Source organism: Oncorhynchus mykiss, chromosome 10, assembly GCF_013265735.2.
Source record: "Oncorhynchus mykiss isolate Arlee chromosome 10, USDA_OmykA_1.1, whole genome shotgun sequence".
In the NCBI taxonomy this organism is placed as follows: Eukaryota; Metazoa; Chordata; class Actinopteri; order Salmoniformes; family Salmonidae; genus Oncorhynchus; species Oncorhynchus mykiss.
In genome coordinates, this window is record NC_048574.1 from 43,175,307 (window position 1) to 43,319,485 (window position 144,179).

The following is a 144,179-nucleotide window of genomic DNA, read 5'->3' on the forward strand; positions in this document are numbered from 1 at the left end:
GTTGTGTTGTGACAAGGTAGGGGTGGTAAACAGAAGAAACTTGGTAAAAGACCAAGTGCATAATTATAGTAAAAACAACTCAAATAAGCAAAGAGAAACGACAGTCCGTCATTACTTTAAGATATGAAGGTCAGTCAATGCGAAAAATGTCAAGAACTTTGAAAGTTTCTTCAAGTGCAGTTGTAAAAACTGGCTCTCATGAGGACCGCCACATGAAAGGAGTTACCTCTGCTGCGGAGGATAAATTAATTTGAGTTAACTGCACCTCAGATTGCACCCCAAATAACTGCTTCACAGAGTTCAAGTAACAGACACATCCCAACATCAACTGTTCAGAGGAAACTGCATGAATCAGGCCTTCATGGATGATTTCTGCAAAGAAACCACTACTAAAGGACACCAATAATAAGAAGAGACTTGCTTGGGCCAAGAAACATGAGCAATGGACATGTCTTTGTGAGACGCAGAGTAGGTGAACGGATGATCTCCTCATGTGTGGTTGCAACCATAAAGCATGTAGGAGTAAGTGGGATGGTGTGGGGGTGCTTTGCTGGTGACACTGTCTGTGATTTATTTAGAATTCAAGGCACACTTAACTAGCATGGCTACCACAGCATTCTGCAGTGATACGCCATCCCATCTGGTTTGTGTTTAGTGAGACTATCATTTGTTTTTCAATAGGACAATGACCCAAAACACACCTTCAGGCTGTGTAAGGGCTATTTGACCAAGGAGAATGATGGAGTGCTGCATCAGATGACCTGGCCTCCATAATCATCAGACCTCAATCAAATTGATAATAATGGTGCCGGAGGAGATGGCTGCCGATTTACTCTCCCGTAACCAATTGTGCTACAAAACAAGGGGTGGCGGTCTATGTGTATTATAAACAACAGCTTGTGCACGAAATCTAAGGAACTCTCAAGGTTTTGCTCGCCTGAGGTCGAGAATCTCATGATAAGCTGTAGACCACACTATTTACCAAGAGAGTTTTCATCTATATTCTTCGTAGCTGTCTATTTACCACCACAAACCAATGTTGGCACTAAGACCATACTCAATGTGCTGTATATGGCCATAAGCAAATAGGAAAACACTCATCCAGAGGCGGTGCTCCTAGTGGCCGGGGACTTTAATGCAGGGAAACTTAAATCCGTTTTACCTCATTTCTACCAGCATGTTAAATGTGCAACTAGAGGGAAAAAAAACTCAGGACCACATTTACTCCACACAGAGACCCATACAATGCTCTACCTCACCCTCCATTTGGCAAATCTGACCATAACTCTATCCTCCTGATTCCTGCTTACAAGCTAAAATGAAAGCAGGAAGCACCAGTAACTCGGTCGATTATAAGTGGTCAAATGAAGCAGATCCTAAGCTACAGGACTGATTTGCTAGCACAGACTGGAATATGTTCTGGGATTCTTCTGATGGCATTGAGGAGTACATCACATCAGTCACTGGCTTCATCAATAAGTGCATTGATGACGTCGTCCCCACAGTGACCATATGGATTACAGGCAACATCAACACTGAGCTAAAGGGTAGAGCTGCCGCTTTCAAGGAGTGGAACTCTAACCTGGAAGCTTATAAGAAATCCCGCTATGCCCTTCGACGAACCATCAAACAGGCAAAGCATCAATACAGGACTATGATTGAATTGTGCTACACCGGCTCCAATGCTCATCGGATGTGGCAGGGCTTGCAAAAGACTACAAAGCGAAGCACAGCTGCGAGCTGCCCAATGACACAAGCCTACCAGACAAACTAAATTACTTCTATGCTTGCTTCGAGGCAAGTAACACTGAAACATGCATGAGAGCATCAGCTGTTCTGGATGACTGTGTGATCACACTCTCCATAGCCGATGTGAGTAAGACCTTTAAACAGGTCAACATTCACAAGGCTGCAGGGCCAGATGGATTACCACGACGTGTACTCAGAGCAAGTGCCTTCACTGACATTTTCAACCTGTCCCTGACTGAGTCTGTAATACCAACATGTTTCAAGCAGACCACAATAATCCCTGTGCCCAAGAACACTAAGGTAACCTACCTAAATTACTCACGTCTGTAGCCATGAAGTGCTATGAAATTCTGGTCATGGCTCACATCATCACCATTATCCCAGAAACTTTAGACCCACTCCAATTTGCATACCGCCCCAACAGATCCGCAGATGATGCAATCTCTATTGCACTCCACACTTCCCTTTCCCACCTGGACAAAAGGAACACCTATATGAGAATGCGATTCATTGACTACAGGTCAGTGTTCAACACCATAGTGCCCTCAAAGCTCATCACTATGCTAAGGACCCTGGGACTAAACACCTCCCTCTGCAACTGGATTCTGGACTTCTTGACGGACCGCCCCCAGGTGGTAAAGGTAAGTAACAACATATCCGCCATGCTGATCATCAACACAGGAGCCTCTCAGGGGTGCATGCGCAATCCCCTCCTGTAAGATTTGATTTGATTTGATTTGATTTACTCCCTGTTCACTCATGACTGCATGGCCAGGCACGACTCCAACACCATCATCAAGTTTGACGATTTCACAACAGTGGTAGGACTGATCACCGACAATGATGAGACAGCCGGCCGCGTGGTGCCAGGACAACAACCTCTTCCTCAACGTGATCAAGACAAAGGAGATGATTGTGGACTACAGGAAAAGGAGTACCGAGCACGCCCCCATTCTCATCGACAGGGCTGCAGTGGAGCAGGTTGAGACCTTCAAGTTCCTTGGTGTCCACATCACCAACAAATTTCATGGTCCAAACACTAAGACAGTCCTGAAGAGGGCATGATAAAGCCTTTTCCCTGCAGGAGACTGAAAAAATTTGGCATGGGTCCTCAGATCCTCAAAAGGTTCTACAGCTGCACCATCGAGAGCCTCTTGACTGGTTGCATCACTACCTGGTATGGCAACTGCTCAGCCTCTGACTGCAAGGCACTACAGAGGGTAGTGCGTACGGTACATCAATGGGGCCAAGCTTCCTGCCATCCAGAACCTCTATACCAGGCGGTGTCAGAGGAAGGCCCTAAAAATTGTCAAAGACTCCAGCCACTCAATTCTAGGTCCAAAAGGCTTCTTAACAGCTAATCAAAGGGCTACCCTAACTATTTGCATTGCCCCCCCCCCCCCCCCCCCTTTTACGCTGCTGCTACTCCCTGTTTATTAACTATGCATAGTCACTCTACCTACATGTGCATATTACCTCAATTACCTCGACTAACCGGTGCCCCGGCACGTTGACTCTTTACCGGTGCCCCCTGTATATAGCCTCACTATTGTAATTTTACTGCTGCTGTTAAATTATTTGTCACTTTTATTTTCTATTTTTTACTTATCTATTTTTTTTACTTACCACTTATTTTTCTTAAAACTGCGTTGTTGGTTAAGGGCTTGTAAGTAAGCATTTCACTGTTGAAAATAATCATTGAAAATAAGGATTTGTTCTTAACTGACTTGCCTAGTTAAATAAATAAAAATGTCGATGTCATTGTCACCAATCAACTGCATTACAGTTAAAAACGACTTTGACTACCACCATCGATTTATCTATGGTTGCTATGCTAACCATCTTATACAAATGGGAGTAAGCATTCAGTAGTCACTTCTTCTAAACCTGAAAAGGGACTTCAGCCAAATGTATCCAAGTCTGATTTAAGTAACCACATTGTGGGCCTGTTACAATACATAAATCATGACGGATTTGACGAATATCCACTGTTAGATTTGTTGAATGTGTGCCAATCTAGGCTACCCTGCCGCCCCTCTGCATTCCATTGACTCCTTTACCGCGTCCATGGTTTGTCACAGTGCTCTAATCATCTTTGCCATGGAAATGCTCTAGACCTTTCCAAAGTTATCCTCAGCATTCGGAAAGACAACTTCTGATATTTGAAGCACATTGGAAAACATTAACCGTCTGCCATTTTGAGAAATGTAAACAAAAAATGAACCGAAAAGTCTCCCAACAACTTTTTTACGATGGTTAAGATGTTAAATACATTTTTATTTTGCGTCCGGATTTGAAATTACAACTACAGTGTAGCAACATTTGCATTACAGGACAGCCTAAAGGGGGTCTCACAGTAGTTTGAAGTTTGACATTACACAGCAGTTTAATATTTTACATTACATTAAGGCCTAGATTAATCATGAATACTCCATTTGGAATTCTGTTCAGAAATGACACATCGTTAACTGTTTTGAACAGGAGTTTATCATTCATGAGACCCAAGTAATCTCCTCCAGCGAATCTCCTCCAGCGATGGATATGGACACTGAAAGGGTGACCTGGAGATAAAGACTAAGACTGCTGGGGCCTCCCAGCCAAAGGACTCCCAGCCCATCCAGGGCATCCAGAACCTCTCCTATGGCATGTGCTATCCTACACCTTTGTGCCTGGGTATAAGGTGATCGACAGGTCCTCAATCAAAAGACACCACGACGAGTCTGATGAAGAAGAGGAAATGTTTCAAAGACCCCTCTGAATTCCTCACAGGTACTTGATCTCTTTTTACTCTTGTCCAGAGAAGTGGACCGAGCAGTCACCGAATCCTGGAAAGAGCTCGGCGCCTTGCCCAATCAGTGTTGGATGCAGAGAACGACTGTGGTCATATTTATGACATGGTGACCGGTCAGAGCGATAATAGCAGTCGTCCTGTCATGCTGACCCTGGTTGTGAAGATGTCCAAATTAGTGGTACCAGCCCATGTAGATCCTGAGGAGGACCACTGCACGCTGGTCCTGCCTCCCAAAAAACTATGGAGAGAGGCCCTTTCTGATTGATGCAGCATATTTACCTAGTTTAATAAAGCTATCTATTAAAACCCTGCTTGTGACCTGTCCTCTCTCTCTCTCTGTCCATTAATCACGGCATAAAAAGAGGCCTTTGTAACTCTTCCAGGAGTCGTGACATGGTCTTAAATTCCAACGTGGCTCTCATATTTTAAACCTCTCTCTTGCACTCATTGATTTTTATGGTCTCTTCAAATGATCCCAATCAAGTAAGTGTCAATGTTTAGTGATATGATAAACTATGCTAGCTCCCTCAAACGCAGAGAGCAGAAGGGCTTCACTCTTACTGTGCTTTGATGAGAATATTAGCCTGGAGGACACAGTGTGCAGGTCTGCCTGTAATTACATATAATCATCTCATATTAGATTCGATTAGGTAACAAAGACGTTGGTTTTGGCTGCTGTTGTTCAGCCAGAGTGGTTCATAAGAGATGTGATTTAGCAGTGGTGTAGTTAGATCCTCTGCCAACAGAGAGCAGTGTTGGCTGCCGACTGATGAGTGGGAGGGAAGGCCATTTGGGAGATGGAGGTGAGGGGAGTTTGAGGCGTGAGATGACAACAGAGAGAAGACCTCCTCTCTGTCCTCAACATGGCTCACTCCTTGCCCCTCGTCCCATCTTCCCAGCAGCCTGGGGAAAACAGGCCAGGCATGTAGCATGACTTCACACAGTCCCCACAGCCACTGAAAATACCATCAACACAAAATAGGGAGGGGACACATTGCAGATTCACATATGTGACAACACACAACCATGTAAAAACTCTCACTAGATTGTTAAAAATAAACATTCAGGGTTCGTTTTTCAAAGGCAAATGCAATGCCAATGAACCATCGTCCTGCATTGCCGTCAACTGCAGGGATGCAATAATGTTCTACTGGAATTGTTGCAGTCATTTTGTTTGAAGCAAGATCAAATAAGAGAAGCCTGAACAGAGGCAGTCAGCCTTCCTTGTCTTTTTTCCATCTCTGCCGTTACAAGTGTATTTGGTAGACATTTGTAGAGGTTTCTTTGTATGTGTTGAATAAATAAGGAAGATATATATATATATATATAGAGAGAGAGAGAGGGGGGGGGGAGAGAGAGAGAGAGAGAGAGAGAGAGAGAGGAGCGAGACAGAGAGAGAGAGAGGAGCGAGACAGAGCGAGAGAGAGAGAGAGAGAGAGGGGGGGAGAGAGAGAGAGAGAGAGAGAGGTAGGGATATATAGAGAGAAAGAGAGAGAGAGAGCGAGAGGAGCGAGACGAAGAGGGCGAGAGCGAGAGCGAGAGAGAGAGAGAGAGAGAGAGGAGCGAGACAGAGCGAGAGAGAGAGAGAGAGAGAGAGAGGAGCGAGACGGCGAGGGAGAGAGAGAGAAAGAGAGAGAGCGAGAGAGAGAGAGAGAGAGAGAGAGGAGCGAGACGGAGCGAGAGAGAGAGAGAGAGGAGCGAGACGGAGAGAGAGAGAGAGAGAGAGAGGAGCGAGACGGAGAGAGAGAGAGAGAGAGAGAGAGAGAGAGAGAGAGAGAGAGAGAGAGAGAGAGAGAGAGAGAGAAAGACATAGATCCAGCAGTGCAGCGATTGCCACATTGTATTGGATAAAAGAGCTGTGTCCTAATATTTTATTAGACACATTCCGTCTCCACTCCCCCTCATCTCTCCACTCTTTATGATCAACCCCAAAACAGGAGCTCCAAAATTAAAACATCCGAAAATGGATGGACATCCCAGAGTGAAGTGACCTCTCCCTTAGAGGGACACACCACGGCCAAAGTCAGAACATGGTTTCTCTGAAGGTAAAAGCAACAAAGGCGCGTATTCATAAAGTCATCAGTCACCAGTAAGAAATAAATGTTTCTACGAGTAACATTTTGATCTTTAATTTGTTTTTAGTTAAAAGACCATCACTTACCAATGTGTGTTCTCAATAATTGGGAGTTGGGGGAAGCGACTGCTGATATGAAGTAGTCATTTTCTCTCCCACTACTGAAGCACCTTCCAGAGAATCATAAGGAGTCCTTTGGAAGTCTGGCCTCTAACAAGACATTTCATTTCCTCAAGCAGTTTCCCAAGTCTATTTAAAAATCAACACCAAATATCTGTCCCCATGAGATATTTGAATAGACGATGCTCAGTGGCTTTCATCAAGCACAATTGTGACAACTACTGCCTTGCGCTTTACATTGTCAAAATCTGTGTTTGAACTAAACAACTCCATTCATCGCATAAGATGGCATGGTGCTGTCAGGCTTATGATGACCACAGTTTTGAGTCCATTGTCTTGATATCATCATCACATTTACAACTATGTACAGGTAACTGCCAAAATAAAGGAAACACCAACATAGTGTCTTAATAGGGCGTTGGGAAACCATGAGCTGCCAGAACATCTTCAATGCACCTTGGAATAGATTCTAAAGTGTCTGGAACTCTGTTGGAGGGATGTGACACCATTCTTCTAAGACAAATTCACATAATTTGGCGTTTTGTTGATGGTGATGGAAAACTCAGTCTCAGGAGCTGTTCCAGAATCTCCCTTAAGTGTTCAATTTGGTTGAGATCTGGTGACTGAGACACACAAACCCCTTTAAACCTCCCATGCTCCTTTGAGAACCCCTCTTTCAAATTCACTGAGATCTCTTCTTCTAGCCATGGTAGCCAAAATAATGGGCAACTGGGCATTTTTATAAATGACCCTAAGCATGATGGGATATTAATTGCTTAATTAACTCAGGACCCACACTTGTATGGCAGAACCTGCTTTCAAAATACTTGTTATCCATCATTTAGTTGTGTTTCCTTTATTTTGGCAGTTAACTGTTTTTTTTGTTGTTAACATCATCTTTTGTAAAAAAAAAAAATCTGATTTTACCACTCAACCCCAGCCAGTGCAGGGTAAGGGTTAGTTTGTCTTGTGACACAATAGATCAAAATACATCACTGCAGTAGAAAGTGTAAGCCATGAAGCTAAAGCATCATGTTCTTTATGACCGGTTCTGCTCCTTTTTTCCTCAGTGGAGCAGCCATCAATTTCTGGCCCATGTTAATGCACCCTTTCAATATTTGATGTTTTTATATGGGAGTGCTGATAATAGAACACGGAAATGGAGGGCACATTTTGCCGATCTAGTTCAATGGCTCTGCATCCATCTTCTTAACAGAGCAATGCACTCCAATCCTGTGAGTGCTTCTCCTCCACCAGCCCCTCCACTGGGGCCATTTTCAAAGTTTACCATAGAAAGAAAGACAGAGCGAAAAGGGGGGGAAACAGCAAAGATGTCTGGCTACCCATGGCATCCTGGTAAGAGTTGCTCCTGGATCTGTCTAACATGTCCCACACCAAAAGTCATGGAAAACATGTATGGAACTAGGATCTACAGAAGCTTTTCAATAACAGAATGTGACCGTTTCTGAATGAGAATCTTTAACTCCTGTAAAGTATCAATGTGCTAACTTCACAAGACCAGATTGATGACTCTGGTCACATGCTCTTTGTCCTCTGTTATCTCTCCAAATACCTTCACCACTGTACATACTCCAAAACATAGAACAGACTCAGTATGAGCCAGAGGACTGAGCGGTCCAGCAAAATGATCTTAAATGATAGTAGAGCACAGTTAGTGCTAGGTGTCTATATTATGTTATCCATCTCTCTTCATGCAGATAAGAGGTAAACAGTGCTATGGCTTGAGTTGAATGAGGGGCAAACATTGCACTTCTCAGCAGGAGTCACTTTGTGTCTTTATTCAGGAAATAGGGCACGGAAGGAGGTATACTCTCATTGATGCGTCATGGTTGTAATCAAATTAAAATCTGTAACAAGAAGACACTCTCTTGTCTTTTCTCTCTTTTGTACTCATGGCTGATAGCCCAACAAGCCCTTATGAGAAAGCAACACACCAAACAAATAGGTGAAACCTCCCACGACAGCTTGGAATTGCAATGGTAAAGAACTTATTTCGTTTTTCAATTGATTTTTTTTTTTGTTGCAACAGAGTATGTTATTTACCTTTTGGGGACTAACACATTAAAATGAACTCAGCAAAAATGTGAATTAAACAATAGATATTAGTCCTCAAAGGGCAAACAAAAAGACATTGTCATTCTTTACTGTATAAGCCTTTATTAGTAAAAAGTCTGTTGTTTGAATGATACTCCTTTTATACCACATACTTTAACACCTTGTATTTGTAAAAAAAACACATTTTGCTCAAACACCTAAAAAAAAGCTGATTGACACTATAACATTAATTGGCACTGACAAGGAAAGTAAATACAACTGCATACTATACAAATGTTGATTCCATGAGTACAACTCATACCCCAAATGAAATAAAACACCTCATTAGATAACTGAATCAAATAAAGCGCCCAATGTGAACTCATCAATTACAGTGCAAAAAATGTATACATTTTACTTCCAGGTTAGGTTGTAAGTACATGTCCTTTTTTTTTATGAGAAAACAACAGTAATAATAACAATCCATAACAAAACGCAACAAATACAGCCAATTACGAAGAAAAAATAAATAAATAAAAAATAAATATAAAATACTGATTGAAATCTTTAAAATAGATATGGGTTGGTGGCCTTTCAATTTAATTTATTTTTTAAAACATTTTTACAGAATTTTCCCCATAGCTATTTGTTTTACAAGTAGTGTTTTCCCTGGTAAAAACTTATTGAAAGAGGGAGCTATACTGATGTATAATTGGGACTCAGCATAGCCTCCTGAAAGTACCATCATAATCAGTAACAGACCAGAACCCCCCCCCCCCCCCCCCCAGTCCAGAGGCAACTCATTTAAGAGAAACGGCTGGGAATACCCACTCAGCATGCAATCTCATGGCTTAAGTTCAGATGCTTCTGTTAAGCATCCTTTACATCCTTTGTAGTTGAAGGGCGATTGATGTTAGTGCTAAAGCTAAACCTGATAAAACTACAGTATGTACTTGGTGCATTGATTCCAAATTGTATGTGCTTCGGTACACAGTAAGTGAATATGATTGAGAGGTACATATTATTCATGTTGACCATGAGATATAAATGTACATTCCATTTTTCAGTTTTCTCCAGTTTTATTGAATGTACAGTTTGTTTTACAGTGTTTTGTCGAGCTGGCTGTAAAACAAGTGCAACTAGAGCATGTAAACACTGGGTCCTTCCTTTCCTGGCTGTGAGAATGAAGCTGATGAAAAGTGTGAAATAGAAAAATACGAAAATAAACCTTTCCAAACTTAGGTCATGCAAAACAAAACCTTAATCTTCTCTTCTTAACATTTTTTTTTTTTTAGGTTTTCTTTGCAGAAGTATGCCAATGCCATAGAAGCTGTCCATGCCATTAGCAGTGAAGCTAGCTGCTATTACGTACTGCCCTGTTTTGTTCATGCATTAAGAAATATCCAGTGAAAGATATCATATTTACAGTACAATTCACATATAATTACACATATACACAAGAGGCAAGAAAATTCACATTGAAATCAGTTCAACAGCTGTTGTTGTTCGTTTTTTTTTTGTATCTCCACTAATTTTTACCTCCACTAAATGAATGTATCAACAAAACATATGTGGCATAACCAAAATAAATCATAACATGAAAAACATGTAGCTGGTATTTCCTCACAGCTTTTGAGACATGAAAGTGGTTTACATTTGCACGTAGAGTAGGTGTGAGTTCAATGTAATGAGTATATTGACTGCACTCATGCAAGAGTTTCCATTCAGACCAATCATAAGTTACTTCTGGGAAAAATGAAATCATTTTTCACTGTAGGTTATATGAAATTAACTGTCATTGTGTGAAAAACAAAAACAAAACATGTATAAGCTATTTAGTGCATAGTGAAATTCAGATCAAATTGATTATTTCCAAACAAAAGGCCAAAAGGTTGTAATCCATCTCTTACCTTTACTTTATATTTTCACTACGCAGTTTAAATGCAAAGTGCAAATGCTTAGCTAGTACATCTGGCCCTAAGTTGTTTGTTAGAGTTGGGTGGCTTTATGTATTTTCTCCTTGTTTCTCAACGCTTTGTATAGTATGCCTTTGTAAGACTTGTTTTGCACTTTAAATCATTACATTTATTGTATTGCCATTGAACATTTTCACAAACTGTTTTGTGACCACCGTCTTGAAGCTATGTAAGCCAGAGTGATTTGCTATTTAATCATATCTCATTTTGCTCAAGTGCTGGCTATTTGAGGGTGGGGAGGTTACCTAGCATTACGTTTAATATCTAGTGGGCTCCATCCATCCAGGCCAAACCAAACACACCATAGGTAGGGAACATATGTAGTGTATGTTGGATCACTAACAGACGAAAATCAACAGAGCTGAACTTTTTATCTACAGGCTGTGGACAAGAACAACAACTGCAAGATGATGCCAGATCTAGTTGTTTCCTGTTCGAGATCTGGTTGGACATCTAGTGCTACTCTGACAATATGATCAGCTGGTTGGACATCTAGTGCTACTCTGACAATATGATCATCTGGTTGAACATCTAGTGCTACTCTGACAATATGATCAGCTGGTTGGACATCTAGTGCTACTCTGACAATATGATCATCTGGTTGGACATCTAGTGCTACAATGACAATATGATCATCTGGTTGAACATCTAGTGCTACTCTGACAATATGATCATCTGGTTGGACATCTAGTGCTACAATGACAATATGATCAGCTGGTTGGACATCTAGTGCTACAATGACAATATGATCAGCTGGTTGGACATCTAGTGCTACTCTGACAATATGATCATCTGGTTGAACATCTAGTGCTACTCTGACAATATGATCATCTGGTTGGACATCTAGTGCTACTCTGACAATATGATCAGCTGGTTGGACATCTAGTGCTACTCTGACAATATGACCAGCTGGTTGGACATCTAGTGCTACTCTGACAATATGATACAGCTGGTTGAACATCTAGTGCTACTCTGACAATATGATCATCTGGTTGAACATCTACTGCTACTCTGACAATATGATACAGCTGGTTGAACATCTAGTGCTACTCTGACAATATGATCAGCTGGTTGGACATCTAGCGCTACTCTGACAATATGATCAGCTGGTTGGTGTCTCAGTGACTGAGTGAGTGAAAGCTTACAGTAAATACAACATAAATACACATAGTTACTTATGAATTCTATAGGCTAAAGCCCATATAAGGCCATCTTAACCATGACACAATCCATACCAAAACCATTCATAGAAATCCTGACGACACTAGCAAGCCTAAGTCCTTATATGTGACACCACAGGGGTCGTTTGCCAAAAGGAGATGTATGGTTAAAACAAGAGTTATGCCATGTTTATGAAGTATTATGTAGGCTAGTTTGACATAGATCACTAGAGAGCAGAAGCGGAAGGTCCTTAAAATCTGATACCAGGTTCCTGAGTAACATCAAGTGACGTCATACAGTATTTCTTCCCCCTACAGATTAGCATCATCCACTGATTATGTTTTAGACTAAACAGAAACTCATTTTTCAACCTTTAGTCTCAATAGCTACACTGTACTGCTTCATTTTCTGCTGTAGTGTAACCTGGCATTGCAGGTTGGACTTAGTGCAAACTCTGGTTCATTTCTCTCAAATATGTTGCAGAGACGAGCCGTCATTGGTGGCGTAACATTGTAACCAGTGACAACAGTATGCTACAGTATCCCAGATACAGTTCCGTCTACAATCAACTACAGGTAGAACATTGGAGTGGGATCCAACTCACTGGGGCAAAAAGCGTCAGGATCCAAGATCTCTTCTTTGCTCCACACTGATCTTTCTCCTTTTCTGTATCTCTGTTTCTCGCTCTTTGTCCTTCTTTCGGTCTCTCCTCTCTCTCTGCCCCGTGGTGCATCCTGTCCTGTGCTAGTCCTCCATGGGGCCCGGGGCTCCCAGTTAAAGGTCCGTTTCCTTCCTGTCTGGTGCCGGCCAGGGGAAGGAGACGTTGGAGAGACAAGCTCTTGGAACTTAGGGGAGCCCATCAGTGAGTTCTAAGGAGATTGGTCACTGCAATGTGCAAGGCAGTAACTGTGATGCTCTCAACATTCTCTCCTCTCTTATCCTCTGGAACGTCCAAAGGACCCCATCTCTTGGTTTGGCTACCTCTGCATCTGACCTGCGACTTTTCCTCCCTCTGTCACCCCATATCATTTGATAACCATGCAAACCCAGTATTCAACAATGCGCTGCATGTTTCAATCACAACCGCAATTGTCATTCCTTAGCATGAATATTCAAATCCACTGCACTGCATTGTTGAATCAATGCAATGCTAGTTTGAACACAGAGATAGCCTGAAAATGCCAGTTTAAATGTGTGAATGCATTTGCTCTTCTCTTCACTCTAGGCAGAACCAAATAATGAAAAACAAGGTTGTCCTTTGAAGGTACAGTGTGGCTCAAAATGGCATCAACTCTGCAGTGGACATCTCATTAGTGAGTGAATCTGAGCAGATGGAATGTAGTGACATTAAGAGCAAAAGCCCAAAATAACACAGGGATTCTAGGCCTTTTTGGTTCTCAATTTAGTTCATGGCTATATTTATCACACATCTCGTCTTGCCCCCTAAAAACTGAAAACCAATTTTTCCAGATTCTGCTGATGTTTCTGATCTTTGGGGTGTGATCCTCGGAGCCCATTTTGAAGGGTGGTAGATCTGCAGTGTTTTCAGAGCTAATGGATGTGAGAGGTTGATTATTTTTCTTCCTCTAATCCCGCTCCCCGCTACAACCGCAAATAAAAAAGCTAATTTGAGAACACGGCCATTCGAATTTTAAGACAGGCACGTTTCATAGGAACTATAATATCAGTGCCCAACATTCTCGGGGTGAAAACTGTTTCAAAGTGAGAGAGTATTACATTCAACTACAGGTCAAACTTTGGGCTGATATGTTGATTTCACTCTCAAACAAATAAACCATGGCGATATCCCTTTTTTAATACACAATATTGTTTCTCACATTTTTATAGTGGAATAACTTCAAATGTGTTCATTCTAGGTATCGTTTCTTCCTTACAGAACACAAAGCTGAATATGAGGCAATAATTACTGTATCTACAGAGCATGTGAAGCACTAGGAGGATGGTAAAGAAAACGCACAATTATATTTGCCAACTATGTCCACGAGGATACTGAATTACCAAATGTACATTACATGTCTATTTTTTAAACAATCAAAATGAGCAATTCATACCTGTGACTTTTTTTTCTAGTAATGCATTAACTAGAACCTCGTTAAGTGACACACTCCCAAAAGCCCAGTATTTTCAAAACAAAATAATAATTACAATAATCATCATCTGGATAACCATAATGAAAATACCCCAAGGAACTGCTCTAAAAACAAACATGAATAGAGAAATGAAGAGAAGTTTGCACTGACTCAGAAACGTAGTGGTCTAACATCCCATCCTGATGGCCCCCCAAACGCAGACCAGCATTGTACCAGAGCCGATGTCCCATAAAGAGAACAACGTCACTCGAAAAAAAAGCCAAGGAACGACACATAATCCAAACAAGGTTGCTGTACAGGGTCGAACCGGAGAATTCCGTGTATGTTATCCATGGGAAATGGGCGGGGGGGGGGCTGGATATTAGGGACTTGACTCAGCCGATGCCTGAACACACGAGTCACCTGATTTGATGAGCTGCAGTAGAGGACGCCGATTACGGAGTATCAATAAAAAGCCAATGAGACTGAGACATCTCTTCTCTCAAGAGCTTTCGCTTTCTTTTTTAGCAAAAATATCATGCAGTCTTTAGTTCCAAAATCCCCCAAAGGGATCTGATGGTTGTTAGTTTGTTCGTTTCTTTGCTAGTTTGTTTGTTTCACAAGGAAAAGGAAACTCAAAGGCTTGAAATTATTCTTAAACATTCAAGTCATTCTAATAATACTTTATACAGGAGAAAAGTCCTTCAGATTTACACACACACACACGTGTATATATAAATATAATATATAGAAATATGCATATACATACTGTATGTATCAACTTGTATATGTGTATACATATTTTCCAACTGTATCAAAGCCAATTTAATGTGCTCTCAAAATATGGCCCATGATTCCTAGTGGGATGCACATCAATTCACATAGTACAACCAGTAGATTAGGTTGAAAAATCCAAACATGATGGGGAAAAGGACCCGGGACCATTTGTCAATGGTGCTGACATCTGCCAGATTGGGGATTTTCAGCTTGAGCTTGGAGGAGCGCCGTCGTAGCCGACAGTTGGCCCTGCTGCGCATAGCGCTGCGGTCCAGTGAGTGGTGGCTGAAGCCGTCCCGGGGAGCCATGGGCTTCCTGAACTGGACCCCGGAGCTGTCGAATGACATCACTGAATTCCGGGAGTCACTGACGCTACTTCCCACATCTGACGGCATCACCTCGTTATTCATCTCCAGCGTGGTGAGCAGGATATTCCCGTATGCGTCCACCTTGGAGGACAGTGGAGGGGTAGAGAGAGAACGTCAGGGAGTAGCAGAACACGGTGACATTACCACAAACTGTCCTACTAAAATTCTACACCCACCCAGCGTTTCATTTCCAATTTTCAAGCTAAAGCAAATGTAATGATGATGTGGAAGGACATTTCATTTTTTCATGCCTCTTTAAAGAATTCTGAATTGATGCACTTTTCCCATTTTCTTCCTTATAGCTGATGCCTTACGGTGCTTTTTCACTGAAAGTAAATCGACACAAATGAATTGCCATCACTCCATCAACCATTGTATCAGACCTCTATTAGGCCACAGTGCCACAGCTGATATGATTTCAAAATGCATGTACCCCAACTTTTCTTTGCTCCTCGAGGTACAGATTTCTTCTCTGTGTATATGACCTGAGGGTGTTGGTTTGAAACGGCGTGGCAATGGAGTCCTTGCAATGGAAAAAGAAAAGTGAAGAGAACATTAAACCCCTATAAAACACTGACGATTAAGCACAATTTCTTAGAAATACAGAATGCATAAACATAAGGTTAACAAGAACAACTTTGCATACGGATGGCATGTCATTTTTCAGACACAAAGACAAGGGGCTTCGTTCAGTCGGACCGTTTTAGCATTTTCCTTTGAATACTAATGTTTCTGGCTGCATACCCATTACGATTTGTTACATTTTAGACGGAAGTGGGTGAATGTTGGTAAGAAAGCAACTCCCAGGACAGAACAGAGATAAGACTAAGAATCAAGCCCACAGCAAAAACATAGACAACAACCTGAGAGGAGAATGAGAATGTAGTTTTACACATCTCCAGAGTTAAAGAAACAGCCACAGTATATCTCCAAGCCAAAATACTCTGCTCAATCAACTCTGAGTGTCAGTGCTGGAGGAAAAGCAATGGAGGGTGGTTGTTGGATGTGTATCTGGTGAAGGTGGCATCTATACGCTTGTGAAAGTACTGTCTTATGACAAACTAACATAGGGGAATAAGGGGATTCCCCTAACATAGGGGAATAAGGGGAATAAGTGTTTGAGTCTGTGACTCTCCCTAAAAAAATGCATAAGGATTCTGATAGACATAGAGAGGGAGTGTGCAAAATAGCCAGAGAGAGAAGCCAGCTGAAGATACAAACCTGTTCTCTCAGGCGCTTCTCTTCGTATCGCGGGCGCTCGTTGTTGGTTTTGTTCAGCCGCTCGTGGATTTTCTTCTGTTGCTGGGGGCCCCGGCCAAAGAACACGTAGTTTACGAAGGCATATTCGAGCAGGGCCAGGAACACAAACACAAAACAGCCCATGAGGTAGACGTCGATGGCTTTCACATACGGGATCTTTGGGAGGGTCTCCCTAAGGTGGGTGTTAATGGTTGTCATGGTGAGCACCGTTGTAACACCTGGAAATTGCAAAAACAAACAAATTATTATTAGTAACAAAAACAATCAATAGTCATCGCCATCAAAGTAAGGTATTGGTCATCAGGAAGACCAACATGCAAGGTAATGATTTTGAGTGGGAAGTGGGTGCCTCTAAACATTGCTTGACAATTTGTTCCTGCAGGGTGGAGATTTATTCAATGGAAAGTGCACATTATTAGTGGTTGTAAGGGCTCCTTTGTGTAAGTGGGAGTTGGCCACTAATCTGTTTATGACAATTCCCAATTGTGCTGTGTGTAGCATTTCGTACTGCAACAGCAACATAAGTCACCTCAATGTTAGGGCAACCTTACCCACTCTGTTCACTGGGAATACTCTGTGTTGTAACACTGCAGTGGAAGCGGAGTCTTACCAAGGGCCACCCGAGCTGCAGAGGCATCGTAATTGATCCAGAAGGAGACCCAGGAGAGGATGGTGATCAGGATGGAGGGCATGTATGTCTGCAGGATGAAGTAGCCAATGTTCCTCTTAATCCTGAAACTCAGTGATAGCCTGGGATAGGAACCTTTCACAGAGAACAAGAGAGAAGGAGAGGTTGGAGCGATGGAGCGATGGCGTGATGGAGCGGGGCAGAGGAAACACATCAGTGAAGAAAAGAAACGCTGGCACAACTTATGAGTTCCAAAGTCTGCACTTTGACAATGCGCGGGCTAGTCATTTCTCCATTCGTTCAGACGGAGCACTTCATTTCCCCAAAGCAATGGATTCCTTTCCAGGGACTAGTTCGATTCCAATTAAACATGGCAGAAAGTCGCAAACAAGGCAGATTTTTCCTCAACCCCCCCCCATCTCAGCAGGCAGCTCCAGCGTCCCTGTGAGAATTGTCACGGAAAGCTGCTGTGCTTTTCTCTGTTTAGCACTTTCTCTGTCCTCTAAATAGCACCAAAAGGGGTTTTAAAAAGGTCCGTAATTGGAGAGCACATCTTCTCACTACTTAAGTGAGGAGGAGGAACCCACATGAGACCGCGCTGTAGCTGGTGGGGTGAACCTATGGCGCTTAACATTTATGCATGTTGCAGAGAAAAATGCCAGCTCGTCGTGATGAGACATTAATTGGTTGCATTGAATGTATTGATTATTCAAACAAGCTCAACAACAAGTTGTTAAAGAGAAATACATCTCAGGATATTCCCCTGTGGCTTTGACTTTCCCATACTTCAGCGAGAGAGAAATGTTTACCGCTATGGATGCATAGCTAATTCCATCAAGGGAATTTGTATGGCCACTTTATCAAAATGAGAGAAAGGGAATAAGAGAGCCATGATGGTTTTAATTTAAATGGCAATCGACTGTGAGATGCACAGAGTGAGAAATGACCCTATCATCTCGCTGGTCTGGTAAATCTTTTAATGAATCAATATTCAGGCATACATATTTTATCCCAGCAGGTCCTTCCTGCCATACCTCGTGAATCTAAATAAACAAGTGCACACACAAGGGCAAGACTACTTCAATCATGGCAACCGTTTCCAAATGAACTCAAGTTAACTGTCACACAGAGATTAATTGTTAAGCAGCAAGTGACAAGTGTTCCCCATTGGAATAACATCAACAACACAAAACAGTGAGTGGAACTGGACTGACAGTTTAACTCATCCTACAATCAAGTCCACATTAAAATATATTCCTGAGAATGTATTCTTATACCATACTATACCCCTTCAGCACAGATATGAGGTGTTGAAGTGGAGGCCTTACCTGTGGTAAACCTGACCTCCCTGGACACCAGCCGAAGCGCCACGATGGAGAACTGGGGAAGCTCCAGTTTGTCCACCCCCGTCACCGCATTGTCCCCTCCGTGCCAGTAGAACACTATGTCGTCTGTGGTGTACCCATCTGTCCCAGGTTACAGAGAATAGGTGGAGGGGATGAGAGGAGAATGAACAGGTTCAGTACTGGTACAACCTCTCACCTTAGACATTAGGGAAAGCCGAATGGGCCAAAGCAGAGGAAAATAGGCCTTCCTTCCATTGGTACTGTATAGAATATGGTCTAAGCTTATGTATGTCTCCCACTTCAGCAAAACTGAACTATATAAGAGCCTGCATAATGACACGGCTAAATTACGTCAGACAAACATGAATATTTATCACGTGTCAAGTCATGCTTCTGTTTATGATTCATGTTGACTCCACGGGGCTCCATCAAAATGCCAGTGGAATCAAAGCGAGAAGTGTAAGGTAGATTTATGTAGTGCGGTTCAGGCGATATACTGCCTTACATTCACTGTTAAACCTCATGGCAATTACATTTCCTGGATATAGGTGCCTTTACTGTATTTACATTTAATGACCACTCTTCTGCCCCCTGGCTGTGCCAGCTCTCTGTCCATGGTTATATACCAGCCAGCACCGGAGCACCATTCATCCACTTTTAATCTTTTTCTAAAGTTAGAGGTCCAGGAACTGAATTTGACATGTTTTCATAAGTGGATGCTCCTTGTTAATCTATGATATTGAACGGTTGTTAATTAGTTTTATCCCCCATGGCATTCTGCCTCTCCCAACATGTAGCAGGATATAGAAGAGTTTCATTTCACAGCATGTCCAGATGTCCTCCCTTATCCACATGCTATATGTTATTGAGGGTGTGGGGTTATGGATGCGGTAGGTCTATTCATGATTACACTTTATATCTATGGGGACCTAGGTAGGGCCAAGCCATGGACATGTTATGTTGCTTGGCTGTCACTAATGGGGAAATCAATGGCCTGACATCATTGGTTTGGAGAGGAATACTGTAGCTGTAACTTCTCTGTACACATTGCATGTTTCACATTTGCATATGTTAGGATGTGACAAACCTTTTTCACTCTGGCTGTAAAATTAAGGGTATTTGGGTTGATAAAAGATATCCATCCAATGCCATGCCTCTGTGCTGCTTTGCCATGAAAGGAGCATCGATGTTGTTATGACAGACGGGGTCCATCTGCCCGCTCAAGTTGCATTCAATTGTCAATATGGAACGGCTTCTAATTGAAATTACAAGCAAGCATTAAACATTTCACCTGCTTCTGTCAATGCAGTCATTGCCCTCTGAGTTAACGCATCTATAAGAAATGGTACTCAGAGTCAGAGATGCCAATAATGTTGGCCAGGATAGCTGCTTTAAATGATCCATAATGATCACATCTGCTGACAGCAGGCGTCTGCAGACTGAACCCAGAACCACCCCAGTCAAAGATACATCAGGACAGCTTAGACCTAAACCACCCCGAAGTCAAAGATACATCAGAACCACCCAAAGATACATCAGAACCACCCCAGAATCAAAGACACATCAGAACCACCCCAGAATCAAAGACACATCAGAACCACCCCAGAGTCAAAGATACATCAGAACCACCCCAGAGTCAAAGATTCATCAGAACCACCCCAGAGTCAAAGATACATCAGAACCACTCATGCTGACATCAAGCCTATGCAGACTGCACCCAGAACCACTCCAGTCAAAGATACATCAGAACCACCCCAGGATCAAAGACACATCAGAACCACCCCAGAGTCAAAGATACATCAGAACCACCCCAGAGTCAAAGATACATCAGAACCACTCATGCTGACATCAAGCCTCTGCAGACTGCACCCAGAACCACTCCAGTCAAAGATATCAGAACCACCCCAGAGTCAAAGATACATCAGAACCACTCATGCTGACATCAAGCCTCTGCAGACTGCACCCAGAACCACCCCAGAGTCAAAGATACATCAGAACCACCCCAGAGTCAAAGATACATCAGAACCACCCCAGAGTCAAAGATACATCAGAACCACCCGGAAGTAAAAGACACATCAGAACCACCCGGAAGTAAAAGACACATCAGAACCACCCGGGAGTAAAAAACACATCAGAACCACCCGGGAGTCAAAGACACATCAGAACCACCTGGGATCAAAGCTAGAGGGTGAAGTAAGACTGTATGGATAATTTTGGCCTAAGGACTTGGGCTTCATCTTTCAGTAAGGATAATACAAATGGTTAAATTCCAAATATGTTTTGTGAATATTGACAGAAACAACTTGAAATGCAAAAGGCTCCTTTTGTATTTTTCATCTAGAGACATACAGTATGACAGGTCTAAAAGTTGACTTTTGCCTTAAATGTATAGAGACGTGAGCTGAATTATGAAGAAAAAAACACAAACTGCCTGCAATCATGGGCAGTCCCTTGCTGTGTTTTTAAAACGCTGTAATACCCAGTGAAAATGGCAGGAAGACATTCCTGCTGAGATGCTTGAGAAGCCAAGGCAGGTAGTTGGGGGAGGGATGGGAGGTGACTTAGCTAGAGTGCAGAGGAATGGGGGAGAAGACGTTTGTATTAAGTCCACCTACAGCTTTCGATTTCCAAGGTGCAGTTCTGTTCGTCGAGGGGGTACCTCCTCAAATCCATCATGCAAGCTGCTGTGGTGGTTATTCTGGAAAAGATAGAGAGCAGAGACAGAGGGTGAGAGAAAAGGGAGAGCAGAGAGAACCGCTGTTACCTTGGTAACCTTTGAGAAATCGTAGCTTAGCCTTCACTGCACGATGTGGATCTTTAATTGAGCAATGTTAGGCAGTTGTCTTGTGTTAAAAAAAATAATTAAAAAAAGGAAATGCAATCATTGGCAAGCTAGTGTTGGATACAACCTCTCTGAGGTCTGATTTTTAGGAGCGAGGGATGAGAAGGGATGGGGGAAGAAGAGGAAGATACATTTAGGTCAGTTTCTAATAATCTGGCCCACTGTTTGAGATCTTCCATAATAGCCGTGGTCAGTTCTTTATGAATTTTGAATGAATGAAATTGCAGAAAGTGAGGTTGTTAGGAATGTGTTCTGACAGAGGCAAGTTGATTCCAAACAAAGAGAGGTTGGAATAAGAAATTTAAAGTGTCTCAGTGAGCAGCATTTTAGTGCTCATATATAGGCTTAATGACAGCCCTGATCTATGTTGTGACTGCAACCTCGCACACAACTGGAGCTGTTTGCTTCTTATTTGCAGTTCTACCTATAGAAACATTATGAATGAATTCAAGCTGTTAAAACGTCAAACAAAAGCATAGGTACAGTTGAAGTCAGAAGTTTACATACACTTTGGTTGGAGTCATTAAAACTCGTTTTTCAACCACTCCACGAATTTCTTGTTAACAAACTATAGTTTTGTCAAGTCGGTTAGGACATCTACTTTGGGCATGACACAAGTAATTTTTACAACAATTGTTTATAGACAGATTATTTCACTTATAATTCACTGTATCACAATTCCAGTGGGTCAGAAGTTTACATACACTAAGTTGACTGTGCCTTTAAACAGCTTGGAAAATTCCAGAAAATTATGTCATGGCTTTAGAAGTTTCTGATAGGCTAATTGACATCATTTGAGTCAATTGGAGGTGTACCTGTGGATGTATTTCAAGGCCTAACTTCAAAATCAGTGCCTCATTGCTTGACATCATGGGAAAATCAAAAGAAATCAGCCAAGACCTCAGAAGAACAATTGTAGACCTCCACAAGTCTGGTTCATCATTGGGAGCAATTTCTAAATGCCTGAAGGTACCACGTTCATCTGTACAAACAATAGTACGCAAGTATAAACACCATGGGACCACATAGCTGTCATACCACTCAGGAAGTAGATGGGTTCTGTCTCCTAGAGATGAAGGTACTTTGGTGCGAAAAGTGCAAATCAATCCCAGAACAACAGCAAAGGACCTTGTGAAGATACTGGAGGAAACAGGTACAAAAGTATCTATGTCCACAGTAAAACAAGTCATATATCGACATAGCCTGAAAGGCCGCTCAGCAAGGAAGAAGCCACTGCTCCAAAACCGCCATAAAAAAGCCAGACTACGGTTTGTAGCTGCACATGGGGACAAAGATCGTACATTTGAGAAATGTCCTCTGGTCTGATTAAACAAAAATAGAACTGTTTGGCCATAATGACCATCATTATGTTTAGAGGAAAAAGGGGGATGCTTGCAAGCCGAAGAACACCATCCCAACCGTGAAGCACGGGGGTGGCAGCATCATGTTGTGGGGGTGCTTTGCTGCAGGAGGGACTGGTACACTTCACAAAATAGATGGCGTCATGAGGAGGGGAAATGATGTGAGTGTGTGTATATATATATATTATATATATATATATATATATTTTTTTTTGATGTGGGTATATTGAAGCATCATGTCAGGACATCAGTCAGGAAGTTAAAGCTTGGTCGCAAATGGGTCTTCCAAATTGACAATAACCCCAAGCATATTTCCAAAGTTGTGGCAAAATGGCTTAAGGACAACAATGTCAAGGTATTGGAGTGGCCATCACAAAGCCCTGACCTCAATTCTATAGAAAATTTGTGGGCAGAACTGAAAAAGCGTGTGCGAGCAAGGAGTCCTACAAACCTGACTCAGTTACACCAGCTCTGTTAGGAAGAATGGGCCAAAATTCACCCAACTTATTGTGGGAAGCTTGTGGAAGGCTACCCGAAACGTTTGCCCCAAGTTAAATAATTTAAAGGCAATGCTACCAAATACTAATTGAGTCTATGTAAACTTCTGACCCATTGGGAATGTGATGAAATAAATAAAAGCTGAAATAAATCATTCTCTACTATTATTCTGACATTTCACATTCTTAAAATAAGGTGGTGATCCTAACTTACCTAAAACATGGAATTTTTACAAGGATTAAATGTCAGGAATTGTGAAACTGAGTTTAAATGTATTTGGCTAAGGTGTATGTAACCTTCCGACTTCAACTGTACATCTCTAATGCTTAATGTAAACATCTACTTCATTCAAACCCAAAAGCCAACAATCAAAACGCAGAAAGTCAATTTACCAAGCTTTGTTAAATTCCCTTGGGATACATTGAATCAGTTGAAAAATGAAACAAAATGTATATGCTTTAAATCTCACACTAAATTGTGATTGACTGCTATACGACTGCTATACGACTGCTATACGTATATGCTTCCGCCAGGTGTGTTTATGAGGGGTGTACATTCATTATATTCCATTTCAATAAATCCAGAAAAGTAGGAAAAGTGCACTGCTTACAGATTATTAGTGTGGGAGTCTATGGCATTGAACTGAGATATTAACTAGTGCAGCACATTTGAGTAATTACATTTGTGCTGTTAAGTCATACCAGCTTGTGCCTGCTTTCAGGTTTGTGGGTGTAAATGAACTAGGGAGCTCACTGGCTTGCCTGAATGGGAAAACTAATTGAGTGTCAACTCATCACCCCTGTGTGTCAGATGCACCGTCACATTCATGGGGAGAATTTGAAAGGTAAACAATGTGTGTGTGTTAGGGGGTGGGAGAGAGTGGTGGGGAGTTTACCCTTTACAGCAGCCTATTTTACATTTGGGATGCCCAATGTAGGATACCCGAGTCCATGCTGTCTTCCAGACTGCTGGAAAATTCAGCACATTGCAAAAGATTCCCAGTGTGCAGGCTAATACAAGCCAACCCAACTACTGTCACACACATGCAGAGGTACTGGTGAAGTGTATAGAGAGCAATAGGAAAACAATGTGGAGTGTTAGCAGGGCATATACAACCATGATGAAAACAGAACCCATTTCAATACAGTGAGTCACCGTTTGGGACAATATACTTTTTGACTCCCTCTACTTTGGTGCGTTAGGACATAATGCCGTAGATAAATTATTCTGACTCTCCCCATGGCACAACACAACCTCATTATCACTCCCCTCCGGCTTTATCATAGACCAAGTACATTTCACTTCGCATTGTACATTGTTTTCTATCTCACAACTTTACTGTAAATGACTCATGTAAAGCAAAGCTGCAAAATGTTGGGGAAAGAAACAAAGCCTGTGTCCCTTTGGGCTCTGGCTGCTGTGCTACTTTGAAAGGGCCCCAGGATGCTCCTCTCCCCCCAGCAGCCCCCCAGTCCTCTGGGTGGGTCCCTGTGGGCACCTCACTGCAGACTCACTGTCTGGGATGTTTCATTGATGAAACTGGGACATTGTGGTGATGAGGGATTAGGAGGGTGGTTTGTGGCTTTTTTCTGGGGCACAGAATTCTGGATGGGAATTGAGCCTCCTTTCCAGTCAAACAAATAAGCAGAAATAAGTGGTGCACTATATTTGTTTGTATTGTGCAGTACAATAGTGACTGCTATATGCAATAGTAAATGGTACATACAAAAGCGACTGATACATGCAATAGTGACTGCTGCAAACAATAGTGACCTCTACATACAATAGTGACTGCTGCAAACAATAGTGACAGCTACATACAATAGTGACTGCTGCAAACAATAGTGACAGCTACAAACAAAAGTGACCTCTACAAACAATGGTGACTGGTACATACAGCAGTAACTGCTACATACAACAGTAACTGCTACATACAACAGTGACTGCTACATACAGCAGTAACTGCTACATACAGCAGTAACTGCTACATACAGCAGTAACTGCTACATACAACAGGAACTGATTGTTGCAATGGTGACTGCTACATACAATGGTGACTGCTACATACAATGGTGACTGCTACATACAATGGTGACTGCTACATACAAAGGTAACCGCTACATACAATAGTGACTGCTACATTAAATAGCGACCTCTCCATACAATAGTGACTGCTACATACAATGGTGACTGCTACATACAATGGTGACTGCTACATACAATAGTGACGGCTACATACAATAATGACAGCTACATACAATAACGACTGCAACATACAATATCGACTGCTACATACAATAGTGACGGCTACATACAATAGTGCCTGCTACATATAACAACAACTGCTAAATACAAAAGTGACTACTACATACAAAAGTAACTGCTATATACAATAATGACTGCCACATACAAAACCGACTGCTACATACAATAGCAACTGCTACAGTGCATTGCGAAAGTATTTGGCCCCCTTGAACTTTGCGACCTTTTGCCACATTTCAGGCTTCAAACATAAATATATAAAACTGTATTTTTTTTATGAAGAATCAACAACAAGTGGGACACAATCATGAAGTGGAACGACATTTATTGGATATTTCAAACTTTTTTAACAAATCAAAAACTGAAAAATTGGGCGTGCAAAATTATTCAGCCCCTTTACTTTCAGTGCAGCAAACTCTCTCCAGAAGTTCAGTGAGGATCACTGAATGATCCAATGTTGACCTAAATGACTAATGATGATAAATACAATCCACCTGTGTGTAATCAAGTCTCCGTATAAATGCACCTGCACTGTGATAGTCTCAGAGGTCCGTTAAAAGCGCAGAGAGCATCATGAAGAACAAGGAACACACCAGACAGGTTCGAGATACTGTTGTGAAGAAGTTTAAAGCCGGATTTGGATACAAAAAGATTTCCCAAGCTTTAAACATCCCAAGGAGCACTGTGCAAGCGATAATATTGAAATGGAAGGAGTATCAGACCACTGCAAATCTACCAAGACCTGGCCGTCCCTCTAAACTTTCAGCTCATACAAGGAGAAGACTGATCAGAGATGCAGCCAAGAGGCCCATGATCACTCTGGATGAACTGCAGAGATCTACAGCTGAGGTGGGAGACTCTGTCCATAGGACAACAATGTGTTGTTTAATGTTTGCCACAAGCCACCTGGGAGACACACCAAACATGTGGAAGAAGGTGCTCTGGTCAGATGAAACCAAAATTGAACTTTTTGGCAACAATGCAAGACGTTATGTTTGGCGTAAAAGCAACACAGCTCATCACCCTGAACACACCATCCCCACTGTCAAACATGGTGGTGGCAGCATCATGGTTTGGGCCTGCTTTTCTTCAGCAGGGACAGGGAAGATGGTTAAAATTGATGGGAAGATGGATGGAGCCAAATACAGGACCATTCTGGAAGAACCTGATGGAGTCTGCAAAAGACCTGAGACTGGGACGGAGATTTGTCTCCCAACAAGACAATGATCCAAAACATAAAGCAAAATCTACAATGGAATGGTTCAAAAATAAACATATCCAGGTGTTAGTCCAGACCTGAATCCAATCGAGAATCTGTGGAAAGAACTGAAAACTGCTGTTCACAATTGCTCTCCATCCAACCTCACTGAGCTCGAGCTGTTTTGCAAGGAGGAATGGGAAAAAATGTCAGTCTCTCGATGTGCAAAACTGATAGAGACATACCCCAAGCGACTTACAGCTGTAATCGCAGCAAAAGGTGGCGCTACAAAGTATTAACTTAAGGGGGCTGAATAATTTTGCACGCCCAATTTTTCAGTTTTTGAATTGTTAAAAAAGTTTGAAATATCCAATAAATGTCGTTCCACTTCATGATTGTGTCCCACTTGTTGTTGATTCTTCAAAAAAAAATACAGTTTTATATCTTTATGTTTGAAGCCTGAAATGTGGCAAAAGGTCGCAAAGTTCAAGGGGGCCGAATACTTTCGCAAGGCACTGTACATACAATAGTGAGTGCTACATACAATAATGACTGCTCCATACAAATGGGGACCACTACATACAATAGTGACTGCTACATGCAACAGTGACTGCTACATACAACAGTGACTGCTACATACAACAGTGACTGCTACATACAACAGTGACTGCTCCATACAACAGTGACTGCTCCATACAATAGTGTCTGCTCCATACAATAGTGACTGCTCCATACAATAGTGACTGCTCCATACAATAGTGACTGCTACATACAATAGTGACTGCTACATACAATGGTGACTGCTACATACAATGGTGACTGCTACATACAATAATGACTGCTTCATACTAAGGTGACTGCTCCATACAATAGTGACTGCTACATACAATAGTGACTGCTCCATACAATAGTGACTGCTCCATACAATAGTGACTGCTACATACAATAGTGACTGCTACATACAATAGTGACTGCTACATACAATAGTGACTGCTACATACAATGGTGACTGCTACATACAATAATGACTGCTTCATACTAAGGTGACTGCTCCATACAATAGTGACTGCTCCATACAATAGTGACTGCTACATACAATAGTGACTGCTACATACAATAGTGACTGCTACATACAATAGTGACTGCTACATACAATGGTGACTGCTACATTTAATGGTGACTGCTACATACAATAATGACTGCTTCATACTAAGGTGACTGCTCCATATAATAGTGACTGCTACATACAATGGTGACTGCTACATACAATAATGACTGCTACATACAATTGTGACTGCTTCATACTAAGGTGACTGCTTCATACAATAGTGACCGCTACATATCATGGTGACCTCTTCATCCAAAGTGACTGCTACATACAATAGCCAGTGCTAAATACAATGGTGACTGCTACATGCAATTGTGATTGCTACATACAATGGTGACTGCTACATGCAATAGTGACTGCTACATACAATAGTGACTGCTACATGCAATAGTGACTGCTACATGCATTAGTGGTACTACATACAATAGTGATTGCTACATACAATAGTGTCTGCTACATATAATAGTGTCTGCTACATACAATGGTTACTGCTACACACAATAATGACTGCTTCATACGAAGGTGACTGCTCCATACAATAGTGACAGCTCCATACAATAGTGACTGCTACATACAATAGTGACTGCTACATACAATAGTGACTGTTACATGCAATAGTGACTGCTACATGCATTAGTGATTGCTACATACAATAGTGATTGCTACATACAATAGTGTCTGCTACATATAATAATGTCTGCTACATATAATAATGTCTGCTAAATACAATAGTGACTCCTACATACAATAGTGACTGCTACACACAATGGTTACTGCTACATACAATAATGACTGCTTCATACTAAGGTGACTGCTCCATACAATAGTGACTGCTACATACAATAGTGACTGCTACATACAATAGTGACTGCTACATACAATAGTGACTGCTACATACAATGGTGACTGCTACATACAATGGTGACTGCTACATACAATAGTGACTGCTACATACAATAATGACTGCTACATACAATAGTGACTGCTACATACAATAGTGACCGCTACATAAAATAGTGACTGCTACATACATTAGAGTACTACATACACTGGTGAATGCTACATACAATATCAACTGCTACATATCAAGGTGACCTCTTCATCCAAAGTGACTGCTACATACAATAGTGAGTGCTAAATACAATGGTGACTGCTACATGCAACAGTGACTGCTACATGCAACAGTGACTGCTACATGCAACAGTGACTGCTACATACAACAGTGACTGCTACATACAACAGTGACTGCTCCATACAACAGTGTCTGCTCCATACAACAGTGTCTGCTCCATACAACAGTGTCTGCTCCATACAACAGTGTCTGCTCCATACAACAGTGTTTGCTCCATACAACAGTGTCTGCTCCATACAACAGTGTCTGCTCCATACAATAATGACTGCTACATACAATAGTGACTGCTACATACAATTGTGACTGCTTCATACAATTGTGACTGCTTCATACTAAGGTGACTGCTTCATACTAAGGTGACTGCTACATAAAATAGTGACCGCTACATAAAATAGTGACTGCTACATACATTAGAGTACTACATACACTGGTGAATGCTACATACAATATCAACTGCTACATATCAAGGTGACCTCTTCATCCAAAGTGACTGCTACATACAATAGTGACTGCTACATGCAATAGTGACTGCTACATAAAATGGTGATTGCTACATGCAATAGTGACAGCTACATGCATTAGTGGTACTACATACAATAGTGACTGCTACATACAATAGTGATTGCTACATACAATAGTGTCTGCTACATATAATAGTGACTGCTACATACAATAGTGATTGCTACATACAATAGTGTCTGCTACATACAATAGTGACTGCTACATACAATAGTGACTGCTACATATAATAGTGACTGCTAAATACAATAGTGACTCCTACATACAATAGTGACTCCTACACACAATGGTTACTGCTACATACAATTATGACTGCTAAATACAATAGTGACTGCTACATACAATAGTGACTGCTAAATACAATAGTGACTCCTACACACAATGGTTACTGCTACATACAATTATGACTGCTAAATACAATAGTGACTGCTGCATTCAATAGTGCTACATTCATTCTGTTACACAGTCAAAATAATGTTGTGTCCCCGTGTCACGCCTGCTGAAAACACTCTAGGCGTATACTGTATGTTCCTTCTCATGTAAGAGAAGCTCACATGCCAATCGAATTAACAGGAATGTCTTCCCCGTGAATGGTAAAGGGATCATGGTCTTCATGGTAAGTCATAGAGGCATATTTGTTACAATCATGAATATATACCCTACAGGCAATCTGTACAGGCATGACTTTGTCCTCACTTCATCCTTCCACCTTTTCACCAACTCCCTCTGGGTAACAAGAGATGCTGCGACCAATTCCGCCCCTCCCTCCCTCGCTCCTTCCTCTGCACCCACAGCTGATTCCACCAAGAGACATATTAAATAAGCATTTACCAGACCATTAGTTTCCCGTCTCACTTCCAAACATCATCAAATTCTCATTAATACCCCAGTCTGTCTGACAGATCCTAAAACATCTACCCCTCAGAGACAGACACCAAGATGTCCCTGTGTTTGGTGGGGTGGACTGGGGATGAGGACCTAGTTGATATGAACAATCTCAAAGTGATTTAGTGAGGCAGTGTTAACAAAGTGCACGCTGACTGGCTGAAAAACCACCAAAGAATGGAGAAGACTGCCATTCTCTTGCAGACACTGATAATGCCATCATGTATCTCATGTCAATAAGCAAGGGCATGCGCTAAGTCTCCCATTCTGGAAAAATAACACAATCCTTTTCCAGAGGCTTACCTAAGCTATATTTCATCTTCCAGACAATAGGGACATGACAATGGCAAAATGCCATCTCCACTGATTGTGAAGTGGAATGAGGTAATAGAGCCTCATAACAGAGCTACGCATCAGATAGTAATACAGCCATTACAGCAGCATCTGTACATTTAGCTGTAAGCTTCCTATAATTAACATTTGCAGCTGAATTCGTTTTTTGCTTTAAAACATCATTGGCCAAAGCACATCAGCATTATTTTTAACCCAAAGAAGGCCTCCATTCACTGGAGGCACATGATGCTAAACAAATAAAGTTAAGTCAAATTAATTTATTTAAAAGCACAAGTACATGTGTACAGTCAGGTCCAAAATGATTGGCACCCTTGATAAAGATGAGAAAAAAAGACTGTGTAAAATAAATAATGCAAATACTGAGATATTTTGTATGCTACATTTTTTACTAGTACAATTCCTCAGAGAAAGATATTTTGTTTAGCAAGTCATATTTTTTGGGAGGTAACACATTATTTGGATAGTCCATCTGGGCAATTCAATGGTAAGGGAATTTAGGTTTTGACTCAGTATGTTCCCCTTAAGATGTATGCCAAACAAAAACCATTCATTTCAAAGTTTAGCTCTATGTTCAAGGACAACTTTTAACAATTTCCACTGAACATCTTACAAAAACTAATTTAGTGGAAGAACTGTGCAGATGCAAAGTTTGTTAAGGGAATTATGGAGAAATCTCCAGTCAGGTTTTCATGCGACAACGTTTTCCACAAACTCTATTAAATATCTGTTCCGAACTAAGATTCAAAGATGTCTGCGGAAATAAGGGCTGTGTCAGCTATGACATGACACCTTGAGTTAGATTTTAAAAATGTTGTGGATTTACACCTGGTAACGGAATTAAGGGAATGGGTTTACATCATGGGTCCCTGATATGTACTACACAGAAACGCGTAATTATGTAAATCAATGTAATTCTCTTCATTTTTTCACAAGTTTGGACATCACAGCAGATTACAGTACAGTGCAGTAAAGTAGAGTCCAGTACAGACGGATAAACCATGTGATTCTATGTTCAGCAAAGATCTTCTGTGTATAAGTGACGCGCGAGGGCAAAAAAGCATCTAACACAATTCTACGAGTAGTCTGAGGCAGACGTTGGGTAAGGAGCGTTTTCAAGTGCAACGTTAATAACGACGGTTTTGGGAAACAGTTCAGAGATTTTAACAATGCTCCTACGACGGTTCTAACAATGAACTTAGCCTTAATATGCTTTTGGGAAACCTGGTCCAGTACTGTGCTATCCAAACTTGGGAAACATAAGTCTATGATGGGTTCAGATTTGGTCCACTCTGGTCCATCTGTGGACGTTAACATCAAGGCCAGAGTGGACTGACCAAATTTCAACTACCCTAACCGCAAACTTAGCAGACAGTTGCTTATCAACAGATGGACAATCGAAAGTTGGTTTTTTAAATTCCCCCAAAAAAGATAGGAGTGAAAACGACTGTTTTCAGTACCTTTCAATACCTCACCTTGCGAGGATAATGGCACTGAGCCTTTTTCAAAAATGTTTTATGAGATTGGAGAACACATTGGGAGGGATCTTATACCATTCCTACATACACAATCTGCCCAGATCCTTAATATGCTTTGTCAGTGCTTATGGACTGCCTTCTTCAATTCACACACACACACAATGGGGTTCAAGTCCGGAGACTGACATGGCCATTTTATGGTCATTTAACCTCCTTTTTGGAATTTGATGCGTGCTTGCGGTCATTGTCTTATTGGAGGTTTCAGCCTGCTGGTAGAGGCAACCAGTTTTTTGGCTAAAAAATTATGGTACTGGGTAAAGTTCATGATTCAGTTGACCTTAACAAGGGCCCCAGGACCAGTGGAATAAAAATAGCCCCATAACATCAAAGAGCCACCATCATATTTGACCGTAGTTATGAGGTACTTTTCTGCATATGCTTCTGTTTTTCAACACCAAATCCACTGCTGGTGTACCTGGCCAAACAGCTCTATTTTCATGTCATCTGACCAAAGCACCAGTTCCAATCCATGTGCCCGTGCCGTTTAGAAAACGCCAGGCGTTTACATTTGTTGGATGACATGAAAATAGAGCTCTTTAGCCACGAACAACAGTGGTGGGTTTGGCGTCGAAAGAAGCTTATGCAGACAAACTTGGCTGCAAGTGGATCTTCCAGCAAGACATTGACCCCAAGCACACATCAAAATACATAAAGAAAATGGTTAATTGACCACACAATCAATATTTTGCAATATCAGTCTCTGAACTTGATCCCCATTGAAAACCTGTGTTTTGAATTGAAGAGGACAGTCCATAAGCAAAGGACAAAGGATATTAAGGATCCGTAAAGATTATGTATGGAGGAATGATCTAAGATCCCTCCTAATGTGTCTTCCAATCTCATAAAACACAAGAAAAAGGCTCAGTGCCGTTAAGGTGGGGTACTGAAAGGCATGTTAAACAGGGGTGTCAATCATTTTCCCCCGTACTGTATTTTTTTGAGAAACAAAATGATTACTTATTAAACAAAAATCTTGTTCTCTGAGCAATTGTATTAGTATCAAATAATATAATTATCAATTTTTTTTGTATACAATACAGCTCAGTATTTGTATAATTTACAGTATTTTTGTCACGGCCGTTGAATGAAGAGGACCAAGGCGCAGGGTGGTCAGCGTACATTTTCTTTTTATTAGAAAAGACGCCGAACAAAACAATAAACACTACAAAACAAACCGTGAAGCTAAAGGCTATGTGCCATAAACAAAGTCAACTTCCCACAAAGACAGGTGGGAAAAAGGGCTACCTAAGTATGGTTCTCAATCAGAGACAACGATAGATAGCTGTCCCTGGTTGAGAACCCTACCCGGCCAAAACATAGAAATACAAATAATAGAACATAGAATAACCCACCCCAAATCACACCCTGACTAAACAAAATAGAGACATAAAAAAGGATCTCTAAGGTCAGGGCGTGACACTTTTTTACTCATCTTTATCAAGGGTGCCAATAATTTTGGACCTGACTGAGAATACAGTTTCTTCCATGACATAGACTGACCAGGTGAATCCAGGTGAAAGCTATGATCCCTTATTGATGTGACTTGTTAAATCAACTTCAATCAGTGTTGATGAAGGGGAGGAGACAGGTTAAATAAGGATTGTAAGCCTTGAGACAATTGAAACATGGATTGTGTATATGTGTCATTCAGAGGGTGAATGAGCAAGACAAAAGATTTAAGTGCCTTTCAAAAGGGTATGGTATTAGGTGCCAGGCACACCGGTTTGCATCAATAACTGCAAAGCTGCTGGGTTTTTCACGCTCAACAGTTTCCCATGTGTATCAAGATTGGTCCTCCACCTTAAGGATATCCAGACAACTTGACACAACTGTGGGAAACATTGGATTCAACATGGGCCAGCATCCCTGTGGAACGCTTTCGACAAATTGTAGAGTCCATGCCCAGCCGAATTGAGGCTGTTCTGCGGGTAAAAAGTGTGTGTGGGGGGAGGAGGTATACTCAGTGTATATGTCAGGTATTAGCATGTCATGTAATTGTCAAGGTAGGCTATAACTACTTACAATTGAATCCTGTCATCAGAAATTCAGCTAAATAATTTAAGTTAGTCGTGCTTTTATCAGTGATTCTCTGGACTCATGTTTTTTTAATGGAAGTAAGGAAAGTGAAAAGGCGGGCCGTGATACTATTTAGACACAGACCTAGTTTCTCATATGCCTTCCCAAGGTCTCTTCCAGTCCTGCCTGACAGGCCAGGCTTTAACCAGTTTAGTTACAGTAGAATTCCAATGAAAGTTAGCTGTACCTGAGCCCATATAACACGGTGCCATCAGGATGCAGTCGAATCATACGGTTCTTCACTGTCACGCCATGCAGGAAGGACTTCTTGTCATTGAGGAAGTAGGTGTCTGGGAGCCACAGCTGGTCTGCTACGCGGTTATCCAGAGTCAGGTTGAGGGGCAGCTCAGCGTATGCCAACCGCTTGTCTCGCCAACTTTGCTGGAAATACATTGTGATGGTGTAATCCTGTGGAAAAAGGGGAAACAGCACTGTGAGATTGAAAATAAATAGTTGCTACACTCTTAGAAAAGAATGTGCTATCTAGAACCTTAAAAGGGTTATTTGGCTGTCCTCATGGAGAACCCTTTGAAGAACCTTTCCAGGTAAAACCCTTGTAGGTTCTCAAAAAGGTTCTCCTATGGGGACAGCCGAATAACCCTTTTGGAGTGTATGCATTGACAAAAGCTTCAACTATGGGAAGGATAAGTTACCCTTACTGTAATTGCCCTATCCTACACCATACACTTACTACCCAATGTGCATAAATGTATGCACATCTAAATGTATCATCATAGTCATTATGTGCAGAGTATATCAAAAAGCATTAACACTGTTTTTCAAGGATACAATGGAAACACAATGGAAACGTAATGAAAATGGGAGACTTACAGGGAAGTGATTTAAAGGCTAAGTTAAGTTGAACACCTCCTCCAATGACAGTACAGTATTTCTGAGTTTCGCATGATACATGCTGCCAATTTATTCTGAGAACCTCAGTGTCCCGAAATCTCAATATAATTGTCTTAAAACCATAATATACATCACATTTTATAAGCGGACTGAGAGCTAATCTTAGTGGTTATTCAGCTGGACTTAAAATGACCTATATTCTCACAGGGTGTACCCTATCTGAAGGATATTCCATATTTTCCAGAAAAAAAATATCCTTGCTGCATCGTGAAAAAAAAAAAAATGAAATGAAATACTAACAAGGTAATTTTGTTTTTCATGACTTTCGTCTGATTTTCTTTAGCTATGACTATGTTGGCTGGCTGACAAAATGCAAAAATTTACAGCTAAAATAGACGAGTTATGGCGTTAGACATAACATGCATGTTGAGATTATCCAATGGTTTTCCAAATTGACAATAACCAGGTTTCCATCAAACCTTTTTATGCGAGTAAAGTACATGTCGGATAAAAAAATGTAATGACAGGCCTTTTATCGGTAAACTTTCCAAATGTCAACAAAACAAAATATGCCAGCTAAGGTAGAATCTTTTTGTGTCGGTAAAATGAATTATGCGAGAAATATCGGTGGAAATGCTTTTAATGCACAAATATTGATGTAATAATGACATTGTGTGGTCCTCCCACTACGACTCGCCGGGAAAGCATGCCGTTTTAATTAGGCTACAGATGAAAAATGATAATATTCACAGGGTGGTGTAAGTGCAAGGTGATGAGCATGATGCTCTTTTCCAATAAATATTGAGGGTCTTATTCTGGTGACATGATCAACGATGCTTGGCTGCCGTTTGACAAATAGAAAAAATCTTGCTCTTTTGTTCATAATAATCTCATAATGTAGGCTATACGCGCATTGTATCTGCAAACTGTTGCCTAGCGCTCACGTTCCAATACCAGAGTGGGCACACTCGCTATATAACGCAACATTTTTTTTGTGGGAAAACCTTCAGTAGAGTTGCAAATCTGCAACAAGTCAATTTGACGCAAACACATCTCTGGTGGGAAAATGCACGTATTGTTTTAATGCCGATTTTTAAATATTCGCATGGATATATGTCTCCAATTGAATGGAAACCAAGCTAGTCATATCGTTTTGTGTCTGTCTTTGTTCACAGGAACCTTTTTCCACCTTTTCAGCCCTGCACCCAATGCTACCTTCTCAAATGTCCAGGGAAACTAAAATAACATAAAACATAAGATAAAACTCGCTGTCTTCAAAAACACCGGAGTAGAAAATAAATCTCAGAAATAAAAAATGAATATATCAAAGCGCCTCATGTGCTTGCTCTTAAAAATAAAGAAAACAGCTTTGTACATGAGTGACTACCTCTAACAAATTAAAAATAAAATGTGCTATTGCTTGAAACTGGATGAAAATCCTCTCGTGATTCGAAATGGCAACATTACAGGGAGAACAAATCCAGAATAAAAAAACAAAGCTCCTCTGGCTTGTGGGGGGAGTGAACTCTTGAGTGTGTCTGTGCCACATTAAAAGAAAATAAAATACAACGGCGAGCAGAGAGACAGAATGATGTCATTGCAGAGACACCAGCCATGTTGTCTTATTTAAAGAAAAAGACTGAGCCTGATTTCTCACCTCGCTCTAATAAACAGAAGTTAAATACGTAATATAATCAAGTAAATCAGATGCACAACATGTCTATGGTTATCCAATGTTTGCAAGGCCAAATATGATTGACTGAAATGGTATTATTGCATTGCAAATACACAGAACAAAAATACAAAACCTGAGGTCATACAGTGCCTTGAGAAAGTATTAATACCCCTTATTCCACTATCTGTTGTGTTACAGCCTGAATGAAACATTTATTTTAAAAAAATGTCACTCATCTACACACAAGAAGTGAAAACATGTTATTTCAATTTGTTTTGCAAATTTATTGAAGATGAAGTACAGAAATATAAAATATATTTTTTTAAGTATCACACCCCTGAGTCAATACTATACTGAACAAAAATATAAATGCAACATGTAAAGTGTTGGTCCCATGTTTCATGAGCTGAAACAAAAGATCCCAGAATTTTTCCAGAATTTCTCTCACATTGTGTGTCCAAATTTGTTAACATCCCTGTTAGTGAGCATTTCTCCTTTGACAAGATAATGTATCCACCTGATAGGTGTTGCATATCAAGAAGCTGATTAATCAGCATGATAATTACACAGGTGCACCTTGTGCTGGGGACAATAAAAGGCGAAGTTTTGAGGGAGCGTGCAATTGGCATGCTGACTGCAGGATCGTCCACCAGAGCTGTTGCCAGAATTGAATGTTCCTTTCTCTACCTTAAGATACCTCCAATGTCATTTTAGAGAATTTGGCAGTACGTCCAACAGGCCTCACAACCGCAGACCACATGTATGGCGTTTTGTGGTCAAGCGTTTTTTTCTGATGTCAACGTTGTGAACAGTGCCCCATGGTGGCGGTGGGGGTATGGGCATACGCTATGGACAACAAACACAATTGCATTTTATCGATGCCACTTTGAATGCACAGAGATACCGTGATGAGATCCTGAAGTCCACTGACGTGCCATTCATCCACCGCCATCACCTCATGTTTACGAATGATAATGCACGGCCCCATGTCGCAAGTATCGGTACACAATTCCTGGAAGCTGAAAATGGCCCAGTTCTTCCATGGCCTGCTTACACGCCAGAAATGTTACCCATTGAGCATGTTTGGGATGCTCTGGATTGATGTGTACGACAGCGTGTTCCAGTTCCAATATCCAGCAACTTTGCACAGCCATTGAAGAGGAGTGGGACACACCAGATACTGACTGGTTGTCTGATCCATGCCCCTACCTTTTTTTTAAGGTATCTGTGACCGACAGATGCATATCTGTATTCCCAGCCATGTGAAATCCATAGATTAGGGCCCAATGAGTTTATTTCAATTGACTGATTTCCTCATATGAACTGTAACTCCGTAAAATCGTTTATATTGTTGCATGTTGCATTTATATTTTTGATTAGTATACTGTACATTGAAACAAATACATTTATCAAAATTGTAGTTTATAAAATGGGTGCATCATGCTTTAACCACGAACCCAAATAAATGAAAAGGGACACATTGAGTCGATGTTCTATATGGACAGTGCTACTGTAAGAGAAGGGGTTTATAACTCACCATGTTCACTTCTGAGATGGAGTCAATGCTAGCGATGTTGATGCTCATTCCTACGATGACTGGGGCACCTGAGGGAACACAAGAGCCAGTACAGTCACACAACAAATTCACACCATTATTCACACTGGGCCAAAAATACACGTCTAACATAACATAGGACAACACGTACACAGATTATAATGTACTTTATTTGCAAAAGTAGTATGCAATAAGCAAGGCATGTTTTTTTCTGTTTGGTTTTTATTTTATCTTATGAGATTATTCTGTATAATGAATAGCGCTTTACAAATGTAATAAACTTTTATTAATGTTAAGATAATTTGATTATTTTCTTATCTTCACATGCTGGGTTATCTCAATAATTATCAGGATATTATCAGGATATCATTGTATTTTATTTTTTTAGATGCATTACATATGAGACTGGACGTGGACATTTCTGATGTGGCAGAGTGAATTTTTGGTTTTTGGGAAAACTGTCATACATGTGTCACTGTGGGAACAAGCCTCGTATGAGCAGGAAGAGACCACTGACGGTATCGAGATGGGCTTGAAGAAAACAGACCATTACTTAAACCCATTGACCTTTATCATACAGTATGTGGAAAGTGACCAAAAAAAGGCAGCAGACTTTAAAGTAAGAACAAATTGGTGGAACAAAAATCATAAACATTTATATGAGATTCAGGTACATCACGCTAATTTCACGGTCAATATTCTCGCCCCCCAAATCATGTAATCTTTGAGTATCTCATCCTACCTCTTTCTCCTTACAAGAAACGTAAACATTGAAGTGAAAGGGATGTAAAAGTGTGTTGATATTCAGCAATGTCAAAAGTGAATAATTAAAGGCCCAGTGCAGTCAAACGTGTTTTATACACTGCACAAAAAAATAAAGGTAACACTTAAACAACACAATGTAACTCCAAGTCAATCACACTTCTGTGAAATCAAACTGTCCACTTAGGAAGCAACACTGATTGACAATAAATGTCACATGCTGTTGTGCAAATGGAATAGACAGCAGGTGGAAATTATAGGCAATTAGCAAGACACCCCCGATAAAGGAGTGGTTCTGCATGTGGTGACCACAGACCACTTCTCAGTTCCTATGCTTCCTGGCTGATGTTTTGGTCACTTTTGAATGCTGGCGGTGCTTTCACTCTAGTGGTAGCATGAGACGGAGTCTACAACCCACATAAGTGGCTCAGGTAGTGCAGCTCATCCAGGATGGCACATCAATGCGAGCTGTGGCAAGAAGGTTTGCTGTGTCTGTCAGCGTAGTGTCCAGAGCATGGAGGCGCTCCCAGGAGACAGGCCAGTACATCAGGAGACGTGGAGGAGGCTGTAGGAGGGCAACAATCCAGCAGCAGGACCGCTACCTCCACCTTTGTGCCAGGAGGAGCAGGAGGAGCACTGCCAGAGCCCTGCAAAAGGACCTCCAGCAGGCCACAAATGTGCATGTGTCTGCTCAAACGGTCAGAAACAGACTCCATGAGGGTGGTATGAGGGCCCGACGTCCACAGGTGGGGGTTGTGCTTACAGCCCAACACCGTGCAGGACGTTTGGCATTTGCCAGAGAACACCTGAGCCCTAGGACCATGCCCCAGGACTATTTTTTAAAACATTTATTTCACCTTTATTTAACCAGGTAGGCTAGTTGAGAACAAGTTCTCATTTGCAACTGCGACCTGGCCAAGATAAGGCATAGCAGTGTGAACAGACAACACAGAGTTACACATGGAGTGCCTGACATGATGACTCCTTGCTGTCCCCAGTCCACCTGGCCGTGCTGCTGCTCCAGTTTCAACTGTTCTGTCTTATTATTATTCGACCATGCTGGTCATTTATGAACATTTGAACATCTTGGCCATGTTCTGTTATAATCTCCACCCGGCACAGCCAGAAGAGGAATGGCCACCCCACATAGCCTGGTTCCTCTCTAGGTTTCTTCCTAGGTTTTGGCCTTTCTAGGGAGTTTTTCCTAGCCACCGTGCTTCTACACCTGCATTGCTTGCTGTTTGGGGTTTTAGGCTGGGTTTCTGTACAGCACTTTGAGATATCAGCTGATGTACGAAGGGCTATATAAATACATTTGATTTGATTTGAACACCAAGATTGGCAAATTCGCCACTGGCGCCCTGTGCTCTTCACAGATGAAAGCAGGTTCACACTGAGCACGTGACAGACGTGACAGAGTCTGGAGACGCCGTGGAGAACGTTCTGCTGCCTGCAACATCCTCCAGCATGACCGGTTTGGCGGTGGGTCAGTCATGGTGTGGGGTGGCATTTCTTTGGGGGGCCGCACAGTCCTCCATGTGCTCGCCAGAGGTAGCCTGACTGCCATTAGGTACCGAGATGAGATCCTCAGACCCCTTGTGGTGCGGTTGGCCCTGGGTTCCTCCTAATGCAAGACAATGCTAGACCTCATGTGGCTGGAGTGTGTCAGCAGTTCCTGCAAGAGGAAGGCATTGATGCTATGGACTGGCCCGCCCGTTCCCCAGACCTGAATCCAATTGAGCACATCTGGGACATCATGTCTCGCTCCATCCACCACAAACTGTCCAGGAGTTGGCGGATGCTTTAGTCCAGGTCTTGGAGGTGATCCCTCAGGAGACCATCCGCCACCTCATCAGGAGCATGCCCAGGCATTGTAGGGAGGTCATACAGGCATGTGGAGGCCACACACACTACTGAGCCTCATTTTGACTTGTTTTAAGGACATTACATCAAAGTTGGATCAGCCTGTAGTGTGGTTTTCCACTTTAATTTTGAGTGTCACTCCAAATCCAGACCTCCATGGGTTGATACATTTGATTTCCATTGATAATTTTTGTGTGATTTTGTTGTCAGCACATTCAACTATGTTAGTAAGAATATTTTATTCATTCAGATCTAGGATGTGTTATTTTAGTGTTCCCTTTATTTTTTTGAGCAGTGTATATATTTCCACACTATGAGGTTGGAATAATATTGTAAAATTGTGAAAATAATGATAATGCACTTTTAGTCTATGAGCTGTTTGAAAAGACGGGCTGAAATTTCAGCCTGTTTTGTTGGGTTGGAATGTTGCCTTCCATGGGGTGACATCACTAGGGTCATAACTACATATGAGGATGCCGTGTTATTATTATTATTATTATTATTATTATTATTATTATGATTATGATTATTATTATTATTATTAGACAAATCTTTTGGGAGGAACTCAATCGGGGTCTCAACTTACAGTTGAGAGTGAGAATAGTAGAATACACAAGGTGCAATTTCAAAACTTAATTGTGCATCAGCAGTTTATCTTGTTATGTGTCACTCACTGACAGTCAATAAAAATGTCAGTGATTTTTTTTTTTTTAGATTGGTAAATTAGTCTAGTTAGTCTAGTGTAGTAATCAAGGCCGAATTACCGACCGGAGACGCAGGGCACATGCCTAAGGGGGCGCTGACCTCCAGGGGGTCACTCTCACTCAGAGACTGTATCAGATACCCTGGATACGGCCCTGGACATCATCATGCGGTAAATTAGTTAATAGCCCAATAAGAAAGAGAGTTACAAACCTCTCTGCCAATAACAGCTCATTTTCAATTTTCCCCTCCCCACTAAGACCACTCCCAGACAGTCCTAGCAAAATTCTTGCTTGAGAAACTGCACTTTGCTAATAAGGAATTTTTTGTTCTTTTTGACCGTTTTAATTGAAAACAATCAATGTAAGGTACTTAATTGTTACCCAGAAAGGATTTGGTATTGAGATAAAAACGGCCGCATTGGACCTTTAAAGGCAACATTCCTACATTTTTGGTTCTATTCAGATCTTGCTGCCCTTCAGTTTAGGGCAACCTGGATTTCAGAACGGACACTAGATCTGTGTTGAGTCAGATAAAACAACAAATAAAAACAACATTATGTGCGTGGGCCTATAAAGAAAGTAATAGCAAATGGCAAGTCAAAAAAAAGGTTTCAAACTGACCACAAATGTACTCAAGTACTGTGTATGACAAATGTACTAAATTTGTCCTTTGCCTTCGTAGTGTGGAGTTAGTCAACCCTCTACAGATGCCCCGGGGAGTGCTTTAACTGTTGTTAAAATCAATGATATTAGAATATACCGGTTGACCTTCACCCCCATAGGAAATAGCAGTTGTCATTTTGTATTGTTCAAAGCGAATGCTGAATCTTTAGTTTTAAGAAGTGCTGTGCTGAACATGTGACGGCAGGATGCGAGGAAAAACCTGCGTATCTTGTGCATTATCAGAGTTCAATTTGTAATTTCTTTGAAAATGTGTGCATATTTAACATAATTGCACCTGTCCAGATATACTGTTTATCCATCATCTGAAAGGTTGAGAGGTTGTGAGGTCGTGTCAAAGAATGACGCTGAAATAGTGGAATGGTCAAAGTGGCACTTGAAGAGCTCTCTGTCTAGAGGTTGAGGTCAAGTGCAGTGTTCTGGAAAACAACAGAGACATACTGACAGTACTGATACAAAGAACACACTCTGAATGTCACCTAACTTGTGCATTTCTCTGGATAGGAGCATCAACGAGGAGGAAACAGTGTATCTGCACACAGTGCGTCAGTGATAGAAACAGAATGTGGCTAAATCTGTAACCTGGCATTACAATGGATACACGTGTTTCATTCACAAACATTAAGGCCAAGAGTGGGTCATACTGTGGGTCTTTTCACCTTCACAACATCTGGTGATAATTCATGCAGCGCCAACTTTGGAGCTCAAAGCAAGGACACCCCCCTCCCCTCACTCCAAAATGTTCACTCCTTGATTTGTAACAATTGCAACATTTCTGCACAAGGGAATTGTGTCAGCCCCACAAGGGATGAATGAGTCATTTCCCAGTCAGCAGACCACTGAATCATGATGATCAGGTGAAGGAGGAAGGAATTGCGACCACAAAAACAATGACCAAATGCTCACAGAAAAGGTTGAGTATCATCCCAACTTTTTGTTTCGGGACTTCTCTAAAAGGTTCTTCCTGTTTTTAGCAGTGGCCGGGGAAGAAACATCTCAAACACTGGGTTCAATGCAGGTTTATTACAGCAGTGTATTTTAGGGGAACTACAATTCCCTTGAGCTAAGAGTGGCGTAGGCAACAGAGGCTCTTCCATACAGCTGTTGTATGTCCTGTATGTACAACCGTGCAGCTACAGATAGACAATGCTTCATTTAATTTGAACTGCTTAACTACAACACCTGTTTCAAGTATCTTTCATACAATTGAGAGCTTCCAAAGTAGCCATTACGGTCCAGTAAGTTCTTACTTTGTTACGAGAAAAAAATCTGCACTTATGATTTTTTTTTTCACAGACTTGGGACATTTGCTTGAACAGTTACCTGGGCATTGTCCACTTTATCAGGTGTGAATCACAGATTTGCTTCTGAGAAACATACTGCCTGTGGGTTTTTGAAATGGCTGGCTTGCTGCCAACAGAAATGTTTTCTTAGTTGCATTAATATTTCAGAGGTGGTTTACCCACAAAACACACAACAGGACATTTTGTAAAGCACTGCAACGTTGGGCATTGAACAAAATATCTCTCAAACCACGCCAGGCAAAGGAGGCTGGCCCTGTAACTCATCCAGCCAAAGGTGTTCCAGCTTCCCTCCAGAGACACAACACACAGACACAGAAACAGAGAGAGAGGACTGTGAAAGATGAGAGTATGGTTTCTGTAACTGCATCTCAGAATCCCTTCCAATTTGTGCAAATTTAAACAATAAAAACAGTGATATTCTGAGTTTGTCTCAAATCCATGACCATTGTTTGTTTACTTTCGTTCCTTCCTTCAAATAATCTGCAGATGACTCTTGCTCCGGCCAACTCTGGAAAGATCTGACAATTACCATGTTTCTCCTAATACTGGCCCTGAAATGTTAAGCAGCACAGCACTTGACTGATAGTGCACATCTCTCCTATCTCTTCTTGACTGAGAGTGCACACCTCTCCTATCTCTTCTTGACTGAGTGCACATCTCTCCTCTCTTCTTGACTGAGTGCACATCTCTCCTCTCTTCTTGACTGAGTGCACATCTCTTATTTTTTTGTAATCCTATTTTCTTTCCCCCTCTCCTCCAACTCTAGCTGCCATGTTGCCACGGCAGACCACCTCTCTCTTAAATGCCCTGCAGCTTTGTCATATTTCCTGATCAATCTTTTTTTTTTTTAAGAGGAAAAAGTGGGGCCATTTTCCATTGCGCTTTGTGAAGGCAACCAGTAACAATTTTCCCCAGAGATGTCAAAGTACATTCGTTCGCTGGTAGTAAACAGAAAGTCAGTCTCTCTCTCTCTCTCTCTCTCTCTCTCTCTCTCTCTCTCTCTCTCTCTCTCTCTCTCTCTCTCTCTCTCTCTCTCTCTCTCTCTCTCTCTCTCTCTCTCTCTCTCTCTCTCTCTCTCTCTCTCTCTCTCTCTCTCTCTCTCTCTCTCTCTCTCTCTCTCTCTCCTCTCTCTCTCTCTCTCTCTCTCTCTCTCTCTCTCTCTCTCTCTCTCTCTCTCTCTCTCTCTCTCTCTCTCTCTCTCTCTCTCTCTCTCTCTCTCTCTCTCTCTCTCTCTCTCTCTCAAACAGAGGGATCCACTTTGCCACCGTGGCTTTCTCAAAATAAAAGCACTTACCTGCAGCAGCACTTTCGTGAGCTGAAGCTAAATATCGCCACGTCAACAGCAGCCTGAGATCCTGAGACATAATGTTTCTATCAATTAATGTTTTCACATATTTGTACATAAGTGGCATCTGAAAATGGAAGAAGCAGGATCTCAAATCAGATGATTGTGTGCACGTGCATGCATTTGTACGTACTTGTGTGTGTGCTATTGTGTATGTGGGGGGGGGGCATCTGTAATTTACTTTACTATTTATATGTTATTTTTTTTTCCTTTTACTTCACTACACACTGTAGCACGCACTCCAGCAGGTATATATATATATATATATATATATATATATATATATCTCTCTCTCTCTCTCTCTCTCTCAATTCTTCCTTTGGACGCCTCTCCTTCCAGTCCTCTGCTGCCAATGCCTGGAACGAACTACAAAATCTCTGAAACTGGAAACACTTATCTCCCTCACTAGCTTTAAGCACCAGCTGTCAGAGCAGCTCACAGATTACTGCACCTGTACATAGCCCATCTATAATTTAGCCCAAACAACTACCTCTTCCCCTACTGTATTTATTTATTTATTTTGCTCCTTTGCACCCCATTATTTCTATCTCTACTTTGCACATTCTTCCACTGCAAATTTACCATTCCAGTGTTTTACTTGCTATATTGTATTTACTTCGCCACCATGGCCTTTTTTTTTTTGCCTTTACCTCCCTTATCTCACCTCACTTGCTCACATTGTATATAGACTTATTTTTCTATTGTATTATTGACTGTATGTTTCTTTTACACCATGTGTAACTGTGTGGTTGTATGTGTCTAACTGCTTTGCTTTATCTTGGCCAGGTCGCAATTGTAAATGAGAACTTGTTCTCAACTTGCCTACCTGGTTAAATAAAGGTGAAATAAAAATAAAAATAAAATAAAATAAACATTCCTAAAGAAAATAATGTACTTTTTACTCCATATATTCCCTGACACCCAAAAGTACTCATTACATTTTGACTACTTAGCAGGACAGGAAAATGGTCCAATTCACACAATTATCAAGAGAACATCCCATGTCATTTCTACTGCCTCTGATCTGGCGGACTCACTAAACAGAGAACATCCCTGGTCATCTCTACTGCCTCTGATCTGGCAGACTCGCTAAACAGAGAACATCCCTGGTCATCTCTACTGTCTCTGATCTGGCAGACTCGCTAAACAGAGAACATCCCTGGTCATCTCTACTGTCTCTGATCTGGCAGACTCACTAAACAGAGAACATCCCTGGTCATCTCTACTGCCTCTGATCTGGCAGACTCACTAAACAGAGAACATCCCTGGTCATCTCTACTGCCTCTGATCTGGCAGACTCACTAAACAGAGAACATCCCTGGTCATCTCTACTGCCTCTGATCTGGCAGACTCGCTAAACAGAGAACATCCCTGGTCATCTCTACTGCCTCTGATCTGGCAGACTCGCTAAACAGAGAACATCCCTGGTCATCTCTACTGTCTCTGATCTGGCAGACTCGCTAAACAGAGAACATCCCTGGTCATCTCTACTGTCTCTGATCTGGCAGACTCACTAAACAGAGAACATACCTGGTCATCTCTACTGCCTCTGATCTGGCAGACTCGCTAAACAGAGAACATGCCTGGTCATCTCTACTGCCTCTGATCTGGCAGACTCGCTAAACAGAGAACATCCCTGGTCATCTCTACTGCCTCTGATCTGGCAGACTCACTAAACAGAGAACATCCCTGGTCATCTCTACTGCCTCTGATCTGGCAGACTCACTAAACAGAGAACATCCCTGGTCATCTCTACTGCCTCTGATCTGGCAGACTCACTAAACAGAGAACATCCCTGGTCTATTGTATTATTGACTGTATGTTTGTTTTACTCCATGTGTAACTGTGTTGTTGTATGTGTGTAACTGCTTTGCTTTATCTTGGCCAGGTCGCAATTGTAAATGAGAACTTGTTCTCAACTTGCCTACCTGGTTAAATAAAGGTGAAATAAAAATAAAATAAACATTCCTAAAGATAATAATGTACTTTTTACTCCATATATTCCCTGACACCCAAAAGTACTCATTACATTTTGACTACTTAGCAGGACAGGAAAATGGTCCAATTCACACAATTATCAAGAGAACACCCCTGTCTCTGATCTGACAGACTCACTAAACAGAGAACATCCCTGGTCATCTCTACTGCCTCTGATCTGGCAGACTCGCTAAACAGAGAACATCCCTGATCATCTCTACTGCCTCTGATCTGGCAGACTCGCTAAACAGAGAACATCCCTGGTCATCTCTACTGCCTCTGATCTGGCAGACTCGCTAAACAGAGAACATCCCTGGTCATCTCTACTGCCTCTGATCTGGCAGACTCACTAAACAGAGAACATCCCTGGTCATCTCTACTGCCTCTGATCATCTCTACTGCCTCTGATCAGACTCACTAAACAGAGAACATCCCTGGTCAACTCTACTGCCTCTGATCAGACTCACTAAACAGAGAACATCACTGGTCATCTCTACTGCCTCTGATCTGACAGACTCACTAAACAGAGAACATCCCTGGTCATCTCTACTGCCTCTGATCATCTCTACTGCCTCTGATCAGACTCACTAAACAGAGAACATCCCTGGTCATCTCTACTGCCTCTGATAATCTCTACTGCCTCTGATCAGACTCACTAAACAGAGAACATCCCTGGTCATCTCTACTGCCTCTGATCAGACTCACTAAACAGAGAACATCCCTGGTCATCTCTACTGCCTCTGATCATCTCTACTGCCTCTGATCAGACTCACTAAACAGAGAACATCCCTGGTCAACTCTACTGCCTCTGATCAGACTCACTAAACAGAGAACATCCCTGGTCATCTCAACTGTCTCTGATCTGACAGACTCACTAAACAGAGAACATCCCTGGTCATCTCAACTGTCTCTGATCTGACAGACTCACTAAACAGAGAACATCCCTGGTCATCTCAACTGTCTCTGATCTGACAGACTCACTAAACAGAGAACATCCCTGGTCATCTCTACTGATTCTGATCTGGAGACGCACTAAACAAAGATGCTTCATTTATAAAGGATGTCTGAGTGTTGGCTATTCGTAAATAAAAAACAAGAAAATGGTGCTGTTTGGTTAATAAGGAATTTGACATAATATATACTTTTACTTTGATACTTAAGTATATTTGAGCAATTACATGTACTTTTGATACTTAAGTATATTTAAAACCAAATACTTTTAGACTTTTACTCAAGTAGTATTTTACTGGGGGACTTTCACTTGAGTCATTTTCTATAAAGGTATCTTTACTTTTACTCAAATATGACAATTGGGTACATTTTCCACCAGTGTGTGTGTGTGTGTGAGTGAGTGAAAAAGAGATGGGGGAACATCGATGTCCAGAGCCAAACCCCAACTACTATTAGCAATTATCACATCACAGTGCGTCAGCACTTTCCACTGCTTTCTCAAATAAGCCGCACCTAAGCCACTGACTGGCGTGACCTGATGCTGTTTGCCGACAAACTCTGACCTGATCTCCCGGAGTAGGGACTACTTCCAGCTGAGTCCCATAACTCGCCAAGGTATTGATGTGGCACATTAAAGGAGTGTGGAGTATAGAAAATAGTCTTTATTAAAGTCAGGCTTGGATCCAACTCAACGTCCAGCATCCAGGAACTTCATCTCCTGATCTTTGATTGTCTGCCAGTTTCCTCTCTCCTCTCTGATCTCAGCACATTCCCCTCTACCAAGGAAGGCACAGCCCTCAAGGAACCAAACAAATTCTACCACTTTGCCACAGTTTTAACTTAACAGGAGAAGAATGGATGTTCTTAATCCACAGTTTTACAGTTGTTTATCTCAGTGTCTTTGATAAAGGCTGTGAGTTTCTGATGCATCTATTGGCAACGGTGGGTGTGGTCCCTATGTCAAGAAGCATAGTAACTGCACAACCTGCAATTCATCACCACTGAGGTTAGTATCAATGCTAATGCAGACACACACCAACAATAAATCCAATCCTGAGAGCAAACATTGAAAAAAGCATGAGTACTTTCAATAACACAATCACAGTTCACCAACATGCAATAATAAAATAGGGCGGGAAACATTAGCACTACATTCCTGTGTCTGCCATTGTAGAATAATCATCTTAGGACAGTACCGGTGAATGAGAAAAACAAGTGTATTTGTCGATAGAGCTGCATTCTAGACCCCTCCACACAGATTCCTCACTCCTCTCTGCCTTTCTTTGTTTGACATTTTGCCTCTACTCTCTCTACTTCCTGTATGTACTGCTTTTGGGCTTCTCTGAGCAGGTCCACTGCTTTCTCAAAACGTGTGTTATTTTCCTCCATTTTTACACTCAGCAGCCAGATGGCCCCATCATCTGTGTCCATATTTAAATGACAAACGCAAAGCAGGTGGCATCTCGGGAGTGCCTAGGTTTGGTTTTTAATAAACAGAGGGCCCCGTCCCTGGAAGCCTGGGAGATGCTCCATGAAACACGCAGCCAGTGTTTTCAGGAATACCTCAGGTGGTTGGGGCCGTTTAGACTGGCTCCCTCTTCAGGGGCAACAATCCCCCCCCTCAGCATGTTTTTATCCCTGGCAGTGTTTTCTGTCGTACAGGTAAAGACGAAAATAATCATCTCAAATTGCTTTACAGTAGGAGGTTGGGGACTGAGAGGGAATCACTCGCAGTAGGTGCAGTATATCTGCACGCCAGAGAAAGGGATGGTTTCGAGGTGGATCGGGTTTGATTTGGCTGATGGTAGGGCTGGTGTTGGGAGGAATGTTGGTGATTAGATATTGTGACATTAGAACATCAGGACCTAAATGTGTCAGGATGAAGCCCACCCCTCCCACCCCGACCGCAATATGCTCACAGAGGCAGTTCAACCCTGTTTGATACGTATACTATATGTACAAAAAGGTATGTGGACACCCGTTCAGAGTTTGTCGGCAAACAGCATCAGGTCACGCCAGTCAGTGGCTTAGGTGCGGCTTATTTGATTTGGCTATTTCAGCTGTAGCCGTTGTGGACAGGTGTATAAATACGGTAGAATGTCCTTACTGAATAGCTCAGTGACTTTCAACGTGGCACTGTCATAGGATGCCACCTTTCCAACAAGTCAGTTTGTCAAATTTCTGCCCTGCTAGGGCTGCCCAGGTCAACTGTAAGTGCGGTTATTGTGAAGTGGAAATGTCTAGAAGAAACAATGGCTCAGCCGCGAAGTGGTAGGCCACAGAACGGGACCTCCAAGTGCTGAAGCGTGTAGCACACAAAAAGGGTCTGTCCTCGGTTGCAACACTCACTTTCGAGTTCCAAACTGCTCATCGGGAGATTCATGAAATGGGTTTCCATGGCCGAGCAGCCGCACACAAGCCTAAGATCACCATGCGCAATGCCAAGCGTTGGATTGAGTGGTGTAAAGCTCGCTGCCATTGGACTCTGGAGCAGTGGAAACACGTTCTCTGGAGTGATGAATCACACTTCTCCATCTGGCAGTCCAAAGGATGAATCTGAGTTTGACGGATGCCAGGAGAACACTACCTGCCCCAATGTATAGAGCCAACTTTAAAGTTTGGTGGAGGAGGAATAATGGTCTGGGGCTGTTTTTCATGGTTCAGGCTCCATAGTGCCAGTGAAGGGAAATCTTAACTTGACAGCATACAATGACATTCTAGACGATTCTGTGCTTACAAATTTGTGGAGACAGTTTGGGGAAGGCCCTTTCCTGTTTCAGCATGACAACGCCCCGTGCACAAAGCGAGGTCCATTCAGAAATGGTTTGTCGAGGTCGGTGTGGAAGAACTTGACTGGCCTGCACAGAGCCCTGACCTCAACCCAATCAAACAACTTTGGGATGATTTGGAATGCCGACTGCGAGCCAGGCCTAATCACCCAACATCAGTGCCAGATCTTACTAATGCTCTTGTTGCTATATGGAAGCAAGTCCCCACAGCAATGTTCCAACATCTAGTAGAAAGACTGGAGGCTGTTATGGCAACAAGCAAGTGTCCACATACCGTTGATCATGTAGTGTATGTATGCAGTACACACCATGAAGTGCCCTCTGCTGGCTTTTCACTGACTCTACCCTTTGTTTTGCTGTTGACCACCAGAAAAAGGACAGTGTTTTATAATGCCTTACAAAGAACACAAATATACATAGATACAGTGAGGTAATATGTAGATTGATGAAATGGGTTACTTGTCACACTGCTATTTCTCAGGTGGTGACTGCAGTAGTACTCTTTGTAGATGATAAGGAAGTTGATGTTGCTGTACTCTGATTTGTGCCCATTTCATGTTACTCTGGTGTAATTGCATTATTTGGGAGGTTTGTGTCCATGGATGCAGTCAATTGCAAACTGAAAACAAATTTACTGGATAACGCCATTGCACAGAAAATACCACTCTGCCTCTGATATAAAAAAAAAAATTGAATAATCGACTCATTGCTTAGCAACAAAGGGTTCCATGGCAACTGCGCAGCATTCTCACTATAACATTACAAGGGAAGCACGGTGCATTGTGTTGAATCTGCACTCATTTTTGTATTCAATGGCCACTGCTGTCATGAAAGCTCCTTCTTGAGACAATAAACCAAAAACCAAAACACATGCTGTGTCGCCTTGCAATGCTTCCTACTTATCGTATGCTTCCCATTTAACGTATGACCTCACGTGTGCCAATATGCATATCTAATTTGAGACAAGGGATTGAATGTCTGTGGAAGTATCTCAAATATTTTTTATATCCCTCAAAAACTGATATGTGTCATCATCAATAGATTGTTGACATTTCCAACGAGTGTAGCTGGAAGCTATGAGTCATAAATAAGGGCCGGCTCGTTATGCTTTAATAGTCATTGGAAACACCCCTTCTATTAAGAGGACTTTGGAGATGAACAAGGGAATCATAGATAAATTAGTCCACAACATCATCATTTTTCAATCCCATTGTGGTCATCATCGTGATATATGTGTTAATATTACTACTAACGTTAATAGTAGTAGCCGTGACGGTCGATGCAGTAGTGAGAGCAGAGTTGTAGCGTAAGCTGTGCTACATACATTTAGTTACTCAATGTATCCCTATTTGCGTGCTCGTGAGCTCGTCTTCAAATGACTCCCCATCATACGATGTTCATTGCTTTCCTCAACCATTTATGGTAACAGAACCTCCACCTGCGACACGCCTGTGGTTGAGAAGCCACGGGCTAATGAAAACACACCTATGAGTGCATCAGTAAACCAAAACACTGTAGCATCTTATCACAGACACTGAGATCAGACATGCAATTAACCTAACTCTTGCTAATGAAATAGCCTTCTGAGTTCTGACACTTAACGATCGCGGATGAATGAAGGGAGATCATTTCACTAGTTATATTGTGATGTCAGACGTTGAGGACACAATGATGAGAGGAGTACATGAGAAAAGGGAGAGTGAGAGAGAGAAAGAGGGACAGAGCCTGCAGGGGTAGTAAATTAAGGGAAGACACCGGGACATAGAGACAGGGAAGAAAGAAAGGTGGCCCTATCCAACAAAAACATCCAGTGACTCCAAAAAGCTGAGGTTAAGTAATGAGATGGGCTTTTAAGCATGCTTCCTGGCATTGGGGCTGTTGGCATCGATCACTATGTGCCGTAAATGACATTTATATCCTTGTTTATCTATCTGAACAATTGGATAGCCGCATCCCGTCCTTGGCCGGTCCCTCTCGGCCTGCTCAAGGACACATCTCCCATCAATCACTGGGGTTGCAAAAAGGGCGTGACTGGGGGCATGAGGAGGGGAGTTGAAAAGCAAAAGAATGCCTCATGAGTTGCCTCACCGGTGTGCGACCTACGGTTTCTGTACTTCACAGACCGCTGAGATACATTTTGAGCCTAATTTCCATCTGAGCTTTTTTTCTCTCCTTCAGTTCAAAGTTGCTGGACACAACACTTTGTTTGATGATGCCGCCCCCCCCCCCCACACACACCTCACTGACTCAGAGCAGAACAGAGCAGTAAGAAGAGGGAAAGCGCTGTGCTCCCTCCTTAAGCATTTTCGCCTTCTGCTCCCTCTGCAATATATCATCTGCTGTTCTTTCTTCATCAGGATACATATCAACCCTGCACACCTGAGCATCCATCCAGCTGTTCTCTCTTCATCAGGATAGATATCAACCCTGCACACCCGAGCATCCATCCTGCTGTTCTGACAACACACCCTTTTGTGCTGAATGGGCATTTATTTGGTACTGCGTTACAGTGGGTTGTGTAATGAGCCCACATGCAAAATGGCCCATCATTTAGCATGTGGCGACACACCAAGAAGAGATTGTCTCCAAAATGCTAAATGTGTGGGGTGAAATTTAGATTTGAGCATCATAGGAATATATGTACAAAACATTTAAGGGCTGTTGCTGATATGTGCAGGCTGGTACAGATGGGCTTGTATGCATAAATTACGAGTCATGTTTAGAAAAGACACATTTCACAGCATGGGAATCGTTCTCTCTGCATACGTATAGAGTAAATGTTCTTTGTGAGCCATTCCGCTCTCATAAACAGACTTGAGGGGGCGCGTTTCGTTGGATACTGTTCAGATAATATAGCAAAGAAGATGAACAATGCTATTATGATGGCATGAATAAAGCTAGCCCTCACCTCCTCAGACGGAAGACACGCTTTCATCTCATAAACAACTTGTGCATTCGGTCAGTGAGATGCACATACTGTACTGTACTGAGCATCAATGTCACTGCAATGACTGTTGCTGTTTCATGACTACAGTACATTTACTGCTCTGCCATTGCAAAAAAGATCAGGCTGCAGCTGGGACTCATTTGAGCTCAAAGGGGAATGAGATCAGTAAAAAGAGGGCTGCGGGTGGAGGAGGACTGGTGGCCATGTTCAGATACCATGGCTGAGGGGTGAACTGGCACTGAAACACATTAGACTGTTAGAGTGTGGGCCTGGGCCACGCTTAGTGGGAGAGCAGGTGCTTACGGTTGTGGCTGCATGATACGTGGCCAGGCTGACTTCTCAGACCCCTACTCCACATGGCTGTGGCTCCTCACCACGCTTCACACTGTACATTATCCTGGATCTTTGGAATGTACCTGGCCCTTTGACTGAAACCAATAACACAAATGGCCTGGAGCTTTACAGTAGACTGGGACCAACCCCCAGGATAGGTACTTTACAGTAGACTGGGACCAACCCCCAGGACAAGAGCTTTACAGTAGACTGGGACCAAACCCCCAGGACAAGAGCTTTACAGTGGACTGGGATCAACCCCCAGGACAGGAGCTTTACAGTGGACTGGGACCAACCCCCATGACAGGAGCTTCACAGTAGACTGGGACCAACCCCCAGGACAGGAGCTTCACAGTAGACTGGGACCAACCCCCAGGACAGGAGCTTTACAGTAGACTGGGACAAACCCACTGGACATGCTTATGGGAGTCATCAAATAATGTTTTCTACACACCAGCTTCTGAATCTGGCTCCACAGGAGGGCCAGCCAGGTAATAGGTCATACCAGAGGCACCTACACAGGAAGAGAGCGTGTCAACCTTTTAGTTGTAGCGATAAAAACGTATGATGGGCATGCTGAGAAATAAGATATAGTAACCGCCTTGGGCCTGTACTGAATTTCCAGCAAATATCGTCTTTCACGTCATTTTGTCATTATTTGTCTAGAGACAATGTCTCCCGATTTGGCACAACTTTCATTTCAATGGCCGCTCTTATATGAAGGTAACCTACCTCCCACCCACTCACACACACTAACACACACGGCAAAGTAGGAAGAAGGAATTGAGGAGAGGCCTAGGGATGCCTAGCTCTGGGCCCAGGGGCGAGAGGGGCATGTTCATAGCACCAGTGATATGTCACCCACATTTCAAGCTTTGTTAACGGTGGAAGCTGAGAGCATAAAACCCATTTCAGCGGTGATGACAGCTAGATTTAAAGTGCGTTCTCCAAGGGGAGGGGAGTGGGATGGAGCTAAGCCAGGCTCTCTCGCCACTTGGCACGGACTCAGCTGAGGCTTTGCTTTTTGTTTTGCGACTCTTGTGCGAGATCATTACACTGAATTCCCCTTGGTAGGATCCAGAGCACCGCGGCACACCGGTGACTCATGATCCCCGCTCCTCTGCCCAAATCAATGACGGCGGGCAGAGACAAAGACAGAGACACAGGCAGAGCCATGCTCCAGTCTCTCCTCCCCTCCGCCCACAGCCAGGCACCAATGCAGCCCACAGAGAAGACATTCAGCAGCAATAGTGCACACCGCTGTAGAGAACAAACTAGCAGTCTCAAACAGAGACTTACAACACAATGAGAACACAACACGAGATAAATATTTTAATTGCCAAGCAACCCACAATATATCAATGTTTTTGGCAGCTTAGCAGAATGTTCTTTAACAAATTAAGTATTCACTGAGAGGTCAACTGGCATTTACCAAATTAATCAAAAATGACTACTAGGATGTACAGTATCGGGAGAACTTGTATTCTGGTATTGTTAACCCATGAAACAACAATCACAGGTGGATAGAGAACAATGCGTTTGATTTTAACAGCCTCGTACTACAAAGCAAGGCTCATTGTAACAGGCGGCAGATAGCCTAGTGGTTTGATTATATAACCCACTGACACAGCGGTTAGGTCACTGCTCCCTCTGCTGTTTCATGAAGTCCACGATCATCTCCTTTGTTTTGTTGACATTGAGTGATAACTGAGGTTATTTTCCTGACACCACACTCCGAGGGCCCTCACCTCCTCCTTGTAGGCCATCTCGTCGTTGTTGTTAATCAAGCCTACCACTGTAGTTTCGTCTGCAAACTTGATGATTGAGATGGAGGCGTGCATGGCCACACAGTCGTGGGTGAACAGGGAGTACAGGAGAGGGCTGAGAACGCACCCTTGTGGGGCCCCAGTGTTGAGGATCAGCGAGGTGGAGATGTTGTTACCTACCCTCACCACCTGGGGGTGGGCCGTCAGGAAGTCCAGGACCCAGTTGCACAGGGTGGGGTCGAGACCCAGGGTCTCCATCTTAATGACGAGTTTGGAGGGTACTATGGTGTTAAACGCTGAGCTGTAGTCGATTAACAGCATTCTTAGAATCCTCTTGTCCAGATGAGTTAGGACATTGTGCAGTGTGATTGCAATTGCGTTGTCTGTGGACCTATTGGGGCGGTAAGCAAATTGGAGTGGGTCTAGGCTGTCAGTTAGGATGGAAGTGATATGGTCCTTGACTAGTCTCAAAGCACTTCATGATGACGGAAGTGAGTGCTACGGGGCGGTAGTAGTTTAGCTCAGTTACCTTAGCTTTCTTGGGAACAGGAACAATGGTGGCCCTCTTGAAGCATGTGGGAACAGCAGACTGGGATAAGGATTGATTATGTCTGTAAACACACCAGCCTGCTGGTCTGTGTATGCTCTGAGGACGCGGCTGGGGATGCCGTCTGGGCCTGCAGCCTTGCGAGGGTTAACACGTTAAATGTTTTACTCACGTTGGCTGCAGTGAAGGAGAGCCCGCAGGTTTTGGTAGCGGGCTGTGTCAGTGGCACTGTATTGTCCTCAAAGAGAGCAAAGAAGTTGTTCAGTCTATATGGGAGCAAGACATCGTAGTCCGCGACGGGGCTGGTTTTTCTTTTATAGTCCGTGATTGACTGTAGACCCTGTCACATACCTCTCGTGTCTGAGCCGTTGAATTGCGACTCTACTTTGTCTCTATACTGACACTTAGCTTGTTTGATTGCCTTGTGGAGGGAATAGCTACACTGTTTGTATTCGGTTATGTTTCCAGTCACCTTGCCCTGATTAAAAGCAGTGGTTCGCGCTTTCAGTTTTGCGCAAATGCTGCCATCAATCCACGGTTTCTGGTTGGGGAATGTTTTAATAGACGCTGTGGGTACAACATCACCAATGCACTTGCTAATAAACTCACTCACCAAATCAGCGTATTCATCAATGCTGTTGTTCGATGCTTTGCGGAACATATCCCAGTCCATGTGATCGAAGCAATCTTGAAGCGTAGAATCCGATTGGTCGGACCAGCGTTGAACAGACCTGAGCGAGGGAGCTTTCGGTTTTAGTTTCGGTCTATAGGCTGGGAGCAACAAAATGGAGTCGTGGTCAGCTTTTCCGAAAAAAGGGTGGGGGAGGGCCTTATATGCGTTGCGGAAGTTAGAATAACAATGATCCAGGGTTTTGCCAGCCCGGGTAGCGCAATCGATATGCTGATAGAATTTAGGGAGCCTTGTTTTCAGATTAGCCATGTTAAAATCCCCAGCTACAATAAATGCAGCCTCAGGATATGTGGTTTCCAGTTTACATAGAGTCGAATGAATTATTTCAGGGCCGTCGATGTGTCTGCTTGGGGGGGAATATACATGACTGTGATTATGATCGAAGAGAATTCTCTTGGTAGATAATGCGGTCGGCATTTGATTGTGAGGAATTCTAAGTTGAGTTCCTGTATGCTATGATCACACCACGTCTCATTAATCATAAGGCATACACCCCCACCATTCTTCTTACCAGAGAGACGCTTGTTTCTGCCGGCGCAATCCGTGAAGAAACCAGGTGGTTGTACCGACTCCGATAGCGTGTCTCGAGTGAGCCATGTTTCCATGAAACAAAGAACGTTACAGTCTCTGATGTCTCTCTGGAAGGCAACCCTTGCTCGGATTTCGTCTACCTTGTTGTCAAGAGACTGGACATTGGCGAGTAGTATGCTCGGGAGCGGTGCACGATGTGCCTGTCTACGGAGCCTGACCAGAATACCGCTTCTTCTGCCCCTTCTGCGGCGCCATTTTTTTGGGTTGCCGGCTGGGATCCGATCCATTGTCCTGGGTGATGGGCCAAACAGAGGATTCGCTTCGGGAATGTCGTATTCCTGGTCGTAATTTTGGTGAGTTGACGTTGCTCTTATATCCAATAGTTACTCCCGACTGTACGTAATAAAACCTAAGATTTCCTGGGGTAACAATGTAAGAAATAACACACAAAAAAACTAAATACTGCATAGTTTCCTAGGAACCAGTCGACGGGACAGTAGTGGAGAGGGTGGAAAGTTTTAAGTTCCTCAGCGTACACATCATAGACAAACTGAAATGGTCCACCCACACAGACAGCATGGTGAAGAAGGCGCAGCAGCGCCTCTTCAACCTCAGGAGGCTGAAGAAATTTGGCTTGTCACCAAAAACACTCAAACTTTTACAGATGCACAATCGAGAGCACCCTGTCGGGCTGTATCACCGCCTGGTATGGCAACTGCTCTGCCCATAACCGTAAGGCTCTCTAGAGAGTAGTGAGGTCTGCACAACACATCACCGGGGGCAAACTACCTGCCCTCCAGGACACCTACACCACCCGATGTCACAGGAAGGCCAAAAAGATCATCAAGGACAACAACCACCCGAGCCACTGCCTGTTCACCCTGCTATCCTTCAGAAGGCGAGGTCAGTACAGGTGCATCAAAGCAGGGACCGGGAGACTGAAAAACAGCTTCTATCTCAAGGCCATCAGACTGTTAAACAGCCATCACTAACATTGAGTGGCTGCTGCCAACATACTGACTCAACTCTTTAATAACAACTTTAATAATGGAAAAATGTATGTAATAAATGTATCACTAGCCACTTTAAACAATGGCATTTTATATCATGTTTACATACCCTACATTACTCATCTCATATGTATATACTGTACTCTATACCATCTAATGCATCTTGCCTACGCCATTCGGCCATCACTCATGCATATATTTTTATGTACATATTCTTATTCATTCCTTTACACTTGTAGTAGTTGTGAAATTGTTAGGTTAGATTACTTGTTAGATATCACTGCATGGTCGGAACTAGAAGCACAAGCATTTCGTTACACTCGCATTAACATCTGCTAACCATGTGTATGTGACAAATACAATTTGATTTGATTTGATTTGAATCCCTGAGCCAAATAGGTGAAAAATCTGTCAATGTGCTCATGAGTAAGGCACTTAACCCTAATTGCTCATGTAAGTCACTCTGGATGATGTAAATGATGTAAATGTAGCAGTCATCACCCTGACTATGACAGCCCTACATAATACCCTCCATTTTGTAAAAGACAAAACATATATTTTTTTAAATATGCCCTGAGCTCTTACTCATTTGGCACGTATAATTAAGCAATATGGCCTGAGGGGGTGTGGTATATGGCCAATATACCACAGCTAAGGGCTGTTCTTACGCAGGACGCAACACAGAATGCCTGGATACAGCCCTTAGCCTTGGTATCTTGTCCATATACCACCAACCCCCAAGGTGCTTTATTGCTATTATAAACTGGTTACCAATGCAATTAGAGCAGTAAAAATAAACGTTTTATCATACCTGTGGTGTACCACAGCTGTCAGCTAATCAACACTCAAACCCCCCAGTTTATAATGCATAATAAATATTAATTTAATACAAATGCATTATTGTGCTTTATAATGCCTTTTAAAGGGGTCATGCTTTATAAAGGCCTCTCATATGTGTTACAGATGCATGGTGGGAAGGGGCCTGTCAGAACCGGGAGGAACCAGAAGCCCTGGGTCAGTGTTGTTCTGTGGGCTGGTCGTCCCGGTCTGTAGCTGGGGCTGTTAAATCACATATCTAACGAGTTCTGCGCTACTCAGGCTGTTGTATGCTGGCATTTGTCTGAGATATGCTGTCCATTCCACTAATATTTGGCGCTGCAATGTAAATTGCCATATATATCAGATGCGTATGGCCGCACCTTGTTTAAATTCGTAGTTCAACCTTGTGATAGTAGTCAGAGTACTCTACAGCAGGTTGGAGTATAGTACGACAACACACTTCTATAAACACACCCATATTACTACAGTAGACTAAGATAGTCAACAACCTCCCAACTAAACCCTGCAGCAAATTCAAGTTGAGAAAACTTACTACTGGAAAGGAATTTCATATCCATTCCTACATTCTATTACACAGAAGGATGTCTTCATGTAATAATATTGAAGACGGACATATAGACAGAGTGAGATACAATTGTGCTGATTTCCCTTTTCAAAAACAAATGTGCCTATAAATAATTTGACAATGCTTTTAAAAGTAACCACCAATGGCAGTCAAATGTTGGAAGATGTAGATAACAGAGAAGAAAAACACTTTACTGAAACAATTTACAGACCACTGGTTTTCATTAGATTTCCCACAGTCCTTTAAGGCCACTTAAAACTCCAAATGATGAGCTGCTCAAAGACAATGTAATTATGGGCTTTCAGTTTCATCTCCTATTTGACCATAGCCTTAATTATTCTGCACTTATTGACTGATATGACCACCTGACCACCGTGATCACATGATTGTTTGGCGGACAACCTTGTTTGGATAAATGTGTGACACAAAATGAAGTGGGTCATCATGTGATAGTTGACAATGTCAAGCTCAGAAAGTTGGATGGACTTTGATCCCAAAAATGGTACTATCCTCCACAACATTTACAAATACATTACAGGCCTAATGGTTAGTCAGAAGTCATGGCTGTCTCAATCTTGCATTTGCATTGTGCGTCTTATCATAGCATATCTTAAAACCAACCAAAGACGACATGCACTGTAGTTCAGCAGCTAGTATTCTATCCCCCTGGTGAAGTCGGACTGAAAAGTCAGATCTAGCCGCCTGGGATGTGCACTTTAGATTCTAATCATGGCGACTAGGATAGGGATCTCAGTACAGAAGGATCCTCTGACGCAAGGAGATAGGCAGCCTCTAACGCAGTCTGAGCGTGTGTGTCAAATCAAATCAAATCCAATTGCATTCGTAAACAATAGGTGTGGACTAACAGTGAAATGCTTACTTACGGACCCTTCCCAGCAACGCGGAAGAAAGAAAATAATATAAAAAGTAAAACATGTAATAAAAGTATTAATAGATACAGAATGAGTAATGATAACTTGGCTATAGACAAGGGGTACAAGTACTGAGTCGATATGCAGGGGTATGAGGAAATTGAGGTAGATATGTATAGTACATGTACCGTACTGTAACTTGGATTAAAGTGACAGATAGTAAACATGTCTGCATGTGTGTGTCTGCGTGTGTGTGTGTGTCTGTATGTGTATGTGTGTGTCTATGTGTCTGTGTGTCTGCGTGTTTGTGTCTGCGTGTGTGTGTGTGTGTGTGTGTCTGCATGTGTGTGTCTGCGTCTGCGTGTGTCTGCATGTGTGTGTGTCTGCGTGAGTGTCTGTCTGCGTGAGTGTCTGTCTGCGTGAGTGTCTGTCTGCGTGAGTGTCTGTCTGCGTGAGTGTCTGTCTGCGTGAGTGTCTGTCTGCGTGAGTGTCTGTCTGCGTGAGTGTCTGTCTGCGTGAGTGTCTGTCTGCGTGAGTGTCTGTCTGCGTGTGTGTCTGTCTGCGTGTGTGTCTGTGTTTGCATGTGTGTGTCTGTATGTGTGTGTATGTGTGTGTGTGTGTCTGCTTGTATGTGTATGTGTGTGTGTCTGCGTGTGTCTGCATTTGTGTGTCTGTCTGCATGTGTGTGTGTGCGTGCGTGCGTGCGTGTGTGCGTGTCTGCGTGCGTGTGTGTGTGTCTGCGTGCGTGTGTGTGTGTCTGCGTGCGTGTGTGTGTCTGCGTGCGTGTGTGTGTGTGTCTGCGTGCGTGTGTGTGTGTGTCTGCGTGCGTGCGTGTGTGTGTCTGCGTGCGTGCGTGTGTGTCTGCGTGCGTGCGTGCGTGTGTGTCTGCGTGCGTGCATGTGTGTCTGCGTGCGTGCGTGTGTGTCTGCGTGCGTGCGTGTGTGTCTGCGTGCGTGTCTGCATGTGTGTGTCTGCATGTGTGTGTCTGCATGTGTGTGCGTGCTCTGGTTGGGCCACTCAAGGACAGTCAGAAACTTGTCCCGAAGCCACACCTGCATTGTCCTGGCTGTGTGCTTAGAGTCATTGTCCTGTTGGAAGGTGAACCTTTGCCCCAGTCTGAGGTCCTGAGCGCTCTGAAGCAGGTTTCATCAAGGATCTCTCTGTACTTTGCTCCGTTCATCTTTGCCTCGATTCTGACTCGTCTCCCAGTCCCTGCCGCTGAAAAACATCCCTACAGATAATGCCTCCACCACCATGCTTCACCGTAGGGATGGTGTCAGGTATCTTCCAGACATGACGCTTGGCATTCAGGCCAAAGAGTTCAATCTTGGTTTCATCAGACCAGAGAATCTTGTTTCTCATTGTCTGAGAGTCTTTAGGTCCCTTTTGACAAACTCCAGGTGGGCTGTTATGTGCCTTTTACTGAGGAATGGCGTCTGTCTGGCCCTTCTACCATAAAGACCTGATTGGTAGAGTGCTGCAGAGGTGGTTGTCCTTCTGGAAGGTTCTCCCATCTCCACAGAGGAACTCTAGAGCTCTGTCAGAGTGACTATCAGATTATTGGTCACCTCCCTGACCAAGGCCCTTCTTCCCCGATTGGTCAGTTTGGCCGGGCTGCCAGTTCTAGGAAGAGTCTTGGTGGTTCCAAACTTCTTTCATTTAAGAATTATGGAGGCCACTGTGTTCTTGGAGACCTTCAATGCTGCAGAAATATTTTGGTACCCTTCCTCAGATCTGTGCTTCGAAACAATCCTGTCTCAGAGCTCTACGGGCAATTCCTTCAACCTCATGGCTTGGTTTTTGCTCTGACCTGCACTGTCAACTGTGGGACCTTATATAGACAGGTGTGTGCCTTTCCAAATAATGTCCAATCAATTGAATTTACCACAGGTGGACACCAATCAAGTTCTAGAAATATCTCTAGGATGATCAATGGAAACAGGAGGCACCTGAGCTCAATTTCGAGTCTCATAGCAAAGGGTCTGAATACTTATGTGAATAAGGTATCTGTTTTTTAAATTTTAATAAACTTGCAAAAACAATCTCATTATTGTGTGTAGATTGCTGTGGATTTGAGGATTTGTATTTATTTAATACATTTTATAATAAGGCTGTAACTTAACAAAATGTGGAAAAGGTCATATGCTTCTCTGCATCTCTACTAATACCTGGATAAAAGATTGAAATAAAAGATTGAAAGCAATGTGAGTCTTATTCAGTACATTTAGTTATTGGTTGTTTTTTTAAAGCCTACCAAACTGGACAGCAGGCACGCTAAATACTAAAATAGAGTAGCTAGCTTGTCTAACTAGATTAATAGCCTGAAATGGCTTCTTCATAGCTAGTTTCAAGGTTGGGAACCTATCTGGGCTAGCTAAAGCCATCTTCATAAAATTGCTAGGTGGCTAGTAGTAAACAGGAAAAATCTGAGGGTCCTTGCGCCGGAGTGGTCAGGAGTGTGTATGTGGGAGCGGGTATGTATGTGTGTATTTATCTGAGAGAGGGAAAGAGAGGGTATTGGTGACTAAGATGGGGATGAAAAGGGATAGATTAAGACTGTTAGTGCTGTGTGTGCGTGCGTGCGTGACCCTGCCTGTGTTCATGCGGGAGGTGCTTTAGTACTGACCACATGCTCCCAGCGCTGTCCCTGCAGTGACAGAGGGATGGTGATGTGTTCTCACATCGTTGCAATTAAAACAAATTCAAGTGCAACACATTACTTACTGCTGAAATCACACCACATCTTTCTCTCCCCATTGTCATCACAAAGAAAAATCTAAAGGGGAGAAATTCCCTTGTCACAAAAACCCTTAGTGTATCATAGCCTTGGGTGTGACATGTTGCGTATCCAGACAACTTTCCTTTTCAATTTAGCTAATTAAAACACTGGGCCATGTTTTATATGACCTGACCGTAAATGGGCTCCTTCGTCATGAGACCATCCATGTGTGGGGCAACATGGGGCTGTCTTTGTTGAAAGGCCTGGCTCCAAATGACAAACCGCGATCTGGTAAAAATCAAGGTTGTCAAAAGCTGACCCGATAAGAGGTTGTAAATAAAGCCTTTATATGAGGTCATTCATTTAATGGCATCAACAGCTGATTCCATTTCCTTTTTGTTGGTGCAAATGTTACACCGTGCATTCGGAAAGTATTCAGACCCTTCCCCTTTTCCCAGTGGTGGAAAAAGTACGCAATTGTCATATTTGAGAAAAAGTAACGATCCCTATATTGAAAATGACTCAAGTAAAGGTGAAAGTCACACAGCAAATTACTACTTGAGTCAAAGTCTAAAAGTATTTGGGTTTAAATATACTTAAGTATCAACAGTGAATATGAATGCAAAAATATACTTAATTACCAAAAGTAAAAGTATAAATCATTTCACATTCTTTATACTAAGCAAACCAGACAGCACAATTTTCTTTTTTTGTAAATTTACGGATCGCCAGGGGCACACTCCAATACTCAGACTTTGGTTTTAAATATTCTTAAGTATCAACAGTAAATATACTTAATTACCAAAAGTAAAAGTATAAATAATTTCACATTCTTGTATTTGGCGCACATGACAAATAAACTGATTTGATTTGTTCACAATGTTGACATCAGCAAATCACTCGCCCACACAACACAATACACATGGTCTGCAGTTGTGATGCCGGTTGAACATACTGCCAAATGCTCTAAAACGACGTTGGAGGCAGCTTATGGTAGAGAAATTAACAATCAATTCTCTGCCAACAGCTCTGGTGGACCTTCCTGCAATCAGCATGCCAATTGCAAGCTCCCTCAAAACTTGAGACATCTGTGGCATTGTGTTGTGTGACAAGACTGCACATTTTAGAGTGGCCTTTTATTGTCCCCAACACAAGCTACACCTGTGTAATGATCATGCTGTTTAGTCAGCTTATTGATATGCCACACCTGTCAGGTGGATGGATAATCTTGGCAGGAGAAATGCTCACTAACAGGTATGTAAACAAATTTGTGTACACAAATTTAGAGAAATAAGCTTTTTCTGCATGTTGTGTTTATATTCTTGCTCAGTGTAGTTGAGTGACTACAACTAGCCCATTGACTTGGTTGCATTTTTTAAAACACAATGAAGAGTCTTGAAACAACACCAAATACACAAAACATTGAAAACGCACTTTACTTTGGTCCTACTCTAAGAAAGAACAGAGACAAGAGAGGTTCAACGTTGACAGATAAACACTCTCCTTATCTTTTTCTTACAATTTTCCCTATTGTCAAGATACATTAGCCAAGGCCAAGGCAAGACGATTCTACAGAAATATAACAATACAATGAATGTATTGCCATGTATAAACCAAACACTGGCCTTACCACCATGACCCATTATAGGGCTGGGCAGTATACCATATTTGACTAATTACCGGAATTGATGCACGGACCAGTTTGGGTTTTTACTTTACCTTCTCTAACGGTATTTGAATGTTTGGTAAATGTGATATGCCTTGTGTAACGTCCATTTTTATAGTTTACTCCGCTACTTGAGTCATCCCTCTCCACTCTCTCTCTCTATTTGCTTGACATCTCTCTCTCTCTACGCCACTTTCCACACAGACCTAGTCCCACCCTCTGTCACTCAAGGAGTGCATTTTTTGTTACTTGACCACGAGACACTCGTTCAGTCTGCATGGTCAATGCAGCACATGCAACAATGTTGATTACAATGTTTCCAATTTGATCTTAATATAAATTCACAAGCGTTCTATAATTACAACGTTAGTTTGTGTTTCTTACATCTGCAAACAGCTAGTTTGTATTTTCTTAGCAAGTTAAGCTAAATCATGTCAGCCACTAATGCTAATCGCTACTTAACTGGCTAGTTAACTAGCTAATACAAGTATTGAGTCAGTGCAAACGTACAGTTGAAGTCCGAAGTTTACATACACTCAGGTTTCAACCCCTCATTTTTCAACCCCGCCTTTAAACAGCTTGGAAAATTCCAGAAAATTATGTCATGGCTTTAGAAGCTTCTGATAGGCTAATTGACATCATTTGAGTAAATTGGAGGTGTACCTGTGGATGTATTTCAAGGCCTACCTTCAAACTCAGTGCCTATTTGCTTGACATCATGGGAAAATCAAAAGAAATCAGCCAAAGAATTGTAGACCTCCACAAGTCTGGTTCATCATTGGGAGCAATTTCCAAACACCTGAAGGTACCACGTTCAACTATACAAACAATTGTACGCAAGTGTAAACACCACGCGTTCTGACTCCTAGAGATGAACGTACTTTGGTGCAAAAAGTGCAAATCAACCCTAGAACAACAGCAAAGGACTTTGAAGATGCTGGAGGAAACCGGTACAAAAGTATCTATATCCACAGTAAAACGAGTCCTATATCAACATTACCTGAAAGGCCGCTCAGCAAGGAAGAAGCCACTGCTCCAAAACCACCATAAAAAAGCCAGACTACGGTTTGCAACTGCACATGGGAACGAAGATCGTACTTTTTGGAGAAATGTCCTCTGGTGTGATGAAACAAAAATAGAACTGTTTGGCCATAATGACCATGGTTATGTTTGGAGGAAAAAGGAGGAGGCTTGCAAGCTGAAAAACACCATCCCAACTGTGAAGCACGGGGGTGGAAGCATGTTGTGGGGGTTCTTTGCTGCAGGAGGGACTGGTGCACTTCACAAAATAGATGGCGTCATGAAGAAGGAAAATGATGTGGATATATTGAAGCAAAATCTCAAGACATCAGTCAGGAAGTTAAAGCTTGGTCGCAAATGGGTTGTCCAAATGGACAATGACCCCAAGCATACTTCCAAAGTTGTGGCAAAATGGCTTAAGTCAAGGTATTGGAGTGGCCATCACAAAGCGCTGACCTCAATCCCATAGACAATTTGTGGGCAGAACTGAAAAGGCGTGTGCGAGCAAGGAGGCCTACAAATCTGACTCAGTTACAGAAGCTCTGTCAGTAGGATGGGCCAAAATTCACCCAACTTATTGCGGGAAGCTTGTGGAAGGCTACACGAAACGTTTGACCCAAGTTAAACAATTTAAAGGCAATGCTACCAAATACTAATTGAGTGTATGTAAACTTCTGACCCACTGGGAATGCGATGAAATAAATAAAAGTTGAAATAAGTCACTATTCTGACATTTCGCATTCTTAAAATAAAGTGGTGATCCTAACTGACCTAAGACAGGGAAGTTTTACTAGGATTAAATGTCAGGAATTGTGAAAAACGGATTTTAAATGTATTTGGCTAAAGTGTATGTAAACTTCCGACTTCAACTGTAGTTAGCTAATACAGCCTGATACCAGTGCTGGCGGAGGCCTAAATCAGCATATTGTTTGTGCAACAGTATCTTCGAAATCAAACAGGATTAGGCAAAGCATGAATATGTTGGCTATATGAATAAAGATTTAATGTAGCCAAATATTATAGGGTCCCCTAGGAAACACAAATGAGTGCAGGAAATGCAGAAATTGATGGAAATGCAGGAAATTATTTTAGGCTGAAGTTGAATTGAACAGTATAATCAATCAGAATGGAGAAAGACCCATTGAAATAATTTAGAGTGTATATGTGTTGCCACCCTAGGGTCACGCCAAACTCATAAAGCAAATTTAGAACTTTTATTAATCAAAAACATAAAATACCATCAAATACCGTCATACCTTCAAAATTTGGAAAAATACCATGATATTAATTTTTGGCCATATCGCCCAGCCCTAACCCATTATCATCCCCCTCCTCCTCCTCATCAACATCAAGCACATTGATGTATTATTTTCCTACCTTGTTTGTCTGTCTAGTTACCTCAATGCATAATAAGATTCAACAGAGCACCTGGGTGGTTCGGATAGTGCCTAGCACAGGCTATTTCTCAGTCAGACAGTACAGTATAATCTACACAAACATGAAAGGAATAAAAGAGGTAAGAAACAAGGCCTCACCATCGGCAACTAACCCAACACTGAATATTACAGAAACATAGCAGAGGAGAGTGCAGTGAGATGGAAAATCTGTCTTTATTGTTTCACCATACTACCCTAACATTTTGCTAACCTCGCTGATCATACTCTGGACTATATGTAAATAAACTGCAAAATTAGACACAGATACGCTTAGAGAAAAGTCACAGTAGCCCTTGTTGTCATTCACGCTACAAAGTAAAGGTTGACTAGTTTGTCCTTAAACTAAAGCATAGAGAATTAAATCCAATTTATATGATCCCCCTTAGTAGTGGGGGTAGGTGGATGTTGGGGTGGGGGTGGGGAGATAATGTGTGAAGGCCTGATGTTGGATTGTGTTGACCGTTTTAGGGCTCCAGTTTGGCTCAGAGCTCAATGAAGAGGCGAGGGGACAGGGGGCTGTGTGGAGCGAGTGCAGCCTGCATTGTCATGCGGATCTACCAGCGATAAGGCCACCACACTTCAACTGGTTCCCACGGCAGTACCCTGGGCAAGCCAGGATTCAACCATTTAAACCACAGGCTCTATCATCGACAAGTATAGCGTTCTGGGTCAGTTCTCTCTATTCTGGTTCCAGCACAATAGCTTCAAATATCTGAGTCCAGCATGGGGCACCAATTAAAAGGCCTCCCTCGTTCTTTTGGCTCTCCAGAGCTGAAGTTGGTCAGCAGTTGTGTCAGGAGAGAAGTGGCTGATTGATGATGGAGTTATCAGGATGTGATGGACTACAGCTCCCTGGCCTGAGGCAGCCGTGGCTGGAGGAAGAGGCGCTGCCACTGCCTGCCCGGGACACTCAGACTAACAACTTAGTGTGCTGCAGTGTGGAGGAGCAATGGGAACTGACTAGAGCTGCAAAGCAAGGAGAGAGCTGGACAAGAAAAAGCTTAATGCAATGTTTTTATGGTGACTTCAAGTGTAGACCGCTAAGCAAAGCATAATTCAAAGGCGTGAGAGAGAGAGAGAGAGTGTGTGACATCCCAAATACACAATAGCACATCTCTGTCAAAGGAGCTCTATTCTAGCTTGATGTTAACCACAGAGAGAAAAAAGAGGAGCGAAAAGTACAACAAATAAAGACAAATGGCTGAATTATGTTTTACAACCGTTTGTGTTGTTGAAACCCTGTTTAAGTTTCAGGTATCTGATCATGGATGTTGCTGTGCTTTTTACAACAACACTGATTGGCTGCTTTCATGTTAAAGTAAAAATAACTTGTTTTTGGGATAACATGTAAGTGATTAAAATGTGTATTTTAAGGTACTATGATTTTATATATATATATATATATATATATATATATATATAGTACCAGTCAAAAGTTGACACACCTACTCATTCAAAGTTCTTTATTTTTACTATGTTCTACATTGTACAATAATAGTGAAGACAACAAAACTATGAAATAACACAAATCATGTAAAAAGTGTTAAACAAATCAAAATATATTTTATATTTGAGATTCTTCAAAGTAGCCACCCTTTGCCCTGATGACCACTTTGCACACTCTTGGCATTCTCTCAACCAGCTTCATGAGGTAGTCACATGGAATGAATTTCAATTAACAGGTGTGCCTTGTTAAGTTAATTTGTGGAATTTCTTTCCTTAATGAGTTTGTGCCAATCAGTTGTGTTGTGACAAGGGTGTTAGACAAAATATTTAAAGATAATGCTGTTGCTTTCCTATTACCATGGAAGTAACATTTAAACCTCACAAATGAGCTTTCATTTTATACAACTTTCTCTTTTTGTCAGTATTTTGCCAGTACCACTGACAAACTGGACAATAATAAACGCATTTAGCCTGCCCTACATTTTAGAGAGGACTGAACTCACTGCTATGGCTACAGTCTGACTCACTTGTCTTCAGCTTGTTTTCAAAACTCACCACTCTAGTGGTTCAACCCATTATGTTCTTTCCAATTATACCTATCTACTAGCCTAAGTTCCCACTATTAATTGCGTTGGTAGGTAAAAGCTTCATGTCTTTTTCTATTACAAAGACTTTGTGTACTGGCATAAGCCTTGGTTATCAATCCTTCAATGCAGCTGCACATCAAGAAACCGTGTGTTAGACAGGTTCTGTACGCGCCCCACTTCTAGAGAACAAAAGCCATCTTCCATATGTGGTGGTTAACAGACACGGAGCAAATGAGACGGTAGCAGCCACTTCAAAGCCTCTGCCTTTGGCGTTCCAAAAGGCTAACAATTCAAATGGTTTCAGAAAAAATAACAACCAATAGCACAGGTGCAATATATCTCACACACCTCCAAAATCAGGCCTTAGACGGATGTCATACCCCTTCAGCAACTTGTCCACCGTGGCCTTGGCCACAGATATTCCGGTTTGTCCAGTGGAGGTGCTGTGGAAAGAAATCACAGTTTTAAGACCCTGTCAGGAGCCATGAGTTGAAACTAAACATGAAGCTCAATTAGCCTACTTTTGAATAAATTTCACTTGTAGCCTTCAACTTGCTCAATATTCAGTAGCAAACCTAAAAGATGACATTTCAATATTTCTAACTGGTAAGTCTATGGTGACAACCACTGCTTTAGTGGGAGTTGGGAGCCTGCTTTCTTGAAGTGATCTGAATTAGGCTACACCTGGCATGCTAAAGACTCACCTCTTACATCTAATTGCATGTGTCAGTGGGACATTGAGAAACACACAAGTATTTAAATTCCGTAATTAAATAAAATACCTGATTGATGTTACTTATTTACACTGAATGACAATGTAATTAACCACATAATTCACGAGGCATACAAGTATGAAATCAATGAGCTGATGAACGTGTCAATGCGTGTAGGAGCGTGAGAAGCGTAGTGATCACCCCGTTTATTTCCTGGCCACTAGAATGAAATTGAAATGTCAAAATGGAAGACCCAGTTTGGGGCCACGACTGTTTGATTAGCGAGCGAGTGTTGTCAGTCTCAGTAGGTTAAATGCAATGTAGCCCAGTGGGGAATATACCATGTGAACGTGGTGAACATAGATCTTATTTTTGTTGGCCTACCAGTATGTCTTCATTTACATTGGACATGACAAAACATTAGTCAAGAAATCGTCCTTCTATTGCTAAGCCTACTTCACCATCTCCACTAGGCGGTTACAGGTGCTCAAAATACGCAACACTGGAGAGGACTGAAGACTTGAAGAGTAGTGTGAATGTTGAATTAAAGGTTTGATCAAATTCAAAATCATATGTGTTGAAGTGATGATGACCTACTTTAGACGACTGACAGGCGTTTGAGTTTTATTTTATCCCGCTGATCGAGGATAAATCGGTAGTAGGTAGGCGACATGTTGTTGATGGGGGTGGAATCAAGACATGGTCATTTAGGTGGATTTATGATTTTCTTCTTTCCATGTACATTGCGCAGATATACGTTTATAGTTAACGTCTTAAAATTACAGTACGGATGAGGCTTTGGCTACATTCCTCTGGCTAACATCCATTAAAAAGCTATTGGTGCTGATTGATCAATGGTATGGCTAATTTAATAGACTCAGCATTGTTACTAATTATCGGGTATGTACGGTCTGATTGTATTTAATATGATTGATACTCGCCCCAGCCAATTAGCCGCTATTTACAATCTGGATAGGAGTGCGTTTAACAATAGACAACATGAACGCGCGCCTCTTGCTCGCACAAAGGCGCGTGCGCCGCAGAAAACGGTTTCGTGTTAAGATTGCAAACGCAATACGAGTGTTAATGTCGCCTTAATGTCGGTGCTGACAAAATCTGATTTCAGTGGGGGTTTTCCTTCCTATAGCCTTCTGAGGGTTATGATAAGCTTTTGCTCTCATGGAAATATATCTTAGAATGCTGTCTTACCTTTGAACAAAGCAAACGAAGGACAGAGCCGCCAAAGCAGAGAACATTCCACATAATTTATCTTCTTGAGGACCCAACATTTCCACAAATCCTTATATAGTTTCAATAATCCAACCGCTTGTGGTCCAAAGAAAATTGTGAAAAGAAAGTTTAAAAAAGCAATTCAAATAAATTGCTGCAAAAAAAAAAGAAGATACATTTAGTCATGTAATGGCTTTATACAAAATGCGTGTTTAAACGTCGTAATTGGTCCAAGCTGTTTTCCCAAGCTATGGAAATCCGTGCAGGTCACAGACCCCCTCAACCAACACCAGAAGATCCGACATCTTGCTCATTACAGCCTACACAAGACTTTCAAAAAGTAATAACAAGCCTTTTTCTTTAAAAACGAAAAAGCCCAGAAAAACTGAGAGACGTCTGATAAGGAACAGCAGCGTCTTGTTGATTAAATTGGCAGTTGCAATTTCCCAGTCCAAACCTGCAGAAGAGGCATGGTTCCAGCGATGCTCCGGCGCTAGAGATTGTTCCACAATGTAGGCTATGATGTGTTTAAGAATTTGTTTTAGCTGTAAATGTTTGGGGGTGAAAGGGGAGGCGTGGGTAAAAAAAATAAAACATAAATCTTCATTCCCCTTTTGTTGCTGATGATGATGTAAATTTGCTTCTCTCAACTCAAAGTCAGTGAGGAAAAAATGTCCATAAAAAAATGCAATGGACAATATCTGATGCAGACGTCAGAGCAGGCTCTATCACCCTTCTGGTGGAAAATTAGGCACAGCGAAATATGGATGACCCGTCATATATATCGGCCAGTGTATGTATCACAACATTGGATTTTATGTCAAAGAGGATAACCAAGTGAAATGCCCAGTCGTCGCCGTTGTCCAGCCTTATCTCTTGATTGAATACCTTACATGTTTCGTTCATCTTCTTCTCGAAGCACTCGAAGCAAATAATGACAAAGATTGAGGAACACCCACAAGAGCATTTGCGGTGAAAACAAGTGTTGAAATTCCCTTGTACAAGATTTCGTGGGAAATAAGTTCAGCCTAATGTATTGTATAAAATGCTAATGTTAATTGAAATGGTAAAAATCTGAAATCTAAGGAGAAATTTCAACGGCAGCCTATCCATGCACTGAATCGCCAAGGAATGAAGTGAAATGATGGCCATATGAGTCTATTCTCCCTGCAACCCATTAGAATGTTGCTAGTACCTTCCGGTGCGTTACATGCATTACCACTTTACCACATAGCCTATTTGAACACACATCAACACTCATAGGGTACTGACTGAAGACAACAAACACACACACACACACACAATTGAAATGCAGCTAAATGCAGTTCACGTTACATCCATACAGTTGTGTAAGTAGATAAAGAACATACAGGCACTGCTGCAGCCACTTGAGCATATTAGATCAATAACTTAAATAGCATAAAACATTATTCAAGTATTTATTTGAATGATAATCACATTATTACTCCAATGCACATCACATGGTACAATCAGACAAGATGTGTTTCACACAGAAGAGGAGGCTTTCTGTAGGGATCTATGTGCTATCCAGTTGCTAAGCAACCCAGCGAGCACTGATGCAGTTATGGTGTTTCGAAGGCTATGTGCAAAAGCTCATTGAAAGAATCACTGCCACTACTGTGGCATCATCTGTGGGACAGAGGAGCAGACATTCTGATGTATAGGCCCATGTGTAACCATACTTCTAAATGCTAACATTTAATTAGGGTTCAGTGACGTGATGGGCCTGGAATACCTTTTGAATGATGTGTGTTCTCTTTGTCAGTGTTTTAACAGAGGCAAACTTGTTTTCCCACTGCACAATAATAAACGTATTTAGCCTCCCCTGCATTTTAGAGAGATTGAACTCACTGCTATGGTTACAGTTTGAATCACCATATTGTCTCAGCTTGTTTTCAAACCTTACCACGGTCTTGTTATCTTTGTAAGTGTCTTAACAGAGACAAACTTGTTTTGCCACTGCATAGTAATTAACTTAGTTGGCCTCCCATGTATTTTAGAGAGGACTGAACTTACTGCTATGGCTACACTTTGAATCAACCTGCCTCACCTCATCACCATCATCATCATCATCATGACAATAATATAGTGTAACACAATCTGGCAAGCTTTGAAATAGAACAAACAGAATATAACAAACTTACTGTAACTTACTACTGTACACACCAATTATGAAGAGAGTTTGATAACACTTTCTTTGGATAGTCCATCTCTAGATGCTCTACAGACCGTCTACAGACTATCAGTGACATTTCAACTATCTACTAACGCTAACCTTTATCGTAACCCTAACCATAACCTTAGCAAGCAGTTGCTTCTCAACAGATAGTTTGTTGATAGCATGACCATCTGTAGAGCATCTACAGACGAACAATCTGGACTATCCAAATAAAGGGAGTGACTGAGAGTGGAGAGTTTGTATTGATCGTCTGTGCTAGAGAGCCAGCCACTCTGTCAGTGGTGCTGGACTGATTGATATTGAGGTCAAACCAGCAACTATTTGGGTTTTCTCTGTATCATGAACTTAATTGGTGATGAAAAAGTACACATTTTTACAAAAAAAAGGTGTTAAAACAGCTAATCTATAACAGTGGACAGCGCATCGTCAGGCGTGTCAATAGCTGACGCCGATCTTAATCAGTAGCAAGCCTTTATACACTTAAACAGCCTTAATCCACGGCAATATGCCTGGAAACATTTAATTCACTTTTATTCTCTGCCTCTATATTTACATTTTAAAAGTTAATTATATTTGTTGCATGAATAATTTAATTCAAATATACAGTGTTGTAGAGAGCATGATGTTGAATATGTATTTTTGTTATAATTTCTTTGAATTAATTCATTTCCTTTATGATTGTAAAAAGACAAACTTAAGATGCATTCTTAAAGAGAAAAAGGGAGAGTGAGCGAGTGCCTTGGCATCTCACTGAAGCCAAGGCACTTCTTTTTGCTGACTCAATGAACACAGCCAAGCCTGCTGTTTGGAAATGCAACACTGCAATGGATTGATGGCAACACCCGTTTACTTTGTAAATATCACACATTTTGGTTGTTGAATCTCAAAATTGTATATGTCAAACATTTTCAACAATTGTTCTATTACATTTATTCGTTGCTTACTAGTGTAGGTGTTGGTATATGGTTAGGGCTGGCATACAGTATACACACAAAGTAAAGATTCTTGTATATTCCACAATATCTTGCAAGAAGATGATTAGTTCATTGATATTGTTCCTGAACCAACAGAAAACGGGATGAAAATGTGGAAAATAGCTAGAGATTTCCCTTTCATTTCCTTTTCAGACAATCCTTAGCTATAGGTCTTCACCAGGTTGGGTTGTGTCAGAGGAAGATCGAGGGTCAGCTTAGCTGGAGCGCTAGCTAGCTGTGGGGAGAGAGACCCTTAGCACAGTCTCTGAGGGACACAAAATCGACACCTCTGTCCACTTGCCTTTCCCCCCAAAGCCCATCCATGCATGCTGGAACCCTAGTCCCCGGGGTCACCTGAACACAGGACCTGGCTCTAATTGGCTTCTGTGGAAGGCCATCCAAGCCCCTGAGATGTGTGTGCTCCCTGCTCCTTTTTTCCCTTTGCTCACATGTTGCATAACGCATGCCAGTTATTGGGTCACCCTTACTCCTCTGATATAAATAGTATCACATGCTTAATGCATTGCTGCCTCCCAGTCACTATTTTGCTCTTCTTCTCTAGCTATGGGCGGCAGGTAGCCTAGTGGTTAGAGAGTTGGGCCAGTAATCCAAAGGTCGATGTTTCCTTGAGCAAGGCACTTAACCCTAATTGCTTCAGGGGGCCGTCCTATGGCTGACCCTGTAAAGCAACACATTTCCCTGCACCTATACGCTGAATGTGACATGCCTGGGCACGATGACATACATAAAACCACATTGCACTTCTCTCTCAACATCTCCCTTACTGTGGTGGGTTCATCTATGAACTATGACATTGCAATGTTTCTGCAGGATTATCTGTGGTGACTGTCACAATAGAAAAAAGTCAGATGGTGAAGGAAACCAACAATGTATAGCAGCGATTGGAGATTCAGCACCATGGACAGCGTCAGAATGGGAATCCCGAAGTTCAGCACCAGAAGACAATGGTCAGCAACCATCTAGGTGCAGCCGAGAATCCCTGGAAATAAATACAGGACTAGGCTACATCTACATCCAGCTACATCTCATCCTTTACAGAGAGGTCCTTTGGTTATGCTTGATAAATGATAGTGGACATTTCTATCAGTTAAAAAATGTAATCATGTGCCTCTCTTTCCTACAAACAGCACAGACTAACTTTAGGTAATGCGCTCATTCAAGCCACTCAGTGATTTCTGTGACATATCTGATTTGGGAGGGTCATATCAGCTCAATAGTGGGATAGGGAGGGTGACAGTGTTGGGTGAAGGGCTCCAGTCCATCTCCCCTGGACCACCAATTGTCTTCCTGTTTTCACCCTCCATAGGGAACAGAGAGTTCCAGCAGACCTCCAGGGAGCAACAGGGCTTGAAAAATACTGTCTTTTCTCATGTTACACCTGACAACGACTGCCTGGGCTAAAGGAAGAAAGGAATGTGAAAATCAATGGTTGTATAACTGATGTATGCTCTGGGCTTTCTGCTAAGGGTACCATCTCACTGATGAGTTTCTACATGCACTCACTCACACTGCTACTCTCTCCCTGGTCACTGTCGCAAGGCCTGATCAAACAGGAGGGGTTCAGTTCACTATATTTAGACAAAACACAAATCATAACGGCCAGTAACAAACTGTGTGTCGTACGATAGGCAAGCAGGTGAATCCCCCTTACATGTTGCTGTTCTCAAGGGGAGTTCATTGTAACTGTAACCCTCACATTTGCTTTGAAGACGTTCAGAATCCGGTCATTTGTTTGAGTGCTACAGTATATGCAATGGTATAGCCAAAGGTATAGTGCGAATAAAGAGGAACTGAAGCAACACGATATAGAGAGAATTACATTAGACTTCACAACAACATGACAATTCATAATAAACGACCACAGTGACACATTTCCACAGTGTATTGTAACAGTGTTTGTTATATAATACATGCTATGGGATGCTACTTGGGACGTCAAGCGTCATGTACAGTACTGTGAATAGTCTTAACGAGCCAAACAATGTAACTCACGGTTTGGGGGTTCCCATCCATGTGGATCCACAACTGCCATTAAAAGCTGTGTTTACAGATGAGGGCATTTCAACACAGCCAATTAGGCCACACAATTGGATTACATATAGTTCTAGTCTGTACGTTGTTACTGTCATTATGTTAGGCTTATATTGGTCAGAGAGAGAGAGAGAGAGAGAGAGAGAGAGAGAGAGAGAGAGTTAAGGGGCGGATGAATAAGAAATACAGTAGATCTGAACCAAAATGGATGAGCAAATCTTGACAAAGCATAAACAGAAAGGGTAATGAACAAAACCAACTAACAGCAATGCTGGACGCAGCCAATCATGCGTTATGAGGCCTTTAGATCCCACAGCATTAGTTTGTTCAACTACCATGCTATCTCACTAATTTCAATAGGCTCCAAATGGCAGCAGAAAAACCATGCAGTCATTAAAAGGGTAATGAGTGTGTACTATTTTGCCCAAATAAATACTGGAACAGCAATGAGGCCAATAAATTGCAATGTACATGCAGTGCCTTCGGTTATTCAGACCCCTTGACTTTTTCCACATTTAGTTGCGTTACAGCATTATTTTTCCTCATCAATCTACACACCGTACCCCATAATGACAAAGCAACAAAAAAAATATATCAAATTTGAAATATCAAATTGACATAAGTATTCAGACCATTTACTCAGTGCTTTGTTGAAGCACCTTTGGCACTGATTACAGCCTCGAGTCTTCTTGGGTATAATGCTACAAGCTTGGACCACCTGTATTTGGGGAGTTTCTCCCATTCAGATCCTCTCAATCTCTGTCAGATTGGATGGGGAGTGTTGCTGCACAGCAATTTTCAGGTCTCTCCAGATATGTTCTATCAGGTTCAAGTCCTGGCTCTGGCTAGGCCACTCAAGGACATGACCTCATGGCTTGGTTTTTGCTCTGACATAAACTGTCAACAGTGGGACCTTATATAAACAGGTGCGTGCCTTCCCAGCTCATGTCCAATCAATTGAATTTACAACAGGTTGACTCCAATCAAGTTGTAGAAACATATCAAGAATGATCAATGCAAACAGGATGCAACTGAGCTCAATTTCGAGTCCCATAGCAAAGGGTCTGAATACTTATGTAAATAAGGTATTTCTGTCGTAAAATTTAATTTGCAAAAATGTATAAAAACCTGTTTTTGCTTTGTCATTACGGTGAATTGTGTGTAGATTTCCGAGGATGTTTTTTAATTTATTAATCCACTGAAGAATAAGGCTGTAACGTAACAAAATATGGAAAAAGCCAAGGGGTCTGAATACTTTCTGAAGGCACTATAGAAGAGCTCCAGTTTGTGCTGATGCTGTCACTACTCACTCTTCCCCACATCCCACAACACGCTGTACTCCCATATAGAACCACCTCCCTCCAGAACCCACGCTGTACTCCAAGATAGAACCACTACCCTCCAGAACCCATGCTGTACTCCCCATATAGAACCATCTCCCTCCAGACACAATGCTGTACTCCCCATATAGAACCACCTCCCTCCAGAACGCACGCTGTACTACAAATATAGAACCACCTCCCTCCAGAAACCACACTGTACTCCCCATATAGAACCACCTCCCTCCAGACACCACGCTGTACTCCCCATATAGAACCACCTCCCTCCAGACACCACACTGTACTCCCCATATAGAACCATCTCCTTTCAGAAACCACACTGTGACACCACGCTGTACTCCCCATATAGAACCACCTCCCTCCAGAAACCACACTGTACTCCCCATATAGAACCACTACCCTCCAGACATCCCACTGTACTACCAATATAGAACCAACTCCTTCCAGACACCACACTGTGACACCACGCTGTACTCCCCATATAGAACCACCTGCCTCCAGACACCACGCTGTACTCCCCATATAGAACCACCTCCCTCCAGACACCACGCTGTACTCCCCATATAGAACCACCTGCCTCCAGAAACCACAATGTACTCCCGGTATAGAACCACCTCCCTCCAGAAACCACAATGTACTCCTGGTATAGAACCACCTCCCTCCAGACACCACGCTGTACTCCCCATATAGAACCACCTCCCTCCAGACACCACACTGTACTCCCCATATAGAACCACCTCCCTCCAGACACCACGCTGTACTCCCCATATAGAACCACCTCCCTCCAGACAACACACTGTTAAACTGTACTTGCCCATACCTGACCAGCTCCTTCCAGAAAGCTTACTACCTGACCTTAAACACACAGCTGTCCTCTGAGCCAGGACACTACACATCTCACCGCATCATGTGATGTGACCTACTCCAGAAGTTAGCTGGGACATGGCTATGTGGCTCCGCCTTACACTTGATTCATGTTAGTGACAGAGAATGTGTAAGACAATCCAAACGTGCAGAATGTATGTCTGTGTTATCTTCCCTATACTCAACCCTGTTCCCTCTCAATTTATTAACCTTTCGTTATACAGACATGGCATCCATTAATTCAAAACACATGAATAATTAAGTATTTGTAAAGGGCAAACAAAAGGTTAATCTTTGCAATGGTCTATCATTATTGAACCATATTCAGAGCAGTCATTGTTGTGTCGATGGGGTATATTTTGTGCACAAGTCAAGTCATGTTGCTTCATACACTAGCACATATGCGCAAGCAGGCACATGCAGGCTCAAGTGCAAAATCACGTGTTCACACACATACACACCTACTGTACACACACACACACACACACACACACACACACACACACACACACACACACACACACACACACACACACACACACACACACACACATATACACACACACACACACACACACGTAAGAGTGGCTACTGAGCCAGATGAACAGGCAGGGGACTGATGTCTGTGAAACCTCAGGTGTTGTGTTCACTTACGCCCCCATGTCTTAAGCAATCTGCTGGGTAATCATCAGTGAGGTGTCAGGTGTGTGTGTGTGTGTACATACCTATCTCCTTGGGTGCCTGTGTTTTGTGTGTATTTCTCTCTCTCTCCCAGTCTCTCCTCTCTTACTCCTCTCTCACCTTTCTCTCCCAGTCTCTCCTCTCTTACTCCTCTCTCACCTCTCTCTCTCTCCCAGTCTCTCCTCTCTTACTCCTCTCTCTCACCTCTCTCTCTCTCCTCCCTTACTCCTCTCTCCTCTCTCTCTCTTCTTTATCTCCTCTCTCTCTCTCTCTCACCTCTCTCTCGCTCTCTGTCTCTCCTCTCTCTCTCACCTCTTTCTCTCTTTCTCCTCTCTCTCTCATCTTTCTCTCTCTCTCCTCTTTCTCTCTCTCTCATCTCTCTCTCTCCCAGTCTCTCCTCTCTTACTCCCCCCTCCTCTCTCTCTCCTCTCTCTCTGTCTCTCCTCTCTCTCTCTCCTCTCTCTCTGTCTCTCCTCTCCCTCTGTCCCTCCTCTCTCTCTCTATCTCTCTCACTCTCTCTCTCTCTCACCTCTCCCTCGCTCTCTGTCTCTCTCCTCTCTCTCTGTCTCTCCTCTTTCCCTCTTTCTCTCCTCTCTCTCTCTCTTTTTCTCTTTGACAAGCTGCACTTCAGCCAGCACTTTGTTTATTATACATTTTGAGCCAATCTCTATCTATCTGTGATGTGGACCTGACTTAAAGAGGCAAAGGGCTACATCTGGACATTCTCTTAACCCTCTATTCACAGCTGGCATGTTTAACACAGTGTTAGTCTTGATGCACATTTTACCTGGATGGATCATGGGAAATTAAGACAATTCTAATGGATTTCTCTTTCTAGCTAGTTTGAATTTGAATAAATTAATCAAGGCTTGTCTATACTAATATCATGTAAATTCATGAAAACTACAGAAGTCAGCAAAATGTGCCATGACCAAAAATAAAGCCTGCATGGATTTACTATCATGTATCAAATGTGAGAAGGCTTCCGTAAATAGAAGCATCCCTGCCTGTTTGCCTATATGTATTCTACGTGGGATTTCTGCGCGGAACCCCTGCGAGAAAGGGTTAATGAATTCCTCTCACAGATATATATTGCCATGGAAACAGCAGCGTGACTGCTTGCAGCTTGTATTTGGTACACAGAGGAGGAAAAAAAACAATGGTGCTGGAGGTATTTTGAAATTCAGTGAGCAGAGGCTTTCCAGCATACATAGCTGCATTTAAAAGCATTACCACAAAGAGTGAGGAGTATCCACCTTGCAGCCCCCCCACCCCATCCCCATGTCCTCCTCCCCACTCTCCATCTCTGTCTCTTTCAGATTCAGAGGAGTGCGACTGGGACTGGGGCTGCATGTGGGGATAACCATGGAGATGTGAGGTCCAGGCAGTGGAGAAGTAGGGGGGACATAATGCTTTGCTCTATATTCTGTGGGCTTACTATACACTGTGGAATTACAGCGTTCATACACACGACCAATAATAACAGAATACTTGATGGATTCATTCCTTCACGGGATATGGATGAGACGTTACGGAATGTGCCTGGGAGTCAGAGTGAGTGAAGAGGGGAGGAGAGATAGAAGGTTGTGATGACGTTTACACACATCCCATCTCTGACACACACACACACACACACACACACACACACACACACACACACACACACACACACACACACACACACACACACACACACAATTGTGTTTGTTATTCTTTACTTTGATGGATACTCCTAATGGTTCCATTATCAATGAACAATAGTGGCTACATAAATCTAATCGGGGTAAAAAAAAGAGTCCAGAGTTTGTATTTTGAAAGTCTGTATTGTGTGTTTTGTGTGCCATAAACTGCCATACATCTCATAAAGCAAATTCAAAAGAGCCATAGGACAGTAATATGGAGATGCAAGATAGACCTGCACATAACCATCTAACCTGGTACCCTCTCTAAGCAGAATAAAATGTTTTTTCTTTGCCATTAAGTACTCTCCATGCCAATGGCAAGTAAATAATATCTAGTGCTGCCCAAATGTACTTTTATGCTCCAGTCTGCAAATCTGGTCCTATAGGTTTTACAACATTCACCATCGCTACAGAACTTAGAAACTGCAGTGATAAATGGATTTGGATTCATACATATTTTGAGATGCATTTTAAAGCTTTTTTAGGTCCATAGGGACTAGTACTGTCTGGCAAAGCATGGGTTTGTGGGTGAGAGAGCGGGGACAGAGCACAGTGTGTTCTGTGTAAAAACCCTTCCCTCTGGTGACTCACAACACTCCATAGAGGGGCTTTCTGTCCATAAGTGAAGACTAAAAGGGCCTGCTCACCTCTCTAACCCCTCCTATTCCAACCCTGACCCAGGGAATTCACTCTACAGCTCAACCACATTCCTAACCTTCCACCTGATTCTTTGGGAAAATGAAGCCTGCTCTCCCTATGTCAAAATGAGGAGGTGTGAACACACACACACACACACACACACACACACACACACACACAAACAGAGAAATAACACAAAGGACTTAGCTATCATGTTTGTTGTTCTTCTCTCTTTCTTTAGAAAAAAAGTATCAAATATCGATTGCAATCAGCAAAGAAATGTCGCAATTTCACTGTGGATCAGTCGATTCATGACTTGAGCCCAGGCCAGCATGTCAGCTGTGAAATGCTCCATTCTATCCGTTTCTGAGCCGTGTCAGCAGAGGTTAATTAGGAAGGGATGGATTTTAGCATCTGCCTCCAACACACATGGGGGCATAATTACAGAGCTGCAAGCAGGCCACAATGGGTTAATCATTCGCTAGAGTTCCTTTTGGGATCCCATCCTCATGTGGGAATTTCTAATTGACGAGATCGCTCAACTCTACCCTGTGTTACACGATTAGGTGGCTATGGTGGATCATTGCGAAGGTGCTGTGAATAGAGTTGTGCAGCAAACGAGAGAGATGCTCTGTGACATTGTCGGTCAGGCAGAGTATAATGTGATGACCACTAGCCATTATCACAGGGGCCAGAGAAAACAGGGGACCAGAGGTTCCTCCTGTTTGTCTGTAGAGACAGCAGACAGTTTACTGTCGGTTGTAGAGGCCATACAGTCGCTCGTACTGTGATGATGATGTATGACTGTGTTTCATGTGTGAAAACCTTTATGGGACAGTTGGGGGATGGTCGGTATGGGAAGGTAGAGGTAGGATATGGTCTCAGCACAATGAACAGTTGTTCATTTGATGTCTGGCGGTGCTACAGTAGTGCCTTTTGTTTATGGTCATGATACAGTAGGAGAGGGACATTGCATAGTTACAGGTATGTGTGGAATCAAGACCAGCATGCAACAGGTATGTGTGGAATCAAGACCAGCATGCATCACCCAATCAGACATCTGTTGTGGTGGACACGGTCATCCCTCAGGGCAGGCATCCCTCAGGGCAGGCATCCTCAGGGCAGGCATCCCTCAGGGCAGGTATCCCTCAGGGCAGGCATCCCTCAGGGCAAGCATCCCTGGTCACAGAGGTCAACAGGAATCACACTCACCATCATATAATATATATTCACAAACATTGTAGTGCTTGTAAAATGATTTAGGACAAGATCATTAGGATGGAATCAAATATCAGAGGCGGAGGGGTGACTTCATTGTCCTAGCCATACATTTGAAACGGACACTTAAACCCTTTAGTAGCTGTTTACCAAAAGCAGCCTTGTGTTTTTTTTATTCATGAATCACCTTGCCCAGCAAGGCGACCTCAATACAAAAGGAATCTTATCATGTGTTATGACTTCGCCAGAAATCGTAGATCAGGACAATATTCTATTTTCTTCCAGGAAGGCTGTTGTAAATTGCCATCATCATAAAATATCCATCTGGACTTATTTGTTGGTAGATGACTGACAGCATATTGAAATATAATTTTACATATGCCCAAATGCGCTGTATGTCTAGATTTGAGACTTGGTCTTTTATAACAAGGGCAGATGAATGTAAACATTCTATAAGGCAGGAGTCCAGTAATCAGTGCTTTACTATAGAATGCAAAGCTCACATTCTACGGTTAAATCAGGATGATACAGACACCATTGGTCTCAAATATAATGTCCTCTCCTACAGTAATGCACAATAACTTTGCTTTATGGCTGAATCAATATGGGCATTGAAAAAAAGGACAGCAAATGTGTCATTCCAAGGTCACCATGTCTACATTGAGACTGCTCCATTGGTGCACTAGACATGAGATCAGAGTGTGAAGAGTGTAAAACAATCAATCCTGTGGAGCATCTCCTTTTATCGTTGCAAAGCACAGCCCTGTACATCCATCCACGCATCTGCTTCCACTGTGAGCTCAGTTATATTTGGAGATGTTTCTCAGGGATGACACGCTTTTCACATTTCTCCTCAGGCACTGTGGATATGGGGGTGGGGGTGTGAGGTGGAGGGGCAAGGGGCAAGGGCTATTCACCAAGGCTAGTCTAGGTGGACAGCAGAACGGTCAGAGCCACTGTGTTCATCCCTGTGCTGCTACAATGTCTATTTTGTCAGAAAGGCTCCTAAATGAATTGAGATTGATGTGATTTTAACCTGGCCTATCTACTGTACCGTCAATGCCTCATTGGCCACGTTCATCGCGGTTGGATCAATACATTGATAGGGGGGAGGGTAGATTGGGGGGAGGTGGCAGTTAAACAGGCCTCCTTTTCTCCCATAATACCTGATGACTGATGATTCATTAATTTGACAGGCCATGCAGAGCACGGCTGGATTACACAAAACAATCACAGTCTGTGTTGGGCACAGCTAGCATACCGATGAGAAGGGAGTGTATTAAAAAAAAGATTGGTGGAAGGATCTTCCTTAAAACAGCCCTCAAGTGCAGGGTAAAACGACAACAAAGAATGTGAATGAGCGACACATTCACACATAATCAAACTAACGGCTCTCCAAATGTTGACCCACAGTGTTCACATAGCGATGATGATGGGATTGAAATCCTACTAGAAACAGTTTAGACGACTAATAACGACATCCTCTCATAATGCCATGCACCGGACAGATGGAATTTCTTAATCCATCTATGTATTTCTATGTAGGTGTGATATTCAGTGATTATTGGAGGAGGAATAGAAGGCAAGTCCACGCCTGCTCAGTGATCACACTGTGCCTAAGTGTCATTCTAGCAGAATACAGGAGGATTCTATGTGCATCCTTCCCCCTACATTTCATACAGTCTTGTCCTATCATGGTTTCACTATCATTTCTAGCTAGCTACATTTCAGTCAGGGATCCTCCTTAATACTGTGGTCAATGGATAAACTAGCTATAAGTTGAACATGACTGAAAATGAAGTAGTTGCCAGTTGTCGTTGCCCATGGTGAAATCATAGCTAACCAGCTGGCTTCTGAAGCCTAATGTGCTCATGAACTCTTTGTCTGTGTGCTAACAGGAATTAGCTGGCTAGCATTTTATTAGAAAATGGCTGAGATTACTCAAAACCTCAATTAGCTAGCAAGCCAGCATACTCTAGGTGGTTATGTGAGTAAGGTGCTGGAATGATATAGTAGCAGGGCAAATGTGCCTCAATTATGTGTAATTTCAGTGCCTCTTTCAATTTTGGGCTGATCATGCTTAGCCTAATGTACCTATAAGTTCTGAGTCTAGCTAGCTTGCTAGCGTCACAACTTGCCATTTAACATAGGCCAGCTGAACTGTTGTATTAGAAAAAGTCTGAGATGACCCAAAACCTCAACGCAGCTAGCAAAGCTTGCATCTGCGGCGATGCAAGGGAATGTTTATATTGGTCTTTTAACTTTAAGATAAATGACATTGAAGTTTGCGGTTACAGATACAGAGCGAGGGATACATGTCCACCATGTGTTTTGTATTTGTAACTCAGAGCCCAGAGTTGGCGTGTGCAAGAAGCCCGTATGCCAACTCCCGGTTCTGAGTGACAAAAACAAAAAACAAAGTGGACATTTCCCTCGCCTAGTACCTGTAACCAATAGTCACCACCAACTTTTCTCACAGCAAGTTGTCTCACAGAAGTGAAATGGTACAGGAGACGGAGTGGAGGAGGCAGGCAGGCACACCAGTGTCCAAGTCCAGCAGAGCAGCACTGGGGTCCTTGGTGAGAGTGACAGTGACACCCTGCCAGGCTTTGCTATGTGAGGCCGAGGTGAGACGTTTCGATGTATAGACTGTATGGAGTCCTCTGAGAGTCCTCGACACACACTGGCCCATCAAGAGATCTGCCACATTAATCTTACTGCTGCTTTGTCCGGGGACTCTGGCACCTTGCAAAAGGTCAATGTTTAAAGTCCCCAAGATAAATCATTCTGCATAATATTGCAATGAAAATAGAAAGGGGGGATGAGGGTGGAGAGGCCTAGGATAGGGGGTAGTTTAGTCACTGTTCATGTTACACAGGCATGTGGGAAATGACACGCGTTTTCCCCATGTTTTGACTTACAGTAGGTGTTGGATTTTTGGGAGAGGGAGAGAATGGGGATGGGGAAATTCTCTGTGAAGAACTAAAAGGACACTAAGGCGATCTCAGGGGTCTTAATTCAACATAACTATAAAGTATATAAACCATATAGTCTTGTGATATTAAAAATGTTGACCAATCAATCTGTTCTTGACTGCGGTATTCAGTAAAGCGACGAAACATTGGCTGCTCTATGTGCTTTGTTTTGCCTTCCTGTTGAGTCATTACTTTTCATAAAGGCAATATACTGTAGCCTGGTTCTATAAGGTTCTATCGGCAAAAAGATGATTCTGAGATAATTGGCATTAAAATTCCCAACCCTCATTGGTTTGAATGGTGTCAGCGATATTATATACAGTAGGTAGAGAACATGGAACAGAACAAGGCTACGTCAATAACTCAATTTTGACAAAAATGCAGATAGAACCTTATAGTCCCAAGCTCTCGATATCTGACTGCTTCTATTGCATATCTCAAATGTTAAAAAATGCATATAACTTTAATCATAGACATTCTTACATGTCTGATTTGTAGCCATAGCAGTGATCATAGTATTTTAGAGTGGAAATCTTTGGTATGCATGAACCCAATGGTTCAATTCAAGCAGCTTCTTAGATTCTCTGCAATTACGAAGTACTAAAGTACAGGACCTCTAGAGATTACTGAGTTCCTATTACCTAAAAAAAAATGCAGGAAAGAGATGCTGTGGTACCTCCAGCTAGATGTTCCTAGATTATTAGGATGTAGGACCTAATGTTGCATTTGGTTTGTCATCCCCAGGGAGCTCCTGTTTGAGTCAAGTATAGATGCATTTGGGAGCCAGCCTTCAATCAGGTTTTCCAGTATTCATCTCATACTGTTACGAAATCAAATAACAATATGTTGCAGATAGGAATCACTGATTTGGAAAATAATCTCTGTATATTTTGGAGCAAGAACTTGGACTGAGAGGTTTTCTGGTTTTAAATGGCTCATGTAATGCAGGAGCACATAACGTTCTGAGAACCATCTGTTTCTAAGAGCTTGGTGAGAGCGTGGTTGTCCTATGCTTATTTTGCGTACAACCTTCCCACAACATTCTGGGAATGGCACAGGATACCCAGCTAGCACATAACGTTCTGAGAACCGTATGTTTCTTTGTGGGAATTTTAGTACTTTAGCATAACTTTTCCTACAGGTTTCCTCCTTCATGTTCTTAAACTTTCCATAAAAACTACAAGAAAACATTAGTATTGTTCAAAGAACGTTCTAATAAAGGTATTTAAAAATAATCCATTCTCAGCATCAACAAAATTCTATCTATACTCTATCTCAGGGCTCTCCAACCCTGTTCCTGGAGAGCTACCATCCTGTACAGTAGGTTTTCACTCCAACCATGATCTAGCTGACCTGATTCTAATAATTAGCTGGTTGATAAGCTGAACCAGGTAGCCCTCCAGGACAGGGTTGGAGACCCCTGATCTATCTTATTAAGTGTGTTCAGGTGTGTTGGCCGCCTCAACTAATTAGCCACACCTTATCTTAATGAGTGCTTGTTTCTTTGAAATGGGGTCTGTTTGAATACACTAAAATGAACATCTTTGTAAGAGCTTTGTAATTCCATGGATAGAAAACAGAAGCTCATAGGTTTGAATCTCGCTGACGCCGTGCCACAATAAAAAAAAACATGTGTTTGCATGATTAATGCCTAAGAAATGAATTTCATGTGTCCTATCTGTGCTTCGAGTTCAAAACAGTTAACCCAAACTAAGCTTTTTGTTTTAGCTAGTTTTTTTTGTTTATGGAGTAGATCAGCTTTAATATTGCAGACAGATTGTGTCTTCTATCAATGTAACTGTCTGCATCATTTGCCTTCTGGAACATGTCATGTGCCTTATCAACAAATGTGTATTCCATCCATAAATACGAATAGAATTGTTAAATTACGAGCCTAGTTGGTTTAGCCATGGAAAAAGCAAGGAACCTTCCCGCTAGCCATGATTGGCTGAGATAATGGATGGTCTGGCCATGGCGGGAGATGCGTTTGGATTGGTCTGCCATGTAGCATGCTTCTGTCTATAACGTGAGCTGTTCACTATGTGTTGACAGTCCTTTCTACCGTGCCGTTTTTGAAAGATATACAGTTAGCCATCGAGGACTACAAAGGTTTTGCTACTTTTCTCAACAACATTGATGCCCTGAATTTAGCAGGCGCTATTGACAGATCAGTGTGAACCGGAGTGACTTGACACAACGCTGACCAAACAAGATGTAGCTACAAACAAAACAGAGTTAAATGGTTCCAGTCTGTCGTGAAGCATTCATCCATTTATACGGGTAAGAGTCTTGCTACATTTTCAGATACAAGTTTCACATTTTGTCAGAAAGTTGTTTTTACTGTTAGTTAGCTAGCAAACGTTAGCTTGCTAGCTCGCCAGCTAACGTTGTGTATGATCTGTGTAGTAATATTATTAGAATCCGAAATCTAGCTAACATTGAACCCAGATGATTATCTTTAGCTACCTGCAGATTCATACTACAGCTATGCCAATGTTTATATTGGTAGTAGTATGGGATTATGTTGGTTCATTGCTTAGCTAGCTAGCTACATGTCTAAACAAAAGACTCCACTTCAGCCGGATTATTACATGACCCATCAAATTAGCCAGGTGTGTCTGGGGGGTGATTACGACCATCTATTGTTATTCATGAACATGTATACATGTCTAGACAATAGTGACCCATCCACTTAGCTAGATGTGGCTGGGGGGTGGTTATAGTATTTCCTTCACATGACCCCCCCACACACACATACACACACGAGAGAGAGATTCCTCTGAGATGTTCAGTTGAATTAGTCTTGAAGCCTGATTATTCATTCTTCCGTAATGCAGCCTTCAGTGGCCACTAAATTAGTTGCAGCACTTTCCCTAGGGTTTAGTTTTGCTTTACTTGGTATATAAACTCCTATATATACAGTTGAAGTGGAAGTTTACATACACCTTAGCCAAATACATTTAAACTCAGTTTTTCACAATTCCTGACATTTAATCCTAGTACAAATTCCCTGTCTTAGGTCAGTTAGGATGACCACTTTATTTTAAGAATGTAAAATGTCAGCATAATAGTAGAGATAATATAATGATTTATTTCATCTTTTATTTCTTTCATCACATTCCCAGTGGGTCAGAAGTTTACATACACCCAATTAGTATTTGGTAGCATTGCCTTTAAATGGTTTAACTTGGATCAAACGATTTTAGGTAACCTTCCACAAGCTTCCCACAATAAGTTGTCTGAATTTTGGCCCATTCCTCCTGACATAGCTGGTGTAACCGAGTCAGGATTGTAGGCCTCCTTGCTCGCACAAACTTTCTATAGGATTGAGGTCAGGGCTTTGTGATGGCCACTCCAATATCTTGGACTTTGTTTTCCTTAAGCCATTTTGTCACAAATTTGGAAGTATGCTTGGGGTCATTGTCCATTTGGAACACCCATTTGCGACCAAGCTTTAACTTCCTGACTGATGTCTTGAGATGTTGCTTCAATATATCCACATAATTTTCCTTCCTCGTGAAGCCATCTCTTCTGTGAAGTGCACCAGTCCCTCTTGCCGCAAAGCACCCACACAACATGATACTGCCACCCCCGTGCTTCACAGTTGGGATGATGTTTTTCGGCTTGCAAACCTCCCCCTTTTCCCTCCAAACATAACGATGGTCATTATGGCCAAACAGTTCTATTTTTGTTTCATCACACCAGAGGACATTTCTCTAAAAAGTACAATCTTTGTCCCCATGTGCAGTTGCAAACCGTAGTCTGGATTGTTATGGCGGTTTTGGAGCAGTGGCTTCTTCCTTTCCAAGCTGTTTAAAGGCACAGTCAACTTAATGTATGTAAACTTCTGAACCACTGGATTTGTGATACAGTGAATTATAAGTTAAATAATCTGTCTGTAAACAATTGTTGGAAAAAATACTTGTGTCATGCACAAAGTAGCTGTCCTAACCGACTTGCTAAAACTATAGTTTGTTAACAAGACATTTGTGGAGTTGTTGAAAAATGAGTTTTAATGACTCCAACCTAAGTGTATGTAAACTTCTGACTTCAATTGTATATATAGTACCAGTAAAACGTTTGGACACACTTACTCATTCAAGGGCTTTTCTTTATTTGTACTATTTCTACATTGTAGAATAATAGTGAAGACATCAAAACTATGAAATAACACATATGGAATCAGGTAGTGACCAAAAAAGTGTTAAACAAATCCAAATATATGTTATATTTGAGATTCTTCAAAGTAGCCACCCTTTGCCTTGATGACAGCTTTGCACACTCTTGGCATTCTCTCAACCAGCTTCACCTGGAATGCTTTTCCAACAGTCTTGAAGGAGTTCCCACATATGCTGAGCACTTATTGGCTGCTTTTCCTTCACTCTGTGGTACAACTCATCGCACACCATGTCAATTGGGTTGAGGTCTGGTGATTGTGGAGGCCAGGTCATCATTTTATCACTCTCCTTCTTGGGTCAAATAGCCCTTACACAGCCTGGAGGTGTGTTGGGTCATTGTCCTGTTGAAAAACAAATGATAGTCCCATTAAGCACAAACCACATGGGATGGTGTATCGCTGCAGAATGCTGTTGTAGCCATGCTGGTTAAGTGTGCCTTAAATTCTAAATAAATCATTGATTCACTTTTTTTTTTAAGTGTTATTTATTTATGTATTAGTTTTGATGTCGTCACTGTTATTCTACCATGTAGAACTGGTACAAATAAAGAGAAACCCTTGAATGAGTAGGTGTGTCCAAACTTTTGACTGGTACTGTATATTATCTCACATTTTCAGAGACATGGGTTCTGAACAAATGGGCAGGTCCTGCCGGGTCAGGGTTTGGACCTTCCTCTTCCTGTTAGCAAGGCATTCTTTTACACAGAACAAACCAAACCAAAATGCATGCAGCACTCCTCAATGCAGGAAACCCCTTCTCCTTGTGGTGTCAAACCAAATGTAAACTAATCTATCAACCTAAATATGCACAGCTCAGTATTCTGCATGCATGTAAGACCAGCTACTCATACAGTTTATGAAGCAGAGTGGAGATGAGAGCCTACTCAAGGGTCGTGAACACAAAATCGAAGGGAATTAATACAGTATGTACAAGCAGTCACAAAGACGAGAGACAGAGAGAGACAGACAGAGAGACAGAGACATACAGTGGGGCAAAAAAAGTATTTAGTCAGCCACCAATTGTGCAAGTTCTCCCACTTAAAAAGATGACAGAGGCCTGTACTTTTCATCATAGGAACACTTCAACTATGACAGACAAAATTAGAAAAAAAATCCAGAAAATCACATTGTAGGATTTTTTATGAATTTATTTGCAAATTATGGTGGAAAATAAGTATTTGGTCAATAACAAAGGTTTATCTACTAAATATCTACTTTTTTTATCTACTTTATCTAAATACTTTGTTATATACCCTTTGTTGGCAATGACAGAGGTCAAACATTTTCTGTAAGTCTTCACAAGGTTTTCACACACTGTTGCTGGTATTTTGGCCCATTCCTCCATGCAGATCTCCTATAGAGCAGTGATGTTTTGGGGCTGTTGCTGGGCAACACGGACTTTCAACTCCCTCCAAAGATTTTCTATGGGGTTGAGATCTGGAGACTGGCTAGGCCACTCCAGGACCTTGAAATGGTTCTTACGAAGCCACTCCTTCGTTGCCTGGGCGGTGTGTTTGGGATCATTGTCATGTTGAAAGACCCAGCCACGTTTCATCTTCAATGCCCTTGCTGTTGGAAGGAGGTTTTCACTCAAAATCTCATGATACATGGCCCCATTCATTCTTTCCTTTACATGGATCAGTCGTCCTGGTCCCTTTGCAGAAAAACAGCCCCAAAGCATGATGTTTCCACCCCATGCTTCACAGTAGGTATGGTGTTCTTTAGATGCAACTCAGCATTCTTTGTCCTCCAAACACGATGAGTTTAGTTTTAACCAAAAAGTTATATTTTGGTTTCATCTGACCATATGACATTCTCCCAATCTTCTTCTGGATCATCCAAATGCTCTCTAGCAAACTTCAGACAGGCCTGGGCATGTACTCGCTTAAGCAGGGGGACATGTACTCGCTTAAGCAGGGGGACACGTCTGGCACTGCAGGATTTGAGTCCCTGGCGGCGTAGTGTGTTACTGATGGTAGGCTTTGTTACTTTGGTCCCAGCTCTCTGCAGGTCATTCACTATGTCCCCCCGTGTGGTTCTGGGATTTTTGCTCACCGTTCTTGTGATCATTTTGACCCCACGGGGTGAGATCTTGCGTGGAGCCCCAGATCGAGGGAGATTATCAGTTGTCTTGTATGTCTTCTATTTCCTAATAATTGCTCCCACAGTTGATTTCTTCAAACCAAGCTGATTACCTATTGCAGATTCAGTCTTCCCAGCCTGGTGCAAGTCTACAATTTTGTTTCTGGTGTCCTTTGACAGCTCTTTGGTCTTGGCCATAGTGGACTTTGGAGTGTGACTGTTTAAGGTTGTGGACAGGTGTCTTTTATACTGACAACAAATTCAAGCAGGTGCCATTAATACAGGTAACGAGTGGAAGACAGAGGAGCCTCTTAAAGAAGAAGTTACAGGTCTGTGAGAGCCAGAAATCTTGCTTGTTTGTAGGTGACCAAATACTTATTTTCCACCATAATTTGCAAATAAATGACGAAATACTTTTTTGCCCCACTGTATATAAACTGAGAGAGACATACTGTACAGAAGGTTAGCGACAGAGAGACAAAAATAGAAGAGACATATAGACAGTGAGAGATCAAGTACTGTAGGCTTAGCTCCTGTAAGCTCTAAAGGGGTGGGAGATTTTACTCATCCACAGCAGGACTATTATGAATTTCCGACAAGTCTGTTGTTCAGGCTGAAGATAGTCCTATGTCATTTCACATGCCACTCCGACCCTAACAGTGCTGATTTGTGCAGATGAGGACAATCCTTAGGGAGCTCTCTGCACACGCGCTCTATTAATTTCCCAACAGAGGTTACCTCGGCGACCAGGGGTCAGAGCCGTGTGCCCTTGCATAGCTCTCTATCCATCTGGGGTGAGAGAAGCAACACAACATCCTGGGAAGACGTGTCACCCGTGTGATGTGTCAACGTGTGGATTTCTGTGATTTCCCCTGACGGATTTATTACAATATTCATATGACACATATAGCAAATGTGATTTTTGTGCAGTGAGTACATCCTATTTTACAGTTGGCACTAGGGTAGCGTTCTCCTAGCATCCGCCAAACCCAGATTCGTCCGTCGGACTGCCAGATGGTAAAGTATGATTCATCACTCCACAGAACGCATTTCCACTGCTCCAGAGTCCAATGACGGCGAGCTTTACACCACTCCAGCCGACGCTTAGCATTGCACATGGTGATCTTAGGCTTGTGTGCGTTTCCTCAACCATGGAAATGCATTTCATGAAGCTCCCAATGAACATTTCTTGTGCTGACGTTGCTTCCAGAGGCAGTTTGGAACTCGGTAGTGAGTGTTGCAACCGAGGACAGAAGTTTTACTCGCTACGCACTTCAGCACTCGGCAGTCCCGTTCGGTGAGCTTGTGTGGACTGCCACTTTGCAGCTGAGCAATTGTTGCTCCTAGACGTTTTCACTTCGCAATAACAGCACTTTCAGTTGACCGGGGCAGCTCTAGCAGGGCAGACATTTGACGAACTGACTTGTTGGAAAGATGGCATCCTATGACAGTGCCACTTTGAAAGTCAATGAGCTCTTCAGTAAGGCCATTCTACTGCCAGCGTTTGTCTATGGAGATTGCATGGTGGTGTGCTCGATTTCATACACCTGTCAGCAACGGGTGTGGCTGAAATAGCCAAATCCAAAGTGTACCTAGTCTACCTTCATGTTGTATGAAATTAAAATAATGCTTAATCCAATGTCGTTTACAAGTCTTGTTTATGCCTGCATTTGTGTTTTGATGTGCTTTTATTCTGCAAGAAATTAGCAGAAGATTCATAGCAGTTTCTATTTGTCTTCTACATACCTGCCCTTGGCGGGGCAACTTGAGTGGAAACAGTGAGACTGAAAAGTATCCTGGGCCATCTGAGGGATGTGAGAGATGGCTCAAGTGATGTTTACAGAGTGGGAGAGAGAAGGGACACAGCCTCACATTGGTTCTATTTTCTCTTCAGGTAGAGGGCATCAGAACCCACTAAATCATTCCACACAAACTGCAGCACAGAAGTGACGCACAACTGTCTGTCTCCACATTTATCATGCAATAAAAGCTGAGGGATGGTAAGCAAAGCCAAGAGAGGAGAAAAAGAAAGAATTGTACATTTCACGCCACATGGAATTTATCAATTTTGTCACATAGCAGTACATGAAGTGCTGTTCATTGGTCCAGTAGTTTGGTATCATTCCATTCTCCATCAAAGTCATTTCCCTGTTCAAAACAAGTCTATATGCCTCTCTGTCTGGTGCGTCAATGGTTTATAAAGTGCTGCCTAATAGAAGTTAGTTTCATGCGGGTTCAGCAGTAATGATTTTCTTGGTCTACTGACTTCTGTTCACAATGTCTTTAAAAAAATATGTTTTCCCCCGGAGCCAGGATGCATAATTTTTACAAAACTAATTTGTCCCCAAGCTGCTAACATACAGTATCTGCCTTGTCTTGCCGTTCTAAGTGCTGCGGGACAAGCAGGACCTGAAGGACAGGATTGATTTATGAATCTGCCTCCCTCTGCCCGGAGGTGTGGATAGACCACTCGTCACATCGCTTCTCATTGCCAATATTGATTGGACCGTATTTCAGGATGGGCGGCTGTGACCTCAGACACTGTTACAGATTGCCTGACTGTCAGTCACTCCAGTTTGGGGTCGTACCCCCTCACCAAAGCCCATAATGTCGGCCGCATGAGATGCACTCTGTGATTATTCAGGTGCATACTCTCTCTCTCTCTCTCTTTCTCTGGACAACAGACTGCAGCCACTTTGCTTTTATTGCATCGTGAATATGCTCTTTTGAAAGGTAGGCAAACACTGAATGCCAACACAGTCTTTACACAATGGATTGAACACACATACTGTAGTCTCCCCACATCAAGTAACGTGCTGTAGTGTATACTACTGTGTAATTAACAGCAAATCAATCAAATACAAATAGCTGCCTTAGGTATAGATTCCACATAAGTCATTTTCTGTACACTATAACATATGGTTAGTACATAGACTGCAGTAGTCTCAAAAACCCAATTAGCTGTGAAATCCAACTGGACTCAGCTAGGCCAGCCAATGCCCCCAGATATGCTCTGAGAGATTCTTAGGGAGAACAGTGCTTTTCAACCTGGTTCAAGCAGAGGCTGGTTCTGTAAACCCTAGCAACCTCAGTTTAAAATAAAGATTTCTGGACATATCTGTTATTTTGTGCACCATTATGTGTGTGTGCATGCATTTTTGTCTGTAATAGTTCTGGAAGCGTGACAGGTGTGGCAGGTGAAGCCGTTACCCACACAGCTGGCCATGCTGTGTCCACCTGCTCCCTCATTGGCAGGTGACGTGGTGGGGGCTGGCCGTCGCCATGGAGAACGGAAGGACAGTGACAGGGCCACCTGGCGGCATCCTGGAGGACCACAGGGAGAGCAGGAGGAGAGCGTTTAGTACCCCAGGAGTAGTGAGCTCCGTCAGCAGCACCTCACCATCACATGGGAAGACTGGCACAGGATGCAACTGATAATTACCTTAATTAATTATCTCACTAGCTTTTAAAAGCCTGCACGTTCACTATTTTTACCACAGGACTCAGTGGTTTGCAGGCCCTGCGAGTGTGTGGGTGTGTGTATGTATGTGTGTGTGTGTGTGTGTGTGTGTGTGTGTGTGTGTGTGTGTGTGTGTGTGTGTATATATGTCTACACATGCAGTATAAGCCTCAATGGTCCAGAGTTATTTCTGTCTTGTTTGCTAGCCTTTCATTTGAACGCCTCCTCTGAACCTCCCCCTCTAATGTGTCTATACAGTAATAGCTCCTGTGATTCTGTATGCATCAGTGTGGATGTGCTGTTGCGTTTCTAATGCTACACTGAAGCCTCTAGTTATACCATGTTTGTACTGCCAGTCAGCGGCCACAACGTGACTATCAGCATCCCCGCTAGCAGGTACACATACAGGCACTCACTCACTCACTCACTCACTCACTCACTCACTCACTCACTCACTCACTCACTCACTCACCCACACGTATACACGTGCACACCCTCACGCACGCTCAGTAGATGGCAGACAACACAAGGACCAGTGGATGACTAATGGCCTAAGCACCAGCAGTAGAGTGACGTGCATGCTGAAGAGAATGCTTCTGACTAAACAAATATCCCGAGGAGGAAGTGGCATTACCTCCTCTCATAGATACGGTATCCAAGCAGAGACACGGTGGTGTACTGCACAGTGCATTTGATCCAATCCACGAGGATGCGGGTGAAAGAGAGGCACTGGATGCACAGTGGCATGTTTCTGCTGAGGGAGGAGGTGTCATGAGACACGGATGCGTCTTAAACAGAGGAAACCCCTGCACGAAGCACACAGAGATTTTCCGTTTCACAAAAGAAGGCCTCACACTGGTCGCAAAATGCATGGCATCCAATCGGATCTTTTGAGTGAGGCGTGGGATAGCGCAGATTTACTCTACAACAGCATGCCCATTGGCTCAGAGAGGAAAAGACAGCTCAATCCCACCCTGGGGGGAAAGGGGGTGGTGAGGGGGAACACAGCATGGAGAGAGATGCAGGGGAAAGCATCATCAATTGAAAACGGTATGGCAAAATACGGATCTCCACCAAAGTAACAATTAGAATGAACCAAGAAGGCATAGAAAGCAGAAAAGGGGACCGTATTAGACAGTTAAGGCTTATAATACAGTTGCCATGGAGATGAGCAAATCTCCCAAGCCTCGTCATCCCTCTGACTCCTCCCGTGAACACGGGGATAAAAATAGACGTGGGCAGAGAACAAAGAGCTATTTTAAAAAAAGAACTAATTAAGAAGAAAGGATTGGGTTGAAAAGGGGGGACACATGATGGGGGTGTGATGTGTATGGGACGCGTGACACAGCCATGCTCTGCTTTAAAATGGCGGGTCAGATTGAGTGACAGGAGCAGCCTGATTGTCTGGGCAAGGAAATCCCATCATTACCACTTCCATTTATTAAAGCAACAGAGCTGTCTGGGTCTGGTTGGGGTAGCACTGCCTCCTGGGCCCCAGCTGGGCCCACACACACTGGGGTCTGGCTGGGGTAGCACTGCCTCCTGGGCCCCAGCTGGGCCCACACACACTAAGATGGAAAGGTTGACTCAACTACTATCTGGCACTGATGTGGGTCTATACTCCTATAGCATGAACACAATTACTAAATGTATATAGTCCATGATGACTATAGTACGTAGCATACAGTCTCAAACACAAATAAAGGGTCATTATACATAAGACTGTGACATAGACTGTATGAGCCTTCTTAAAGAAGTACTTCATTGATTTTAGTGTTTTTACTGCATTTCAAAGCCTAAATCACTCTGATTCAAAGGGCAGGATGAACATCGGCAGGTTTGAGTCCCTCCAGGAATTTGCTTTGACACCCCTGGTGCGGCTGATACACACTGAGTGTACAAAGTTTCGGGACACCTTCCTAATATTGAGTTGGACCCCCTTGTTCCCTCAGAACAGCCTTAAATTGTTGGTGCTTGGACTCTACAAGGTGTTGAAAGCGTTCCACAGGGATGCTGGCCCATGTTGACTCCAATGCGTCCCACAGTTGTGTCAAGTTGGCTGGATGTCCTTTGGGTGGTGGACCATTCTTGATACACATAGGAAACTGTTGAGCGTGAGAAACCCAGCAGCGTTGCAGTTCTTGACACACTCAAACCGTTACACCTGGCACCTAGTACCATACCCCATTCAAAGGAGCTTAAATATTTAGTTTTGGTCATTGACCCTCTGAATGGCACACATACACAATCCATGTCTCAGTTGTCTCAAGGCTTAAAAATCCCTCTTTAACCTGGCTCCTCCCCTTTCATCTCCACTGATTTGAAGTGCATTTAACATGTGACATCAATAAAGGATCATAGCGTTCACGTGGATTCACCTGGTCAGTGTACGTCATGTTTCTCATGTTTTGTACGCTCAGTGTATAGTAAGCTCACAAAACCCTCAGATAATGCCAGAAGCACACAGAAACGCTAGCCACAGTCAATTACATTTTCGGTGGTATGACTCATCAAGCGCTTTACTTTTAATTTGTAATATTTAATCTAATATTCAGATTGTGAGATACAGCACTGGACAGTTACATAAAAACATACTGTACCGGCGAGTTTGAAGTATGGCATAACGTTGAAATCCCGCTGCCACGATGTAATATAATGTCAAATTCAGCAACATTCCCATAAAGTTCTCCTCACCCCTATGAAGCAGAATGCAGACGTGTTCATGTGAAAGGGCAGAGTATTGGTATTCTGGGATTGGCTGGCGCAGGGGGGCAGAGGGGGACTCCTCTGAGGGCGGGTCAGCTTCACTCCTGTCCCCTTGCCTACCCCCCTCCCCTTCACTCATGTCCCCTTGCCTACCCCCTCCCCTTCACTCATGTCCCCTTGCCTACCCCCCTCCCCTTCACTCATGTCCCCTTGCCTACCCCCTCCCCTTCACTCGTGTCCCCTTGCCTACCCTCTCCCCTTCACTCCTGTCCCCTTGCCTACCCCCTCCCCTTCAATCCTGTCCCCTTGCCTACCCCCCTCCCCTTCACTCATGTCCCCTTGCCTACCCCCTCCCCTTCACTCGTGTCCCTTTGCCTACCCCCTCCCCTTCAATCCTGTCCCCTTGCCTAACACCCTCCCCTTCACTCATGTCCCCTTGCCTACCCCCCTCCCCTTCACTCCTGTCCCCTTGCCTACCCCCCTCCCCTTCACTCCTGTCCCCTTGCCTACCCCCCTCCCCTTCACTCCTGTCCCCTTGCCTAACCCCTTCCCCTCCACTCATGTCCCCTTGCCTACCCCCCTCCCCTTCACTCCTGTCCCCTTACCTACCCCCCTCCCCTTCACTCCTGTCCCCTTGCCTACCACGCTCCCCTTCACTCCTGTCCCCTTGCCTACCCCCCTCCCCTTCACTCATGTCCCCTTGCCTACCCCCTCCCCTTCACTCATGTCCCCTTGCCTACCCCCTCCCCTTCACTCATGTCCCCTGCCTACCCCCTCCCCTACACTCCTATCCCCTTGCCTACCCCCTCCCCTTCACTCCTGTCCCCTTGCCTAACCCCCTTCCCCTCCACTCATGTCCCCTTGCCTACCCCCCACCCCTTCACTCCTGTCCCCTTGCGTACCCCCCTCCCCTTCACTCCTGTCCCCTTGCCTACCCCCCTCCCCTTCACTCCTGTCCCCTTCAATACCCCCCTCCCCTTCACTCCTGTCCCCTTGCCTACCCCCCCTTCACTCCTGTCCCCTTGCCTACCCTCCACTTCTCTCCTGTCCCCTTGCCTACCACCCCCCCCCCTTCACTCCTGTCCCCTTGCCTACCCCTTCCCCTTCACTCCTGTCCCCTTGCCTACCCCCCCCTTCACTCCTGTCCCCTTGCCTACTCCCTCCCCTTCCCTCCTGTCCCCTTGTATACCCCCTCCCCTCCCCTTCACTCCTACCCCCTCCCCTTCACTCATGTCCCCCTGCCTACCCCCCTCACATTCACTCCTGTCCCCTTGACTACCCCCTCCACTCATGTCCCCTTGCCTACCCCCTTCCCCTCCACTCATGTCCCCTTGCCTAACACCCTTCCCCTCCACTCATGTCCCCTTGCCTACCCCCTCCCCTTCACTCATGTCCCCTTGCCTACCCCCTCCCCTTCACTCCTGTCCCCTTGCCTAACCCCCTTCCCCTCCACTCATGTCCCCTTGCCTACCCCCCTCCCCTTCACTCCTGTCCCCTTGCCTATGCCCCTCCCCTTCACTCCTGTCCCCTTGCCTACCCCCCTCCCCTCCACTCCTGTCCCCTTGCCTACACCCCTCCCCTTCACTCCTGTCCCCTTGCCTAACCCCCTTCCCCTCCACTCATGTCCCCTTGCCTACCCCCCTCCCCTTCACTCCTGTCCCCTTGCCTACCCCCTCCCCTTCACTCCTGTCCCCTTGCCTACCCCCCTCCCCTTCACTCCTGTCCCCTTGCCTACCCCCCTCCCCTCCACTCCTGTCCCCTTGCCTAACCCCCTTCCCCTCCACTCATGTCCCCTTGCCTACCCCCCTCCCCTTCACTCCTGTCCCCTTGCCTACCCCCTCCCCTCCACTCCTGTCCCCTTGCCTAACCCCCTTCCCCTCCACTCATGTCCCCTTGCCTACCCCCCTCCCCTTCAACCCTGTCCCCTTGCCTACCCCCCCTTCACTCCTGTCCCCTTGCCTACCCTCCCCTTCACTCCTGTCCCCTTGCCTACCACCCCCCCCTTCACTCCTGTCCCCTTTCCTACTCCCTCCCCTTCCCTCCTGTCCCCTTGCATACCCCCCTTCCCCTCACTACTACCCCCCTCCCCTTCACTCCTGTCCCCTTGCCTACCCCCTTCCCCTCCACTCATGTTCCCTTGCCTACCCCCCTTCCCTTCACTCCTGTCCCCTTGCCTACCCCCCTCCCCTTCACTCCTGTCCCCTTGCCTACCCCCCTCCCCTCCACTCCTGTCCCCTTGCCTAACCCCCTTCCCCTCCACTCATGTCCCCTTGCCTACCCCCCTCCCCTTCAATCCTGTCCCCTTGCCTAACCCCCTCCCCTTCACTCATGTCCCCTTGCCTACCCCCCTCCCCTTCACTCCTGTCCCCTTGCCTACCCCCCTCCCCTTCACTCCTGTCCCCTTGCCTACCCCCCTCCCCTTCACTCCTGTCCCCTTGCCTACCCCCCTCCCCTTCACTCCTGTCCCCTTGCCTACCCCCCTCCCCTCCACTCCTGTCCCCTTGCCTAACCCCCTTCCCCTCCACTCATGTCCCCTTGCCTACCCCCCTCCCCTTCACTCCTGTCCCCTTGCCTACCCCCTCCCCTCCACTCCTGTCCCCTTGCCTAACCCCCTTCCCCTCCACTCATGTCCCCTTGCCTACCCCCCTCCCCTTCAACCCTGTCCCCTTGCCTACCCCCCCTTCACTCCTGTCCCCTTGCCTACCCTCCCCTTCACTCCTGTCCCCTTGCCTACCACCCCCCCCCCTTCACTCCTGTCCCCTTTCCTACTCCCTCCCCTTCCCTCCTGTCCCCTTGCATACCCCCCTTCCCCTCACTACTACCCCCTCCCCTTCACTCCTGTCCCCTTGCCTACCCCTTCCCCTTCACTCCTGTCCCCTTGCCTACTCCCTCCCCTTCCCTCCTGTCCCCTTGTATACCCCCTCCCCTCCCCTCCCCTTCACTCCTACCCCCTCCCCTTCACTCATGTCCCCCTGCCTACCCCCCTCACATTTACTCCTGTCGCCTTGACTACCCCCTCCACTCATGTCCCCTTGCCTACCCCCTTCCCCTCCACTCATGTCCCCTTGCCTAACCCCCTTCCCCTCCACTCATGTCCCCTTGCCTACCCCCTCCCCTTCACTCATGTCCCCTTGCCTACCCCCTCCCCTTCACTCCTGTCCCCTTGCCTAACCCCCTTCCCCTCCACTCATGTCCCCTTGCCTACCCCCCTCCCCTTCACTCCTGTCCCCTTGCCTATGCCCCTCCCCTTCACTCCTGTCCCCTTGCCTACCCCCCTCCCCTCCACTCCTGTCCCCTTGCCTACACCCCTCCCCTTCACTCCTGTCCCCTTGCCTAACCCCCTTCCCCTCCACTCATGTCCCCTTGCCTACCCCCCTCCCCTTCACTCCTGTCCCCTTGCCTACCCCCTCCCCTTCACTCCTGTCCCCTTGCCTACCCCCCTCCCCTTCACTCCTGTCCCCTTGCCTACCCCCCTCCCCTCCACTCCTGTCCCCTTGCCTAACCCCCTTCCCCTCCACTCATGTCCCCTTGCCTACCCCCCTCCCCTTCACTCCTGTCCCCTTGCCTACCCCCTCCCCTCCACTCCTGTCCCCTTGCCTAACCCCCTTCCCCTCCACTCATGTCCCCTTGCCTACCCCCCTCCCCTTCAACCCTGTCCCCTTGCCTACCCCCCCTTCACTCCTGTCCCCTTGCCTACCCTCCCCTTCACTCCTGTCCCCTTGCCTACCACCCCCCCCTTCACTCCTGTCCCCTTTCCTACTCCCTCCCCTTCCCTCCTGTCCCCTTGCATACCCCCCTTCCCCTCACTACTACCCCCCTCCCCTTCACTCCTGTCCCCTTGCCTACCCCCTTCCCCTCCACTCATGTTCCCTTGCCTACCCCCCTTCCCTTCACTCCTGTCCCCTTGCCTACCCCCCTCCCCTTCACTCCTGTCCCCTTGCCTACCCCCCTCCCCTTCACTCCTGTCCCCTTGCCTACCCCCCTCCCCTCCACTCCTGTCCCCTTGCCTAACCCCCTTCCCCTCCACTCATGTCCCCTTGCCTAACCCCCTCCCCTTCAATCCTGTCCCCTTGCCTAACCCCCTCCCCTTCACTCATGTCCCCTTGCCTACCCCCCTCCCCTTCACTCCTGTCCCCTTGCCTACCCCCCTCCCCTTCACTCCTGTCCCCTTGCCTACCCCCCTCCCCTTCACTCCTGTCCCCTTGCCTACCCCCCTCCCCTTCACTCCTGTCCCCTTGCCTACCCCCCTCCCCTCCACTCCTGTCCCCTTGCCTAACCCCCTTCCCCTCCACTCATGTCCCCTTGCCTACCCCCCTCCCCTTCACTCCTGTCCCCTTGCCTACCCCCTCCCCTCCACTCCTGTCCCCTTGCCTAACCCCCTTCCCCTCCACTCATGTCCCCTTGCCTACCCCCCTCCCCTTCAACCCTGTCCCCTTGCCTACCCCCCCTTCACTCCTGTCCCCTTGCCTACCCTCCCCTTCACTCCTGTCCCCTTGCCTACCACCCCCCCCCTTCACTCCTGTCCCCTTTCCTACTCCCTCCCCTTCCCTCCTGTCCCCTTGCATACCCCCCTTCCCCTCACTACTACCCCCTCCCCTTCACTCCTGTCCCCTTGCCTACCCCTTCCCCTTCACTCCTGTCCCCTTGCCTACTCCCTCCCCTTCCCTCCTGTCCCCTTGTATACCCCCTCCCCTCCCCTCCCCTTCACTCCTACCCCCTCCCCTTCACTCATGTCCCCCTGCCTACCCCCCTCACATTTACTCCTGTCGCCTTGACTACCCCCTCCACTCATGTCCCCTTGCCTACCCCCTTCCCCTCCACTCATGTCCCCTTGCCTAACCCCCTTCCCCTCCACTCATGTCCCCTTGCCTACCCCCTCCCCTTCACTCATGTCCCCTTGCCTACCCCCTCCCCTTCACTCCTGTCCCCTTGCCTAACCCCCTTCCCCTCCACTCATGTCCCCTTGCCTACCCCCCTCCCCTTCACTCCTGTCCCCTTGCCTATGCCCCTCCCCTTCACTCCTGTCCCCTTGCCTACCCCCCTCCCCTCCACTCCTGTCCCCTTGCCTACACCCCTCCCCTTCACTCCTGTCCCCTTGCCTAACCCCCTTCCCCTCCACTCATGTCCCCTTGCCTACCCCCCTCCCCTTCACTCCTGTCCCCTTGCCTACCCCCTCCCCTTCACTCCTGTCCCCTTGCCTACCCCCCTCCCCTTCACTCCTGTCCCCTTGCCTACCCCCCTCCCCTCCACTCCTGTCCCCTTGCCTAACCCCCTTCCCCTCCACTCATGTCCCCTTGCCTACCCCCCTCCCCTTCACTCCTGTCCCCTTGCCTACCCCCTCCCCTCCACTCCTGTCCCCTTGCCTAACCCCCTTCCCCTCCACTCATGTCCCCTTGCCTACCCCCCTCCCCTTCAACCCTGTCCCCTTGCCTACCCCCCCTTCACTCCTGTCCCCTTGCCTACCCTCCCCTTCACTCCTGTCCCCTTGCCTACCACCCCCCCCTTCACTCCTGTCCCCTTTCCTACTCCCTCCCCTTCCCTCCTGTCCCCTTGCATACCCCCCTTCCCCTCACTACTACCCCCCTCCCCTTCACTCCTGTCCCCTTGCCTACCCCCTTCCCCTCCACTCATGTTCCCTTGCCTACCCCCCTTCCCTTCACTCCTGTCCCCTTGCCTACCCCCCTCCCCTTCACTCCTGTCCCCTTGCCTACCCCCCTCCCCTTCACTCCTGTCCCCTTGCCTACCCCCCTCCCCTCCACTCCTGTCCCCTTGCCTAACCCCCTTCCCCTCCACTCATGTCCCCTTGCCTACCCCCCTCCCCTTCAATCCTGTCCCCTTGCCTAACCCCCTCCCCTTCACTCATGTCCCCTTGCCTACCCCCCTCCCCTTCACTCCTGTCCCCTTGCCTACCCCCCTCCCCTTCACTCCTGTCCCCTTGCCTACCCCCCTCCCCTTCACTCCTGTCCCCTTGCCTACCCCCCTCCCCTTCACTCCTGTCCCCTTGCCTACCCCCCTCCCCTCCACTCCTGTCCCCTTGCCTAACCCCCTTCCCCTCCACTCATGTCCCCTTGCCTACCCCCCTCCCCTTCACTCCTGTCCCCTTGCCTACCCCCTCCCCTCCACTCCTGTCCCCTTGCCTAACCCCCTTCCCCTCCACTCATGTCCCCTTGCCTACCCCCCTCCCCTTCAACCCTGTCCCCTTGCCTACCCCCCCTTCACTCCTGTCCCCTTGCCTACCCTCCCCTTCACTCCTGTCCCCTTGCCTACCACCCCCCCCCTTCACTCCTGTCCCCTTTCCTACTCCCTCCCCTTCCCTCCTGTCCCCTTGCATACCCCCCTTCCCCTCACTACTACCCCCTCCCCTTCACTCCTGTCCCCTTGCCTACCCCTTCCCCTTCACTCCTGTCCCCTTGCCTACTCCCTCCCCTTCCCTCCTGTCCCCTTGTATACCCCCTCCCCTCCCCTCCCCTTCACTCCTACCCCCTCCCCTTCACTCATGTCCCCCTGCCTACCCCCCTCACATTTACTCCTGTCGCCTTGACTACCCCCTCCACTCATGTCCCCTTGCCTACCCCCTTCCCCTCCACTCATGTCCCCTTGCCTACCCCCCTCCCCTTCACTCCTGTCCCCTTGCCTACCCCCCTCCCCTCCACTCCTGTCCCCTTGCCTAACCCCCTTCCCCTCCACTCATGTCCCCTTGCCTACCCCCCTCCCCTTCACTCCTGTCCCCTTGCCTACCCCCTCCCCTCCACTCCTGTCCCCTTGCCTAACCCCCTTCCCCTCCACTCATGTCCCCTTGCCTACCCCCCTCCCCTTCAACCCTGTCCCCTTGCCTACCCCCCCTTCACTCCTGTCCCCTTGCCTACCCTCCCCTTCACTCCTGTCCCCTTGCCTACCACCCCCCCCCTTCACTCCTGTCCCCTTTCCTACTCCCTCCCCTTCCCTCCTGTCCCCTTGCATACCCCCCTTCCCCTCACTACTACCCCCTCCCCTTCACTCCTGTCCCCTTGCCTACCCCTTCCCCTTCACTCCTGTCCCCTTGCCTACTCCCTCCCCTTCCCTCCTGTCCCCTTGTATACCCCCTCCCCTCCCCTCCCCTTCACTCCTACCCCCTCCCCTTCACTCATGTCCCCCTGCCTACCCCCCTCACATTTACTCCTGTCGCCTTGACTACCCCCTCCACTCATGTCCCCTTGCCTACCCCCTTCCCCTCCACTCATGTCCCCTTGCCTAACCCCCTTCCCCTCCACTCATGTCCCCTTGCCTACCCCCTCCCCTTCACTCATGTCCCCTTGCCTACCCCCTCCCCTTCACTCCTGTCCCCTTGCCTAACCCCCTTCCCCTCCACTCATGTCCCCTTGTCTACCCCCCTCCCCTTCACTCCTGTCCCCTTGCCTACCCCCTCCCCTTCACTCCTGTCCCCTTGCCTAACCCCCTTCCCCTCCACTCATGTCCCCTTAACTACCCCCCTCCCCTTCACTCATGTCCCCTTGCCTACCCCCTTCCCCTCCACTCATGTCCCCTTGCCTACCCCCCTCCCCTTCACTACTGTCCCCTTGCCTACCCCCTTCCCCTCCACTCATGTCCCCTTGCCTACCCCCCTCCCCTTCACTCCTCCATCCCCTTCACTCCTGTCCCCTTGCCTACCCCCCTCATCTTCACTCCTGTCCCCTTGGCTACCCCCCTCCCCTCCACTCCTGTCCCCTTGCCTAACCCCCTTCCCCTCCACTCATGTCCCCTTGTCTACCCCCCTCCCCTTCACTCCTGTCCCCTTGCCTACCCCCTCCCCTTCACTCCTGTCCCCTTGCCTAACCCCCTTCCCCTCCACTCATGTCCCCTTGCCTACCCCCCTCCCCTTCACTCATGTCCCCTTGCCTACCCCCTCCCCTTCACTCCTGTCCCCTTGCCTACCCCCCTCCCCTCCACTCCTGTCCCCTTGCCTACACCCCTCCCCTTCACTCCTGTCCCCTTGCCTACCCCCTCCCCTTCACTCCTGTCCCCTTGCCTAACCCCCTTCCTCTCCACTCCTGTCCCCTTGCCTACCCCCCTCCCCTTCACACCTGTCCCCTTGCCTACCCCCTTCCCCTCCACTCATGTCCCCTTTCCTACCCCCCTCCCCTTCACTCCTGTCCCCTTGCCTACCCCCCTCCCCTTCACTCATGTCCCCTTGCCTACCCCCTCCCCTTCACTCATGTCCCCCTGCCTACCCCCTCCCCTACACTCCTATCCCCTTGCCTACCCCCTCCCCTTCACTCCTGTCCCCTTGCCTAACCCCCTTCCCCTCCAGTCATGTCCCCTTGCCTACCCCCCATCCCTTCACTCCTGTCCCCTTGCCTACCCCCCTCCCCTTCACTCCTGTCCCCTTGCCTACCCCCCTCCCCTTCACTCCTGTCCCCTTGCCTACCCCCCTCCCCTTCACTCCTGTCCCCTTGCCTACCCCCCCTTCACTCCTGTCCCCTTGCCTACCCCCCCTTCACTCCTGTCCCCTTGCCTACCCTCCCCTTCACTCCTGTCCCCTTGCCTACCATCCCCCCCCCCCCTTCACTCCTGTCCCCTTGCCTACCCCTTCCCCTTCACTCCTGTCCCCTTGCCTACCCCCCCCTTCACTCCTGTCCCCTTGCCTACTCCCTCCCCTTCCCTCCTGTCCCCTTGTATACCCCCTCCCCTCCCCTTCACTCCTACCCCCTCCCCTTCACTCATGTCCCCCTGCCTACCCCCCTCACATTCACTCCTGTCCCCTTGACTACCCCCTCCACTCATGTCCCCTTGCCTACCCCCTTCCCCTCCACTCATGTCCCCTTGCCTAACCCCCTTCCCCTCCACTCATGTCCCCTTGCCTACCCCCTCCCCTTCACTCATGTCCCCTTGCCTACCCCCTCCCCTTCACTCCTGTCCCCTTGCCTAACCCCCTTCCCCTCCACTCATGTCCCCTTGCCTACCCCCCTCCCCTTCACTCCTGTCCCCTTGCCTATGCCCCTCCCCTTCACTCCTGTCCCCTTGCCTACCCCCCTCCCCTCCACTCCTGTCCCCTTGCCTACACCCCTCCCCTTCACTCCTGTCCCCTTGCCTACCCCCCTCCCCTTCACACCTGTCCCCTTGCCTACCCCCTTCCCCTCCACTCATGTCCCCTTTCCTACCCCCCTCCCCTTCACTCCTGTCCCCTTGCCTACCCCCCTCCCCTTCACTCCTGTCCCCTTGCCTAACCCCCTTCCCCTCCACTCATGTCCCCTTGCCTACCCCCCTCCCCTTCACTCCTGTCCCCTTGCCGACCCCCCCTTCACTCCTGTCCCCTTGCCTACCCTCCCCTTCACTCCTGTCCCCTTGCCTACCACCCCCCCCCCCCTTCACTCCTGTCCCCTTTCCTACTCCCTCCCCTTCCCTCCTGTCCCCTTGCATACCCCCCTTCCCCTCACTACTACCCCCTCCCCTTCACTCCTGTCCCCTTTAGTACCCCTTCCCCTTCACTCCTGTCCCCTTGCCTACCCCCCCCCCTTCACTCCTGTCCCCTTGCCTACTCCCTCCCCTTCCCTCCTGTCCCCTTGTATACCCCCTCCCCTCCCCTTCACTCCTACCCCCTCCCCTTCACTCATGTCCCCCTGCCTACCCCCCTCACATTCACTCCTGTCGCCTTGACTACCCCCTCCACTCATGTCCCCTTGCCTACCCCCTTCCCCTCCACTCATGTCCCCTTGCCTAACCCCCTTCCCCTCCACTCATGTCCCCTTGCCTACCCCCTCCCCTTCACTCATGTCCCCTTGCCTAACCCCCTCCCCTTCACTCCTGTCCCCTTGCCTAACCCCCTTCCCCTCCACTCATGTCCCCTTGACTACCCCCCTCCCCTTCACTCCTGTCCCCTTGCCTATGCCCCTCCCCTTCACTCCTGTCCCCTTGCCTACCCCCCTCCCCTCCACTCCTGTCCCCTTGCCTACACCCCTCCCCTTCACTCCTGTCCCCTTGACTACCCCCTCCACTCATGTCCCCTTGCCTACCCCCTTCCCCTCCACTCATGTCCCCTTGCCTAACCCCCTTCCCCTCCACTCATGTCCCCTTGCCTACCCCCTCCCCTTCACTCATGTCCCCTTGCCTACCCCCTCCCCTTCATCCCTGTCCCCTTGCCTAACCCCCTTCCCCTCCACTCATGTCCCCTTGCCTACCCCCCTCCCCTTCACTCCTGTCCCCTTGCCTATGCCCCTCCCCTTCACTCCTGTCCCCTTGCCTACCCCCCTCCCCTCCACTCCTGTCCCCTTGCCTACACCCCTCCCCTTCACTCCTGTCCCCTTGCCTACCCCCCTCCCCTTCACACCTGTCCCCTTGCCTACCCCCTTCCCCTCCACTCATGTCCCCTTTCCTACCCCCCTCCCCTTCACTCCTGTCCCCTTGCCTACCCCCCTCCCCTTCACTCCTGTCCCCTTGCCTAACCCCCTTCCCCTCCACTCATGTCCCCTTGCCTACCCCCCTCCCCTTCACTCCTGTCCCCTTGCCTACCCCCCTCCCCTTCACTCCTGTCCCCTTGCCTACCCCCCTCCCCTTCACTCCTGTCCCCTTGCCTACCCCCCTCCCCTCCACTCCTGTCCCCTTGCCTAACCCCCTTCCCCTCCACTCATGTCCCCTTGCCTACCCCCCTCCCCTTCACTCCTGTCCCCTTGCCTACCCCCTCCCCTCCACTCCTGTCCCCTTGCCTACCCCCTTCCCCTCCACTCATGTCCCCTTGCCTACCCCCCTCCCCTTCAACCCTGTCCCCTTGCCTACCCCCCCTTCACTCCTGTCCCCTTGCCTACCCTCCCCTTCACTCCTGTCCCCTTGCCTACCACCCCCCCCCCCCCCCTTCACTCCTGTCCCCTTTCCTACTCCCTCCCCTTCCCTCCTGTCCCCTTGCATACCCCCCTTCCCCTCACTACTACCCCCTCCCCTTCACTCCTGTCCCCTTTAGTACCCCTTCCCCTTCACTCCTGTCCCCTTGCCTACCCCCCCCCCCCCTTCACTCCTGTCCGCTTGCCTACTCCCTCCCCTTCCCTCCTGTCCCCTTCTATACCCCCTCCCCTCCCCTCCCCTTCACTCCTACCCCCTCCCCTTCACTCATGTCCCCGTGCCTACCCCCCTCACATTCACTCCTGTCGCCTTGACTACCCCCTCCACTCATGTCCCCTTGCCTACCCCCTTCCCCTCCACTCATGTCCCCTTGCCTAACCCCCTTCCCCTCCACTCATGTCCCCTTGCCTACCCCCTCCCCTTCACTCATGTCCCCTTGCCTACCCCCTCCCCTTCACTCCTGTCCCCTTGCCTAACCCCCTTCCCCTCCACTCATGTCCCCTTGACTACCCCCCTCCCCTTCACTCCTGTCCCCTTGCCTATGCCCCTCCCCTTCACTCCTGTCCCCTTGCCTACCCCCCTCCCCTCCACTCCTGTCCCCTTGCCTACACCCCTCCCCTTCACTCCTGTCCCCTTGCCTACCCCCTCCCCTTCACACCTGTCCCCTTGCCTACCCCCTTCCCCTCCACTCATGTCCCCATGCCTACCCCCCTCCCCTTCACTCCTGTCTCCTTGCCTACCCCCCTCCCCTTCACTCCTGTCCCCTTGCCTAACCCCCTTCCCCTCCACTCATGTCCCCTTGCCTACCCCCCTCCCCTTCACTACTGTCCCCTTGCCTACCCCCTTCCCCTCCACTCATGTCCCCTTGCCTACCCCCCTCCCCTTCACTCCTCCCTCCCCTTCACTCCTGTCCCCTTGCCTAACCCCCTCATCTTCACTCCTGTCCCCTTGCCTACCCCCCTCCCCTCCACTCCTGTCCCCTTGCCTAACCCCCTTCCCCTCCACTCATGTCCCCTTGTCTACCCCCCTCCCCTTCACTCCTGTCCCCTTGCCTACCCCCCTCCCCTCCACTCCTGTCCCCTTGCCTACACCCCTCCCCTTCACTCCTGTCCCCTTGCCTACCCCCTCCCCTTCACACCTGTCCCCTTGCCTACCCCCTTCCCCTCCACTCATGTCCCCTTGCCTACCCCCCTCCCCTTCACTCATGTCCCCTTGCCTACCCCCTCCCCTTCACTCCTGTCCCCTTGCCTACCCCCCTCCCCTCCACTCCTGTCCCCTTGCCTACACCCCTCCCCTTCACTCCTGTCCCCTTGCCTACCCCCTCCCCTTCACTCCTGTCCCCTTGCCTAACCCCCTTCCTCTCCACTCATGTCCCCTTGCCTACCCCCCTCCCCTCCACTCCTGTCCCCTTGCCTACCCCCCTCCCCTTCACTCCTGTCCCCTTGCCTAACCCCCTCCCCTTCACTCCTGTCCCCTTGCCTACCCCCTTCCCCTCCACTCATAACCCCTTGCCTACCCCCCTCCCCTTCACTCCTGTCCCCTTGCCTATGCCCCTCCCCTTCACTCCTGTCCCCTTGCCTAACCCACTCCCCTTCACTCCTGTCCCCTTGCCTACCCCCTCCCCTTCACTCCTGTCCCCTTGCCTAACCCCCTCCCCTTCACTCATGTCCCCTTGCCTAACCCCCTTCCCCTCCACTCATGTCCCCTTGCCTACCCCCCTCCCCTTCACTACTGTCCCCTTGCCTACCCCCTTCCCCTCCACTCATGTCCCCTTGCCTACCCCCCTCCCCTTCACTCCTCCCTCCCCTTCACTCCTGTCCCCTTGCCTACCCCCCTCATCTTCACTCCTGTCCCCTTGCCTACCCCCCTCCCCTCCACTCCTGTCCCCTTGCCTAACCCCCTTCCCCTCCACTCATGTCCCCTTGTCTACCCCCCTCCCCTTCACTCCTGTCCCCTTGCCTACCCCCTCCCCTTCACTCCTGTCCCCTTGCCTAACCCCCTTCCCCTCCACTCATGTCCCCTTGCCTACCCCCCTCCCCTTCACTCATGTCCCCTTGCCTACCCCCTCCCCTTCACTCCTGTCCCCTTGCCTACCCCCCTCCCCTCCACTCCTGTCCCCTTGCCTACACCCCTCCCCTTCACTCCTGTCCCCTTGCCTACCCCCTCCCCTTCACTCCTGTCCCCTTGCCTAACCCCCTTCCTCTCCACTCATGTCCCCTTGCCTACCCCCCTCCCCTCCACTCCTGTCCCCTTGCCTACCCCCCTCCCCTTCACTCCTGTCCCCTTGCCTAACCCCCTCCCCTTCACTCCTGTCCCCTTGCCTACCCCCTTCCCCTCCACTCATAACCCCTTGCCTACCCCCCTCCCCTTCACTCCTGTCCCCTTGCCTATGCCCCTCCCCTTCACTCCTGTCCCCTTGCCTAACCCCCTCCCCTTCACTCCTGTCCCCTTGCCTACCCCCTCCCCTTCACTCCTGTCCCCTTGCCTAACCCCCTCCCCTTCACTCATGTCCCCTTGCCTAACCCCCTTCCCCTCCACTCATGTCCCCTTGCCTACCACCCTCCCCTTCACTCCTGTCCCCTTGCCTAACCCCCTCCCCTTCACTCCTGTCCCCTTGCCTAACCCCCTTCCCCTCCACTCATGTCCCCTTGCCTAACCCCCTCCCCTTCACTCCTGTCCCCTTGCCTACCCCCCTCCCCTTCACTCCTTTACTTTTAATTTGTAATATTTAATCTAATATTCAGATTGTGAGATACAGCACTGGACAGTTACATAAAAACATACTGTACCGGCGAGTTTGAAGTATGGCATAAAGTTGAAATCCCGCTGCCACGATGTAATATAATGTCAAATTCAGCAACATTCCCATAAAGTTCTCCTCACCCCTATGAAGCGGAATGCAGACGTGTTCATGTGAAAGGGCAGAGTCTTTGTGTTCTGGGATTGGCTGGCGCAGGGGGGCTGAGGGGGACTCCTCTGAGGGCGGGTCAGCTTCACTCCTGTCCCCTTGCCTACCCCCCTCCCCTTCACTCCTGTCCCCTTGCCTAACCCCCTTCCCCTCCACTCATGTCCCCTTGCCTACCCCCCTCCCCTTCACTCCTGTCCGCTTGCCTACCCCCCTCCCCTTCACTCCTGTCCCCTTGCCTACCCCCCTCCCCTTCACTCCTGTCCCCTTGCCTACCCCCCTCCCCTTCACTCATGTCCCCTTGCCTACCCCCTCCCCTTCACTCATGTCCCCTTGCCTATCCCATCCCCTTCACTCATGTCCCCCCACCTACACCCTCCCCTTCACTCATGTCCCCTTGCCTACCCCCTCCCCTTCACTCCTGTCCCCTTGCCTAACCCCCTTCCCCTCCACTCATGTCCCCTTGCCTACCCCCCTCCCCTTCACTCCTGTCCCCTAGCCTACCCCCGTCCCCTTCACTCCTGTCCCCTTGCCTACCCCCCTCCCCTCCACTCATGTCCCCTTGCCTACCCCCCTCCCCTCCACTCATGTCCCCTTGCCTAACCCCCTTCCCCTCCACTCATGTCCCCTTGCCTACCCCCTCCCCTTCACTCCTGTCCCTTTGCCTACCCCCCTCCCCTTCACTCCTGTCCCCTTGCCTACCCCCCTCCCTTTCACTCCTGTCCCCTTGCCTACCCCCCTCCCCTTCACTCCTGTCCCCTTGCCTACCCCCCTCCCCTTCACTCCTGTCCCCTTGCCTACCCCCCTTCACTCCTGTCCCCTTGCCTACCCTCCCCTTCACTCCTGTCCCCTTGCCTACCCCCCCCTTCACTCCTGTCCCCTTGCCTACCCACTCCCCTTCACTCCTGTCCCCTTGCCTACCCCCACTTCACTCCTGTCCCCTTGCCTACCCACTCCCCTTCACTCCTGTCCCCTTGCCTACCCCCCTCCCCTTCACTCCTGTCCCCTTGCCTACCCCCCTTCACTCCTGTCCCCTTGCCTACCCTCCCCTTCACTCATGTCCCCTTGCCTACCCCCCCCCCTTCACTCCTGTCCCCTTGCCTACCCACTCCCCTTCACTCCTGTCCCCTTGCATACCCCCTCCCCTTCACTCCTGTCCCCTTGCCTATCCCCTCCCCTTCACCCCTGTCCCCTTGCCTACCCCCTCCACTCATGTCCACCTGCCTACCCCCTCCCCTTCCCTCATGTCCCCCTGCCTACCCCCCTCCCCTCCACTCATGTCCCCTTGACTACCCCCCTCCCCTCCACTCATGTCCCCCTGCCTACCCCCTATCCCTTCCATTCCTGTCCCCTCCCTACCCCCTCCCCTTCACTCCTGTCCCCTTGCCTACCCCCTCCCCTTCACTCAAGTCCCCCTGCCTATCCCCCTCCCCTTCACTCATGTCCCCCTCCCTACCCCCATCCCTTCACTCATGTCCCCCTGCCTACCCCCTCTGCCTTCCATTCCTGTCCCCCTCCCTACCCCCTCCCCTTCACTCATGTCCCCCTGCCTACCCCCTCTGCCTTCCATTCCTGTCCCCTTCCCACCCCCTCCCCTTCACTCATGTCCCCCTGCCTACCCCCTCTGCCTTCCATTCCTGTCCCCCTCCCTACACCTATCCCTTCACTCATGTTCCCCTGCCTACCTGCTATCCCTTCCACTCCTGTCCCCTTGCCTACCCCCCTCCCTTTCACTCCTGTCCCCTTGCCTACCCCCCTCCCCTTCACTCCTGTCCCCTTGCCTACCCCCCTCCCCTTCACTCCTGTCCCCTTGCCTACCCCCCTTCACTCCTGTCCCCTTGCCTACCCTCCCCTTCACTCCTGTCCCATTGCCTACCCCCCCCTTCACTCCTGTCCCCTTGCCTACCCACTCCCCTTCACTCCTGTCCCCTTGCCTACCCCCCCTTCACTCCTGTCCCCTTGCCTACCCACTCCCCTTCACTCCTGTCCCCTTGCCTACCCCCCTCCCCTTCACTCCTGTCCCCTTGCCTACCCCCCTTCACTCCTGTCCCCTTGCCTACCCTCCCCTTCACTCATGTCCCCTTGCCTACCCCCCCCTTCACTCCTGTCCCCTTGCTTACCCACTCCCCTTCACTCCTGTCCCCTTGCCTACCCCCCCCTTCACTCCTGTCCCCTTGCCTACCCCCCCCCACCCCTTCACTCCTATCCACTTGCCTTCCCCTTCACTCCCCTTGCCTACCCCCCCCCCCCCTTCACTCCTGTCCCCTTGCCTACTCCCTCCTCTTCCCTCCTGTCCCCTTGTATACCCCCTCCCCTTCACTCCTGTCCGCTTGCCTACCCCCCTCCCCTTCACTCCTGTCCCCTTGCCTACCCCCCTCCCCTTCACTCCTGTCCCCTTGCCTACCCCCCTCCCCTTCACTCATGTCCCCTTGCCTACCCCCTCCCCTCCACTCATGTCCCCTTGCATACCCCCCTCCCCTTCACTCCTGTCCCCTTGCATACCCCCTCCCCTTCACTCCTGTCCCCTTGCCTATCCCCTCCCCTTCACCCCTGTCCCCTTGCCTACCCCCTCCACTCATGTCCACCTGCCTACCCCCTCCCCTTCCCTCATGTCCCCCTGCCTACCCCCCTCCCCTCCACTCATGTCCCCTTGACTACCCCCCTCCCCTCCACTCATGTCCCCCTGCCTACCCCCTATCCCTTCCATTCCTGTCCCCCTGCCTACCCCCTCCCCTTCACTCATGTCCCCTTGCCTACCCCCTCCCCTTCACGCATGTCCCCCTGCCTACCCCCTCTGCCTTCCATTCCTGTCCCCTCCCTACCCCCTCCCCTTCACTCCTGTCCCCTTGCCTACCCCCTCCCCTTCACTCAAGTCCCCCTGCCTATCCCCCTCCCCTTCACTCATGTCCCCCTCCCTACCCCCATCCCTTCAATCATGTCCCCCTGCCTACCCCCTCTGCCTTCCATTCCTGTCCCCCTCCCTACCCCCTCCCCTTCACTCATGTCCCCCTGCCTACCCCCTCTGCCTTCCATTCCTGTCCCCTTCCCACCCCCTCCCCTTCACTCATGTCCCCCTGCCTACCCCCTCTGCCTTCCATTCCTGTCCCCCTCCCTACACCTATCCCTTCACTCATGTTCCCCTGCCTACCTGCTATCCCTTCCATTCCTGTCCCCCTGCCTACCCCCTGCCCTTCACTCATGTCCCCCTGCCTACCCCCTATCCCTTCTATTCCTGTCCCCCTGCCTACCCCCTCCCCTTCAATCATGTCCCCCTGCCTACCCCCATCCCTTCCATTCCTGTCCCCCTGCCTACCCCCTCCCCTTCACTCATGTCCCCCTGCCTACCCCCATCCCTTCACTCATGTCCCCCTGCCTACCCCCTATCCATTCCATTCCTGTCCCCTTGCCTACCCCCCCCCCATTCCTGTACCCTGCCTACACCCTCCCCTCCACTCATGTCCCCTTGCCTACCCCCCTCCCCTCCACTCATGTCCCCTTGCCTACCACCCTCCCCTTCACTCCTTTCCCCTTGCCTACCCCCTCCCCTTCACTCATGTCCCCCTGCCTATCCCCCTCCCCTTCACTCATGTCCCCTTGCCTACCCCCTCCCCTTCACTCATGTCCCCCTGCCTACCCCCTCTGCCTTCCATTCCTGTCCCATACCCTACCCACTCCCCTTCACTCATGTCCCCCTGCCTACCCCCTCTGCCTTCCATTCCTGTCCCCCTCCCTACCCCCATCCCTTCACTCATGTCCCCTTGCCTACCCCCTCCCCTTCACTCATGTCCCCCTGCCTACCCCCTATGCCTTCCATTCCTGTCCCCCTCCCTACCCACTCCCCTTCAATCATGTCCCCCTGCCTACCCCCTCTGCCTTCCATTCCTGCCCCCCTCCCTACCCCCTCCCCTTCACTCATGTCCCCTTGCCTACCCCCTCCCCTTCACTCATGTCCCCCTGCCTACCCCCTCTGCCTTCCATTCCTGTCCCCCTCCCTACCCCCATCCCTTCACTCATGTCCCTCTGCCTACCCCCTCTGCCTTCCTTTCCTGTCCCCCTGCCTACCCCCTCCCCTTCACTCATGTCCCCCTGCCTACCCCCTCTGCCTTCCATTCCTGTCCCCCTCCCTACCCCCTCCCCTTCACTCATGTCCCCCTGCCTACCCCCTCTGCCTTCCATTCCTGTCCCCCTCCCTACCCCCATCCCTTCACTCATGTCCCCCTGCCTATCCCCTCTGCCTTCCATTCCTGTCCCCCTCCCTACCCCCTCCCCTTCACTCATGTGCCCCTGCCTACCCCCTCTGCCTTCCATTCCTGTCCCCCTCCATACCCCCTCCCCTTCACTCATGTCCCCCTGCCTACCCCCTCTGCCTTCCTTTCCTGTCCCCCTCCCTACCCCCTCCCCTTCACTCATGTCCCCCTGCCTACCCCCTCTGCCTTCCATTCCTGTCCCCCTCCCTACCCCCTCCCCTTCACTCATGTCCCCCTGCCTACCCCCTCTGCCTTCCATTCCTGTCCCCCTCCCTACCCCCTCCCCTTCACTCATGTGCCCCTGCCTACCCCCTCTGCCTTCCATTCCTGCCCCCCTCCCTACCCCCTCCCCTTCACTCATGTCCCCTTGCCTACCCCCTCCCCTTCACTCATGTCCCCCTGCCTACCCCCTCTGCCTTCCATTCCTGTCCCCCTTCCTACCCCCTCCCCTTCACTCATGTCCCCCTGCCTACCCCCTCTCCCTTCCATTCCTGTCCCCCTGCCTACCCCCCCCCCCCATTTCTGTACCCTGCCTAACCTCCTCCCCTCCACTCATGTCCCCTTTCCTCCCCCTTCCCCTTCATTCCTGTCCCCTTTCCCACCCCCTCCCCTACATTTTTGTCCTCTTTCCTCCCCTCCATTCCTGTCCCCCTGCCTATCACACCTCCCCTCCATTCCTATCCCCTTTCCTCCCCCTTCCCTTCCATTCCTGTCCCCTTTCCTCCTCCCTCCCCTCCATTCCTGTCCCATTGCCTACCTCCCTCCCCTTCCTGTGCCAACCTCTGAGCTACTGGGATTCCTGAGTTCCCCTCCTACTGCAGCACAGTTTTATTTACAGGCACATCCACAATTCCCCAATAACTTTGCTTACTTCCAATACGCCACAAGGCACAGCTAACACATGACCAGCTGGTAGATAGAGTATATCAGTGGGCTAATGAAGCCAGAGCTGGGGGAGAAAAATACTTCACATCTAAGCTGCTATAAGTCCACCACCTCCATTTTCCACTATGCCTACTTTATTAGGAAGAGTCAGTAAGCGTGAAGAATGAACGGCACTACAGTGCATCGCCCACAGCAGCACTCAGCCAAGCACTATTTGGCTGATTATCTTGGTGTGGATCTCATGCTCTGAGGTTTGGTGTTGAATGAATTATCATCACTTATTGGCAGTTGTCATTTCATTAATGCCCCCTCATTGACAATTTGAGACCAGAATTGTATGTCATTTCTATTTAATCACAAAAAAACTGTGTAATTAACAACATTTTACACACTAGATGTGTATTCGTAGTAACAAAACAATTGTTGTTTCCTCTCTTCAGAAGAGAGAAGAAAAGGCAGTGACTAACCCATGGGGTTGCTTTGTGTCAGAAGAGTGCAAACTGTAGTTTCGGTCTGTCTGTCTGTCTGTATGCTGTGATAAGGTATGGGTCTTCCCCAGAGCAGTAAACACCCTCCCCCCAATTCATAAAGTATCCGTCTCCCCTGTAGCCTGTATGACAGCCTCTATTCTCAGCAGCCATCACTCCCTTGTCTGCACGCCAAGTTATGATGATTATCCTAACATGGGTGCATCTCTACTTCCTCATCCCTCCATCCCCGGGAGTCCTACTGCTGCTGCTTAGTTGAGCAGCACATCGATTAAACCTCTGCAGCACCACCTGCTGGATACTGCATTGGCAAAAAAAAATCCAGCCCTCATGTTTCTCTGACTGCCTATTGCCTGCAGTACCACCATGGTCCTCTGGAGGGTGTCTCAACCCTCTGTCCTTCACCCTCACCACTAGATTACATTATTTTAGTTTAAACCTGCAGTCAGGCACACAGAACAGCGGGAACGTTTCCCTAGTCAGCGCCATTATTAGTGCAATGCCCCTTAAAGTGTTTCTCTGTGCTACCCAGTGGGGCGGGGTAGGGGTACACCCCCCCTCCTCCTCCCTTCCCCATGGGCTAGGTCCGTCTGCTGTGCGCTGCTCTGCGGCCCGTCCCGTGCCCCCTGCCTTCATGCCTTGAACCTCATGCGCCCACCGCTGTCTCAGTGGATAAAGCTTGAGAACTGCAGGGCAATCCCATTGTGCTGGCCTCTGATTAGAGGTGATTTCCTCTCCACCACGGCCATGTGGTCGCAAATAACTGCAGAGAGAGAGAGCAGAAAATGCCCAAAGCCCCACAGAGAGAGAGAGATCCTTAAGTGAGAGGAGAGAGAGAGAGCTGAATGGACTCTAATCCCGGCCAGTGATTATTTTCACAACGTTTCTTGACCTACAGAGGGAGAGTCTTTTTTATTTATTTTTTTTTGCATTGTGGGATGAAACAGACTCATAGGGGGTGTGCCCATAGGGGGTGTTCTACAGTATGAACACCAAAACAACATCAACATAGAAAGAGTATGATACAGAATATGAGGTCCAGGCATGGGACCATGCTGCATATTCAGGAAGTAGACTAACACCCAAATTATACAGTCCGATATTAGATATGGACATACTGATTATGAAGGGGAACGATTTAGTCGAGTGTTTTCATTTCAAGGGATGTAGCGTGAAGATATCATGCCATTTAACTGCAAGCGAATAATGTTTGGGATTTAATTACAAGTTTCTTGTGCAGTACCAGTCAAAAGTTTGGACACACCTACTCATACAAGGGATGTTCTTAATTTGTTTTGTTTTTTCTACAATGTAGAATAATAGTGAAGACATCAAAACTAGGAAATAACACATCAAATCATGTAAAAACCAAAAAAGTGTTAAACAAATCAAAATATATGTTATATTTAAAATTCTTCATAGTAGCCACCCTTTGCCTTGATGACACCTTCGCACACTCTTGGCATTCTCTCAACCACATTCACCTGGAATGTATTTCAATTAACAGGTGTGCCTTGTTAAAAGTTAATTTGTGGAATTTATTTCCTTCTGTGTTTGAGCCAATCAGTTGTATTGTGACAAGGTAGGGGTGGTATACACATGATAGCCCTATTTGGTAAAAGACCAAGTCCATATTACGGCAAGAACAGCTCAAATAAGCAAAGAAAAACAACAGTCCATCATTACTTTAAGACATGAAGGTCAGCCAATCCGGAAAATGTCAAGAACTTTGAAAGTTTCTTCAAGTGTAGTCAGAAAAACCATCAAGCACTATGATGAAACTGGCTCTCATGAAGACCGCCACAGGAAAGGAAGACCCAGAGTTACCTCTGCTAACTTCATCCCAAATAAATGCTTCACAGAGTTCAAGTAACAGGCACATCTCAACATCAACTGTTCAGAAGAGACTGAGTGAATCAGGCCTTCATTTGCGAATTGCTGCAAAGAAACCACTATTAAGGGACACCAATAAGAAGAAGAGACTTGCTTGGGCCAAGAAACACGAGCAATGGACATTAGACCGGTGTAACTCTGTCCTTTGGTCTGATGAGTCCAAATTTTGAGATTTTTGGTTCCAACCGTGTCTTTGTGAGACGCAGAGTAGGTGAACAGATAGTCTCTGCATGTATGGTTCCCACCGTGAAGCATGGAGGAGGAGGTGTGATGGTGTGGGGGTGCATTGATAGTGACACTGTCAGTGACTTATTTAGAATTCAAGGCACACTTAACCAGCATGGATACCACAGCATTCTGCAGTGATATGCCATCCCATCTGGTTTGCGCTTAGTGGGACTATCATTTGTTTTTCAACAGGACAATGACCCAAAACACACCTTCAGGCTGTGTAAGGGCTATTTGACCAAGGAGAGTGATGGAGTGCTGCATCAGATGACCTGGCCTCCACAATCATCAGACCTCAACCCAATGGAGATGGTTTGGGATGAGTTGGACCACAGAGTGAAGGAAAAGCAACCAACAAGTGCTCAGCATATGTGTGAACTCCTTCAAGACTGTTGGAAAAGCATTCCTCATGAAGCTGGTTGAGAGAATGCCAAGAGTGTGCGAAGCTGTCATCAAGGCAAAGGGTGGATACAAAGGGTGGATACTATAAAGAATGTCAAATATAAAATATATTTTGATTTGTTTAACACTTTTTGGTTACTACATGATTCCATACAGTATGTGTTATTTCATAGTTTTGATGTCTTCACTATTATTCTACAATGTAGATAATAGTACAAATAAAGAAAAACCCTTGAATGAGTAGGTTTTTCCAAACTTTTGACTGGTACTGTACATGAATTAAAAGTATGCATCATCTAATTATATTTAAACATCGATTCTGGAAATAGTTAATAGTAAAGCCAATGGAAACAGGTCCTGGAAATAGCATGGTGAAGCAGTCTTATGTAGCCTATAGCTTTGTAAGTAACCCTGAAGCAATATTCTTATCTTATGGAAAGAGAAACAAAAGTAGGTTACCTCTTTGTCTTGGAAGCAGAAAATAAAGTTAATATATTCAGAAAGTATTCAGACCCCTTGACTTTTTCCACATTTTGTTACGTTACTGCCTTATTCTAAAATTGATTAAACTGTACCCCCCCCCCCCCCCCCCCGATTCCCCTCCTATCAATCAACACACCATAATGACAAAGCAAAAACTGTTTTTTAGAAATCTTTTAAAAAATATAGAAAAAAACATTTACGTAAGTATTCAGACCCTTTACTCAGTACTTTGTTGAAGCACCTCTAGCAGCGATTACAGCCTCAAGTCTTATTGGGTATGATGCTACAATCTTGGCACACCTGTATTTGGGGAGTTTCTCAAATTGTTCTCTGCAGAACCTCTCAAGCTCTGTCAGGTTGGATGGGGAGCGTTGATACACAGCTATTTTCAGGTCTCTCCAGAGACGTTTGATTGGGTTCAAGTCCGGGTTCTGGCTGGGTCACTCAAGGACATTCAGAGACTAGTCCCGAACTCCTGCATTGTCTTTGCTGTGTGCTTAGGGACGTTGTCCTGTTGGAAGGTGAACCTTCGCCCCAGTCTGAGGTCCTAAGCGCTCTGGAGGTTTTCATCAAGGATCTCTCTGTACTTTGTTTGTTCAATTAATCTTTCACTCGTTCCAGACGTGACACTTGGCATTCAGGCCAAAAAGTTCAATCTTGGTTTCATCAGACCAGAGAATCTTGTTTCTTATGGTCTGGGTATTTTAGGTGCTTTTTGGCAAACTCTGAGTGGGCTGTCATGTGCCTTTTACTGAGGAGTGGCTTCCGTCTGGCCACTCTACCATAAAGGCCTGACTGGTGGAGTGCTGCAGAGATGGCTATCCTTCTGGGAGGTTCTCCCACATCCACAGAGGAACTCTGGAGCTTTGTCAGAGAGGACATTGGATTCTTGGTCACCTCCCTGACCAAGGCCCTTCTCCCCCGATTGCTCAGTTTGGCATGGCGGCCAGCTCTAGGAAGAGTCTTGGTGGGACCTTATATGGACAGGTGTGTGCCTTTTCAAAGCATGTCCAATCAATTGAATCTCAAGGAAGATCAATGGAAAAAGGATGCACCTGAGCTCAATTTCGAGTCTCACATCAAGGGGTCTGAATCCTTATGCAAATGAGGTCTTTATGTTTTTTAGTCATTTTACATTTGCAAACATTTCTAACAACATGTTTTCGCTTTGTCATTATGGGGTATTGTGCATAGATTGATTGAGAAAAAAAATATTTAATCCATTTTAGAAAAAGGCTCGTACGTAACGAAATGTGGAAAAAGTCAAGGGGTTAGAATACTTTCTAAATGCACTTTCATGGACATGTTTATTGTTTATTTCTAATACCTCTCAGCATCTGTCTGTCAGACAGCCCACAATAAAAGTCTGTTTCAGGGGTGAACTCCGACAAGAAATAAAAATGATAATTGATCATGAATGAAATGAGTTTCATTTGTGGGCTTCTGGGTTGGTGCAGCGGTCTAAGGCACGGGTTTGAGCCCAGGCTTTGTCACAGCCGGCAGTTACCGGGAGACCCATGAGGCAGCGCACAATTGGTCATAAGGGTGAGGGGAGGGTTTGGCCGGCCGGGATTTCCTTGTACCATTGTGGCGGGTCGGGCATCTGCAAGCTGACTCCGGTCGCCAGCTCGACTGTGTTTCCTCCGACACATTGGTGCTGCTGGCCTCTGAGTTAAGCGAGCAGCGCGGCTTGGCAGGGTCACGTTTCGGGGGACGCAGGGATCTCTGCCTAGGGCTTACAGTGATTTTCCATAGAAGTCTCTCACAAAGAGAAAAACAGAAGAGAAAAACAGACTCTAAAAGTTTCACTCCGACCCGAGTGCCTCCTAAGCATAAGTTCAATTTAAATATACTTTCCTATCTACAATGAGAATAGTTTATTAGGAAGTGACAAACAAGCATGATAATGTACTGCAGTATAAAGAGCTCACTTTCCTCCCCTCAGAGTCAGTATGAAGGCTGTCTCAGGCGTTGTGGGACCTGGCATCAGAGGGAATGTTTGAGTTGAGTATGACCTGGCTGTGGAGCTCACATCCTGTATTTCCTCCTCCTCAAATCCAACAGCCACTTCACTAAATCTACCTGTGTACAGAACTGTAAAACTTCGAGCTACATCCCTGAGCCAGGAGATTTCTCTTTGAGGAATCCCAGGTTTTGAAGTGAATGAAACAGAAAAAACAAATCCATCCAGGGGAGTAAAAGTTTCTGTGAGCGGGTGCTATTTATAGGTGATTCACTTCATTTCACAGCATAGAACATTTTCTTTACATCAGGGAGGATAATTGACTCAGGCCATTTAGGCCAAGGATCGATACTTATTTGGTCATTTTGATTGCATTACTTGGCAAATTAGTGAATTTGAGCTGAATGTGCCAGCGATCAATGAAAAGCTCTGTCAATTGTCAGGAGCAACACACACACACACACACACACACACACACACACACACACACACACACACACACACACACACACACACACACACTAAAGCTTCCTGGCTCCTCTGCAGTGCTTCCCATCTCAGCTTAGTATTCAGGCTGTATTGGCTCGCATGATTAAATGATCATGTGGGTTGAGCTCCAGCAAGACGATTGGAGATAGTGATAGTGTAGTACGGGCCGAGAAGAGGCAGAGGAGGAGGAGGAGGAAGAAGAAGTAGAAGAGGAGTGGTAAAGTAATGTGAGAAGGAAGAAATAGGCCAAGGCTAATCCCCAACATTAGAGCCCAGCATATGATTAGGGGGAGAGGGAGAAACTGCATAACTAACTAAAATCCCATGAAGTCCTAAAAATAATAGGATATTTGTCTGTCCTTTGTGACCTTTTCCACTTTCTCAGAGAAGCGTTTATTTTGGTAAACTGACAAACATGAAAACTTATTCAGACTAAAAGCTTACTAGGACCCACTTGTCTTAACCAATGCTTCATCAATGCTCATGGAACTATTATCACGCTCCATGATTACAGTACGCGTTAGAGCATGCATGTACATGCATATTTATAGATTTTTTTGTAATTTTTTTTTTTTTACTAGGCATGTCCGTTAAGAACATATTCTTATTTACAATGACGGCCTACTCCGGGCAAGCCCTAACCCGGACGACGCTGGGCCAATTGTGTGACGTCCTATGGGACTCCCAATCACTCCCGGTTGTGATACAGCCCAGGATCGAACAAGGGTCTGTAGTGACGCCTCTAGCACTGAGATGCAGTGCCTTAGTCCGCTGCGCCACTCGGTTCTGTGTGTGTCTTTTAGAGTGTGTGTGCGTCTTGAGAGTGTGTGTCTGTGTGCAGATGTCTTTGTTGTGCAGTGAATGCAGAACAACAAGCCAGCAGCAAACCCAACAGGAGAAAAGCCAAAACCCAGCTATCTTGAAGGACTGCGGTATGAAATGATTTGCATAAGCCTCCTTTCATCTGAAAGCTGGGAAGAAGTTTATGAACCCCTTTATATATTTACTATTTCACTGTGCCAAAGACCTATTTTTGCTAGAATACAATAGCATCCTAGCTAAATGATTAAACCTTTTTCTGTGGCACACTAACTGAGGCAAAGGGAGTCACTTTGGGCTCATGGGGCTGATTTATACCAAATTCCCAGCATCTCACAGTCCTGCTCACTTAGATCGAATGAGGAGTCCAGGCCCATTTGTCATTGTGGCTGGCCATCGCCGGGGTAAAGCACCTGTATCAGTCTGCTGAACCTGCTCATTACATTCTCCCCCATGTTGTTGATGCACGCACGCACAGACACACACACACACACACACACACACACACACACACACACACACACACACACACACACACACACACACACACACACACATACATACACACACACACACACACACACACACACACTTCAAAATATTCCCAATAAATGTCTAGCTCTGCTCCGCAAAGCATGTTATGGTTTTTGGCACAGGCTTGCATACGAACGGCTGAAAATTATTGATGAGGAAGTGCATGTGTTTCCAGTTGTGATTTCTTGTGCAAATGTGCATCAACGTTGCTGTACATGCCTTGCCGAACATGCACCTTGAGGTGGTTCAACGTGTGTGTGAATGTGAGTGAGTGAGTGAGTGAGTTAGTGAGTGAGTGAGTGAATTATGAGTGCTCCTTGGTGTAGCTCTAAACCAATAACTCTCCTCCTTCACTGCTACAATCCATTCCCCACCCACCCAAAACCTGTTCAGGTGACTGTTGACAGAGGCTGTATTGGTCCTGTGGTTTCATATCAATACAGGAGATTCCAGAGCTGACATGAATGTGATGAGTGTATCCAAGCCTGTGTGCTTCCCCCTTAATGATGCCTTGGGGGTCCTGATGCTGAACATCCCTGTCAGCCTCTTCCTGTCTGCCACCAAGAAGATCTACCTGGGTTCCAGTTTGAGGAGGAGGCTACATACAAACCTTATTAGGCTGATTACTGCATAAGACCACACCAGTCTCACTGTAGCTCACAGGTTGACATGAGCTGTCAAAGCAGCCCAAAAATACTGTACAGCTGGACTGACTACAGCAAATGTTGAGGAGACTGAGTGTTGCGAAAGAGATGAGACTGAATCCTTCCCACTCTCTGGGTTTGTCTGTGCCAAGCTGGCCAAGATGGCCTGATGTGGTGGGAAGGGCTGGAGGCAGAAGGAAAAGCCCTAGCACAATGCCTCACCCCCACCAGCACCCTCAAAGGTGCTACTGCACACTCCGCTATGGGGCAGCTCCATTTCAAAGGACTGCAGTCTAATGCACAGAGAAGGCTCTCATGCACTGTACATGCATACACTTACTATTAGTGCCATGCTAGCCTATATGTCCCTGCTAGAATTCAGTTTGTACAGATTCTCAATTTATAAGCCTCATCGATCTTTGTCAACTCAGGCCATTTAAGTCCATTAAATAAGGCGTAAAAATGTACCAACTCAATTTCAACCAGATGTCAAATTGGTGCCTGAAATGTGTTTCATTTAGTCATCTGGAAAGGAGGGGGGAAACAAGTCAAAAAAAAAATATCAATATCCATTTGTACACCCGAGGAAGGCAAGTGAGGGATTGGCCCGTTTAAACAGAGACAAATCTACAGGCTAGATTCAGAAATCACAATGTTAACAGAAGATTAAGCTATTCATCAGTCCAAACGCCACACAATGCCATCACACCAGTGTCTCAGTCAGTGGTAGTCTACATTATGAAAACCTTTGGAGAGGGTTAACTTTATTTCCTTCATTACCATCTTTCTGCGGTGAACTGCAGGCAATATGAAATTACCTATAAATCATGAAACGCATGAACTGAATCTGCAACAATGGGGCAGACAATATGTGTGCAATAAATATTGAATAAGGTGGGGAAAACAAAAAGAAATATGGGCAGAGCGGGAAACTGGGATTTTCCAATAACTTCTATTTTAAGTGTATCTGAGATTAAAATAGGTTATGTGCTATGCAGCAGTGGTATCTGTTAAAAAGGGACGCTTTTGAGGAAAGAAGATACGTACAATGTAGTGTAATGAAATTCCTCAAACATTCAAAAGTAAGGATTGTTGCAAATGATGGTATCAATAGTGATAGAAGAAATGTAAAAATCGTAATAAAAATAAAATACAATAAGCAAGCACTGCACATGTGAAATAAACTATCAAATAACGAAGGGACATATTTGCTATGTTTCAACTTGTGACACCGTACCAGCAACAATCTTAGAAAAAAAGAGTTCCAAAAGGGTTCTTTGGCTATCACCATAGGAGAACCCTTTTAGGTTCCAGGTAGAACCCTCTTCAAAAGGCTCTCCTATGAGGACAGCTGAAGAATCCTTTTAGGTTATAGATAGCAACTCATTTTATAAGGGTGAAGGAACTAGAGGAAAATAAAATAACACTTAATTTGAACCCGCTGTCATAATAGCTACATAACCCTGCCATGGGACTTATGTAACAGATGTCATTTTAGGAATCATAACAACTGATGTCATCTCAATACTATATGGCAATGGCATGAGATTGTGAAATTACAATTCAATGTCATTTGTCATAATTTTAACATCAGCTGTTATGACTCTTCATGACATCTGTTATGTCAGTCCTATGACAGTGTTATACACTCTAAAGCATTACAATAGAGATGTCAATTGGAGTGCAACTGAAAATAGAATTCTTACAATAGCACAATCAAGGTCAAGTTAAACTTGACCTCAACATAGCCAAATGGGTGGGAAAAGACTGCCCTGAAATCTATATGAAACACCAATGACTACTGTCACGTTCTGATCTTAGTTCTTTTGTTATATCTTTGTTTTAGTATGGTCAGGGCGTGAGTTGAGTGGGTTGTCTATGTTTGTTTTTCTATGAGTTGGTATTTCTGTGTTTGGCCTGGTATGGTTCTCAATCAGAGGCAGCTGTCAATCGTTGTCCCTGATTGAGAACCATACTTAGGCAGCCTGTTTTCACCCTTGATTTGTGGGTGATTATTTTCTGTGTCTGTGTGTTCCACACGGAACTGTTTCGGTTTTTGTTATTTCACGTTGTTATTTTGTATTTTTCTGTGTTCTATTAAAAGTATCATGAACACTTACCATGCTGCGCATTGGTCCTCCGATCCTTCCTACTACTCCTCGCCTGCCTGGATACCACGAAATTGGGGAGAAAAAAAGGGGTAAAAAAAAAAAAAAAAAGCCTATCAACTCCTAAGATTAGGCTGGTGTAACCGATGTGAAAAGGCTAGCTTGTTAGCGGGGTGAGCGCTAATAGCGTTTCAAACGTCACTCGCTCTGAGACTTAGTAGTTGTTCCCCTTGTTCCTCTTGCTCTGCATGGGTAACGCTGCTTTGAGGGTGGCTGTTGTCAATGTGTTCCTGGTTCGAGCCCAGATAGCTCCAATAGTATATGAAATACAAATCGTATAGAGAGAAATAGTCCTATAATTAAAAAAAAAAAAAAAAAGCCTATCAACTCCCAAGATTAGGCTGGTGTAACCGATGTGAAAAGGCTAGCTTGTTAGCCTACAACCTAAAACTTCTTACCTGGGAATATGGAAGACTCATGTTAAAAGCTTTCAGCTTTCATATGTTCTCATGTTCTGAGCAAGTAACTTAAACGTTAGCTTTCTTACATGGCACATATTGCACTTTTACTTTCTTCTCCAACACTTTGTTTTTGCATTATTTAAACCAAATTGAACATGTTTCCTTATTTATTTGAGGCTAAATTGATTTTATTGATGTATTATATTAAGTTAAAATAAGTGTTCATTCAGTATTGTTGTAATTGTCATTATTACAAAAAATAATAATAATAATTGTCTGATTAATCGGTGTCGGCTTCTTTTGGCCCGCCAATAATCGGTATCGGCGTTGAAAAATCATTATCGGTCTACCTCTAAATTACATCTCAGAAAAGCCACTATGTCTTAATACTGGAGGTGTTCATTTTGTGGCTTACTACATGGTAAGCACCTTTGCGGAAACTAACTCTGAATCATGAACAATGTGTCTTTCCTGTTCATCGCAAAGCAACCGCCATGTTCTGTACTTCTCTCTCTCTCTCTGCCACAGAGACGATGACTAACATTCCCTTTACATCACTGTGCGCTAAATTCATAAATCAATACCTTGCGTCAACTCCTTTCCAGGAAGTAAAATAAGGCTGGACTTTGAGGGAGAGACAACAGTGTATAATGTAGCGAAGGTGTGTGTCATCAAGGCAATCAGCACTTTGCTTGGAACCAGTCTCTTATAAAGGCCAATGATTTATGCTCCAGCATACTGCGATTGAGTTCCCTGTGCATTTAAAAGTGGTCAGAATCAAACGCGTTCCGCTTGTCCGTTAGAGCGATCCTTCCTCCTGTCACCTGGTTCTAGCAGTAGAAATGTGGTCAGCTCTGATCTCTGCCCAGAGGTGTGCAGCATGAAAAGCAGCCCAGAGAACCCATAGGCAAACACAGGAGGAAAAGCTCCTCTGACCTTTTGAGACAGCAATGTGCTCTTGAAGATTTCGAGGTTTGGATCGAGTCAGTGAGTCGACTCACTTCAGAAAATGACCCCGTCATCTTAAAATCTCGCTCTCATGTCACCTCGGCTGTACTATCACCTATTTGCCACACTGCTTTGAGTGGAAGGCTCGGTCCGCCATAACTACCTATTGGAAGCCAATGCTATCTGCTGTCCTAAATAGATTTTCAACAGTCCTTTGATTACACTGAGAAACAAGGCCAAACACATGATTAAGCCTTTCAAATCAATGTCAAGAGGAATACGTTTTATTTTTGGAAGTCTGCATCCATCTCATCCCAGTGACAATCTCTTTGATTTGCACTGATCTTTCAAAAATGATGTTTGATCAATAAAATGAGAGAGAAACAGCCCATCTTGGGTGAACTTCAGCACAATCAGACTGCCGAACCAAATGTAGTGCCAGGTACAATACATTTCAGAAGTAGTTGACGGGGTTCAAGGGTCTGTAGTAAAATAATGACTAAATAAACAGACTGGAGGCGTACAGAAATATCAACACAATAGAGCTACAATACAAGTATTTGTCAAATTAGCTAGAAAGTTAAACTCGGTTACTCTTATTAAACCTAGATTCCCTTATACACTCTTAGTGAAGAGACATCAAAACTATGAAATAGCACCTGGAATCATGTAATAACCTAGAACGTGTTAAACAAATCAAAATAGATGTCATGTTTTAGATTCTTCAAAGTAGCCACCTTTTGTCTTGATGACAGCTTTGCACACTCTTGGCATTCTCTCAACCCGCTTCACCTGGAATGCTTTTCCAACAGTCTTGAAGGAGTGCCCACATATCCTGAGCACTTGTTGGCTGCTTTTCCTTCACTCTGTCGGGTGTCGGGATGTCGGGTGATTGTGGAGGCCAGGTCATCTGATGCAGCACTCCGTCACTCTCCTTCTTGATCAAATAGCCCTTACACAGCCTCGAGGTGTGTTGGGTAATTGTCCTGTTGAAAGACAAATGATAGTCCCATTAAGCGCAAACCACATTGGATGGCGTATTGCTGCAGAATGCTGTGGTAGCCTTGCTGGTTAAGTGTGCCTTGAATTCTAAATAAATCACATAACAGTGTCACCAGCAAAGCACCCCCACACCATCACACCACTTCCTCCATGCGTCACAGTGGGAACCACACATGCGGAGATCATTCGTTCACCTGCTCTACGTCTCACAAAGACAAGGCGATTGAAACCAAAAATCTCAAAATTTGGACTCCAAAGGGCAGAGTTCCACCGGTCTAATGTCCATTGCTCGTGTTTCTTGGCCCAAGCAAGTCTCTTCTTCTTATTGGTGTCCTTTAGTAGTGATTTCTTTGCAGCAATTCGCCCATGAAGGCCTGATTCACGCAGTCTCCTCTGAACAGTTGATGTTGAGATGTGTCAGTTACGTGAAGCATTTATTTGGGCAGCAATCTGAGATGCAGTTAACTCTAATGAACTTAGCCTCTTCAGCTGTGGTAACTTTGGGTCTTCCTTTCCTGTGGCGACTGCACTTGGAGAAACGTTAAAAGTTTGAAATTTTCCAGATTGACTGACCTTCATGTCTTACAGTCATGATGGACTGTAGTTTCGCTTTGGATATTTGAGCTGCTCTTGCCATAATATGGACTTGGTCTTTTACCAAATAGGGCTCTCTTCTGTATACCACCCCTACCTTGTCACAGCACAACTGATTGGCACAAACACATTAAGAAGGAAAGAAATTCCACAAATGAACTTTTAACAAGGCACACCTGTTAATTGAAATGCATTCCATGTGACTACCTCATGAAGCTGGTTGAGAGAATGCCAAGAGTGTACAAAGCTGTCATCAAGGCAAAGGGTGGCAACTTTGAAGAATCTCAAATATAAAACATATTTTGATTTGTTTAAAACTTTTTGGGTTACCACATGATTCCATATGTGTTATTTCATAATGATGAAGTATACACTATTATTCTACAATGTAGAAAATAGTAAAAAAAAAAAATTTAAAAAACACTTGAATGAGTAGCTGTGTCCAAACTATTGACTGGTATGTAGCCTAACTGGATTTTGTGCATAATGAAGCAATATGGGACATGGGTCAGGGCAGAACATTGTCTGAGGAAAGCCAATGTGCACGCCTGTTTGGACCATATCAAGTTGATGGAGAAGACATAGGCAGTGTGTGGTGGCTGCTTCTAAACTGATGATGAAAGTTAGTTAAAACGCATAGGCTGAAGTGTTTGGTGGCAGTTTAGCTACTTACCCGAAAACATATTTAGCAATAGACATTTTAAAGTTGTTTTGTGACTGTTTTCCATATTAATTTAGGGAACATGTATGGTAGCAACAGTAGTTGAACATGTGCGCAAACAGTGTTTTTGGAGATACGAACCTGCTACTGTAGTGTCAGTTCGAGCATCAGTCTGCATCGAAACAGGTGAGCGAACAGAGCCTGCAACCGCCGTGAGCGGCATACCAGTGTTTATTGGTAACCGGTAGGCTACTCGGGAGCCCTCAGCGGATGTCCACTGTCACCGTGTGTACGTGATGAGGGACTACGGGTTTGAAACACACCTCTGGGGTGGGGGATCTGCTGGTAGCCAGCACCAATCTGAGAAGGGTAGAAGGAGGGGGCGGGAAGGTTAGTTTGAAGAGGGCAGGCTTTCCACGATGACAGCGCTTTCCCTCTCATCATTTCCCCGTAACAAAAAAAAAACACTTCAAAATCCAGTGGAATAAGAATTGCCGGAGAAATCAGTTGGGCCAAAACAGCGCCGATTGACGGAAAGAAAATCAAAAGTCGGAAGAAAATAAGAGCAAGAAGAAACGTTGTTTTCTGGTGAGACGGTGTGTTTTGTGTGTGTCTGGTTGTAAATCTGTTGTTGTCCAATGGTTTTGTGTATGTGTCAAGGAGGCATGGAACACCATCGTCGATATGATATACTGCAATGTTTCATTCACAAGCAACAACCTGCTGTTTGTGTTGTGCACATAATTGCATAAGGTAACAGGTCTCCCCTAGCCATAACGGCAGCGGAGAGAAGTGTAGGCTGCCTCGGCGTTGAGGTGTTGCTGATGAGAGAATGCGGTGCTATCATTAAATGAAAAAGGTGTATTTTTTAAAAGTGAGAAAATGCACATTTACCTTGCGGACAAGCCCATGTGTGATGTATTTACTCACCTACGTCGGGATATGTTGGTTTGATTTAGCCTACTCAGGACAGTGTATAATAAATAACTGGCAATGCGACAGCAACCCGAAGGCTGTAATGGTAGGCTACTTATCGTATTGAGAAATTAAACATATCTCTATTCTTTTCAATAGTTAGATAGCCTTTTCCATTGTGATTTTGTCAAATTATTGGAAACAACACAGAATCACTGAGCAGGCAGGATAGGCTACATAACCTTGGAATATATCGAAAATATTGCTGTTATCGAGGGTTACTCAAATGTCAGTGATTTATATTTAATCAAATTCTGCTCAATCAAACGCCATTATCAACTGGTATATTCACTGATAGGCTACTGTAATGGCATGTCAAAGATAGATCATGCTCTCCAAACTGTTCACGAACGAAAGAAAAGATAAATGAATAAGTTATGTCAAAGCGGGATGAAATTGAGTCAAGAGAAAACATATCTAATTTTAATGCAACGTAGATTTTCATCAAAGCACTCTCATCAATATTTGATTCAGAGGACCTACGTGCATCTGCTCACTGTGACTGAACACAAAGCTGTGCTGATTAGTTGCTTTAAAACAGGGTACAAGGCAATGATGCAGTTCATATACTGTGTGTGTGTTTGGGTTTGTGCATGTGTGAGTGCCTGTGTGCACAGTCAACTAAAATAGACTAAGTAAAAAATACAATATTGAATGGGTCAGAAATAGGCCTATGTGATCATTGTAGTTAAACTAAACTGAAGCCCCCAAAATTGGTGAGTGCAGATAAAAAAAAATCACATGAAAGATTTATAGTTACAACTTGCCAGTAAGCAAAATGACATTGAAAATATATTTTCCAGAAGTTGACAACACATTCATTTCAGTTGCTGAATGAAAGGTTAGAATACATATTTTCTGGATGTTGATGATGCTTAAAGTAGTCAACATACAGAATAAACCAACAGGCCACTTCCACTACAAAAACATTCTGAGTAACGGTCATAGATTTTCTCTTGCTATGACTGTGATATGTAGTTGTTCATCAACTTTAGTTGAATGCACTGACTGTAAGTCACTCTGGATAAGAGCGTCTGCTGAATGACCAAAATGTATATGTAAAACCAACACTTGCAAAGCATCATGATATTATTCAAATGAGCCCCGCCCCCAAACAAGTACACATTTGGTCGGTGCAGACCAGATCCAAATCTGAACTAATCATAGACGTCTAGAGAAGAATACAGTACAGTACAGTTTGGTTTAATTCAGTAGAGTACAGTTTAGTTCAGTAGAGTACATTAGAGTAAAGTAGGGTACAGTACACTATACTTTACTTTTCTTTACTTTACTGTACTTTAGTGTGCTCTACTGTACTATACTCAACTTTTTTTTTTACTTACTGTGTACAGTAATGTACTGTAATCTGCTGTGCTCTGCTGTACTGTACTGTGCTGTCCAAACTTGTGAATCATAGATGTCTACGATTGGTTCAGATCTGTTTGGGCTAAATCAAGGCCCGGTCCAGACCAAATCTGAACGTCTATGTTTGTGCCAAATGTAGACCGGTTCGGACCGGACCAAAAATATACTTGAAATCAAGGCCGTCCAGAGGACTAAATAAATACGTCCAAAAGATGCTTCCTGACGTCAAACGCTTAGTAGATTCACAGGTTTTTTTCTAGGAGGAGGATAATGGGGGTTTGTCTTCTGTAATGAACATGGCAGGTTAAGTGCTCTACAAAAGCAGCATAGTAAAATGGGTTGGCAGGCACTATTTCTGTCCTGCTTCAGAGCAGAACTCAGGCCTTACCTCGACCACAGGCCACCTAAGACAGAACACTGACCTCAGAGATGTCTGGTTCTGCTGCAGAGCAGAGCTCAGGCCTTACCTCGACCACAGGCCACCTAAGACAGAACACTGACCTCAGATATGTGTCTGGTTCTGCAGCAGAGCAGAACTCAGGCCTTACCTCGACCACAGGCCACCTTAGCCAGAACACTGACCTCAGAGATGTGTCTGGTTCTGCTGCAGACCAGAGCTCAGGCCTTACCTCGACCACAGGCCACCTTAGCCAGAACACTGACCTCAGAGATGTCTGGTTCTGCAGCAGAGCAGAACTCAGGCCTCACCTCGACCACAGGCCACCTTAGCCAGAACACTGACCTCAGAGATGTGTCTGGTTCTGCAACAGAGCAGAACTCAGGCCTTACCTCGACCACAGGCCACCTTAGCCAGAACACTGACCTCAGAGATGTCTGGTTCTGCAGCAGAGCAGAACTCAGGCCTCACCTCGACCACAGGCCACCTTAGCCAGAACACTGACCTCAGAGATGTGTCTGGTTCTGCAGCAGAGCAGAACTCAGGCCTTACCTCGACCACAGGCCACCTAAGACAGAACACTAACCTCAGAGATGTCTGGTTCTGCAGCAGAGCAGAACTCAGGCCGTACCTCGACAACAGGCCACCTAAGACAGAACACTGACCTCAGATATGTGTCTGGTTCTGCAGCAGAGCAGAGGAAAGGTTTCAACAGTTTGGAAAAGGCAGGGTAAAAAAAAATGTATGTCTATATACTTCCTTATGACCTTTTCCTCCTCCACACCATTCGTATTGTCTGAAGGTTAGATTGGACTGATGCTGTTAAAGTCCTTTCCTTATGAGGTCACAGGAAGAGGTGCTATACCTCTGACTTTAGTGAATTTGTTTACCGTTCCATCTCCCATCAACTCTACTTCTTTAGGCCCCTTTGCCTGCTCGTGCTGTTGTCTCCTTCCTACAAAGACAAACCCCTGCAATGCTTCAAATACAGACCGTACATGCTTTCATTGGACACAGCCTGTGTGTCTGCGCCACTTTCCCCTTCCATCTCTCTGTCCTGTGCTTTGCATGATACAGGGCTCACAACGAGATGACTTCCTCCCTGGACTCTGAGTGTGACCACAGGAAAAACGACTTGCCTCAGCCAGCTTCTTCATCTGCTCAGACATATGGAGCAAAGAGCCAGTGCACAGCTAGGCGGTCGAGGAGTGAGACATTCAGATTTACAGGTCCAGCAGGGAACATGGCTCTGTATGAGGAGGACAGATTTGAGAGAACAGAAAGTGGAGGAAGTAAGCTTTTTCTCTGAGACGCAGCTACTATTCACTGCTCCCTCATGACTCAGCAAGCTTGATCCCACTGAATTGGCATGTTTGGGAGGTCTCTGTGGAATGGTATTTCTCTGGATTTTTTGGGATATGAGCAAAATAAATAGGGCACGGGGGATGAGTTAGTTCGGGGTAATGAGTTAGAGCCGAGTTTCTGCTCTTTGTTTCTCCCTTTCTCTTTCTCCAAGGCTGATTCTCTATCTATGAAACTCCACCTGTAGGGTATTAGGGGGCGGAACACTGTTGTCATGGTGCTGTAAACAACTCACAACCACCAAATGAACACCGCATATTCTCTTCTCCATAGGCTCCTTTTGGAGATGGGGATGTCACTGTGCGCTTGAATCAAAAAACTATGGCAGAGCCTAACTAGAGGAGGCAATGGTACAAATAAAATATGATGATGATGACACTTGACAGGAGGTAAACTGGGCGAGCCCTTTCAGCATGGTGATGCTTCATCCCTCAGTTTGTGACTCATGGCAGAGGCTGAGGGGACAGATACAGTTGAAGTCAGAAGTTTACATACACCTTAATCAAATACATTTAAACTCAGTTTTTCACAGTTCCTGACATTTAATCCTAGTAAACATTCCCTGTCTTAGGTCAGTTAGGATCACCACTTTATTTTAAGAATGTGAAATGTCAGAAAAACAGTAGAGAGAATGATTTATTTCAGCTTTTATTTATTTTATTTCTTTCATCACATTCCCAGTGGGTCAGAAGTTTACATACACTCAATTAGTATTTGTTAGCATTGCCTTTAAATTGTTTAACTTTGGTCTTCCACAAGCTTACCACAATAAGTTGGGTGAATTATGGCCCATTCCTCCTGACAGAGCTGATGTAACTGAGTCAGGTTTGCAGGGCTCCTTGCTCGCACACACTTTTCAGTTCTGCCCACAAATTTTCTATAGGATTGAGGTCAGGGCTTTGTGATGGCCACTCCAATACCTTGGACTTTGTTTTCCTTAAGCCATTTTGTCACAACTTTGGAAGTATGCTTGGGGTCATTGTCCATTTGGAACACCCATTTGCGACCAAGCTTTAACTTCCTGACTGATGTCTTGAGATGTTGCTTCAATATATCCACATCATTTTCCCTCTCAAGATGCCATCTATTTTGTGAAGTGCACCAGTCCCTCCTGCAGCAAAGCACCCCCACAACATATTTTTATTTTACCTTTATTTAACTAGGCAAGTCAGTTTTGTTCAGGAACAGAACGACTGATTTTTACCTTGTCAGCTCGGGGATTCGATCTTGCAACCTTTCGGTTACTAGTCCAACACTAACCACTAGGCTACCTGCTGCCCCTACATGATGCTGCACCCCCGTCCTTCATGGTTGGGATGGTGTTCTTTGGCTTGCAAGACTCCCCCTTTTTCCACCAAACATAACGATGGTCATTATGGCCAAACAGTTCTATTTTAGTTTCATCACACCAGAGGACATTTCTCCAAAAAGTATGATCTTTATCCCCATGTGCAGTTGCAAACCGTAGTGTGTCTTTTTTTATGGCGGTTTTGAGCAGTGCCTTCTTCCTTGCTGAGCGGCCTTTCAGGTTATGTCGATATAGGACTCATTTTACTGTGGATATAGATACTTTTGTACCTGTTTCCTCCAGTATCTTCACAAGGTCCTTTGCTGTTGTTCTGGGATTGATTTGCACTTTTTGCACCAAAGTATGTTCATCTCTAGGAGACAGAACGCGTCTCCTTCCTGAGCGGTATGATGGCTGCTTGGTCCCATGGTGTTTATACTTGCATACTATTGTTTGTACAGATGAACGTGGTACCTTCAGGCGTTTGGAAATGGCTCCCAATGATGAACCAGACTTGTGGAGGTCTACAATTTTTTTGGCTGATTTCTTTTGATTTTCCCATGATGTCAAGCAAATAGGCACTGAGTTTGAAGGCAGGCCTTGAAATACATCCACAGGTACACCTCCAATTGACTCAAATGATGTCAATTAGCCTATCAGAAACTTCTAAAGCCTTGACATAATTTTCTGGAATTTTCCAAGCTTTGGAAGGCACAGTCAACCTAGTATATGTAAACTTCTGACCCACTGGAATTGTGATACAGTGAATTATATGTGAATTAATCTGTCTGTAAACAATCGTTGGAAAAATTACTTGTAATGCACAAAGTAGATATCCTAACCGACTAGCCAAAACTATAGTTTGTTGACAAGAAATTTGAGGAGTGGTTGAAAAATGAGTTTTAATGATTCCAACCTAAGTGTATGTAAACTTCCGACTTGTACAACTGTACATGCAGACCTGGGGACCTTTGGCAGGGATATGGGAGTGATTGAGGGGTGGGCAGGAGGAGGAGGAAGATGAGAAGCCAGGCTCCAGCCCAGTAAGACTCAAACTAGGAGGGACATAGATCAACCAGTCATTCCTTGCTTTGTCTCTTGTTTTGTGTGCTTCACTGCGCACACACATTGTCTAATTTAGTGCAGGACATAGAAGTCACAGACAAATTAAAAGTAATTCACTTTCATTGCGTACAGTGTACAGCATTAAGTTATACTTGTTTGTTTGTCTGTGCGTCTTGAATTAGCATTGAATCGTAGGGCATGGTTCAGGTGTGCTAATGAGATCCATGGCATTAGGTCTCTGCTGCTGCTGCTGTTGATATTTCAGTACGTGCAGTTTGTGTTTTCCCTGGAAGTGCTGTAGCTGAATCTGCCACGTAAACACATTTTGGCACACTCCTAATGTGAAGTGTTGTGATGGCTTCAAGTTATGTTCTGTGTGTGTGTGTGTGTGTGTGTGTCCTACCAACAACTTAGTGCTGAACTGATACTGTATGTACACTAACTAGCTAAACAGCAGGCTGAAAGAATATTCCTATCTTTGTCTCCAACACGATATAAATGGTCAGGGTTACTCACAGAACATTTCAGCGAAGTGTACCGTGTCTCTCAAAACCAGAAGTGGAATGACAGTTTGCAAATGTAGTTCAGTCAAATAGTGGTATGCTTTTGGGATTAAGAAACAGTGATATCATGCATGGATGGCAGTACTGTCCAACACTGTACTGTCAGCATGTAGGTTTAGGCTTCTCATCAGGAGAGAAGTCCATGCACTACAACACAGTGAGATGGTGTCCTGAAGGACACAATATGCTACAGGTGTTTTCACATAGATGGCATTGAACAGTCGATTCGCAGGTTGTTTGATTTGGTGCATTTTATCAAACAGATATTGTTGAATTTTAGAAGAGAGAGAAGTTAAAAACAGTAGTTATGAAAATGAAGTCAAAGTCAAATATGACGGCATGATGTCACAGCTTTGGCTTAATTTATCTTCTCCTGGCTTCTTTCACTCTCCCTTTCTCTCTCTCTCTCTCCCTCTCTTCCTCTGCTTCTTGTTGGCCCTAAAGTTTAAATGAGCTGGATCTGTCTTTCAGGGACGCAACATTCTAACCCACCATCCACTTTGGGCTTAAGGGCTCATCGTGCAATGATTAGTGGAGACCTGGGCCTTTTCTCCATTCAAGTCTTCTCTACGTCTCTCTCTGCACCCCTGTGGTCACAGTACATCTTGTTAACCAAGAGCCGACAAGTTCAGCCTCATATTTCGGATCTTCCCCTCCAACTACGGGAAAGTGATTAAACCGAGTTCACTTCTTCAACTCTTATTTTCTCTCTTACAGACAGAGGAGTCAATTTGTCGGTATGATTTATTAATCAACATCAGTTTCATCATTTACATTCATGCTATGAGGAGAGCTTAATTTCAAACGGTCTGCCAGAATGGTGCCACAAGGTGCCTAACACATGATCAAACTTTGAAAAGACAGAAAGTGATCAAATTAGACATACTAAATAGACATCGATATTATCAGTTGAGAGTAAACTGCAGGTGGGCCTTATTCAAGTGAGATATGCTGCCCCCACTCTAGAGTGGTGAAACTGATGTTGATTAATAAATCATACCGACAAATTGACTCCTCTGTCTGTAAGAGAGAAAATAAGAGTTGAAGAAGTGAACAGTAATGAGAGCAAAGGTCTGGAGAGAGTACCTGTCATGTTCCTTTATAGGGCATCTCAGTGACAGTAGTAATACGTTGTGACGTGTTGGGGCAGGTGATTGATGGTATTGATAGGCTGGGAGTCCCACCAGAGCCTAAGCAGCTTGTCTCATAGTCTCCCCATTGGTGTCTCCTGCTCATCCATAAGACCTGGCCATGACAGTTCTGGAACGGAATGAGGACTGTTGCTGTATGCTCTCTAGCTCCCTAGTTCCCCAGATCCCCTCTCTCTCCTCCTAAATCAGCATGTACACTACTGTTCAAAAGTTTGTGGTCACTTAGAAATGTCAGTTTTTTCAAGAAAAGCACATTTTTTGTTCATTAAAATAACATCCAATTGATCAGAAATACAGTGTCAACATTGTTAATGTTGTAAATGATTATTGTAGTTGGAAACGGCAGATTGTTGATGACATATCTACATAGGCGTACAGAGGCCCATTATCAGCAACCATCACTTCTATGTTCCAATGGCATGTTGTGTTAGCTTATCCAAGTTCATAATTTGAAAAGGCTATTGATCATTAGAAACCCTTTTGCAATTGTGTTAGTGTTGGTCAATTTCTTCAACAGATGATCAGGTCTATATAATTATCAAACATATATATTGGTAGTAGAAAGGAAACACAGACTCTTTGTTTAGGTATTAAAAAGTATCCTGTAGTAATACAATTGTAGGCAGAAGTTGGTACAGAGTACAGTATATGATAGCTCTCCCCAGGTTCTGCAAGGGGTCTAAGACAATCTGCAACTTATAAACTCAACAAAAAAAGAAACTTTCTCTCACTGTCAACTGTGTTTATTTTCAGCAAACTTAACATGTGTAAATGAACATAACAAGATTCAACAACTGAGACATAAACTGAACAAGTTCCACAGACATGTGACTAACAGAAAAGGAATAATGTGTCCCTGAACAAAGGGGGGGTCAAAATCAAAAGTAACAATCAGTATCTGGTGTGGCCACCAGCTGCATTAAGTACTGTAGTGCATTTCCTCCTCATGGACTGCACCAGATTTGCCAGTTCTTGATGTGAGATGTTACCCCACTCTTCCACCATGGCACCTGCAAGTTCCCGGACATTTTTGGGGGGAATGGCCCTAGCCCTCACCCCCCGATCCAACAAGTCCCAGACGTGCTCAATGGGATTGAGATCCGGGCTCTTCGCTGGCCATGGCAGAACACTGACATTCCTGTCTTGCAGGAAATCACTCACAGAACGAGCAGTATGGCTGGTGGCATTGTCATGCTGGAGGAACATGTCAGGTTGAGCCTGCAGGAGGGTACCACATGAGGGAGGAGGATGTCTTCCAAGTAACGCACAGCATTGAGATGGCTTGCAATGATAACAAGCTCAGTCCGATGATCCTGAGACACACCGCCCCAGACCATGACGGACCCTCCATCTCCAAATCGATCCCGCTCCAGAGTACAGGCCTCGGTGTAACGCACTTTCCTTCGACGATAAACGTGAATCCGACCATCAGCCCTGGTGAGACAAAACTGTAACTCGTCACTGAAGATAACTTTTTGCCGGGCCTGTCTGGTCCAGCGAAGGTGGGTTTGTGCCCATAGGCTACGTTGTTGCCGGTGATGTCTGGTGAGGACCTGCCTTACATACAAAAGGCCTACAAGCCCTCAGTCCAGCTTCTCTCAGCCTATTGCGGACACTCTGAGCACACATTCCTGGTGTAACTCGGGCAGTTGTTGTTGCCATCCTGTACCTGTCCCGCAGGTGTGATGTTCGGATGTACCGATCCTGTGCAGGTGTTGTTACACGTGGTCTGCCACTGCGAGGATTATCAGCTGTCCGTCCTGTCTCCCTGTAGTGCTGTCTTAGGCGTCTCATGCATCTACAGTCCTCATGCCTCCTTGCAGCAGGCCTAAGGCACATTCACACAAATGAGCAGGGACCCTGGGCATCTTTCTTTTGGTGTTTTTCAGTCAGTAGAAAGGCCTCTTTAGTGTCCTAGGTTTTCATAACTGTGACCTTAATTGCCTACCATCAGTAAGCTGTTATTGTCTTTATGACCATTCCACAGGTGCATGTTCATCAATTGTTTATGGTTCATTGAACGAGCATGGAAACAGTGTTAAACCCGTTACAATGAAGATCTGTGAATTTGGACTTTTACGAATTATCTTTGAAAGACAGGGTCCTGAAAAAGGGTTGTTTCATTTTTTGCTGAGTTTATAGCTCAAAAGCATGCTCGACCGTTCCTTTAAATTGCAGAATTAAAAAGCAATTTTGGACTGGCCAGTGTATTTATTTTCAAATACATGCAAATGAAAACTTACTTATCATGAAAGTTTGATTTAAAATAATTTGGACATCAGAGCAACCTCGAGGTAATCTTATTTGAGTCAGAAAAGGATGTTCATATGATAGGTAAGCTATATAAGACCTTGCGGAGAGCCTTTCCAAAATGCAATCACTTAGAATAATATATAAACTATTAGAACCAAGACTTAAAAAGAACTGGTGTTGGCACAAGAATGTAGGAGCATACCTAACGAAATTACAATTAATAAAAAAGTATGTCCAGTATAAACTAATGTACAATACATTCTATACAAGAGACAAAATTCACAAATTCTACAGCGCAAAGTCTTAAGTGTAAATTGAATAATGACTCAATAATCCATACTTTCTGGGAATGCTATAAAGTCCAAAAGTTATGGGCGGAGCTAGGAAGTTGGCTGTCAGAAGTATTACAATGTAAACATACTTTTAATCACTCTGTCTGAATTTTTCAAGACATGGATGGGGATGTTGTGAGAGTGTCACACCCTGATCTGTTTCACCTGTTCCTGTGATTGTCTCCACCCCCTCCAGGTGTCGCTTATTTTCCCCAGTGTATTTATCCCAGTGTTTCCTGTCTCTCTGTGCCAGTTCATCTTGTATGTTTAGGCAAGCCAACCAGCGTGTTTTTCCTGTGCTCCTTTTCTATTCTCTTTTTATAATCGTCCCAGTTCTAACCCCTGCCTGACTCTGGACTACTTTCCTGCCTGCTCTGACCTTGATTCTGCCTGCTCTTCGGTACCTATTGGACTCTGATCTGGTTTTGACCTTTTTGCCTGTCCATGACCATTCTCTTGCCTACCACTTTGGATTAATAAACATTGTAAGACTCCAACCATCTGCCTCCTGTGTCTGCTTCTGTGTCTCGCCTTGTGCCTTGATAGAGATACCCAATTGGCTGGACGATTCTCTTCTCGTCAATCACCCTGCCATTAACACAATGGAACATTTTTATGATTTATTACTGAAATATTGAAATAGCATGGGTGATTGAGAACAATTAAATTGGTACAATTTAAGGTCATGTGGAAAACAGTTAATAGGGATGGAGGTGTGTGTAACGGCTTTCTTCCGTCGAAGGAGAGGTGGACCAAAATGCAGCGTAGTTCGTGTTCAACATGTTTAATAAAAGATGATAACGTGAACACTATACAAATACAAAATAACAAACGTGGCAAAACCCAAAACAGTCCTATCTGGTGCAGAGAACACAAAGACAGGAAACCACAAACCCCAACACAAAACAAGCTACCTAAATATGGTTCCCAATCAGAGACAATGACTAACACCTGCCTCTGATTGAGAACTATATCAGGCCATACATAGAAACGGACAAACTAGACACACAACATAGAATGCCCACCCAGCTCACGTCCTGACCAACACTAAAACAAGGAAAACACAAAAGAACTATGGTCAGAACGTGACAGTGTGAGCATGCATGTCTGGGCAAAGGAGATGTAGTTATTGTTTGTGTGTATGATTCTACTTGGTATGAAAGAAAAGGAAAACACAAATAATTGTAAACAATTAGCAAGTTATGCCAGGTCTCAATGGGTCTGGTGTCAGCCTTACAGACCAAGCAGCAGAACATCCAGTACAGTGATTGCCCCCCTCTAGTGAGGCTCTGCTCTGTTTGCCACATTACGTTACACCACCAGTTTTGTAGAGGCTGTCCTCTGAGGACGTCTGATGGAGTGAGCATTTCATAAATGTGCTTGTTGACATTTGAGGCGAGGAGCATTAACCCACAGCCCCCCCCCCCCCCTCCCTCCCAGCCTCTTGCCCCCAATCCGTTGTGTTGTCATCCCCTTGCAGGCAGGCGCTGCCCACAGCTGCAGCTAAAGTTGCTGATGCTGCAGGTTAATGTAAAGGCAAGCTGCAAAATGGAAATGGCATTCCACTATGTACATTTGGGTCTGTTTTATTAAAGTGTTGCCTTTGGAGACCTTTGCCTCATGTTTCGCTCTTTTTAATGGGATTGCAGTTCTTTGCCTCAACGTGAGTGTTGTAAGGCTCTCTTCACAGCGTGATGTGAATTGAGTGGGTGTTTGGACATTCGATTAACCATCAAAGGGCTAACAAACGACTCAGCTCCTGTATATTTCAAGACTACCATTCATTTGAGTTGGGTTGTCTCAGTTGGAGAACTGTATCCTTTTATTTCGCAGCCAGGAACAAAATGTATAATGTGTGTCATGTAAATACATGCTCAGGCATATCACTCCAACAATACGGCTAGTTAGTCACATCAGTTTATCACTCCTCATCACCCTTTACGTGTACCAACATCCCCTATTAGGCAACATGCTTTTACAGTATTCCTAACTCACGTGCGATAATACAAAAATCTATAAATCAAAGCATCAATAAATACATTAAGTGTTGATGTAGCAGTGTCATCTGTGGTATGCTTGGCTAGTAATGGTCTGATGGAATGAAGCTATTTGGATTAGCTGGGGGAGCAACCTGGTCTCAGAGCATTTCTTATTTTTCTGTACGTAAATCCGAGACACTCCATTTAGTACGATATGTTACGTTTGTTTTGGTTACAAAATACAGATAGTTACTTAAGTAGGATGGTTGTTCTGGGTGGATGGGTAGGCGTATA

At 45.2% G+C, this 144,179-nt stretch overlaps 2 protein-coding genes across 4 annotated transcripts in view; one reads left to right on the forward strand and one right to left on the reverse strand.

Annotated features, from left to right (window-relative positions):
• Positions 1 to 8,508: 8,508 nt before the first annotated feature.
• Positions 8,509 to 72,700, reverse strand: LOC110533954 (gamma-aminobutyric acid receptor subunit beta-4-like). Of its 2 annotated transcripts, none has more exons than XM_021618551.2 (10): positions 71,522 to 72,700; positions 69,948 to 70,042; positions 38,230 to 38,297; positions 34,353 to 34,573; positions 21,011 to 21,093; positions 18,378 to 18,515; positions 17,032 to 17,184; positions 16,383 to 16,639; positions 15,595 to 15,684; positions 8,509 to 15,242 (listed from the first exon to the last, which is right to left on the reverse strand). In XM_021618551.2, the coding sequence occupies exons 1-10, from the start codon at positions 71,599 to 71,601 to the stop codon at positions 14,889 to 14,891; spliced, it is 1,539 nt and encodes a 512-aa protein (XP_021474226.1). In that variant the 5' UTR covers positions 71,602 to 72,700; the 3' UTR covers positions 8,509 to 14,888. The 2 variants fall into 2 exon arrangements, with proteins under 2 accessions (XP_021474226.1, XP_036846269.1); XM_036990374.1 differs by lacking the exon at positions 71,522 to 72,700 and adding an exon at positions 70,121 to 70,356.
• Positions 72,701 to 131,476: 58,776 nt separating this feature from the next.
• Positions 131,477 to 144,179, forward strand: part of LOC110533955 (gamma-aminobutyric acid receptor subunit alpha-3-like) — a 154,233-nt gene continuing 141,530 nt past the window's right edge. For both annotated transcript variants that reach the window (XM_036990375.1, XM_036990376.1), the window contains exon 1: positions 131,477 to 131,743. The gene's annotated coding sequence lies outside the window, so the exon portion shown is untranslated. The remainder of the gene's footprint in view (positions 131,744 to 144,179) is intronic.

Coding starts and splice junctions, on each gene's coding strand:
- LOC110533954 (XM_021618551.2), bottom strand. CDS start 71,601: ATGTTGGGTCCTCAAGAAGATAAATTATGTGGAATGTTCTCTGCTTTG. Junction 34,574..38,229: donor CCATCTCAGAAGTGAACATG/GTGAGTTATAAA, acceptor CTTTTTCCACAG/GATTACACCATCACAATGTA. Junction 15,243..15,594: donor AGGAGCAAAGAAAAGTTGGG/GTACATGCATTT, acceptor CTGTCCTCCAAG/GTGGACGCATACGGGAATAT.